Source organism: Bufo bufo, chromosome 10 (assembly GCF_905171765.1).
Source record: "Bufo bufo chromosome 10, aBufBuf1.1, whole genome shotgun sequence".
NCBI classification, from domain to species: Eukaryota; Metazoa; Chordata; class Amphibia; order Anura; family Bufonidae; genus Bufo; species Bufo bufo.
Genome location: NC_053398.1, coordinates 90,661,148 through 90,804,888, shown reverse-complemented (window position 1 = coordinate 90,804,888; position 143,741 = coordinate 90,661,148). Strand labels below are relative to the sequence as shown.

Genomic DNA, 143,741 nt, shown 5'->3' with positions numbered 1-143,741 from the left:
ATCACTGGTGCGTGGCTGGGGGGAAACTCAGGACGATGACGATACGCCTCCCACAGAGGACAGCTTGTCCTTACCTCTGGGCAGCCTGGCACACATGAGTGACTACATGCTGCAGTGCCTGCGCAACGACAGCAGAGTTGCCCACATTTTAACGTGTGCGGACTACTGGGTTGCCACCCTGCTGGATCCCCGGTACAAAGACAATGTGCCCACCTTACTTCCTACACTGGAGTGTGATAGGAAGATGCGTGAGTACAAGCGCACGTTGGTAGACACGCTACTGAGAGCATTCCTAAATGTCACAGGGGAACCAGTGGAAGCCCAAGGCGAAGGCAGAGGAGGAGCAAGAGGTCGCCAATGCAGCTGTGTCACGGCCAGCTCCTCTGAGGGCTGGGTTAGCATGGCAGAGATGTGGAAAAGTTTTGTCAACACGCCACAGCTAACTGCACCACCACCTGATACGGAACGTGTTAGCAGGAGGCAACATTTCACTAACATGGTGGAACAGTACCTGTGCACACCCCTCCACGTACTGACTGATGGTTCGGCCCCATTCAACTTCTCGGTCTCCAAATTGTCCACGTGGCCAGAGCTAGCCTTTTATGCCTTGGAGGTGCTGGCCTGCCCGGCAGCCAGCGTTTTGTCTGAACGTGTATTCAGCACGGCAGGGGGCGTCATTACAGACAAACGCAGCCGCCTGTCTACAGCCAATGTGGACAAGCTGACGTTCATAAAAATGGTCCAGGCATGGATCCCACAGGACCTGTCCATCCCTTGTGCAGATTAGATATTAACTACCTCCCCTTAACAATATATTATTCTACTCCAGGGCACTTCCTCATTCAATACTATTTTTAATTTCATTTTACCATTATATTGCGGGGCAACCCAAAGTTGAATGAACCTCTCCTCTGTCTGGGTGCCGGGGCCTAAATGTGTGACAGTGGCCTGTTCCAGTGGTGGGTGACGTGAAGCCTGATTCTCTGCTATGACATGAAGACAGATTCTGCGCTGACATAAGGCCAGATTCTCTGTTACGGGACCTCTCTCCTCTGCCTGGGTGCCTGGGCCTAAATATGTGACAGTGGCCTGTTCCAGTGGTGGGTGACGTGAAGCCTGATTCTCTGCTATGACATGAAGACAGATTCTGCGCTGACATAAGGCCAGATTCTCTGTTACGGGACCTCTCTCCTCTGCCTGGGTGCCTGGGCCTAAATGTGTGACAGTGGCCTGTTCCAGTGGTGGGTGACGTGAAGCCTGATTCTCTGCTATGACATGAAGACAGATTCTGCGCTGACATAAGGCCAGATTCTCTGTTACGGGACCTCTCTCCTCTGCCTGGGTGCCTGGGCCTAAATGTGTGACAGTGGCCTCTTCCAGTGGTGGGTGACATGAAGCCAGATTCTCTGCTATGGCATGAAGAGACTGATTTTCTGCTGACATGAAGCCAGATTCTTTGCTATGGCATGAAGAGACTGATTCTCTGCTGACGTGAAGCCAGATTCTCTGCTATGGGACCTCTGTCCAATTGATATTGGGTCATTTTTATTTTTTTAATTTTTATTTTAATTCATTTCCCTATCCACATTTGTTTGCAGGGGATTTATCTACATGTTGCTGCCTTTTGCAGCCCTCTAGCTCTTTCCTGGGCTGTTTTACAGCCTTTTTAGTGCCCAAAAGTTCGGGTCCCCATTGACTTCAATGGGGTTCGGGACGAAGTTCGGTTCGGGTTCGGATCCCGAACCCGAACATTTCCGGGAAGTTCGGCCGAACTTCTCGAACCCGAACATCCAGGTGTTCGCTCAACTCTAGTCTTGGACTCCTAATATCTACGACATACAATAGACAACCACACAAAGGCTATATGCCAAAAGTCTCTAGGTAATTGGATTCCAGCTCACCCGCCTTTTCTTGCAATATATCGCACATATCGCAAACCCATATCGGGCAACACATTGTTGCGAGCAAATAGTTATCACCCGATACACACGGTAAAATCTATACCAGTAGGGGAACTTACCCGAGCCAAAAGAAATTGCAGTGACATTTCAAGCTACAACAATGAAAAGGAAATTATTGGTACACGATTGCTGGCTAGGGTTTACCCGAGGTGGATGGTTGAAAGAGCGAAAAATATAGTGGATAAAAAAGAGCATGAAGAATTGTTGTTTGGACTTAAGACCAAACAACCACACGGCAATCAATTGACAACAACAGATAGGAAAAAAGATCAAAGCAAAATTCCGATGCTAATACTTACCTATAGCAGACAGTTTCAGCAGGTGAAACGAGCTGTGGCAGAGTGTATTTCCATCCTTTATGAGGATGAGGCCCTCTACAAATTGTTGGAAGGAGGCTACAGGGTTGTACCCAGAAGAGCACCAACCTTGGCGACCTCTCTGTCACCTTCCTTATTCACATCCACATCTAAGAAAGAGCAAAATACGTGGCTCAAATATACAGGCTTCAGTAGATGTGGAAGTAGTCCCTGCAGAACCTGCCACCATGTAACCCCCACAAAAACATTTAATGATAGTGATCATTCCACAATTTATGATATCAAGTCTTACATTAATTGCAACACAGTAGGCGTCATATATGTTGTAAAATGTAAAGAATGTGATCTACTCTATGTAGGGAATACTACAAGAAAGCTAAAAACTAGATTAATGGAACACATGAATTACATTACTAATCCCAGCTATACCAACATCTAAAGTGCAGCCAAACACTTTATTTCAAAACATGCGAGAAGCTTGAGTTTTTTCACTGCCTTCGGCATTGAAAAAATACAATTACGTGTTCGGGGTGGAGACCTAAAAAAATGCATTGTGTGCAGAGAGGCTTACTGGATCTTACGCCTGAAGACCAGAAGCCCAGCAGGACTTAATGTTAGGAAAGAGATAATGCATGTGTACTAAGCACGTTAACATGAAGCTTCTTATTGCATATAACATGCTTAGGATTGTACATGTTTATACAGTTAACATACTTATCTAAAATAAAAGGAATGCGTTTGTTGATGCGTTTTTTGTTGCGTTTTTGTTGCTTTTTTTATTTATATTTTTTTCTCTTGCAATGATCTCTGTTAATTTAAGATCTCAAGCTAATTGAAATAGAGTCTCTATATTGCCAAATTTCTGCCATTACTTGGTTTTAAAAAAAGAAACTTGTGTATATGGACGGCCAGGCAGACCAAGCGGTTATTTAACCATGTAAATCAATATATACATGAAGCTGTGTTGTGCATATGGTTCTTTTTGTTTCTCTTTTTGGAATTTCTTCATTATTTTATTGGGCATATAGAGGTTTTTCTTATGATGCCCAGATAAACAGAAGGATATATGTACAGAACGGCTAGGATTATGCTTGCTAGTCCATATATACATTTTTTCATTACACACATAAGCAATTTTTTTTTTTTATCAGGATTTTTACTATAACAGTCAAATAAATACATTTTTCTCTTTGTTTTTTATCCATATAAAAAAATAAATTTTGTTATGTATGGGGTTAAAATTAGGACCTGGGAGTTTTCAGTCTGCTACCACTAGTAATGATTTGAAATCACCCCCGCATCTGCTGACCCACTCCCAGATGAGGAGGTGGGAGGTTTCTCCTTTTCATTTTTTTCTTACATAAGTGGTAACTCTAGAACACTCCTCAGTCATGAATAAGAACGTTGTCGTTTGAAACGCGTAGACTGACAAGCGCATCACTGGTTATAAATCATTCTGTACCTCTGTACCCGATATATCGCATGACCAAATAAAGGAACCTACGACTTTATCAATTTTGAGTGCCGTATTTCCTTCCTTTCAACCTATATGCCAAAAGCCAGGTATGTGCAAGCCATCAATCTATCCATGAGACAGATGACAGGCTGAGTCAGCATACCTTACAATGGAAGCCTTGTGCACTTTGAGACATTCCAAACTAGCTCTCATCTGACTGAGTGCCAGTAAGCCTCAAAGTTACTTCAGATTTGTTGAATGGCTTGGGTGGACCTGCGCACCTAAATAACATTAGGGTGACGAAAAGTTTTTTGATTGTCCTAACATAATATTCAATAACCTTTCTATACAGTTTTGTCATGTAAAAACTCATTTGAATAAACATGGGCATATGGGAAAGACATGTAAATGAGCGCGATCTGTCTTGTTTTTCAGCTGAAAAACCATTTGCATGGAAAATTTGCGATCTACACTACTCATGAACAGCGCCGTCTATTGGTTTCATAGTCTTATGACAAGACTAATAGTCTTGTCATAGGACTATGAAACCAATAGATGACGCTGTTCATGAGCCAACAGATCTGAAGTAACTTTGAGGCTTACTGGCTCTCAGTCAGATGAGAGCTGGTTTGGAATGTCTCATAGTGCGCAAGGCTGCCATTGTAAGGTATGCTAACTAAGCCTGTTTTCTGTCTCATGGATAGATTGATGGCTTACACATACCTGGCTTTTGGCATATAGCCTTAGTGTGGTTGTCTATTGTATGTCGTAGATAATAGGAGTCCAAGACACATCCAGCTATCCTCTTAATGCTGTTTCCAAACCATTTTGATGGGGTTTCCATCAGTTTCTAACCTTTTTTTGTGAGCCAGACAGCCTCTTCTCTTCAGAGTAGGGGGTGCCTGGGGTTCTCCCATTGACTTCCATTGTGCTCGGATGTTAGGTAGAGCTCACGAGCATACCGATGTGTTCGACCAGAGCACCCGAGCACATGAGCACTTTGGTGCTCGATTAACACTACTCAGTATCAGTTGTTCATCCCAATACAGAAGTGGAACTGTAACTAATACAGCAGGCAAAGATTAGTATTGATCACGAATATTCGAATTGCGAATTTTAATCGCGAATATCGGCACTTCGAGAATTTGCGAATATTTTGAATATCCCAAAATATATTCGTAATCTCGAATTTTAAATATACCAGTTCATGCGAATTTTCACAATCAAGAAAATATTGCCTGGAGATCACGAATTCTCGAATATATGGCGAATAATCGCACAAATATTCGCGAATATCGCGAATTCGAATATTGCCCCTGCCGCTCATCACTTGCAAAGATCAAGAATGAACGTTTCATTGAACACTTATACCTCTGTTGGCACATATAAATAGGTCTAATTAAGGGGACAAAAATTTAAGGAAATGTGTTACAACATATTTTATCTGCCAGTTAAAAACAGATAAATGTAATGTAACTAATTATTACTGGACTGCTGCTTGTTAACCCCTTGAAGACCTCCACAGTATACAGAGGAAGTAGTCACTTTAGCCCCTTCCCGATCAGCGCCGTACCAGCACTTAAAAAATGGTGCCCGCTCGTGTGTGCAGTGGGCGCCACAGCCACCAGGTGTCTGCTGTTTCATACAATAGACATCCGCGGCTAAAGTCCACGGCTGGCGGTAATGCCAATCTCAGACTTTTAACCCTTCAGATGCTGTGGTCAAACGGAGAACATCAGGGGAGCCAGATGCATTATGCTGCAGCTTCAGTACTCTGGAATGAACTGAAGCTGCCACACAGCAGATCCTAAGGAGCTCCTGACTGTGGCAGGGCTTCATAGGAATAAATTGCAACTCTCATACACTCCAAAGCTCATGCATTGGAGTGTATGAAAGAAGCAATTTGATGATTGCTTGTTATAGTTCCTCATAGGGAACTATAAAATAGTGGCAACAAATGTAAACAATAAGAAATACACACAAGTATCGCTCAGTACAAAAATGCCTGTACTAATAAATATAAAAATATTTATCCCATGAAAACAGTAAAGGCCGTTTCACCATTTTTTGGTCACTTCACCTCCCACAAAAAATTTAATAAAAAGTCATCAAAAAGTCTTACATACCCCAATGGTATAATTGAAAAGTACAGATTGCCCTGCAAAACAAGCCATCCAGCTCTCTACACATAGCTAGAGATGGCCTCGCGGTTCGCCCGGCTGTCTTTTCTCAGTGAACTTTGCTCGCGATTCGCCGATAATGCGAACATATAGCGATGTTCGCATGCGCCATATTCTTTTGAATTGCGCAGAACTTTGACCTATGAAACATCCATCAGGTGGGACAGGACAGCCAATTGAGAAGTTTCAGCACATGGACACACCCCCACCCTATAACAGAACTCGATCTGGCAGCCATTTTACATTCTGTGTTTTGCCAGTGTAGGGAGAGGTTGCTTTGTGGAGTAGGAACAGACTTTTAGGTACACCAAACGCTAGCTAATAGGGCCACAAAAGTCATTTTAAGGATGGTATAGGTGTGCTCTTGATTGGTGTGATATACTGAGGGGTATGATATACTTATAATATACTTTCTAACATAGAAATTATATTATAGTGCATTTGTATTGTGCAGCAGTTGTGTGCGGTTCTGCTGTGATACCGCAGCTATATAGCGGGACAAACGCTATTGGAATAGCTAATTGCAACTGGTGTCATATACCTGTTTCCCCCCCAAAAAATGATGGGTGCAATATACCTGCTTCCACAAAATACTGATTGAGGGGTGCGATATTCCTGCTTCCACCAAATATTGATTCAGGGGTTCTATATACATGTCTCCACAAAATACTGATTGAAGGGTGCGATATACCTGCTTCCACAAAATACTGATTTAGGGGTTTGATATACCTGCTTCCACAAAATACAGATTGAGGGGTGCAATATACCTGCTTCCACTAAATATTGATTCAGGTGTTGTATATACCTGTTTCCACAAAATACTGATTGGGGGGTGAGATATACCTGCTTCTACAAAATCCTGATTAAGGGGTTCTATATACCTGCTTCCACAAAATACTGATTGAGGGGTGCAATATACCTGCTTCCACAAAATACTGATTGAGGGGTGCGATATACCTGCTTCCACAAAATACTGATTAAGGGGTTTGATATATCTGCTTCCACAAAATACAGATTGAGGGGTGCGATATACCTGCTTCCACCAAATATTGATTCAGGTGTTCTATATACCTGTTTCCACAAAATACTAATTGAGTCATCCGATATACCTGCTTCTACAAAATACTGATTAAGTGGTTCTATATACCTGCTTCCACAAAATACTGATTATGGGGTGCGATATACCGGCTTCCACAAATACTGCTCTTCTCTAGGGACTATGACACAGGTAGGCAGAGGAAGAGGCAGGCCGTTCCGCAGGGGTGGTAGGGGTCAGGCAGGTGCACCAGGCCAGAGTCTAAGTAATAAGTTGTAGAAGGTGCGTGCGATTACATCAAAAGACGCACCAGAGTTGGTTGAGTGGCTCACTCAGCCTTCCGCTTCTGCACCCTTCTCATCCTCTGTATCTGCACCCTCCTCACTCTCTGCTGTGTGCACCCCCAAAGACACCACCACCACTAGTGATGAGCGGCAGGTCCCATATTCAAATTTGCAATATTTCACAAATATTTAATCAAATATTCATGATATGTTCGCTAATTTCTAAGTTATATTTGTGCAATGTTTTTTTTATCGCGAGAACTCGTCATTGAAATATTCTTGTATGCATGCACATATACGGGCGTGGCTTAGTCTCGCAATCGTTTTCAAAAATTCGGATGTCAAGTTGTATTGAAAAAATGGTTGGGAATAATTTTACTGACGCCGAGCTAGATGTCATCTTCACTGTAAGTAATTCAACTTTATAGCACTATAATGTTGTATCACATGCTTGTTATTTAAATGTATTTATTTGCAGCTAAAGTGTTCATAAATATTTGTGATCTCGAAAATTTTTAGTAATATTTTTTGGAATACATACAAATTGACATTTTATCTTGTTTGCGTAGATATAATGATTTGGGGCAATAAGTATTGTTGTGACTCACAACAATATTATTGCCCCAAATCATTAATATCTACTCAAACATAATAAAATGTCAATTTATATGTATTCCAAAAAATATGACTTTTTTTTTTGAGATCACGAATATTTAGGAAAACTTTATCTGACATCACACCACTATGTCTGTAGCATCCATCAAAGGATGGATGTAAATCCACAAAGATTTACATAACCCTCCAGGGAGACCAATCATCTCTGGCATAGGTTCTCTTACATCTAATTTGTCGCAATATAATCGACAAACACCTGCAACCTAGTGTAAAGAAAAATTTCTCTTCCATTAGAGATACAATGCAGGTGATTAAGCTAGTGGAAAAACTTAAGTATGAATCTAATTGGATATTCCGGACATTAGATGTCAACTCCCTGTACACAGTAATCAACCATAATCAAGGGATTCAAGCATTAAAGACACAGTTGAATATACATAGTAACTTTCCACAAGAAGAAATAGAATTTTTGGCGGAGGGCGTCAATTTCATTCTCACGCATAATTATTTCTCTTACTGTATGGACTATTATCTTCAAGTTAGGGGAACAGCTATGGGTACCAGGTTTTGCCCCAGCTATGCAAATTTATTCATGGCACAGTGGGAATGTGAGCATATCCTGCCCAGGCTGGGGGCACGCCTGGTACTCTGGCACAGATTCATAGATGATGTTCTGTTCATCTGGAGAAGTACCCAGGAAGAGCTAAATCTATTCCTGGAGGGAATTAATAAGAATACATATAATCTGAAATTCTCTGCCAATATTAGTACTGTACAAGTAGAATTTTTAGATCTATTAATTAAGGCACAAACTGATCGACTGACCTGCAGCACATATCAAAAAGCAGTCTCTAAAAACAGTTATATCCTTTTCTCCAGCTGCCATCTGCCAAGATGGCTGATGGAGGTTCCAGCAGGGCAATTTAGTAGGATTAAAATGAACTGTACAGAGGAAAATGACTTTCATATAGAAGCATTATGTATGAAAGAACAGTTTCTGGAGAAGAAATACCCTCAGGATATATTAGATAAGGCAATAACAAAAGTGGAAAATATGGAAAGAGAGGCTTTTTTTGAAGATAAAACAGTACCAAATATAAGTGAGAGTAAGGAAGACAAATTAAGAAGGATACTGCCATTTAATAAGGACTATAAGAAAGTGGAGAGAATTATGGCTAAGCACTGGCACATCTATTGAAGGACAGATTAATAGGGCCTTTGTTGAGTGACAGTCCTACTATCACTTACACAAATGCACCAAATCTGTCCTTAAAAATAGCTCCAACAATTAAAAATAAAAAGAAGAACCCAAGCATGCAGAATTGGTTGAAGCTGAGCGTTTTTTTTAGATGTGGGAAATGTAACATTTGTAAAATTACCCAATTTCCCAAGAAAACCGACAGAATTCAATCATGTTGTAACAGCTATACATGGAAAATACAGGACTTTCTGACCTGCAGTTCAAAAAACATTCTATACATAATAGAATGTCAAAGTAAAAAACAGTATATTTGGAGGACAAAGCGTTCTCTCAAAAAATGGATTGCAGAGCATTTAACCAACATTAAAAATGGATACGATAAACATTCGTTGTCCTTACATTACAAACAAGTCCATAACAAAGATCCGAGTGGTATGATTTTCGCAGCTTTCGAAAAAATAGATGTACACTGGAGAGGTGGAGACCATACTGCCAGAATGTCGCGCCAAGAATCCAGACGTATTTTCGACTTCGAAACACTTTCACCACGAGGCCTTAATTCAGACTTTGAAGTATTTGGCTTTTTATAAATTGGGGATGGGTGCCCTTATCTGATGAGACATCCTGAGTCTGGCTGTTTTATCAGCACCAGGATCTCTCCTCGGTGGAATGCTCCCTCCCCTAATTCTACACATTTAACATCTATATACAATATAACTGAACACAACGCAATCAATAATACAAAAGGGGACAGTTAAAATAGAGGAGTTCAAAATGTATCATAAATGTATTATAACTGTAATAAAAATGTAGGCACTTTTTTCCTCCTTGCTCTTCCTCCCCCACTCTATTGCCAATTGCATATCAAAACCAATAATATTAAATTGCATATCAAAACCAATAATACAATGAGGGATTACCTCCTCAAACTGTCAGGATGAATAATATGGAATATCTTTTAAGGAACGAAAAAACGCATAAAAAACGCAGAGAAATCGCAGGTGCGTTTTTTGGATGCCTTTATTTGCCCTTTTTCTTTCTTCCATCCCCAAAGAGGAGATTTTATTTAGCATGCATATATGGATATGAATATAAATGTGGGATGTAATATAGATTTATGCATCTTATCATCTTATGGATTTAATTATATGCGTTTTTCCACTGAATAATGGGTTTTCTTTAAAAGTCTTGCCATAATTAATGATAAATATAACAACATGAGTGGAATATCGAAGGAAAATGAGAAAATGCATCACAAACGCAAAGAAACTACAGAAGTTTTTTTGCCTCTTTTGCGCCTTTCCCTTCTAAAGATGGTTTTCTTGATTGACATGCATATAATATAAGACGCAACAGACTTAGGCGTCTTGTTGCCTTGTAGAATTAACTACATGAGTTTTTAATCTATTTATATATATCTTTTTTTTAAAAGATTTAAAGCCCTTCTCTATAAGAGCAAAAATTTCACCACAACAGGTGAGAAATAAAATACTGTGATTGGATGAAAATCCCTAAAATCCAGACCATGTGGGTTTTCAAGGTCAATGACTATATAAGAAGGGGGTAGTTGTATTAGGAAACGAGGCCACTGAGGAAGAGGTTGTCACCTTGAAATGCGTCTGGCCGTTTTGGACTTATAACTACCCACCTAAGACCACTTTAAAGAGATTGTATTCCACATCTCTAATTGGAATTTTATTTAGGGCACTGGGCCCTTTAAAGATACCTCACATTCAAACAGAGTGAAAATATTACCTGATCTGGCTGACGTCACGTCACGTCACGTGATAAAACCAAGCTGCTACTCTACGGCAAAGACTGCAAACTCTTCCACGTGAGACGCTGAGGTCCGCGCTCCACACAGCTGGGAAGTTTGTACTACGGTGATTGTAATCGATATACTGAACAACCAGGAGGAACACAGGACTGCGTGATACTCGTGTGCTACATAGAGCTAAGGAGACACGGCCTGGTGATCAGTGAACGGAGGTGACAGGTAAGAGGCTGTGCGAGGGGGACGCCCCAGACGCCAGCCTTATTATTAAGACCTGGCTCCAAAGAGACCGATTTCATCTGTTTTTATATATTTTTTTTTATATATTTTTGCAAGTAACTCTCAACAGCGTCACTTACCAATATTGACAACCACCTTTGGGAGGATAATTTTTATACACATTTCTTTTATATCACAATATATGGTTTTATAATTGTATTACTATTATTGATACACCATGGACTTCTATTAGAGTTATAAAGATTAGATATATTGTAATAAAAATTTTGCACAAGCTGTCACTTAATCATTTTAGATACATTGTTTAAGCACAAATGCACATTTAGCTCACATGATTATAACATTTGAATTGTGAGGATTAGAAAATGGTGTCCAACAATTTCAGTATATTAGGACTGTAAGGGCAATACGGCATTTATTTCAATTTTTTTCAAATAAAATCTAATTTAATTTTAATACGTATCAGATGGTGAGTGCTTGTTTTTAAATTGTAAATTTGCTATATCTGTAGCATGAGTGTATGGATAGCAGACAAATATCTGTCATATGCCCATTACACATCCATTTTCCTGCCTCACACTATATACCCCACACTATATCCCACACACTATATACCCCAGACCCCCACACACACACACAAACACACAGATTCTAATTTGTGTCCTGTTGGTCAGGACAAGTAATGTTTGACCGCCAGTATTTGCTGGTTCATTTAGCGTTACCCAGGGTGCACCACGGGGAGGCGAACCAGCTGTAAACACCATACCGTACCGTCACTTCACTAGACACCTCTACTCAGATGACCAATATCTGATTGCTCATACCTCACACACATACAATTTCAATACAATCAGATGTTATAATGGTAAACTTAAATCTAATATTTCCCTTTCAAACACTAAAATGTTTTTTTTTTTTTTTTTTTGAGATGATAACATTAAAGAAGATTGTCGAGGCATTTTCTATTGATGACCTATCCTCAGGATAGGTCATCATTATCAGATCAGCGGGGTCCGACATCGGCACCCCCGCCGATCAGCTGTTTGGTCCGTCTCCCTTCTCTGGGCAGGAAGAGATTTGGGAGACGGACGTGCACACTGCGCGGATTGTATTCGCAAACAGCTGATGAGCGCGGTTGCCGGGTGTCGGACCCCCGCCAATCTAATATTGATGACTAGAGTTGAGCGAACACCTGGATGTTCGGGTTCGAGAAGTTCGGCCGAACTTCCCGGAAATGTTCGGGTTCGGGATCCGAACCCGACCCGAACCTCGTCCCGAACCCGAACCCCATTGAAGTCAATGGGGACCCGAACTTTTGGGCACTAAAAAGGCTGTAAAACAGCCCAGGAAAGAGCTAGAGGGCTGCAAAAGGCAGCAACATGTAGGTAAATCCCCTGCAACAAATGTGGATAGGGAAATGAATTAAAATAAAAATAAAAAAAATAAAAATGAACCAATATCAATTGGACAGAGGTCCCATAGCAGAGAATCTGGCTTCACGTCAGCAGAGAATCAGTCTCTTCATGCCATAGCAAAGAATCTGGCTTCATGTCAGCACAGAATCAGTCTCTTCATGCCATAGCAGAGAATCTGGCTTCATGTCAGCACAGAATCAGTCTTCATGTCATAGCAGAGAATCAGGCTTCACGTCACCCACCACTGGAACAGGCCACTGTCACACATTTAGGCCCCGGCACCCAGACAGAGGAGAGAGGTCCTGTAACAGAGAATCTGGCCTTATGTCAGCACAGAATCTGTCTTCATGTCATAGCAGAGAATCAGGCATCACGTCACCCACCACTGGAACAGGCCACTGTCACACATTTAGGCCCAGGCACCCAGGCAGAGAAGAGAGGTCCCGTAACAGAGAATCTGGCCTTATGTCAGCACAGAATCTGTCTTCATGTCTTAGCAGAGAATCAGGCTTCACGTCACCCACCACTGGAACAGGCCACTGTCACACATTTAGGCCCCGGCACCCAGACAGAGGAGAGAGGTTCTGTAACAGAGAATCTGGCCTTATGTCAGCACAGAATCTGTCTTCATGTCATAGCAGAGAATCAGGCATCACGTCACCCACCACTGGAACAGGCCACTGTCACACATTTAGGCCCAGGCGCCCAGGCACCCAGGCAGAGGAGAGAGGTCCCGTAACAGAGAATCTGGCCTTATGTCAGCGCAGAATCAGTCTTCATGTCATAGCAGAGAATCAGGCTTCACGTCACCCACCACTGGAACAGGCCACTGTCACATATTTAGGCCCAGGCACCAAGTCAGTGGTGTAGTACAGTCGATATGAACCACATGAAGTTTCACCAAATATCCAGTCTGCAGGTTTGCAATAGGGTCATACCAATATACAGGAGCTGCAGCAATGATCACTTGTTAAATATAGTTCCATATATTCATAAGCTGTTAGCAGAGAGTCAGGACATGCTAAATAAACCTCTTCAAATGTGCTATTAGATAACTGAGGAAAGTTTTAACAGACAGAGTCTTTACAGTGGACTCTTCCAGAAAGCCCCCTGTGTATTCTGCTACTTGGTTTGGTCTCCTCAGTGCAGACATTTACTGTGAAGGAGGTAGGATCTCTGTCTAAGTTCTCTAAAGCTAAAGTTCATTTATCTATTGTAAAAAGTTATAATATATACCCATAATAGTTCTGTAGAATGTAAAGAGGTGACTGTATGTTTTTTAGCAGCCTTTAAACCCTGCAGCACATGCTAGGCTGAGTAGATGATGTACAGTTAAAGAGACATGTGTTCTTCCTAAAATGGCTGCAAGACATGCTGTATTCCAGGTCACCCTGCTGCAATATCTTTGTAAATGATTTTCTCTTGTTCATTTTTCTGTATGCTTTGTTATATCCTGTAACATGTATGTGGGAATGTAATATAATGACTGCCTGTTATGATATAGGTGGGCTGGTGACCTGGCTGTATACCACATAGTGGCAGTGTTTCCCTGTTGTATTACAGGCTCCAGCCAAGTGCACTCCACCTCAATAAAGCTTTAAACCACAGAAGACCTGAGTGTCGTCCCTTAGAGTCCACTTAGAGTTTATGCCTAGAGGAGCTGGTGACCGAGTGAGTGTGAAAGCTGGAGGTGTCGCAGATGGTGCAAGGAAAAGAAGGTTACATTTGGTGCCGTGACTCGGATGTCATCATTCTGCTCAAAGTGACCAGTGAAGATACCTAAAGTCACCAGTGTGCGAGTTCTGAGGTGATTGTGCCACGGCGGAGCTGCTAGGCGGCAGATTGACCTTATTAGCGGTTTATATCCTCTCAGGAATAGAAGATGAGTGGACGAGCCAGAGCCCGCGGAAGAGCACATGCCAGGGGGCAGCCCAGCCAAGGACAGCCTGGACAGGAGCAAGAGGCTCAAGAACCTAGACGCATTGAAAGACCCCAGCAGCCACAAGCCGAGCCTTTGCTTGTGGGGAGAGGGCGCCAGAGATGCCCGCCAGTAGTGGAGAGACCTCCGACTGATGTTCTGCAGCTTTCAGCTGGATTTCAGGACATATCCCTCGGAGAACGGGGTGGCCGCAGGCGTGACTTCCATGACCTTGGAGTGAACACCCGGCAGACCATTGAATAGAAATGTGAGACCTGTTTTTTTTTTGCACTGTGTGACAGGTTAAGGTTTAATCACAGAATCAGACTTCTATCTGCACGGTAGCGTGTGTCTTAGGTTTTTCTGAATGACACTATCAGTACCTTCAATGTAAGATATCCTTTTTGGGATAGATTTCAAGTAGGCCTCAAATACCAGAAACTAGTTATTTTGAGAATGGCAAATTTGGGAATAGTTTTTCAACCCAGAAAAAAAATAGTGCTTTTACGGTCGCTACAAATAACTTGACCAGATAAAACAGTACAGATTTGCTTGAATAGAAATGTGAGACCTGTTTTTTTTTGCACTGTGTGACAGGTTAAGGTTTAATCTCAGAATCAGACTTCTATCTGCACGCTAGCGTGTGTCTTAGGTTTTTCTGAATGACACTATCAGTACCTTCAATGTAAGATATCCTTTTTGGGATAGATTTCAAGTAGGCCTCAAATACCAGAAACTAGTTATTTTGAGAATGGCAAATTTGGGAATAGTTTTTCAACCCAGAAAAAAAATAGGGCTTTTACGGTCGCTACAAATAACTTGACCAGATTAAACAGTACAGATTTGCTTGAATAGAAATGGGAGACCTGTTTTTTTTTTGCACTGTGTGACAGGTTAAGGTTTAATCTCAGAATCAGACTTCTATCTGCACGCTAGCGTGTGTCTTAGGTTTTTCTGAATGACACTATCAGTACCTTCAATATAAGATATCCTTTTTGGGATAGATTTCAAGTAGGCCTCAAATACCAGAAACTAGTTATTTTGAGAATGGCAAATTTGGGAATAGTTTTTCAACCCAGAAAAAAAATAGGGCTTTTACGGTCGCTACAAATAACTTGACCAGATTAAACAGTACAGATTTGCTTGAATAGAAATGGGAGACCTGTTTTTTTTTGCACTGTGTGACAGGTTAAGGTTTAATCTCAGAATCAGACTTCTATCTGCACGGTAGCGTGTGTCTTAGGTTTTTCTGAATGACACTATCAGTACCTTCAATGTAAGATATTCTTTTTGGGATAGATTTCAAGTAGGCCTCAAATACCAGAAACTAGTTATTTTGAGAATGGCAAATTTGGGAATGGTTTTTCAACCCAGAACAAAAAGTGTGCTTTTACGGTCACTACAAATAACTTGACCAGCTAAAACAGTACAGATTTGGTTAAATAGAGATGTGAGGCCTGTTTTTTTTTGCGCTGTGTGACAGGTATAGGTTTAATCACAGAATCAGACTTCTATCAGCATGCTAGCGTGTGTCTTAGGTTTTTCTGAATGACACTATCAGTACCTTCAATGTAAGATATTCTTTTTGGGATAGATTTCAAGTATGCCTCAAATACCAGAAACTAGTTATTTTGAGAATGGCAAATTTGGGAATGGTTTTTCAACCCAGAACAAAAAGTGTGCTTTTACGGTCACTACAAATAACTTGACCAGCTAAAACAGTGCAGATTTGGTTGAATAGAGATGTGAGACCTGTTTTTTTTTGCACTGTGTGACAGGTATAGGTTTAATCACAGAATCAGACTTCTATCTGCACGCTAGCGTGTGTCTTAGGTTTTTATGAATGACACTATCAGCACCTTCAATGTAAGATATCCTTTTTACGATAGATTTCAAGTAGGCCTCAAATACCAGAAACTAGTTATTTTGAGAATGGCAAATTTGGGAATAGTTTTGCAACCCAGAAAAAAAAGTGTGCTTTTACGGTCACTACAAATAACTTGACCAGCTAAAACAGTACAGATTTGGTTGAATAGAAATGTCAGGTCTATTTTTTTTAGGCGCTGGGTGACAGGCTCAACTTGCCCCTGATGTAATATATGGCCAAAAAATAACCACACTGTTGATGGTTAAATGCACTTGGGTGACACAGGCTCAGCCTGCACCAGATGTAGTATATGGCCAAAAAATAATCAGACTGTTGATGGTTAAATGCACTTGGGTGACACAGGCTCAGCCTGCACCAGATGTAGTATATGGCCAAAAAATAATCAGACTGTTGATGGTTAAATGCACTTGGGTGACACAGGCTCAGCCTGCAGCTGATGTAGTATATGGCCAAAAAATAACCAGACTGTTGATGGTTAAATGCACTTCGGTGACACAGGCTCAGCCTGCAGCTGATGTAGGATATAGCACAAAATAACCACACTATCGATGGTTAAATACACTTGGTGATAGCTTGTGCTGGCGCACCACAAGTCACAAAATGGCCGCCGATCACCCCAGAAAAAAAGTGATCTAAAAACGCTCTGGGCAGCTAAAAAAAAAGTGAGCAAGTCAATAATAGCACTTCAATGATCCACAGCTGCAGATCGATCACAGAATGAAGTCTTTTGGAGGAGTTAATCTGCCTAATCTCGCCCTAACGTCGCAGCTGCAACCTCTCCCTACACTGATCATAGCAGAGTGACGTGCGGCGCTACGTGACTCCAGCTTAAATAGAGGCTGGGTCACATGGTGCACTGGCCAATCACAGCCATGCCAATAGTAGGCATGGCTGTGATGGCCTCTTGGGCCAAGTAGTATGACGCTTGTTGATTGGCTGCTTTGCAGCCTTTCAAAAAGCGCCAAGAAAGCGCCGAATACCGAACCCGAACACTGACTTTTACGAAAATGTTCGGGTTCGGGTCCGTGTCACGGACACCCCAAAATTTGGTACGAACCCGAACTATACAGTTCGGGTTCGCTCATCCCTATTGATGACCTATCCTGAGGATAGGTCATCATCATCATTTGAAAAATCCCAGATAACTCCTCTAAATTCGAATACTTGTATTTTAAAAAGTTGGGAATATATGCTTGCATTTTCATCCTACAGCGCATGTTGGAGAAGGAATATCACAAGACTCGGTCCCACGCTGACAAGCGATGTACAGTGAGGAGCATCGGTTATGAGTTGTGGAGGAATCATGATGGCCAGCACAAGAGGTTGGCCATCCTGAAGAAATGGTCCGATCTGAAGAGGTGGAATTCTAATAGGATCAGAGAGATCCGCGACAAAATTTGCCCAGGTACAATGCTTACATAACTTTTTTGTCCACCGCAGGACTTCCAGAAACGCGGTGGTGGAGGTCTGTGCTTCGGAGGAGTATGAGGAAGAGGAGGAGCATGCCGGAATCTCTGGGCAGCAGAATACCCCTACCCCATCTGATGTGGGTCAAGTGATGGAGGCTGAGGAGGCCGGAGCCTCACACCACCCTGCTTCACCACCCCCAGCTTCTCACGACGAGGACGAGGAAGAGGTTGTGAAAAAACCCCGCCAGGAGGATAAATATGTGCTGTGGGTGTTTTAACTCAGTCACTGTTCACACACACACAGGTGTCAGTTTAGTCTTCAACACAGGCACAGTTTATTGCAGCAAACAATAATAAACATGTTAAAGCTTTACCTTTAATCTTTCTTCAGCCCACACATATTAGATAATATAAAGTCCCACACTTTGAGTTCAGTCCAAGCAGGGTACCAAAACAGTAGTATCTCAGCACTCTTTATAGTCTTTCAGAGATCATGTTCATCTCTCAGCTTTTTCAGCGTTTAGATCACCTGTCCACACTTTATCTCCCAGCCTTTTTAACCACACCTTTATGAAAACCCTGGATGGAGTATGGGAGTGACCTGTCCCACCCATTGTCTCTGGTTATGCCTAAAACCTAGACCCAAAATCCACTTTAATGATAACATCCCAGTAATCTAGTGTTACTAGCGTACTGATTCCCGGGAATTATCTCAATGAGGCATACATTCTCAGTGAGACATACCGACCATCCATGATTCTCTACTTTGGGCTACTAAAGTGCACACAGCAATATTAATCTTTATCTATGAAATGGTAGAAATGTTATTAAAAAAATAAAATAAAAAAAGGGGGCAACGATGAAGGTATAACAAACACTCCAGTAATATAAAACAGCAACACTATACACTAATTAATTAATCTACATAAAAACCATTAACTTTACTACTAGATACTAAAGAACTTTTCCTAACTAGAGTTGAGCGAACACCTGGATGTTCGGGTTCGAGAAGTTCGGCCGAACTTCCCGGAAATGTTCGGGTTCGGGATCCGAACTCGACCCGAACTTCGTCCCAAACCCGAACCCCATTGAAGTCAATGGGGACCCGAAATTTTCGGCACTAAAAAGGCTGTAAAACAGCCCAGCAAATGGCTGGAGGGCTGCAAAATGCAGCAAAATGTAGGTAAATCCCCTGCAAACAAATGTGGATAGGGAAATGAATAAAAAAAAAAAAAAAAAAAATTAACCAATATCAATTGGAGAGAGGTCCCATAGCAGAGAATCTGGCTTCATGTCACCCACCACTGGAACAGACCACTGTCAGATATTTAGGCCCCAGCACCCAGACAGAGGAGAGAGGTCCCATTGCAGAGAATCAGGCTTCATGTCACCCACCACTGGAACAGGCCACTGTCAGATATTTAGGCCCCGGCACCCAGACAGAGGAGAGAGGTTCCATTGCAGAGAATCAGGCTTCATGTCATAGCAGAGAATCAGGCTTCATGTCACCCACCTTTGGAACAGGCCACTGTCAGATATTTAGGCCCCGGCACCCAGACAGAGGAGAGAGGTCCCATAGCAGAGAATCAGGCTTCATGTCATAGCAGAGAATCAGGCTTCATGTCATAGCAGAGAATCAGGCTTCATGTCACCCACCACTGGAACAGGCCACTGTCAGATATTTAGGCCCCGGCACCCAGACAGAGGAGAAAGGTCCCATTGCAGAGAATCAGGCTTCATGTCACCCACCACTGGAACAGGCCACTGTCAGATATTTAGGCCCCGGCACCCAGACAGAGGAGAGAGGTCCCATAGCAGAGAATCAGGCTTCATGTCAAAGCAGAGAATCAGGCTTCACGTCACCCACCATTGGAACAGGCCACTGTCAGATATTTAGGCCTCGGTACCCAGACAGAGGAGAGAGGACCCATTGCAGAGAATCGGGCTTCATGTCACCCACCACTGGAACAGGCCACTGTCAGATATTTAAGCTCCGGCACCCAGACAGAGGAGAAAGGTCCCATTGCAGAGAATCAGGCTTCATGTCACCCACCACTGGAACAGGCCACTGTAAGATATTTAGGCCCCGTCACCCAGACAGAGGAGAGAGGTCCCATAGCAAAGAATCAGGCTTCATGTCACCCACCACTGGAACAGGCCACTGTCAGATATTTAGGCCCCGGCACCCAGACAGAGGAGAGAGGTCCCATTGCAGAGAATCAGGCTTCATGTCACTCACCACTGGAACAGGCCACTGTCAGATATTTAGGCCAGGGCACCCAGACAGAGGAGAGAGGTCCCATAGCAGAGAATCAGGCTTCATGTCATAGCAGAGAATCAGGCTTCACGTCACCCACCACTGGAACAGGCCACTGTCAGATATTTAGGCCCTGGCACCCAGACAGAGGAGAGAGGTCCCATAGCAGAGAATCAGGCTTCATGTCATAGCAGAGAATCAGGCTTCATGTCACCCACCACTGGAACAGGCCACTGTCAGATATTTAGGCCCCGGCACCCAGACAGAGGAGAGAGGTCCCATTGCAGAGAAACAGGCTTCATGTCACCCACCACTGGAACAGGCCACTGTCAGATATTTAGGCCCCGGGACCCAGACAGAGGAGAGGTTCATTAAACTTTGGGTTTCCCCGCAATATAATGAAAAAATTAAAAAAAGAGGATTGAATGAAGTGCCCTGGAGTACAAGAATATATTGTTAAGGGGAGGTAGTTATAAATGTCTAATCTGCACAAGGGATGGACAGGTCCTGTGGGATCCATGCCTGGTTCATTTTTATGAACGTCAGCTTGTCAACATTGGCTGTGGATAGGCGGCTGCGTTTGTCTGTAATGACGCCCCCTGCCGTGCTGAATACACGTTCAGACAAAACGCTGGCCGCCGGGCAGGCCAGCACCTCCAAGGCATAAAAGGCTAGCTCTGGCCACATGGACAATTTGGAGACCCAGAAGTTGAATGGGGCAGAACCATCAGTCAATACGTGGAGGGGTGTGTACACGTACTGTTCCATCATGTTAGTGAAATGCTGCCTCCTGCTAACACGTTCCATATCTGGTGGTGGTGCAGTTAGCTGTGGCATGGTGACAAAACTTTTCCACATCTCTGCCATGCTAACCCTGCCCTCAGAGATGCTGGCCGTGACACAGCTGCATTGGCGACCTCTTGCTCCTCCTCTGCCTTCGCCTTGGGCTTCCACTTGTTCCCCTGTGACATTTGGGAATGCTCTCAGTAGCGCGTCTACCAATGTGCGCTTGTACTCGCGCATCTTCCTATCACGCTCCAGTGCAGGAAGTAAGGTGGGCACATTGTCTTTGTACCGGGTATCCAGAAGGGTGGCAACCCAGTAGTCCGCACACGTTAAAATGTGGGCAACTCTGCTGTCGTTGCGCAGGCACTGCAGCATGTAGTCTCTCATGTGTACCAGGCTGCCCAGAGGTAAGGACAAGCTGTCCTCTGTGGGAGGCGTATCGTCATCATCCTGCGTTTCCCCCCAGCAACGCACCAGTGATGGGCCCGAGCTGTGTTGGGTGCCACCCCGCTGTGAACATGCTTCATCCTCATCCTCCTCGTCCTCCAGTAGTGGGCCCTGTCTGGCCACATTTGTACCTGGCCTCTGCTGTTGCAAAAAAACCTCTCTCTGAGTCACTTCTAAGAGACTGGCCTGAAAGTGCTAAAAATGACCCCTCTTCCTCCTCCTCCTCCTGGGCCACCTCCTCTTCCATCATCACCCTAAGTGTTTTCTCAAGGAGACATAGAAGTGGTATTGTAACGCTGATAACGGCGTCATCGCCACTGGCCATGTTGGTGGAGTACTCGAAACAGCGCAACAAGGAACACAGGTCTCGCATGGAGGCCCAGTCATTGGTGGTAAAGTGGTGCTGTTCCGCAGTGCGACTGACCCGTGCGTGCTGCAGCTGAAACTCCACTATGGCCTGCTGCTGCTCGCACAGTCTGTCCAGCATGTGCAAGGTGGAGTTCCACCTGGTGGGCACGTCGCATATGAGGCGGTGAGCGGGAAGGCCGAAGTTATGCTGTAGCGCAGACAGGCGAGCAGCGGCAGGATGTGAACGGCGGAAGCGCGCACAGACGGCCTGCACTTTATGCAGAAGCTCTGACATGTCGGGGTAGTTGTGAATGAACTTCTGCGCCACCAAATTCAGCACATGCGCCAGGCAAGGGATGTGCGTCAAACCGGCTAGTCCCAGAGCTGCGACGAGATTTCGCCCATTATCGCACACCACCAGGCCGGGCTTGAGGCTCACCGGCAGCAACCACTCGTCAGTCTGTTGTTCAATACCTCACCACAACTCCTGCGCGGTGTGGGGCCTGTCCCCCAAACATATGAGTTTCAGAATGGCCTGCTGACATTTACCCCGGGCTGTGCTGAAGTTGGTGGTGAAGGTGTGTGGCTGACTGAAAGAGCTGGTGGAAGAAGAGGAGGAGGAAGCCGAGTAGGAGCAGGAGGCTACAGGAGGCAAAGAATGTGAAAGCGCGCCTGGTTTGTCTGTGGGTGAACCTCCGGCCGGGCAACCACTGAAGACCAATACACGTTGATAGGTTTAAAATGGTTGTTACTTTATTCTGACATCGTAGACAATTTATAGATACAAACCACAAGATTACCATATACCTCCCCTAAGCTTATACAACCAAAGTAAAAAAAGTCATGACAATGTCCAAAAAACAAGGTACATATGTGACGCATTTATAATTCTTAGAACTCAGATATCTAACCACAATTTTTGTTGATTTCAGCTTTGTTCAAATATTTCTCGGAATTATCTTTGTTTATCTTGTACCATCTTGTATCAACATTTATCTGAGCAAACGTTTTTATCTAAACCACAGGTGAACGTCAATATACAAGACGTTTATATATATAACCCGTATTAATGTAAAATCTATGTTTAATGCATATGTTAGATATATGTGTAAAAAGGTATATATATATATGCATATATATGTTTCTGCAGCTATGATGCCATGCATTCGGCAATTCTCTTTTTATGTACCTCTATCATAAATGTGGTCTTTTTTGCTAAAGCATGCATATCTCTTTCTAGCCATGCGGTTTTAAGCTTCAGACAGCCATTTCCTTTTAGCTTGTGTTGCTAGACCTCATTTCCTGTTTAGCTTGTGTTACTAGACCTTGCTGTCATAAGAGTATAAAATATTTCCTTTAAAGAAGAACTCTGCATATTTAATACAAGCATATAAAGCTGAATTAATATATATATGTGAACGTGTGTGGATACAGACATAATTTCCTTACAATCCCCTCTTTGATCATATGGAATTCCCATTCCATATGATCACTCCTTATACCACACACCAGTTCTCGGTATCTTTCTCAGGGTACTTCCCTTTTTAAGGGTGACATATTCACAGTTTCATTCTCTGAGTGATCTGCTTACTAAACGGTTCAGGAAAGTTTTGATCTTTCAAGTCCTCAGTTTCTAGTTCATTGGTATACTCCCTGAACATAAATTCTTCCTCATACAAGTCCTGCATAGTCTTTGGATCCTCTGGACAAAGTGGTTTTGGATAGCCTCTTAGCCATCGCTCATATCTACTCTGCAGGCTTGGGGGTATGATCAAAGTAATTTCCTTTGAAGGCATCTTGTCCGAAGGACTCATATTTGTCCGGGGAACTTCCTGAGGGCTCCTTCTGGTGTCTTCTTGAGCCGGCTGGCGTGTATCCACTGTGGACTCTGGTCAGTAAGGACAGCCGTTCGAGCCACTCTTAGAACCTCAAATGGACCTTGGTATATTGGACCAGTCTTGTGGCGGGCAGCTAGTTGTTTCACCAGAACTTTGTCTCCGGGCAAGAATGGATGAGTTGGATCTGTGGAAAGAGGAGGAAAGGTGACAGCAACCTTATCATAATTTTCCGAGAGTATACCTACCAAGTGTTTCACGTACTGTTCCTGCAAGGCAAAAATGTTACTGTCAGTATCCGATTCCTCATGGGTATTAGGGGGTCGACCGAATAACACTTCATAAGGTGACAACCCTGTTTGTTTATTTGGTGTCGTTCTTATTTGGTAGAGAATGGCGGGTAGAAATTTCAGCCAATCTTTCAATGTTCCTGAAGTAGCCTTTTTTGACCTATCTTTAATGGTTCTGTTCATTCTTTCCACTACTCCTGCGCTTTGGGGGTGGTAGACTATATTGAGTTTCCACTGGAAACCCAAAATCTTTGTCAGTTCTTGTATTAGTTTGGACTGGAAAGCAGGTCCCTGATCTGAATGAATTACCCGAGGGAGTCCATACAGTGAAATCCATTGATTTATCAATGCCCTAGCTGTCACACCAGCTGTTTCTCCTGAAGTAGGTATGGCTACACACCATCCGGAGAACCTACAGACTATTACAAGCAGATATCTTATATTCCCCGGTTGCTTTGGCATGTGTGTGTAATCTATCTGCAAATCTTGCAGAGGGCCTGTAGGGGGTGGTAGATTCCCATGTCTTCCGTGTGCTTTTCCTTGAACATTATTCTGTGCACAAGTCATGCATGAGTCGACCAGATCGTCTATCAATCTCTGCAATTGGTGTGTACAGAACAGTGACTTGTAATGTTCTGATATGTACTGTTTTCCTAAATGTCCAGGACCATGAAGATAAGATATTAGGAGCGGTGCTGATGCAGTAGGAACCCCCAATATCCGATCTTTTGTCCACATACCTGTACCTGTCGTCTGCAGTCCCTGAGATTTCCAGTACTTGATGTCCTCACTGGTAGACTGTTTCTGAAGTTGATATACTACTGACTCCCAGTTTTCACTTTCAAAGTCTGTCATGAATAATAACTTATTTTCCCTTCTCGTGTCTCTCTTGGCTGCCATTTTTGCTGCTCTGTCTGCTAGGTTGTTTCCCATAGCTTGATAATCTCCTTTTGCAGAGTGTCCTTTCACTTTTATCACACTTATGGCTTCTGGTAATTGAATTGCATGTAGCAAGTGATCTATGTATTTCTGATTCGCTACCTTCTTCCCGTCTGCTGAGATATACCCCCTATTTTTCCATATTAATGCATAATCATGCACTGTTCCAAATGCATAGCTACTATCAGTATAAATATTCACTTTGTGTCCTGCGAATATTTCACAGGCTCTTGTGAGCGCTACCAACTCAGCTTGTTCTGCCGAAGTTGTGACAATTGGTTCAGCTTCTATCACTTGATTTGGGAGCATGACTACTGCGTAACCTGTTTGGTATGTCCTGTCATCTGGTCTTGTGCATGATCCATCCACAAAAACATCTATACTGCCAGTCTGTGGCGTGTCCTTTAAATCCTCCCTAGGTGTTGTGCATGACAAGATTGTTTCATCACATCTGTGTTCAGGTATTGGGTCTACTTGTTCGTCAGAACCTTCACGCTTAAGTCTCAAAAGTGTATGCAAAAATCTTATCACTGGTGAGGTGTCTGGACATGTCTTTATCAACAGGTTTGCCATACTGAGTAATATGGTCTCATATCCGGACAGTCTCTGAGCTGTCATGTGTTGTGAGGTCATGTTTTGAAGGAGGGACAAGACTGTATGAGTGGTGAAAAGTTCCATTATATTTCCATGGACTATCTTAGTAGCATCCTTTACGGACATAGCCGCGGCTGCTAGTGCTTGGAGACAGTGAGGCATTCCAAGAACTACAGGAGGTAATTTTCTCGATAGGTATGAAACTGGCCTGTTTCTCCCCCCATGTGTTTGTGTCAAAACCGCTGCATAGGTTTCTCCCGATACCACGCAGTATAATTGGAATGGCTTTCCATAATCTGCCAGGGCCAAGGCTGGGGCTTGGGTCAGGGACCGAATCAATCTCTCAAAGGCTTCTACTCTGTCCTCTGTCCACTCCACTACCTTTGGTGCTTCTGTGAGTGTAGTTTTTCTTAGGATTGAATCCCAATGGGAGCAATCGGGAATCCACTGCCTACAATACACTATTGACCCTAGAAAGGACAGCATTGTAGCTTTGTCCCTCGGCCTGCTTAGGGAGGTCACTGCCTTGACTCTAGCGGGTGAGATCTTTCTCTCTCCTGCCTCTATTATGCACCCCAGATACTCTACCTGGGTACTTGCATATTGGATTTTTTTCTTCGAGGCCAGGTGTCCTTTGCTTGCCAAGTGGTCTAATAAACTCCGAGAATCTATTTCGCAGGCTTCTAACTCCGAATTGGAGAGTAAAAGGTCGTCTGTGTACTGTATTAAGGTGGATCCCCTCTTTGGTTCCCAATCTTCCAATGTGGCCTTTAATACAATAGAAAAGGCTGCTGGGCTATCCCCAAGACCTTGTGGGAGACGGGTCCAAGTCACCTGACCATTATCAGCCCACTGAAAAGCAAAAAGATTTTGTGCATCCCAAGCCACTGGTATGGAAAAGAACGCATTACTGAGGTCAACTACAGTGTAGTATCTGGATCCCGCAGGAATGGCCCCAAACACAGCTGTAAGATCTGCCACCAAGGGGGGAAGTGGGATAATTGCCTTGTTTACCTTCCTTAGATCCTGTACCAGCCTCCATGTGCCATTAGCCTTTTTTACAGGATTTATCAGGGTATTCCATGGACTGACAATTTTCCTAAGAATTCCCATCTGCAAGTATTTCTCAATTTGTGGCTTTATACCCTTTAACTTTTCCTCACTCAATGGGTATTGTTTTTGAAAGGTTGGCATAACCCCCTCCTTCAAACAGGGCCGGTAGGGCTCACAGTTAATCCTTCCTACTGAGTCTTTACATTTTGCCCAGATTGGATGATTTTCCAGGGACATTGGTATGCTTAAAAAGAACCCATTCATGTCACGTCTCTTTGGGTTTGTCAGGTCACATTTCATTGAGGTTGCTGTCAGTCTTCCTTTTCTGTCAAAGACTAATGAAATCTGTAATGCTGCCATTAAATCCCTTCCTAATAGGCAAACGGGGCATTCTAGTAGGACTGCAAAAGACATGTGCGTCACTAGTTCCCCCGTAAGAGTACAAACCGGGAGCGGTGCTGTCACCTTATGTATCACTGTCGTCCCATTTATACCCATAGAACTTCCTTCGGTGCATTTATCATTAATGAAGTCTATTTTGTTTACACTTGAAGTTGTTGCTCCGGTGTCAAGTAACAAATTAACTTTAATACCATCAATTTGCAGTATTACTTGTGGTAAGACTTGCCAATCAGTTGGAACAAAATGCATGATGAAGGATGGGACTCGTTCTGGGCACCCCTAATAGTAATTGTTCCCCCGTGGGGACGGGTACTGTTCATGCTCAGACCACCTCTGTAAGTCTGATTGCAAATTGGGTTGTCTACTCCCCTCTTGCCAGGTAATCTGCCTGGCCCCTACTTCTCGGACCTCTTCATTATTCCTTCCCCGGGAGAAACCTGACATAATCATGTAATTGCTTTCCCCACCTGACAATATATACTCCTGTTGTATGTCCTGCTGCACTAACAATGGAAATACTCCTCCCTTTTGATTGAAAACACCAGAGGCCGAGCGTTTTGCTATGTCATCCATAAATTCTGTCACTGATTGAGTAAGCCATTCGTTATTCACTAATTTTATTAGCTGCGTTGTCTTAGGGTCCCAATTTGTCATACATGTAGTCTTGAACAATTCAGGTGAATTCATTCCTGTACTACTGTAGAGGTCCAACAGTCTCTTACAGAAACTATAAAAATCCTCTTTCGGCTCTTGTTTTGTATTTAGCATTGTGTGTAAGCCTGAATCCCCTTTGTATCTTTTCATCCATTCTACTCCTATCTTATCCCAAAACTTCTTCCAAATCTTGGGGCCATCTTTCTCTCCTACCTCCCTAACTTCTTTTTCTGATGCCCTCATTATCTTTTCTGGATCGATTTGAGAGCCAGTGTCTGGGTCTATGGCTGAGAGTATTATCTGAATATCCTTCAAAGTTAAATGGCTCCCTGCGGTATACTTCTGCAGAAACATAGCTGCTGCTCTAGGGTCCTTTTTTGAATTGGGGCACATATCTTTCAGTTCCTTCATTAATCCTAAAGGAAGAGGGATATGGACTTCAGTGCTACCCACAGTAATCATGGGAAGCCGCAGTTGTGTGCCTTCCCTATCCCCTTCCTCAGGTATTAAAGTGAGTTTGGAAAATTCATCTGTTAGGGGTTGGATTACTCCAGGTATTCTAGGACTGGAGGTTGCCAGGGGAATTCCATGTTCTAAACTGTCCGCTTCTATCTGTGTTTCAATTCCTGTTGTCCTCCTACCGTACTCTTCCTGAGCCCTGGTTTCCCAGTCCTTCTTCACCCTCCAGTACTCCTGTCTTAGTTTTTCTATCTCGGTCAGCAGCTGTTTTTTTTTGTTAGTTACAGCTCGGCAAGGTCTGTATCATCTGGGTCCTCGTGATCATATATGACGGGAAAGACATCCTGAAGGGGAAGTTGTTTAATGTAGACTATGTCTGTCCTTAGTTTATCCCTCAGTTGAATCAGCTCATGTACATAACTGCCCATGCTTTCTCTATATTCATTTCTTTTTTCCTTAGCCTGTTTGACTTGTGGAGTCACATCTGCTTGTTCCATAAGTGCTGCTGCCACTATAACTGCAGTACTTAAAAGGGAATCTCTATCCCCCAAATCCGGGTACAGTCCGGTTCTCTTTTGATTCTCACCAGAAAATAACAATAATTCTGGTGCGGCTGCTTGTTTTGGACAGGGGACCTTATCATAAGGGTCTTGTAGCATGTCCTCTGTAGAGACAGCTGGGAGTATTGCCTTTTGTGGTTCTGATACCGTCACGTCATATGCCGGTGGCTTTTCTGACAAGGAGGGCAGAATTTCTGACCATGGAACTTCTTCCCTTTTACTAATTGTCCCCCTGTTCTGTTTTAAGTATATGTGAAGGGTTGGTGGAAATCTCTTTCTGTACTCTTTTAATGCCTTCTCCCATTTTTTAAAACATGTTTTCATATAATCTTCATCCCAGGCACCAACGGGATAGTTATATTTTGGGTGCAGCCCCACCATTTTTTTGACCTCTTCCCAGTCACCTTCATTGCGAGGACCCACATCGCTGATCTGCGTAATACACAGTTGCTGACTGCGGTCACAGATATTTACCCAAAATGGATCAGTTACACTAATCCCACAGGTGCCTGATACAAAATGTAACGGTGTGGGTTTGGTCTCTGGCTCACCATCCAGATCCTTTCCCACGCCGTTACCCATAATATTTAATGAAATTGACAATGAACTCTATACATATATTTTCAAGCAGCAAACAATGAAGTGGAAATAGCAGCAATTAGCAGAAAGTAATTGTGTTAGTACTGTTATGTTGAGAATCAATTAAGCCAGCACAATCAGATTTTCCACTAGCACAATATTCTTATAACACGTGTAAAATATCTTATATGGGCAACACCATTTACGAACTTAATAGACTGCAGTAATCAATGTCACTTTCCAAGTTTTAACTGTACAGTTATGTTCAATAAACAATTCACTCCACAGACAATCCTAGTGAGTTAGAAACCAACATCTGCATTCAGATGTATGCGTTTCCCTCACCTTTTTTTTCCATATGTATTCCTTTTCCTTATACATATATTCCGGGTACCTTGTTTCACATAAATACAGAGTTATCCTTTAACTCAATCACATAAATACAGAGTTATCCTTTAACTCAATAAACCGTCAAATGAGAGACTAATCCCATTTGAAAAATCCCTGCCAACGTTCGAAGAGACTAGTTCTGCATTCGAAAAATTCCCTGCCATCAATATGATGTATGTTCCTGGAACAACATCCCCTGCCAACCACTGTGCCTATAGGAGACGCCGCTCCCATCAGGATACGCAGAACACTGAGTGCTGCCTCGTGTCTGTCCCACAGTCCTATGAACACTAAAATAACCTGCCATCACTAACCTGCCATCCAGTATACATCAGACATCCACCGTATCCAGGAGAGAAACATTCCAACCAACATAAATAGTGGCAGGAATAATTACTCACCTGGATAGTCAGTGAACCATCCTCTGCCACCAATTGAAAGCGCGCCTGGTTTGTCTGTGGGTGAACCTCCGGCCGGGCAACCACTGAAGACCAATACACGTTGATAGGTTTAAAATGGTTGTTACTTTATTCTGACATCATAGACAATTTATAGATACAAACCACAAGATTACCATATACCTCCCTTAAGCTTATACAACCAAAGTAAAAAAAAGTCATGACAATGTCCAAAAAACAAGGTACATATGTGACGCATTTATAATTCTTAGAACTCAGATATCTAACCACAATTTTTGTTGATTTCAGCTTTGTTCAAATATTTCTCGGAATTATCTTTGTTTATCTTGTACCATCTTGTATCAACATTTATCTGAGCAAACGTTTTTATCTAAACCACAGGTGAACGTCAATATACAAGACGTTTATATATATAACCCGTATTAATGTAAAATCTATGTTTAATGCATATGTTAGATATATGTGTAAAAAGGTATATATATATATGCATATATATGTTTCTGCAGCTATGATGCCATGCATTCGGCAATTCTCTTTTTATGTACCTCTATCATAAATGTGGTCTTTTTTGCTAAAGCATGCATATCTCTTTCTAGCCATGCGGTTTTAAGCTTCAGACAGCCATTTCCTTTTAGCTTGTGTTGCTAGACCTCATTTCCTGTTTAGCTTGTGTTACTAGACCTTGCTGTCATAAGAGTATAAAATATTTCCTTTAAAGAAGAACTCTGCATATTTAATACAAGCATATAAAGCTGAATTAATATATATATGTGAACGTGTGTGGATACAGACATAATTTCCTTACAGAATGTAGCCCTGCGATCCTTGGCTGCGGAAGGACGTGCGCCAAAGAGCTCTCCGCCTGGGGCCCAGCAGCCACTACATTTACCCAGTGTGCAGTTAGGGAGATATAGCGTCCCTGGCCGTGTTTACTGGTCCACGTATCTGTGGTTAGGTGGACCTTGCCACAGATGGCTTTGCGCACTGCACACTTGATTTTATCGGATACTTGGTTGTGCAGGGAAGGCACGGCTCTCTTGGAGAAGTAGTGGTGGCTGGGAACAACATACTGTGGGACACCAAGCGACATGAGCTGTTTGAAGCTGTCTGTTACCACCAGCCTGAATGACAGCATTTCATAGGCCAGTAGTTTAGAAATGCTGGCATTCAGGGCCAGGGATCGAGGGTGGCTAGGTGGGAATTTACGCTTTCTCTCAAATGTTTGTGAGATGGAGAGCTGAACGCTGCCGTGTGACATGGTGGAGATGCTTTGTGACGGAGGTGGTGGTGTTGGTGGTACATCCTCTGTTTGCTGGGCGGCAGGTGCCAACTTTCCTCCAGAGGCCGAGGAAGAGGCCGAGGCAGCAGCAGAAGAGGTACCAGGGGGAGCCTGAGTGAGTTCCTTGTTTTTAAGGTGTTTACTCCACTGCAGTTCATGCTTTGCATGCAGATGCCTGGTCATGCAGGTTGTGCTAAGGTTCAGAACGTTAATGCCTCGCTTCAGGCTCTGATGGCACATTGTTTGAAGAACTGCCACGCCAGGGAACTCCTTGAAGCTGCCTTTGGGGTGCTCGGTCCCAGGTGGCGGTGGCCAGTAGCAGGCAAACTCTCTTGGCGGCGGGTGTTCTGCTTTTGCCCACTGCTCCCTCTTTTGCTACGCTGTTGGCTCGGTCTCACCACTGCCTCTTCCTCCGAACTCTGAAAGTCAGTGGCGCGACCTTCATTCCATGTGGGGTCTAGGACCTCATCGACCCCTGCATCGTCTTCCACCCAGTCTTCCTCCCTGACCTCCTGTTCAGTCTGCACACTGCAGAAAGACACAGCAGTTGGCACCTGTGTTTCATCATCATCAGAGACGTGCTGAGGTGGTATTCCCATGTCCTCATCATCAGGAAACATAAGTGGTTGTGCTTCACTGCATTCTATGTCTTCCACCGCTTGGGAAGGGCTAGCTGGATGCCCTTGGGAAACCCTGCCAGCAGAGTCTTCAAACAGCATAAGAGACTGCTGCATAAGTTGAGGCTCAGACAGTTTCCCTGATATGCATGGGGGTGATGTGACAGACTGATGGGCTTGGTTTTCAGGTGCCATCTGTGCGCTTTCTGCAGAAGACTGGGTGGGAGATAATGTGAACTTGCTGGATCCACTGTCGGTCACCCAATTGACTAATGCCTGTACCTGCTCAGGCCTTACCATCCTTAGAACGGCATTGGGCACCACCAAATATCGCTGTAAATTCTGGCGTCTACTGGGACCTGACGTAGTTGGTACACTAGGACGTGCGGCTGTGGCAGAACAGCCACATCCTCTCCCAGCACCAGAGGGTCCACTAACACCACCACGACCATGTCCGCGTCCCTTACTATATGTTTTCCTCATTGTTACCGTTCACCACAATAAGAAAAAAATTATTTGGCCCAATGTATTGAATTCAAATTCAGGCCTTTTTTTACAGGCACCTAACACTATCTGGCTATCTATTTAGGTACCGTATTACACTAATACAGGCACAGCAGAAACCACTGATTTAGGGAATTGCTAATTTGGGAATTGTATTTCAACCCAGAACAAAAACTGTGCTTTGACGGACACAAAATAACTTGACCAGCCACAGCAGTAACCTCGGATTTAGCTGAATATAAATTGTAGGCCTAGTATTTAGGCCCTGGATGGATGACAGGTATCCCTTTACGGACAGAATTGGACTTGGAGATGCACGGTAGCGTGTGAAGTTATTGAGAATCACCCTATCAGCACCTTTAATGTAATATACCCTTTTATGGATAGATTTAAACTTGGCCTGCTACAGCAGAAACCACTGATTTAGGGAATTGCTAATTTGGGAATTGTATTTCAACCCAGAACAAAAAATGTGTTTTGACGGACACTAAATAACTTGACCAGCCACAGCAGTAACCACAGATTTAGCTGAATATAAATTGTAGGCCTAGTATTTAGGCCCTGGATGGATAACAGGTATACGTTTACGGACAGAATTAGACTTGGAGATGCACGGTAGCGTGTGACGTTATTGAGAATGACCCTATCAGCAACTTCAATGTAATATACCCTTTTATGGATAGATTTAAACTTGGCCTGCTACAGCAGAAACCACTGATTTAGGGAATTGCTAATTTGGGAATTGTATTTCAACCCAGAAAAAAATATATCCTTTGCCAGAAAGCAGACAGTATTTCAATTGGCTAGCCATAGCTGAAACACCAGATTTAGGGTATTGCTATTTTGGCAATTGTATTTCACCCCTCAATAAAATAGCAAGCACAGCCAAGCCCCTGATGTAGGATATAGCAAAAAAAAACAACACACTATTGATGGTTAAATGGACTTGGTGGCAGCTTGTGCTGGTGCACCACAAGAAACAAAATGGCCGCCGATCACCCCAGAAAAAAGTGACAGAAAAACGCTCTGGGCAGCCTAAAAACAGTGAGCTATTAAATAGCAGAGGTTGAATGATACACAGCTGTACATCGATCACTTCAGTAAGTGTTTTTGAAGAGTAAATCCCTGCCTAATCTGGCCCTTACAGCAGCAGCTGCATCCTATCCCTACACTGATCAAAGCAGAGTGACGTGCGGCGCTACGTGACTCCAGCTTAAATAGAGGCTGGGTCACATGCTGCACTGGCCAATCACAGCCATGCCAATAGTAGGCATGGCTGTGATGGCCTCTTGGGGCAAGTAGTATGACGCTTGTTGATTGGCTGCTTTGCAGCCTTTCAAAAAGCGCCAAGAAAGCGCCGAACACCGAACCCGAACCCGGACTTTTACGAAAATGTTCGGGTCCGTGTCACGAACACCCCAAAATTCGGTACGAACCCGAACTATACAGTTCGGGTTCGCTCATCCCTATTCCTAACTAAATAACTATATAATGAATTGAGATGCAAATTGTCAGCGCCTTTATACACTAATCACTAATTGGCTATAAATCTGATCAGAAATTAATAGCATTTTTATTTTTTTACACAGTACCAATACCACTTACAGCTGCAGCAGGAGCACCACCAAGATCTAAAGGAGCTGCGGGAGCACCAGCTGCGGAAATTGCGGGAGCTGAAACTACAGTTTTCACACAAAGTGATGGAGCTGGAGGAGAAGCACAATAACGTTGTGGAGGTGCTTTTAAACCTCCATTACCAACTTAAAGCTTTGCCATAGTTTTAATTGTAAATATAATGCTTTTTGATCATGTTAAATGTTAATATAAAGGTTTTCTAGTTAACCTATAACTTATTGTTTTTTTTATTTATAATTTTATAGTTTGTTTTATTTTAACCAATAGGATTACAGTAAGGACCCTTAAGTCCAGCCCAAACTCATCATTATCATGACATACAGCGGACACAGGTACATAGAGTATAAGGCCTACACATACCGTAACTCTGAAGGATCAGTATAATAGCAGCAGTCATTGGTAACGGTGGAGTATAAGGCCTACACATAACTCTGAAGGATCATTATAATAGCAGCAGTCATTGGTAACGGTGGAATATAAGGCCTACACATAACTCTGAAGGATCATTATAATAGCATCAGTTATTGGTAACGGTGGAGTATAAGGCCTACACATAACTCTGAAGGATCAGGATAATAGCAGCAGTCATTGGTAACGGTGGAGTATAAGGCCTACACATAACTCTGAAGGATCATTATAATAGCAGCAGTCATTGGTAACGGTGGAATATAAGGCCTACACAAAACTCTGAAGGATCAGGATAATAGCAGCAGTCATTGGTAACGATGGAGTATAAGGCCTACACATAACTCTGAAGGATCAGGATAATAGCAGCAGTCATTGGTAACGGTGGAGTATAAGGCCTACACATAACTCTGAAGGATCATTATAATAGCAGCAGTCATTGGTAACGGTGGAGTATAAGGCCTACACATAACTCTGAAGGATCATTATAATAGCAGCAGTCATCGGTAACTGTGGAATATAAGGCCTACACAAAACTCTGAAGGACCTGGATGTATTTCTGGAGCGTAATAATATTACAGGCTATAGCTACTAGAGGGGGGTCATTGATCCAGGGAGTTATTCTGATTGCCTGATTGGAGTCGGGAAGGAATTTTTTATTCCCCTAAAGTGGGGAAAATTGGCTTCTACCTCACTGTTTGTTTTTTTTTGCCTTCCTCTGGATCAACTTGCAGGTTAACAGGCCGAACTGGATGGACAAATGTCTTTTTTCGGCCTTATGTACTAGGTTACTATGTTACTAATAGCAGCAGTCATTGGTAACGGTAAAGTATAAGGTCTACACATAACTCTGAAGGATCTGGATAATAGCAGCAGTCATTGGTAATGGTGGAGTATACTGCCTACACATAACTAAGAAGCATCAGGACAATAGCAGCAGGCAGATGGGTATTTAACGTTGTAGGTTAAGGCCTACACATAGCTCGGCCTAACTCAGCAGGCAAAGACAGCAGCATGTTATTAGTTTGCAGCAGGAAAGTGTTCCCAGGAATGTGCCCCCAACAGACGGGGTAAATAATAGAGTTGAGCGGACACCTGGATGTTCTGGTTCGACGGGTTCGGCCGAACTTCACAAAAAAATTCGAGTTCGGGACCTGAACTTGACCCTGAACCCGAACTCTATTGAAGTCAATGGGGACCCGAACTTTTGAGCACTAAAATGGCAGTAAAAATGTCATGGAATGGGCTAGAGGGCTGCAAATGGCATCAAAATGCGGTTAAAAGCATGGCAAGTGCCCTGCAAATAAATGTGGATAGGGAAATGACTTAAAATAACATAAAATACATTAAAAAAAATCTTGATCTAGGAGTACGAGGTCCATATGGAGTAGGAGGTTGAGGATGCGGTGGAAGTGGCGGTGTAGGTGGAAGCGGCGGTGGAGGATGAGGAGGTAGCCTACACTGCTTTTTTTTTGTTTGGTTTTGTTTAAATTAGGGTACACCCCAAAACATTTGGAAATATAACCTGTGATAACCCCCTCCAGCCGTGATAAACAAACGTTCAGACAATACACTGGCTGCAGGGCAGGCCAGCACCTCCAAGGTGTAAAGGGCAAGATCAGGCCATGTGCCCAATTTGGAGACCCATAAGTTGCAGGGGGCAGAACCATCAGTCAGCTCGTGTAGGCGTGTGCAAACATATTGCCCCACCATGTCGCACGTCCCTGTGATGTTCACGATCCAATTGGATATCTGCTCTATCAACTTTCGATGTTCTTTTCTGCGCCTACTATGTTGATCATGGTTATCGGCAAATCAGGGTTCCAGACCGGAGAGGGAGCGTGAAAAGAGAGACCACATCCAAGGGAGATCAATGGATGAAATTTTATTGTGATCGAGCGGAAATGTGGGACAAATTATTAAAGCAGAAGAATTGAAGGAAAGGAGGGGGGGCGCGCGGCAATTATCCACTCCCGACTCGGGGAAGTAGTGTCGATAAATAACAATACAGTACTCTTAAGATGCCCTGTTATTTGAATGATTAATAAAAAATTACAGGGAATGTCACTGCGGTATTTTGGATTAGGAAATGTTAGACAGGAGAGGCCCTGCTGCCGCTTTGTTGACTCTAGATAACTTCTGCCTGATCACTCGTCTCTGTGATGTTCACGATCCATTTGGATATCTGCTCTATCAACTTTCAATGTTCTTTTCTGAGCCTACCATGTTGATCACGGTTATCAGCGAATCAGGGTTCCACGCCGGAGAGGGAGCGTGAGAAAGAGAGACCACATCCAAGGGAGATAAATGGAAGAAATTTTATTTTGATCGAGCGGAAATATTGGAAAAGTTATTAAAGCAGAAGGATCGAAGGAAAGGGCCAATTAAAGACTTAATTTAAGTCCCTGTCACCTATGCAGAGTAGGGGTCTTTCATTGCCAGAAATGGGTTAATGTCATCCACCAATGGAAAAGATTATTTTTTTAAATTTCGGTCCCTGTCACCTATGCAGAGCAGGGGTTTATTCATGTAAGATATTGTTGAATGTCAACCTAAGAATGTAACAGAAAAATTAGTGAAATTTATTAACCTGTCTACTAGGTAGAGCAGGGGTCTATCACAGCCAAAAATTGTTGAATGTCACCCGAAAATGTAAAAGAAAAATTAGTGAAATTTATTAAGCTGTCAACTAGGTAGAGCAGGGGTATATCACAGCCAAAAATTGGTTAATTTCACCCGAAAATGTAACAGACAAATTAGTGAAATGGCATAAAATACGTACAAATTAAAAAAAAATTTTTATTTATGAGGTGGATGTCCATATGGAGTAGGATTTTGACGTAGCGGTGGACGTAGCGGTGGACGTAGCGGTGTAGGTGGAAGCGGCGGTGGAGGGGGAAGAGGTAGCCAACACTTTTTTTTTTTTTTTTTATTGGGGTACACCCTAACAGAGTGAGAAATATCAAAAATACAACAATGAACAATTGCACTGTAGTATAACAATGGCTGAGTAAGGCTGTTATACATGTCTTTTCTGCACAAGGTACGGACAAGTCCTGTGGGATCAATGCCTGGTTCATTTTAATAAACGTGAGCTTGTCCACATTGGCTGTGGACAGATGGCTGCGCTTGTCTGTGATAACTCCCCCTGCCATGCTAAACACACATTTAGATAATACACTGGCTGCAGGGCAGGCCAGCACCTCCAAGGCGTAAAGGGCAAGCTCAGGCCATGTGCCCAATTTGGAGACCCAGAAGTTAAAGGGGGCAGACCTATCATTCAGTACGTGTAGGTGTATGCTCACATACTGCTCCGCCATGTTGGTGAAATGCTGCCTCCTGCTAAGATGTTCCATATCAGCTGGAGGTGCTGGTTGTTGTGGCTTGCTGACAAAGCTTTTCCACCTTTTGGCCATGCTAATCCTGCCTTCTGAGGTGCTGGCGGTGCCCCAGCTGCTTTGGCGACCTCTTCCTCCTCCACTGCCTTCGCCTTGTGCTTCCACTGTGCCCCTGCTGTCAGGTGGGAATGCCACCAGCAGCGCTTCTACCAGAGTGCGCTTGTACTCACGCATCTTACGATCACGCTCCAGTGAGGGAATTAAGGACGGTACGTTGTCCTTGTAACGGAGATCCAGCAGCGTGGCCACCCAGTAATCAGCAAAAGTTAGAATATGGGCAACTCGGCGGTCATTGCGGAGACACTGCAGCATGTAATCGCTCATGTGTGCCAGGCTGCCCAGAGGCAACAAAAAGCTGTCCTCTGTGGGAGGTGTATCGTCTGTGTCCTCTGTATCCCCCCCAGCCACGCACCAGTGATCGCCATGAGCTGGTCTGGGTGCCACCCTGCTGTGAACAAGGTGCCTCCTCCTCCATCTCATCCTCCACCTCGTGATCCTCCAGAACTGTGCCCTGGCTGGACAATTGAGTACCTGGCGTTTGTGAGTGCAGTAACCCACCCCCGGAGCGACTTGTGAATGACTGGCCGGAAACCCTACGAAATGGTCCCTCTTCCTCCTCCTCCTCCTCCTGTGCCACATTCTCTTCTATCATCGCCAGCAGCGTTTTTTCAAGGAGGCATAGAAGTGGGATAGTAACGCTGAGAACGGCGTTATCGGCACTGGCCATGTTGGTGGAGTACTCGAAACATGTGCAAGGTGGAGTTCCACCTTGTGGGCACGTCGCATATGAGGCGGTGAGCGGAAAGGCCGAAGTTACGCTGCAGTACTGACAGGCGAGCAGCAGCAGGGTGAGAATGCTGAAAGCGTGCACAGACGGCCCGCACTTTATGCAGCAGCTCTGACATATCGGGGTAATTTTTAAGGAATCTCTGCACCACCAAATTCAGCACATGCGCTAGGCAAGGGATGTGCATCAAACCGGCTAGTCCCAGAGCTGCTACGAGATTTCGCCCATTACCGCACACCACCAGGCCGGGCTTGAGGATCACTGGCACCAACCACTCATTGGTCTGTTGTTCAAAGCCAGTCCACAGTTCCTGCATGATGTGGGGTTTGTCCCCCAAACAGATAAGTTTTAAAACTGCCTGCTGTCGTTTACCCCTGGCTGTGCTGAAGTTGGTGGTGAAGGTGTTACGCTGACCAGATGAGGAGCCGGTAGAGGATGAGGAAGTGGAGTAGGAGGAAGAAACAACAGGAGGAAAACTGAAGCGCCTTGCAATCCTCGGTGGTGGAAGGACATGCGGCAAACTGCTATCCGCCTCAGGCCCAGCTGCCACTGCATTTACCCAGTGTGCTCTTATGGAGATATAACGTTCCTGACCGTGCTTACTGGTCCACGTATCCATAGTGAGGTGCACCTTGCCACAGATGGCGTTGCGCAGTGCACACCTGATTTTGTCCCCCACTTGGTTGTGCAGGGAAGGGATGGCATGCCTGGAAAAGTAGTGGCGGCTGGGCACAACGTACTGTGGGACCGCCACCGCAATAAGGCTTTTAAAACTCTCAGTCTCCACCTGACGGAATGACAGCATTTCAAAGGCCAGTAATTTTGAAATGCTGGTATTCAGGACAGGGGATCGAGGGTGGGTAGGGGGGTACTTCCTCTTCCGCTCCAGTAATTAGGAGATGGAGAGCTGAACGCTTCCGTGGGACATTGTGGAGATGCTTGGTGACTCAGATGGTGGTGTTGCTGGCAGATCCTCTGTTTGCGGGGTGGCAGGTGGCACTGTCACTCCAGAGGTGGATGAAGAGGCCGAGCCTGCAGCAGAAGAGGAAGCAGGAGGAGCCAGAGACCTTTCTTGGTTTTTGAGGTGTCTACTCCTCTGCAGCTCGTGCTTTGCACTTAAATGCCTGGTCATGCAGGTTGTGCTCAGGTTGAGAACGTTTATGCCTCGCTTCAGGCTCTGATTGCACAGCGTGCAAACCACTCGTGTCTTGTCGTCAGAACATTGTCTGAAGAACTGCCACGCGAGGGAACTCCTTGGAGCTGGCTTTGGTGTGCTCGGTCCCTTGCTGCGGTGGGCAGTAGCAGGCGTACTGTCTAGGGAACGGCAGCTCCGCTTTTGCACCCTGCTCCCTCTTCTGCTGTGCTGGTGGCTCTGTGCGACCACCGCCTCTTCCTCCGAACTACACAGGTCACTCACATGACCTTGATTCCATGTGGGGTCGAGGACCTCATCGTCCTCCACATCATCTTCCACCCCGTCTTCACCCCTGCCCTCCTTGTCGGTCTGCACACTTTCGAAAGCCCCAGCAGTTGGAACCTGTGTTTTGTCATCATCCGAGACATGCTGCGATGGTCCTCCCATGTACTCATCTTGAAACATAAGTGGTTGGGCATCAGTGAACTCAATCTCTTCCACTTCTGGGGCAGGGATAGGTGGATGGCCCTGGGAAACCCTGCTAACAGAGTCATCAAAAAGCAGAAGAGACTGCTGCATGACTTGGGGCTCAGAATGCTTGGATGATTTGCAAGGGGGTGAGGTGAAAGACTGATGGACATCGGCTGCAGGTGCCAACTTTGATCTTTCAGCAGGATACTGGGTGGGAGACAATGTGAAGGAACTGGAGGCACTGTCAGCAATCCAATCTACTATCGCCTGTACTTATTCTGGCCTCACCATTCGTAGAGCCGCATTAGGCCCGACTAAATACCGCTGCAGTTTCTGTCGCCTACTCGCACCTGGGGAAGGTGTTTCACTTGTGCGTGTAGCTGGAACAGATCGACCATGTCCTCTCCCTGCAACAGGAGCTCCACCAGCAGCACCACGACCGGGGCCACGTCCCATATTTGATGCTCTCCTCATATTTCTCAAATTTAGTATCTTGACCTAAATGGGTGTTTTTTTAATAGCAGAATAGAACCACAGTATCTATAGGATGTATCTCACATGTACAGATGCAGACTAAGCCGCAATTTAAAATTTTGGTCCCAAATGGGTGTTTTTCTAATAGCAGAATAGAACCACAGTATCTATAGGATGTATCTCACACGTACAGATGCAGACAAGGCTGCAAATTAAGTATTTTGCCCAAAATGGGTGTTTTTTTACTAACAGAATATGACAGCAGTATATAACACTTGAATCTCACACGTGCAGATGCAGCAAGGGCTGTAAAATTAAAAATTTTATGCCCAAAAAGGGTGTTTTTTAAAACCCAGAAAATTCTAGCTGTATTTCTAGCTTAAATTGCACACTGACTAATGCTGCAAAGGCACCAGATGTCGGATATTGCCAAAAAGAGTGTTTTTTTAAAACCAGATTATTATTGCAGTATTTCAAGATTGGATTTGTATGTCACAAAAGCACAGATGCAGTGCTGGTGCACTGAGCTTGCATAAAATGTCCGCTGCCGCTCACCTAACTGACAGACATATAAAAGTTATTTTTCTCTGTCACTGGGCTCAGGGCAGGGTAAAAATATTGTGCACTGCACCCACACAACTAAATCTATGTAGATCGCTGAGTTCAATTGGAGTTCTGATTAAAGATTCTGTCCTAGTCTCTCCCTCACAACAGCAGCATCCTCTCCCTACACTAAGCACAGTAGAGTGACGTGCAGCGCTACGTGACTCAAGCTTATAAAGAGGCTGGTTCACATGCTGCACTGGCCAATCACAGCCATGCCATTAGTAGGCATGGCTGTGATGGCCTCTAAGGTCACACAGTTAAACGCTTGTTGATTGGCTGCTCTGCAGCCTTTCAAAAAAGCGCTAAGAAATCGCCGAACCCGAACTTTTACAGAAATGTTCGGGTCCGTGGTCCAAAAATCCTAAAGTTCGGTACGAACCCAAACTTTACAGTTCGGGTTCGCTCAACCCTAGTAAATAACTTTAAAAAAATTATACTACCCCAACAGCCGCGTGTTTGTTCTTCAGTTACATCAGGAGTGTTCTCCCATGGATAAAAACTAAAATATTTTTCACATGAATTTTTTTTAGCTAAATTATTTGTTTAATCCCTTAGGCACTTAGGACGTACCGGTACGCCATGTTTGCCGAGTCCTTAAGGACTCAGGACGTACCGGTACGTCCTAAGTTTAAAACTAGATTGCGTCGCGGTGGGGGTTAATAGGAACAGGATACCTGCTGAAATCATTCAGCGGGCATCCTGTCACAACGCCGGGGGGGTCATGTGACAGGCGATCGCTTTTACCTGCGGTTGCGGCGGCGGGCGGTGCCATTGGGTCCCCATGCGTCTGTGGGTTGGACCCGATGGCATGGAAGGCAGCGCGATGTCCAAGGAAGGCATCGCGCTGCCTTCCGGTGACAAGCCTGTAAGATCCAGCCCCCTGGATCTCACAGGCCGGAAGCTGTATGAGTAATACACACAGTATTACTCATACAGCCAATGCATTCCAATACAGAAGTATTGGAATGCATTGTAGATGATTAGACCGCCAAAAGTTCAAATCCCAAAGTGGGACAAAAAAAAAGTGAAAATAAAAGCTGAAAAAATAAAGTTTCCCCCCCCAAAAAATTAAAAGTTTCAAGTAAAAATAACCAAAAACTTAATTTTCCCCAAATAAAGTAAAAAAAAAAATTGGTAAAAAAAAGGGGGGAAAAAAAGTATACATATTAGGCATCGCCGCGTCCGTATCGACCGGCTCTATGAACATATCACATGACCTAACCCCTCAGATGAAGACCGTAAAAAATAAAAAATAAAAACTGTGCTAAATAAACAATTTTCTTGTCACCTTACATCACAAAAAGTACAACAGCAAGCGATCAAAAAGGCGTTTGCCAACCAAAATAGTACCAATCTAACCGTCACCTCATCCCACAAAAAATGAGCCCCTACCTGAGACAATCGCCCAAAAAATAAAAAAAACTATGGCTCAGAATATGGAGACACTAAAACATAATTTTTTTTGTTTTAAAAAAGCTGTTATTGTGTAAAACTTACATAAATAAAAAATAAGTATACATATTTGGTATCGTCACGTTTGTATCGACCGGCTCTATAAAAATATCACATGACCTAACCTCTCAGATGAAAACCGTAAAAAATAAAAACTGTGCTAAATAAACCATTTTTTGTCACCTTACATCACAAAAAGTGTAATAGCAAGCGATCAAAAAGTCACACGCGCCCCAAAATAGTGCCAATTAAACCGTCATTTCATCCCGCAAAAATCATACCCTACCCAAGGTAATCGCCCAAAAACTGAAAAAATTATGGCTCTCAGACTATGGAAACACTAAAACATGATTTTTTTTGCTTCAAAAAAGAAATCATTGTGTAAAACTTACATATATAAAAAAATGTATACTTATTAGGTATCGCCGCATCCGTGACAACCTGGTCTATAAAAATATCACATGATCTAACCTGTCAGATGAATGTTGTAAATAACAAAAAATAAAAACGGTGCCAAAACAGCTATTTCTTGTTATCTTGCCTCACATAAAGTGCAATATAGAGCAACCAAAAATCATATGTGCCCTAAACTAGTACCAACAATACTGCCACCCTATCCCATAGTTTCTAAAATGGGGCCACTTTTTTGGAGTTTCTACTCTAGGGGTGCATCAGGGGGGCTTTAAATGGGACATGGTGTCAAAAAAAATAGTCCAGCAAAATCTGCCTTCCAAAAACTGTATGGCATTCCTTTCCTTCTGCGCCCTGCCGTGTGCCCGTACAGCAGTTTACGACCACATATGGGGTGTTTCTGTAAACTACAGAATCAGGGCCATATATATTGAGTTTGGCTTGGCTTTTAATCCTTGCTTTGTAATTGGAAAAAAAATTATTAAAATGGAAAATCTGCCAAAAAAGTGAAATTTTTAAATTGTATCTCTATTTTCCATTAATTCTTGTGGAACAACTAAAGGGTTAACAAAGTTTGTAAAATCAGTTTTGAATACTTTGCGGGGTGTAGTTTATAGAATGGGGTCATTTTTTCGGTGGTTTCTATTATGTAAGCCTCGCAAAGTGACTTCAGACCTGAACTGGTCCTTAAAAATTGGGTTTTGCTTCTAAACTTCTAAGCCTTATAACATCCCCAAAAAATGTAATATCATTCCCAAAATGATCCAAACATGAAGTAGACATATGGGGAATGTAAAGTAATAACTATTTTTGGAGGTATTACTATGTAATATAGAAGTAGAGAAATTGAAATTTTTTTGTAAATTTGGTATTTTTTTATAAATAAAAAAGAATTTTTTTTACTTCATTTTACCAGTGTCTTGAAGTACAATATGTGACGAAAAAACAATCTCAGAATGGCCTGGATAAGTCAAAGCGTTCTAAAGTTATCAGCACTTAAAGTGACACTGGTCAGATTTGCAAAAAATGGCCAAGTCCGTAAGGTGAAATAGGGCAGAGTCCATAAAGGGTTAAGATTGTAAAGGCCAATATAAAATAGTCCAATATATAAGAAATTGTGTGGTTATTAAACAGTAAGTAACCTTTTAATCAACACAATGGGACATTTCTAAAGTAGCATAACCAAAGTGAATAGTGCCAAGTTCAAGGTTTAATACCAAATGTTGTGATTTTTCACAGAAAATTTTTATTACGTGCATCACACAAAATTAACATGCTTAAATTTTCTATATATAAAATATCATTTTAAAATATTGGAACATTTGATACTAGTATCCATACAGTGAACAGATTAATAACTTCACTAACACTATGTGTATTAATAACATTAGCTTAATTCATCTGAGTGAGAATTTTTAACAATATTTTTTTAAAAAAGTGTCATAACTAGGGTTGAGCGAACCCGAACTTTAGGATTTTTGGACCCCGTAGCGCTGCACGTCACTCTGCTGTGCTTAGTGTAGGGAGAGGATGCTGCTGCTATGAGGGAGAGAATAGGACAGAATCTTTAATCAGAACTCCAATTGAACTCAGCGATCTACATAGATTTAGTTGTGTGGGTGCAGTGCACAATCTTTTTACCCTGCCCTGAGCCCAGTGACAGAGAAAAAAAACTTTTATCCGTCTGTTAGTTAGGTGGGCGGCGGCGGCGGACATTTTATGCAAGCTCAGTGCACCAGCACTGCATCTGTGCTTTTGTGACATTGAAATCCAAGCTTGAAATACTGCAATAATAATCTGGTTTTAAAAAAACACCCTTTTTTGGCAATATCCAACATCTGGTGCCTTTTTGCAGCATTAGTCAGTGTTCAATTTAAGCTAGAAATACAGCTATAAATTTTCTGGGTTTCAAAAAAACACACTTTTTGTGCAAAATACTCAATTTTACAGCCCATGCTGCATCTGCACCTGTGAAAATCAAGCGTTATATACTGCTGTCATATTCTGTTATTAAAAAAGCACCCATTTTGGGCAAAAAAATACTTAATTTTGCACCCCTTGCTGCATAGGTCATTGTGAGATACACCCTTTAGATACTATGGTTCTATTATGTTATTTGAAAACAGCCATTTTGGGCAAAAATCTTTAATTGCGGCCTAGTCTGCATCTGTACGTGTGAGATACACACTTTAGATACTGTGGTTCTATTCTGCTATTAGAAAACCCCCTTTTTGGGCAAAATACAAAATTTTACAGTCTTTGCTGCATATGTCATTGTGAGATACACCCTTTAGATACTGTAATTCTATTCTGCTATTAATAAAACACCCCCTTGCAAATAAGCCAAGCAGTCTGAGCCCCAAGTCATGCAACAGTCTCATCTGCTTTTTGATGACTCTGTTAGCAGGGTTTCCCAGGGCCATCCACCTATCCCTGCCCCAGAAGTGGAAGAGATTGAGTTCACTGATGCCCAACCACTTATGTTTCAAGATGAGTACATGGGAGGACCATCGCAGCATGTCTCGGATGATAATGAAACACAGGTGCCAACTGGGGCTTTCGAAAGTGTGCAGACCGACAAGGAGGGCAGGGGTGAAGACTGGGTGGAAGATGATGTGGAGGACGATGAGGTCCTCGACCCCACATGGAATCAAGGTCATGTGAACGACCTGTGTAGTTCGGAGGAAGAGGCGGTGGTCGCACAGAGCCACCAGCACAGCAAAAGAGGGAGCAGGGTGCAAAATCAGAGCGGCCATCCCCTAGACAGTACGCCTGCTACTGCCCACCGCAGCAAAAGACCAAACACACCAAAGCCAGCTCCAAGGAGTTCCCTGGCGTGGCAGGTCTTCAGACAATGTGCTGACGACAAGACACGAGTGGTTTGCACGCTGTGCAATCAGAGCCTGAAGCGAGGCATAAACGTTCTCAACCTGAGCACAACCTGCATGACCAGGCATTTAAGTGCAAAGCACGAGCTGCAGAGGAGTAGACACCTCAAAAACCAAGAAAGGTCTCTGGCTCCTCCTGCTTCCTCTTCTGCTGCAGTCTCGGCCTCTTCATCCACCTCTGGAGTGACAGTGCCACCTGCCACCCCGCAAACAGAGGATCTGTCAGCAACACCACCACCTGGGTCACCAAGCATCTCCACAATGTCCCACGGAAGCGTTCAGCTCTCCATCTCCCAAACACTGGAGCGGAAGAGGAAGTACCCCCCTACCCACCCTCGATCCCTGGTTCTGAATACCAGCATTTCAAAATTACTGGCCTTTGAAATGCTGTCATTCCGTCAGGTGGAGACAGAGTTTTAAAAGCCTTATGGCGGTGGCGGTCCCACAGTACGTTGTGCCCAGCCGCCACTACTTTTCCAGGCGTGCCATCCCTTCCCTGCACAACCAAGTGGGGGACAAAATCAGGTGTGCACTGCGCAACGCCATCTGTGGCAAGGTGCACATCACTACGGATACGTGGACCAGTAATCACGGTCAGGGATGTTATATCTCCATAACAGCACACTGGGTAAATGCAGTGGCGGCTGGGCCTGAGGCGGATAGCAGTTTGTCGCATGTCCTACCACCACCGAGGATTGCAAGGCGCTTCAGTTTTCCTCCTGTTGCTTCCTCCTCCTACTCCGCTTCCTCATCCTCTACCGGCTCCTCATCCGGTCAGCGTAACACCTTCACCACCAACTTCAGCACAGCCAGGGGTAAACGACAGCAGGCAGTTTTAAAACTTATCTGTTTGGGGGACAAACCCCACACCGTGCAGGAGCTGTGGACAGGCCTTGAACAACAGACCGATGAGTGGTTTGTGCCAGTCAGCCTCAAGCCCGGCCTGGTGGTGTGCGATAAAGGGCGAAATCTCGTAGCATCTCTGGGACTAGCGGGTTTGACGCACATCCCTTGCCTGGCACATGTGCTGAATTTGGTGGTGCAGAGGTTCCTTAAAAATTACCCTGATATGTCAGAGCTGCTGCATAAAGTGCGGGCCGTCTGTGCGCGCTTTTGGCGTCCTTATCCTGCTGCTGCTCGCCTGTCAGCGCTGCAGTGTAACTTCGGCCTTCCCGCTCACCGCCTCATATGCAACGTGCCCACAAGGTGGAACTCCACCTTGCACATGCTGGCCAGACTGTGCGAGCAGCAGCAGGCGATAGTTGAGTTTTAGCTGCAGCACGCACGGGTGAGTTGCTCTGCGGAACAGCACTACTTCACCACCAATAACTGGGCCTCTATGCGAGACCTGTGTTCCTTGTTGCGCTGTTTCGAGTACTCCACCAACATGGCCAGTGCCGATAACGCCGTTCTCTGCATTACTATACCACTTCTATGCCTCCTTGAAAAAACGCTGCTGGCAATGATAGAAGAGGATATGGCACAGGAGGAGGAGGAGGAAGAGGGATCATTTCGTAGGGTTTCCGGCCAGTCATTCACAAGTGGCTCCGAGGGTGGGTTCCTGCACCCACAAACACCAGGTACACAATTGTCCAGCCAGTGCACAGTTCTGGAGGATGACGAGGTGGAGGATGAGGAGGAGAAGATGGAGGAAGAGGAACCTTGTTCACAGCAGGGTGGCACCCAGACCAGCTCATGGCCATCAATGGGTCGTGGCTGCGGGGATACAGAGGACACAGACGATACACCTCCCACATAGGACAACTTTTCGTTGCCTCTGGGCAGCCTGGCACACATGAGCGATTACATGCTGCAGTGTCTCCGCAACGACCGCCGAGTTGCCCACATTCTAACTTTTGCTGATTACTGGGCGGCCACGCTGCTGGATCCCCGTTACAAGGACAACATACCGTCCTTAAATCCTTCACTGGAGCATGATCGTAAGATGGCATTCCCACCTGACAACGGGGGCACAGTGTTAGCACAAGGCGAAGGCAGAGGACGAGGAAGAGGTTGCCAACGTAGCTGGGGCACCGCCAGCACCTCAGAAGGCAGGGTTTGCATGGCCGAAATGTGGAAAAGCTTTGTCAGCACGCCACAACAACCAGCACCACCAGCTGATAGGGAACGTCTTAGCAGGAGGCAGCATTTCACCAACATGGTGGAGCAGTATGTGTGCACACGCCTACACGTACTGAATGACGGGTCTTCCCCCTTCAACTTCTGGGTCTCCAAATTGGGCACATGGCCTGAGCTTGCCCTTTACGCCTTGGAGGTGCTGGCCTGCCCTGCAGCCAGTGTATTATCTGAACATGTGTTTAGCACAGCAGGGGGCATTATCACAGTCAAGCGCAGTCTCCTGTCCACAGCCAATGTGGACAAGCTCACGTTCATTAAAATGAACCAGGCATGGATCCCACAGGACTTGTCCGTACCTTGTGCAGAATAGACATGTATACCGGCATTATCCAGCCATTGTTATACTACAGCACAATTGCTCATTCTTGTATTTTGGATATTTTACACTATTATGGAGTATACCCTAATTTAAATTTTTTTTTTTATGAAAACCAAAAACCAGTGTTGGCTACCTCGTCCTCCTCCACCGCTGCTTCCACCTACACCGCTACGTCCACCACCTCCTCAAACTCCTACTCCATATGGACCTCCACCTCATGAATCAAGTTGTTTTTTTGTTTTTTTTATGTACTTATTTTTATTTTATTTTATGTCATTTCACAAATTTGTCTGTTACATTTACTGGTGAAATTCACCAAATTTTGGGTGTGACATTCCACTGCTATACCTAGTAGACAGGTAAAAAAAAAATCACTATTTTGTCTGTTACATTTTTGGGTTAAATTCACCAAGTTTTTGCTGTAATATACCCCTTCTCTACCTAGTAGTCAGGTTAATAAATTTCACTCATTTTTCTGTTACATTCTTGGGTTGACATTTTACAATTTTGGACGTGAATAAACCCCTGCTCTGCATAGGTGACAGGGACAGAAATTTTAAAAATTTGTCTGTTACATTGTCAGGTGACATTTTACAAATTTTGCCGGATAGAAACCCCTGCTCTGCATAGGTGACAGGGAATCAAATTTCAGAAATTCTTCTTTAACCCCTATTTCACCTTAAGGACTTTTTGCAAATCTGACCAGTGCCACTTTAAGTGCTGATAACTTTAAAAAATGCTTTCACTTATCCAGGTGATTCTGAGATAGTTTTTTCGTCACATATTGTACTTCATGACACTGGTAAAATAAAGTAAAAAAAAGTCATTTTTATTTATAAAAAAATACCAAAAATATACAAAATATGTTTTAAAAAATTGCAAATTTCCAAGTTTCAATTTCTCTACTTCTATAATACATAGTAATACCTCCAAAAATAGTTATTACTTTACATTCCTCATATGTCTATTTCATATTTGGATCATTTTGGGAATGATATTACATTTTTTGGGGATGTTACAAGGCTTAGAAGTTTAGAAGCAAATCTTGAAATTTTTCAGAAATTTTCAAAAAACCAATTTTTAGGGACCAGTTCAGGTCTGAAGTCACTTTGCGAGGCTTACATAATAGAAACCACCCATTCTATAAACTACACCCCTCAAGGTATTCAAAACAGATTTTACAAACTTTGTTAACCCTTTATGTGTTCCACAAGAATTAATGGAAAATAGAGATACAATTTAAAAATTTCACTTTTTTGGCAGATTTTCCATTTTAATAATTTTTTTCCAGTTACAAAGCAAGGATTAAAAGCCAAACCAAACTCAATATTTATGGCCCTGATTCTGTAGTTTACAGAAACACCCCATATGTGGTTGTAAACTGCTGTACGGCACACGGCAGGGTGCAGAAGGAAAGGAATGCCATACAGTTTTTGGAAGGCAGATTTTGCTGGACTGTTTTTTTTGGACACCATGTCCCATTTGAAGCCCCCCTGATGCACCCCTAGAGTAGAAACTCCAAAAAAGTGACCCCATTTTAGAAACGACGGGATAGGGTGGCAGTATTGTTGGTACTAGTTTAGGGCACATATGATTTTTGGTTGCTCTATATTACACTTTTTGTGAGGCAAAGTAACAAGAAATAGCTGTTTTGGCACCGTTTTTATTTTTTGTTATTTACAACATTCATCTGACAGGTTAGATCATGTGATATTTTTATTTATTTTTTTAAACTTTCAAGTTTTATTGATTTTTCAGCATAAGAAAATCAGACAGTAAATATGATACTTGCATAAGCCAGAAACAATGTTAACATTTGCAAAGTACAACTTTGACATTCATATTGTGATGTTACATAGTTAATCCAACATAAGAATATCAGATAATAAATGTCACTTGTATAATCCAGCAAGAATCACTAATATATGCAAAGTATATTATTGACATATACATCAGATTGTAACATAGTCAATCCAAGAACAAACTAATAGATTGAAATCCAGAACTTGTGATCCTTCTCCGAGATATAATTTATTCTATACTTTAGCGTACCACTATATAGTTATTTCCTACACAGTTATCTATCCACCGTTCTCTCCTACTATGTATACCACATTATCAGCCACTACAAAGCCAAAGAGTGAATTTTAGCTGCAAACGGGCAAGAGTTCCACAATTCCCATCTTTTGTGAGCTTTTAATCGTTCAGAGTAAGAATCTGCATATATATATTCATGTTGCATATACTGATTAACCAGTGAGATCACATCAGTCACCTGAGGAGTAATGGGCAACTTCCAGGAGGTCGCAATAAACTTCCTTGCAGCTGAGAGAATGCCCATTATAACCGGTCTATGGGAATGAGGTAAATCTCCTATTCCAATGGATAGCACAGCTAATGGAGGGTCGAGGGGTATCTGGAAGCCCGCCACCGTCGAGATAAGATCAAAAATCTTCCTCCAAAAAGGGAGAATAATAGGGCACGACCACCACATATGGGATAAGCTTCCCTTTTCCCCACAATTCCTCCAGCAGTTTGAGCTGTATTCAGGATCCATGTGTGCTATACGGGCTGGAGTCAAGTACCATCTAAGCTGTATTTTCCTATTTTGTTCAATGTGATTAATGCATTTGGCAGTAGCTATTGTCCAATGGAAAGCATCCCTCCACTCCCCGACCGTCCAAGAGCTCCCCAACTCTTCTTCCCACTTCACCATAAAGTTAAGCTTTGTTTCTAAAGTAGGGTCAAGTGCATGATATGCAGTCGCCAAGCCTTTCCTCTGACCTGTCTTACTAGTAAAATATTTACTAAAAGAGGTTGTTTTATTCAACGAAACAATGGGAGGTCTCGTTCTGTGTAGCATATGCCTAACTTGGAGGTATTGATAAAAACAAGTATTAGGTATACCATAGGTTTGCAAGGTCATGCAAGGTCTCAAATGTTTTCATAGTATCACCTTCATACAGCTGATACAAACATATAATACCTGCTTTCTCCCATTTATCTAAGGAGAGATCGGGAACCCCATACGTAAGCGCAACATGTGATATTTTTATAGACCAGGTTGTCACGGATGCGGCGATACCTAATATGTATACTTTTTTTATTTATGTAAGTTTTACACAATGATTTCTTTTTTGAAGCAAAAAAAATCATGTTTTAGTGTTTCCATAGTCTGAGAGACATATTTTTTTTAGTTTTTGGGCGATTAACTTGGGTAGGGTATGATTTTTGCGGGATGAGATGACGGTTTTATTGGTACTATTTTGGTGGGCAATCGCCTTTTTGATCGCATGCTGTTGTACTTTTGTGATGTAAGGTAACAAAAAAATTGTTTAATTAGCACAGTTTTTATTTTTTACGGTATTTACCTGAGGGGTTAGGTCATGTGATATTTTTATAGAGCAAGTTATTACAGACGCTGCGATTCCTAATATGTAAACTTTTTTTTCATTTATGTAAGTTTTACACAATAATATCATTTTTGAAACATTTTCCTTATTCTGAGAGCCATAGTTTTTTCAGTTTTTGGGCGATTATCTTAGGTAGGGTCTCATTTTTTTGTGGGATGAAATGACGGTTTGATTGTCACTATTTTGGGGTGCATATGACTTTTTGATCGCTTGCTATTACACTTTTTGTGATGTAAGGTGACAAAAAATGGTTTATTTAGCACAGTTTTTATTTTTTATTTTTTACGGTGTTCATCTGAGGGGTTAGGTCATGTGATATATTTATAGAGCCGGTCGATACGGACGCGGCGATACCTAATATGTATACTTTTTTTTATTTATGTAAGTTTTACACAATAACAGCTTTTTTAAAACAAAAAAAAAAATGATGTTTTAGTGTCTCCATATTCTGAGCCATAGTTTTTTTTAATTTTTAGGCGATTGTCTCAGGTAGGGGTTCATTTTTTGCGGGATGAGGTGACGGTTAGATTGGTACTATTTTGGTGGGCAATCGCCTTTTTGATCGCTTGCTGTTGTACTTTTTGTGATGTAAGGTGACAAAAAATGGTTTATTTAGCACAGTTTTTATTTTTTACGGTGTTCATCTGAGGGGTTAGATCATATGATATGTTTATAGAGCCGGTCGATATGGACGCGGCGATACCTAATATGTCAACTTTTTTTTTTTTTCCTATTTCTTACCAATTTTTTTAACTTTATTTGGGGAAAATGACGTTTTTGTTTATTTTTACTATAAACTTTTGTAAAAAAATTTTTTTAATTTTTTTTGTCCCACTTTGTTACTTCAACTTTTGGGGGTCTAATCCCTTTTACAATGAATTCCAATACTTCTGTATTGGAATGCATTGGCTGTATGAGTAATACAATGTGTATTACTCATACAGCTTCCGGCCTGTGAGATCCAGGGGGCTGGATCTCACAGGCTCGTCACCTGAAGGCAGCGCAGATGCCTAAGGAAGGCATTGCGCTGCCTTCCATGCCATCGGGTCCCCCCTACAGCCGCATGGGGACCCGATGGCACCGCCGCCCGCCAGATAAGGTCAAACCGCAGGTCTGAATTGACATAAACCCCCCCCCCCCCGGCGTTGTGACAGGATGCCCGCTGAATGATTTCAGCGGACATCCTGTTCCGAATAACCCCCGCCGCGCCGCAATGTAATTTTAAACTTAGGACTTACCGGTACGCCCCGAATCCTTAAGGACTCGGCAAACATGGCGTACCGGTACGTCCTACATCCTTAAGGGGTTATTTGATGCGCGCCACCTCCTTTCATACAATGCTTAAACTATATCAAGTTGTCCCACATTTGCGCTTTGATAATTTGTCCCACATTTGCGCTTCAATAATTTGTCCCACATTTTCACTCTATCATATTTAATTTGAAAAAATTAACCTCCCTTGGATGTGGTCTCTCTTTCTCACGCTCCCTCTCTGGCGTGGAACCCTGATTCGTCGATAACCGTGATCAACATGGTAGGCTCAGAAAAGAACATCGAATGTTGATAGAGAAGATATCCAAATGGATGGTGGACGTCACCGGGACGTGCGATCAGGCAGAAGTTATCTAGAGTCAACAAAGCGGCAGCAGGGCCTCTCCTGTCTAACGTTTCCTAATCCAAAATGCTGCAGTGGCATTCCCTGTAATTTTTTATTAATCATTCAAATAACAGGGCATCTTAAGAGTCCTGTATTGTTATTTATCGTCACTACCTCCCCGAGTCGGGAGTGGGCAATTGCCGCGCGCCCCCTACTTTTCTCAAAATTCTTCTGTTTTAATAGCTTCCCCCACATTTCCGCTCGATCACAATTAAATTTCATCCATTGATCTCCCTTGGATGTGGTCTCTCTTACTCACTCTCCCTCTCCGGGGTGGAACCCTGATTCGCCGATAACCGTGATCAACATGGTAGGCGCAGAAAAGAACATTGAAAGTTGATAGAGCAGATATCAAATTGGATTGTGAATATCACGGGGACGTGCGACATGGTGGGACAGTATGTGAGCACACGCCTACATGAAATGACTGACAGGGGTCAGACCCTGCAACTTCTGGGTTTCCAAATTGGGCACATGGCCTGAGCTTGCCCTTTACACCTTGGAGGTGCTGGCCTGCCCTGCAGCCAGTGTATTGTCTGAACATGTGTTTAGCACGACTGGAGGGGGTTATCACAGGTTATATTTCCCAATGTTTTGGAGTGTAGCCTAATTTAATTATTTTTTTAAATAAATCTAAAACCAAAAAGCAGTGTAGGCTACCTCCTCCTCCTCCTCCTCCTCCATCTCAGCCTCCTACTCCATATGGACCTCATCCTCCTAGATCAAGATTATTACTTTTTATTTTTACGTACTCTATATTATTTAAAGTCATTTCCCTATCCACATGTGTTTGCAGAGCACTTGCTATGCTCTTAACCACATTTTGATGCCATTTGCAGCCCTCTAGCCCTTTCCATAAAATTTTTACAGGCATTTTAGTGCTCAAAAGTTCGGGTCCCCATTGACTTCAATAGGGTTCGGGGTCAAGTTCGGGTCCCGAACTCAAACTTTTTTGTGAAGTTCGGCCGAACCCGTCCATCCAGGTGTCCGCTCAACTCTAGTTGTAATCAGTAATCTACTTTATTGTAACATTATCAGACAATCTTATACCATAATTATTGGTAGACGCCCAACAGCCGTGCGTCACATAAAACCACAAAAAGATAGAAGAAATTAAACCTCTTTATCAGAAAGAGGATCTTTAACTTAGAACAGCAGAAACTAGCATTTATAAAAAAAAGAACAGGAAAGGGGGGGGGGGGGGTTGTCTGCTGAATTCCCCCCCAAGCGTGCCTGCAAAGAGCTGACACTTGTCTAAAATTTTTAATAACCTCTAATTGAACTCTGGTTCAGATAGATATAGGATATACAAGATGGAGTTCTATCTCACAATTTTTGTGAGGGCCCGTATGTAACTGGTCAGACTGTCATTATTCATCTGCTGGGGAAATTACAACCCTAACCTGGGGGAACTTCCAAACAGGATCTCAAATGGGGACAACTCTGTCCTCTTGTTTGGGGTAGTCCTTACTGAATATAGAGCCAGAGGCAAGCACTCTGTCCAGGGCCTCTGGATCTCCCGCATGGCCTTTTATCTATTCAATAGAGATGTGGCGAACATAAAATTTCCGCAAATGTTCGCGAACGGGCGAACCGCCATAGACTTCAATAGACAGGCGAATTTTAAAACCCACAGGGACTCTTTCTGGCCAAAATAGTGATGGAAAAGTTGTTTCAAGGGGACTAACACCTGGACTGTGGCATGCCGGAGGGGGATCCATGGCAAAACTCCCATGGAAAATTACGTAGTTGACGCAGAGTGTGGTAAGTTGAATTCGCAATGTGATTAATATAACCTGCATTAATCGCATTGCGATTACAACTTAGATCTGAAATCCTAATGGTGGTATTGCTAGAATTGACGAATATAACGAATGTAGCACTATATTCTCAATCTTCGTTATATCCTAGCAATACAACCATTAGGAACCCAGCTCTAAGTTGAATTCACAATGCAATTAATATAACCTGTATTAATCGCATTGCGATTACAACTTAGGTCTGAGTTCATAATGGTTGTATTGGTCGCGCCGTCACTTTGTAAAGGGGGACGGGGGTGTGACTCACTGCAGCCTGGTGAGTGGTGGGGCGCCGCGGCAGCTGCCCTGCAGGAGTCTCTGGTGCCAGGAGGAGGAGGTAGGTAGAGCGGCTCTGACTTTATATACCAAATAATTTTAATAATACCCCAATAATAATAAGTTAATAACCTAACCCCATTCATAAATTACTGTGGATTATTATAGAGACGGCCCCAGGCCAGGAGACATAAGGGGTTGGGTTGAACAGTGGGCTGGGGCCACCCGGCCACATTTACTAATCTTTGCTCAGGGGGGCCCTCATAAATATAGACCCACATGGTGTGGACTGGTCATTTTTACTAAGGAATATAGTTTAAACGTTTATGTGCAAAAGAGAAAATAAGAAGTCAGCTCCAATCAGATATCTGCACATAGACCAAGACTCTGGGTCTATGCAGATATCTGATTGGAGCTGACTTAGTGACTTCTTTTTTTCTCTCTTTATCTCTTTATTATGGCTTCGGGGGGGGGGGGGGGGGGCGGGGGCAGGGGTGACACTATTTTCTACCGCACCGGGTGACACCAGCCATAGCAACGCCACTGTAACCATTAGGAACCCAGCTCTAAGTTGAATTCACAATGCGATTAATATAACCTGTATTAATTGCATTGCGATTACAACTTAGATCTGAGTTCCTAATGGTTGTATTGCTAGAATTGACGAATATAACGGATATAGCACTATATTCTCAATCTTCGTTATATTCTAGCAATACAACAACCATTAGGAACCCAGCTCTAAGTTGAATTCGCAATGCGATTAATATAACCCGTATTAATCGCATTGCGATTACAACTTAGTCAAATTTGTGACACTGCAGCTTCAGAATGAATCTAAGATGGATGCTGTCCCTAAAATGGATGCTGTCCTTGCTATTTGATAGGAGGTGGGAGGGTCTGGGAGGGAGGGTATGCTGATTGGCTGGAATGTGTCTGCTGACTGTGAGGTACAGGGTTAAAGTTTGCTCAATGATGACGTATAGGGGGCGGACCGAACATCGCATATGTTCGCCCGCCGCGGCGAACGCGAACAAGCTATGTTCGCCGGGAACTATTCTCGGGCGAATAGTTCGGGACATCTCTACTATTCAAACGCTCAACTCAGAAAGCTTGGATCACCCATAATGCTTGCATAACTTCCTCATCACTTCAAATGCGAAATGAGAACCTCAATCTGACTCAATAACTTTTGGAACACCATACCTGCATATCAGTTCACTGATCAGTTTCTTTGCCGTATTCTTGGCATTTGCTTTGGCTATTGTAAAGGCTTCCGGCCAATCTGAAAAGAGATCAACACACACAAGAGCGAATTCATACACTCCTACCTTTGGTAGTTGTATATAGTCTATCTGCACTTTCTGAAACTGATAAAGTGGCCTGGGGGTGGGCTTGCTTGGAGTCTTCACCACTTGAATGGGGTTCTTCAGTGCACAGAGAAAATCCTGGAGCAATCCACCCTGTATTAACCACACTTACCATGGCACCTTTCGATAGGTGAGTGGGCCCGTTGGCCTCCTGAGCCATCATAGGATAGAGGGCTCTGGGTAGGCATATTTTTCCTGACAGTTACCAGAGTCCCTGCCCATTCGGCACTGCTCCTCTCTGAGTTCAGGAGGTTTTTTCTCCTTCATCTGCCTGTGCGGACAGTTTAATCAATACATCTTCACACATGTGGTGAGGCTCCAGGATGCTGACAGGGATTACCTCGGGTTTTCAAGGCTTTACTGCTGCCTCTTTTGCAGCCCCATCTGCCCTGTTGTTGCCCCTAGCCTCATGGGTGTGTTGTCTGGTATGTGCCTTAACCTTGACAATGGCTACTTCCTCTGGAGTTCATTAGTTCAAACACGGAGTCTTTGTTTTTAATGGGCTGACCTGCAGAGGTTAGAAAGTCTCTAGCCCGCCATATGGGTCCACAGTCAAGTGCAATATCAAAACCATACCATGAATCTGTATAGATGTTCACCTTCTTCCCCTCAGACAATTTATACGCCTCAGTGAGTGCCTTCAGCTCTGCCTCCTGCGCAGACATGTGTGGAGGGAGTGGTTCAGCAACGGCTACCTCATGCTGTGTGACCACTGCATATCCAGTGTGGAACCGGCCATCCTCTCCCATATTCCTGCTTCCATCTACAAAACACTCAAAATCAGGGTTATCAAGAGATTTTTCATGAGAAAATCCAGAAGTTTCTTGTTGCATCAACTGTATACAATTAGGAGGAGCATTTTCAGATAAATCAGACAAAAGGCTACCTGTGCTACCCTCCCCCATTTCTGAATCTGTAATTGGTAACTAAGTAGCAGGATTCAGAGTAGTACATTGGAGTCTGAGTTGTCTAGCCATAGAAATATGTTTTGGTTGCACTTGTGTGAGCATGTCCTGTGTGTTTGCACAACTGTATGTCCCCCCCCCCCCGCACTTCCTGAAACTCAAACTGATTGCTAAAAAGGAAATTGTGGGGAAGGGGGTGCGTGTAGGTGCTATCTATACACAGAAACTGCCATGTCTTTACAGCTGCTCATTAATTTCATTGCCTGAACTGCCGCGACTGCCCTGACACAGGAGGGGGCGCCACGGGTAACAGGGTCTAACCTGGCTGACTGTGACCCTGAATTTCAGAACAGAACAAGTTAAATTCCTCATTATATTTTGGCATACTCAGGGCTGGGGCTGAGGTTATGCACAGCTTAATTGTATGAAAATTATTCACTGCCTCTTCTGTCAGGTGAAATGAGTCAGATAACAGACAATCACACAGAGGCTGCATTAACATGGAGGCATGTCTAATCCAGGGGTGACAGTATGACACCAGCCCCAAAAACACCCTTAGGCTTTGTGCTCCTTTGGGCACTTTAATCCTTTCAACAGCCTCCCTTCTATCTGGGGTTTTCAAAATTGTCACCTTGTTAATTTTTCTAGGAACATGAACCATCCTGTAACTGACAGGCAGCCCCTTAACTGGGTTGTTTCTTTAGTAACAATTGGTTAACAACCGTACTGTCTTATCTTTTGTTTAACTGGCTCAGATTCAAGGACAAAAACTGTTTCTCCCATAAATCCTACAGCCGGAACATAACAAGGGGTTAACTGATAAGGCTGCAAGAAACTCTTTCCTAATCTCTCTCTCTCATTATTTGTCTGCAAGTTTTTCTCTTCTGCTCCCCGGACTTGTTTGGTATGGTCCCTATGGTCTGTCTCAGTCCAATCCCGGGATTTGGGTCTGGTTCACAAGGCACTTTAACACCCCCAAATCCTGAATTACATAATTTGCCGGCCGGGCTTCCCCTAGGTCCTCCTCCCTCGGATCATAATCTTTCTGGTACACCTAGTTAGGACGTACGCACAAACCACCTTGGGGACCCACCAGGTCTATAATAAACTTAACACGGGGTGTCCCATACAAGTACCCAGCTCTCTGTCTCCATATGTTCTCTATCTCAGCAAGCAGAGTTCCTACGGGTTCTGCAGCAGTAATTCTTGCTTCATTTAACCCAAACACCCCTCACTCCCTGAGAGGGATGGCAGTAACAACCGGACTTGATGAGTCACAACTTCGAAATAATCAGTACGGGAATTTCCTCTGCTACATTGCACAGTTTTTTTTTGTTTTGTTTTTTCCCCCTTCTTCTGAGGGGAGACACAATCAACAAGTATACACAATAAAGATAAACTTTTCAACTTCTTGTTTACCCACTTGAACATTAACAAGAATAAAACAAGCGGCATCTCCTCTTTAATAACAAGCAGGGCTCACCTCACTGGCAGACAGGATTTTTCCCCGGCTTCCACGGTTGGCCTGCCGGTCGGACCACCCCCTCTGCCCCCTTGTCTGGCACTTCCTCCAGACTCTCACAGGCAGAAATCTCTTGTGGTCTCCGTCATTCCCGTCCCTGTGCTCAAAGCGCAGCCTCCTGCCAGGGTAATTCTCTTGCTACCTGGGAGGCGCCTGACACACAACACAAATCACAGAAAACACAGAGAAGAATATCCACAATAGAGTAAAATTTTCCTTCTCAGCCTGAAGTTCTAAAGACCCAAAATGTCAACACCAGTTACTACTCACAGTATACATAGTAACATAGTAACATAGTACATAAGGCCGAAAAAAGACATTTGTCCATCCAGTTCGGCCTGTTATCCTGCAAGTTGATCCAGAGGAAGGCAAAAAACCCTGTGAGGTAGAAGCCAATTTTCTCCACTTTAGGGGAATAAAAAATTTCTTCCCGACTCCAATCAGAATAACTCCCTGGATCATTGTATGATCATTGTCCAGCAGACAGACAGACATGATGTAACGAAACAAAGAAATTAGAGGCAGGCAAGATTGCTTACCTTCTCATGGGGCCGCGGTCCCCTCCTCAAGTGCCTTTCGTAACGCCCCAGAGGTCATTTATGTCGAATACCGATGCTTCATTTTTATACATATGTCAGTAACTCCTTTGCATCCATGATCCCTAATCCAACCACCATAAGTTTGTTTGAACTTTTCCCACACTTTCACTATAGTCTTTGCTGTCTTGTAAACCATCTGGGACACTATTTTATATATATATTTGGGACCAACCTGGGTAAGGTTATTTTACTACTATATTTACAGATGCCTGACTAGGCAATAGAACCTATCTTGACCCAGGTATTACCTCATACCTGGGTCAAGATAGGTTCTATTGCCTAGTCAGGCCTCTGGGACACTAAGATTATTAGCCATATCTGTCAGTTGTCCACAAGTTTTGTCATTCAACACCAAAGAATACAATTTCCTGATGTCAGTTTCTCCTAGTCCTTACCTAGAGCTTCCTCACTTGTACCAGTGTACTCTAGAAGACTAAAATTATTTTTCCAGGGAACCCAACTCAGTTTTCCACAGAACTTCCCCACTATAGACCTAGTATATTCTGCACTGAGCCTCAGCTTATTAAACCCCTCAGGGGGTTCCAGGGCTCCTGATTTCCCTTTTTGGTGTTCTTAGTTATTTTCCACAAAACATACCGGACAACAGACATCTAGGTCAGCAATCCCAGTTTACTGTCTCAAACATCATAGTCAAAAGTCTTACCCAATAATCATAGGAAGATCATCTCTTTAGAGTTCTTTACCAAACACAGGCTGGACTGTAAATCAGCTTTTTAGACTCCAACTCCACACCGATTTGGACAGAGAGGAGACGAGGCACAGATTGTAGCAAGATAAAGTATAATCCACGTCCTCTGACCGTGGTTATCGGGGTGTCAAGGGAGAGCCGATTAGTCCAGCCTCACGTTGGGCGCCAAGTTTTGTGAGGGCAATTACCCCAGCATCTATGATTATGGGTTTTGAATTCAAATAGTCTAATGTGCACAGAGAAGGCTGATACACACAATGTTTGTAATCAGTAATCTACTTTATTGTAACATTAGCAGACAATCTTATACCATAATTATTGGTAGATGCCCAACAGCAGTGCGGCACATAAAACCACAAAAAGACAGAAGAAATTAAACCTCTTTATCAGAAAGAGGATCTTAAACTTAGAAGAGCAGAAACTAGCATTTATAAAAAAAAAAGAACAGGAAGGGAGGGGGGGGTTGTCTGATGAATTCCCCCCCCCCCTTCTCCCCAGCATGCCTGCAAAGAGCTGAAACTTGTCTAAAATTTTAATAACCTCTAATTGAACTCTGGTTTGCCCAATTCACCATACCTTTCCTTCATTCGCCCCCCACCCCATTCAGTATCATTCTTCTGAACTTGACCCATTGTCAAATATCCACACCCCATGCACTCAGAAGCACTACAGATATCAGCTGGTGACTGGCTCATGCAGCCTTATATTTTCTCCCCTATTGTGTTAAGATGGCCGGACCATTATACAAATCAAGCACTTATTACCTTTTGTGTCACCCCTATCTCCTGATAGATTGTAAGCACTTGCTAACAGGGCCTTCATTCCACCTGTTTTAAAAGTTAACTTAGATGCTATATTATTTATGATTGTTGGTACATGAACGCTGCAGAATATGTTGCCGTTGTATAAAGATCATCATCATTATTATTATTTTTACCACTAAGTACAGTGAATGGCTGCAGGGGTCATGTGCTATACACCTACACATCACTGTGCATATCACGGTGACATGCAGGTGTACAGCATGTGACCGCTGGAGTCAATCACTGTCCTCAGTGAACTAGCAGTCTCATGCCATAAGCTGACATGTCGCTGCCACAGTCTGTAAACAAGCAGTAACAGGAGGACTGCACTGGTGGCACAGAGAAGAGAACTGAAGGAAGAGACAAGTACAATATAATTTTTTATTTTAGACCATTCTGGGACTTGTCTAATACATGTATTTTATCTCAGACAACCCCTTTAAGGACAAACTTATACAGCACATACAAGTGATAAACAACCGATCCGCCTGTTCCTCCAGTAAAGCCTCATTCACATGTTTTGGTCACTGATTTACATCAGTGATTGTGAGCCAAAATTAGGATTGGAGTTTCCACCAAACATAAGGTATAAGGGCTCCTGCACATGACCGTATGTATTTTGCAGTCTGCAAAAAAACAAATCAGCCATATGTTTTGCGGAAGTCCGTGCACGTTCTGTATTTTGTGGAACGGAACAGCTGGCCCCTAATAGAACAGTACTATCCTTGTCCGTAATGCGGACAAAAATTAGGGCATGTTATATTTTTTTGCGGAACGGGCATACAGAAACAGAATGCACACAGAGTAACTTCTGTTTATCTTGAGGCCCCGTTGAAATGAATAGTTCCACATACGGTCCACAAAAAAAAAAAAAAAGGAACGGACACACAAAAAAAAATGTGCATGAGCCCTAAGGGAAAGATCCACACCTGTTCTGTGTTTAGAGCCGCACCTGGTTTTTGCCTCAAAATCACTGACCGAACACGGACTGTGTGAATAAGGCCTCTTGCACGCAAACATATATATATATATTTTTTTTCAATTTATGTTCCGTTTTTTGCTTTCCGCATACGGAACAATTCTTTTTAATGGGTCCGCAAAAAAAAAAACACTCAATGTACTCAGTATTCATTCCGTTTCCGTATTTCCGTTCAACGATAGAACATGTCCTATTATTGTCTGCATAATGGACAAGGATAGTACTGTTCTATCAGGAGCCAGCTGTTCCGTTCCACAAAAAGCGGAATGCACACGGACGTCATCTGTATTTTTTGCAGATCTTTTTTTTTTGCGGTCCACAAAATAATGAAAAAGCCATATGGTTGTGTGCAAGAGGCCTAAGGCATAATGCTTTTATTTTCCTATATAGTAACATCATGATATGCAAATTAAAAGTTAAACATTATAACTAAAGGGTGTCATTTCACCCAGTGAATTAGGGCCACACTTAAGATTATCAGGACTATTGAAAATGGTGAATGATGACTGATGAATCAACATTGAGTACAAATGTGTAGCAACTATCATTCACATTATAACCACATTGTGAAAGGTTGCAGTTACTAGAAATGGTGCAGAATTAAATGCTTCAAAAGGCTAAAACAGCGATATCTAAATGTTCTCTGATGTATTTGATCTTGTCACTGGTAAAAAGCACTTGTAGCGTCTTCTTCCCACTTTTGTATGGAATCAAGTCAAAACTGATTTTAAAACCATGCCCGGGCTTTAAATTTCCCAGCCTGTGAAAAAGAGCATTGTGTGAGATTTATTAAGCAAATTGCACCATTATTATATTGTAAAATACTTTGGGGCTCATTTACTATCCAGGAATATGCCTATATTAGGCGTATTTCTTGTGCAGATTGTGGCGCAGTGTTTTTTTGCACCGGGATCTGAGACTTTTCTCTGCTCACGCCTGGTCTAAAAAACTGACCATTTTCTAAAATGTCCTAAATGTAAGCCAGCAAGCGAGCTGGTTTATATTTAGGCTAGTGTAGGATACGCCACAGTTATGTAGAGACCACCGCCTCTTTATAACTTAGAAGGATCCACTGCCAGCTATGGGGGTTATTACGACCAGCGTCTAAAACGCCCCCATTAATTTTTACACCAAAAGTGTAGGAGTAAAAAAAGTATGTGAGAAATAGATTGAGTAGTTGTGAAATGCCCCTTTTTTGGTGCAAAGTAGTCAATGGCAGACATTAGATAAGGAATGGAAATGGGTCTATTATGCCGAGAGAGCTGCACTTAAATGCGGTATATCATGCAATATTCTGATCAATTTGATTCAATTTCAAGTATACACATCTGACTAAAGATATAAATTATTGTCAGTTTGACCCAGGGAGTGGAAGAAAATTAATACAGTAGTCAGGGATCTCCTTATACTGAATAATATAAAACTTAACTTTTACTTGATTATTTAAAACAGAACATTGATACAAAAAGTGCTCAAAATATTCAGTATTCCAGGTACAGTATGTTCAGCTAGCTCTGGCTGGGTATAGCCAATTGTATCTCAAATACATCAGTGGTGGTTTGCGTCTGCAAGAAATGCGGGTCCGCAATCCACAAGAGATGGTCCGTACTGCAAAAAAATAGGACATGATCTACTCATTGGTGCCTTTTCAGCGCTCCATATCTTCAAGATTGCTGACACATTCAAGTCAATGGCTGTTTGTGGTCGCAATGCAGTTACAAGGCACACATGCTTTTGTGCATAAGCCTTTAAATTGCTGTGGGTGCCCACACAGAACATATCAAGATGTGCATGGAAGCTGTTGGCCAGTGGTAAATATTATCCAAATTATTATTTCAGACCTTAATTAAATTAATAAAAAACATGGTACAATACGGTCCATTAACCTCTTACAGACACAGGGCGTACAGGTACAATCATTCAGCAGGCACTCTGTGACAATGCCGAGGGGGGTCCTGTGACACCCCCCCCCCCCCGTATCGGCAATCAACGCAAACCGCAGGTCAATTCACACCACCAATCACCATCCTTAGATCCTGAGAAGTGGCGGTGACATCACCTCTCAGGATCTCAGGATCGCATCCTATTGGCTGGACGGGCGGGCGGGGGTTAACTTCCTCAGCTCTGATCTCCTCCTCCACACTGCTTCCGTGGTGCCAGGAGAGAGGAGCCCGTCCGTCCACCTCTGAGCCCAGCACCCCCACGTGAGCCACCATAGTGCCATCTGGCACTCAAAAGTTATTAGGGACAGGTTTAGGGAAAGGTTAGATTAGGCAGGGTGACTGAGGGATAATTTAGGGGGGAAAAAAAGCCATTTTTTTGTGCTTCACCCTGATCTCTTGTCTGGGGTCCACAGCACACTCAGCTGTGCGACCAAAGACCCCCCAGGGGTGCTGCAGCTTTCCCCCCTGCCCCTTCCCCCCCGCCACAGTTTTGGGGGCCCAAGCGCTTTTTTTTTTCTGCGTGCGCTGACTGTGGCCGGCACTCTTAGCGTCCGGCCACTGTTAGCGCATCGCCCACGCCACCGCGTGGGACTTTTATTTAGTTTTATTTAGTTTTTCTGTTTCTGTTTAGGGTGGCTTAGGGTAGGGTATAAGTGAACGTGAACACCTGTCCCCCCACACACACGCACACTAAATAAAGTTTTACGTACACACACACTCCCCTATGGCCCGCCGGATGTTCTCAGCGGAGGAGGCATACGCCCAGCTTGTCTCCGACTCGGAGAGCCCCAGTGAGGATGAGGATGACCCCACTTTCCTCTTGTCATCCGCATACTCCTCATCATCTAGTGATGATGATTAGCCCCCAAGGCGCGGAGACGCTGCCAGTCGGAGCCAGGGAACCTCCATGCCAGGGACCCAGGGACCCACACTAATATGAGCAGCCCTGGGACTTATACTAGTTTTCCCGGCCCACCAGATAAGTCCACCTGAGCCCCCTACCGGTGAACTTGTCTGGTGTACCCCAGAGGAATTTGAGCCCGTGATTCCTGACTTTGTTGGCCAACCAGGAATCCAGATTCCCACAGTGGGCTTCACTGAATATGACTTTTTTAGTTTTTTTTTCAGTGATCACTTTGTGAATCTGATGGTGGAGCAAACGAAATTGTTCGCCCAACAGTTCTTTGCTCAACACCCAGGCTCCTTTTTGGCTAGGTCCGGTGGCTGGACTCCGGTCAGTGCAGCCAAGATGAGGATGTTTTGGGGCCTCGTGCTGCACATGGGCCTAGTCAAAAAACCCAGTGTCAGGCAGTAGTGGAGTGGGGATGTCCTCTACCAGACCCCACTCTACTGTATGGCCATGACACGTTCTCGTTTTAAGGACATTCGGAAATGCCTGCATTATGCAGATAATGCAGCATGTCCGTCGTCCCCCCCCCCCCCCCCGAGGGGATCCTGCCTATGACCGCCTGTACAAAATCAGGCCGGTCATCGATCACTTCAGGGCCAAATTTTTGGTGGAGGCCTATGTACCTGGAAGGGAGTTCGCTGTTGATGAGTCTCTCATTGCTTTCAAGGGGAGACTCATTTTCCGCCAGTATGTTCCCTCTAAGCAGGCGAGGTATGGCGTGAAGCTGTACAAACTTTGTGAGAGTACCTCAGGGTACACTTACAAGTTTCGTGTGTACAAGGGGCGAGATTCCCGTATTTAACCCCCAGAATGTCCCCCCACTCTGGGTGTTAGCGGGAAACTTGTGTGGGACCTTATGCACCCACTTCTAGATAAGGGTTACCACCTGTACGTGGATCAATTTTATACTAGTATCCCCTTGTTCCAGTCCCTCGCCGCAAGATCCATATCCGCTACTGGGACCGTGCAGAAAAATCAACGCGGCGTCCCTACCCACCCCCTCCAGGTACCTATCCCCAGAGGTGAGACCCGTGCTCTTACCAGTGGAAACCTGTTGCTGGTCAGATATAAGGACAAGAGGGATGTCCTTGTACTGTCCACAATTCACGGTAGCGGCATCACCCCTGTCCCTGTGCGAGGTACCGCGGCAACGGTCCTCAAGCCCGATTGTGTCATGGACTACAATCGGTCATATAACGCCACGCGCAAAACCCAGGCATGGTACAAAAAAGTTGCGGTCTACTTGGTACAGGTTGCCTTGTACAACTCTTTTGTGCTGTCCCGAAGCGCAGGCAGCACGGGGAAATCCCTGCAGTTCTATGAGGCAGTCCACAAGGACCTGGTCTTTTCTGACCAGGAAAGAGCAGGCCGGAGTACTTTGGGAACTGGAGGTGCCCGGATCGTCCCTGGCCAACACTTTCCAGGTGTGGTCCCCCATACTGGAAAGAAGGGACGGTCCCAAAAAAAGTGGAGAGTGTGTCACAGGAGGGGGATACGGAAGGACACCACCACTCAGTATGACACGTGCCCCGGCATCTGCATTGACGGTTGCTTCAGGGAGTACCACACTTCCATGGAGTACAAAATTTATAACCCCCTTCCCCAATTTTAATTCTGTTTGGCCACAGACAATCGCCCAGGAAAAAAAAAAAAAAAAAAACTATGGCTCTCAGACTTTGGAGACACTAAAAAAAAAAATGTTTTTTTCTCAAAACTGATATTATTTTGTAAAACTAAAATAAATTAAAAAAGTATACATATTAGGTATCACCGCATCCATAAGAACCTGAACTATAAAAATACCACATGACCTAACCCCTCAGATGAACACAGTGAAAAAAATTAAATAAAAACGGTGTAAAAAAAGCAATTTTTTTGTCACCTTACATAAAAAAAAGAGTAATAGCAAGTGATAAAAAGGTCATATGCACCCCAAAATAGTGCCAATAAAACCGTCCTCTCATCCCGCAAAAAATAAGCCCCTACCTAAGACAATTGGCAAAAAAAAAAAAAAAACTGACTCTCAGACTATGGAGATACTAAAATGTTTTTCTTTTTTGTTTAAAAAAGGATATTATAGTGTAAAACCTAAATAAATTTCAAAAAAGTAGCCATATTAGGTATTGCCGCGTTTTTAAGAATCTGCTCTATAACAATAACACACCTAACCCCTCAAATTAACACAGTCAAAAAATAAAATAAAAACGGCGCCAAAACAGCTATTTTTTGCCAAATTTTCCATTTTAATCAATTTTTTCTGTTAACAAAGCAAGGGTTAACAAACAAAACTATATACTTATTGCCCTGATTCTGTAGTTTACAGAAACACCCCATATGTGGTCGTAAAATGCTGTATGGCCAAACGGCAGGGCGCACAAGTAAAGGAGCGCCATATGGTTTTTAGAAGGCAGATTTTGCACCCCTAGAGTAGAAACTCCATAAAAGTGACCCCATCTAAGAAACTACACCCCTCAAGGTATTCAAACTGATTTTACAAACTTTGTTAACCCTTTAGGTGTTCCACAAGAGTTATTGGCAAATGGAGATGAAATTTCAGAATTTACATTTTTGGGCAAATTTTCCATTTTAATCCATTTTTTTTTCAGTAACAAAACAAGGGTTAACAGCCAAACCAAATTTACTATTTATTGCCCTGATTCTGTAGTTTATAGAAACACCGCATATGTGGTCGTGAACTACTGTACGGGCACACGGCAGGGCGCAGAAGGAAAGGAACACCATATGGTTTCTGGAAGGCAGATTTTGCTGGACTGATTTATTTACACCATGTCCCATTTGAAGCCCCCCGATGCACCCCTAGAGTAGAAACTTCATTTTGGAAACTACACCCCTCAAGGTATTCAAAACTGATTTTACAAACTTTGTTAACCCTTTAGGTGTTCCACAAGAGTTATTGGCAAATGGAGATGAAATTTCAGAATTTTAATTTTTTGTAACCTTGCCTCACAAAAAATGTAATATAGAGCAACAAAAAATCATATGTACCCTAAAAATATTCCCAACAAAACTGCCACCTTATCCCGTAGTTTCCAAAATGGGGTTACTTCCACCACCCGGCAGTGTGTTATGATAAACAAAAGAGCCCTTGCCCTGCGCAGCCCTTGATCTAGCGCAGGGCAAGGGAGCGCTTTAGAGCATGAGATGCTCCGATACTAGTCTCAGGGGGGCTGCCTGGGTGAAAATAAGGGTATGTCCGGGTTTAGCTCTGAACCCGGACAACCCCTTTAAGTCTATAGATTTTGAACACTGCTGGGTTCATCCTGTGAGCATGAACTTATAGGTGTAATAAGCCTTATTGTACCATGTTTTTAATAGACTGAATTTATCAAGTGCTGGAATATGGTGCTCTTTGTATATCCTACCATCATTTTAATTATTCCGCATTATATCATAGTTAAGATTACTATTATTATCGTCATCAATATTAAACTAAAATATTATTTATCGTTGTTTAACTTAAAGGGGTGTTCCAGGATTTTCATATTAATAAACCATCTTCCGGGTAGGTAATCAATATGAGATCCGCATGGGTCCAACTTCCAGAACACCCACTGATCAAGTTCAAGGAAACTGTGGCACTCAGTAGAGATACAGTGGGCACTACAACTTCGTCACGGTTTACCAATCAAGGCTTCATAAATTGGATACCAGTTGTGCTTGGTACAGCAGCACAGTTCCATTCACTTGAATGTGACTGAGCTGCACCTAGGTCATGTGACCAATGAATGTGACATCACATGGCCTAATGAAGTGACCCAGCGGATCACAGCAAAAGGCTTAATTTAATGCTAAAGATTTCATCTTATGCCAAGGAGTTACATTTTGTGATTTATTAGTAAAGTACTTTTTTTTGTATATACTATATATATCCCTAATGGTTATGTATGGGCAACAAATAGTTAGCACCGGCAGTCGTAGTTAGGTTGAGGCTCAAGGAGGATTACTACCATCATTGCTGCTGATTTTACAAAACTATTGGGAAAAGCCTACTCTGTAATATACCGTTGAACTATGCCTATTGCTGCTCTATGTACTGCAACTCCTATTATCTATTTAGTAAAGAGATATATTGTTTATTCTAACTCAAAAGGCTTAATCCTTGACTCTACCATCATCTGCCAGCCTCTACCTACCAGTACCCTTCTGCCTTGAACCCATCCACCTAACATCAAGAGCACCCCAGTCACCATCAGACAGGAGCACCAGAAAGTCCTTGGTGTGCCTCAAGGGAAGAAAGGTTGCACCCTATGGTCATTGCCCTAGGAAGGGGCCTAAGCACTCATGGGACACTACGGCCTCTTCATATATCTGATCGGCGGAAGTGCTGGGGAGGTACTATGAGTCAGATCCCCCCTGATCTCATATTAATTAACTATCCTGAGGATAGGCCATCAATATCAAAATCCTGCAGGACCTCTTTAAGTAGCAATTGAAAGTTCAGTAATAATATTCAGCATGCAGTTTTTAAATTGGATACATTTCCATTTTTCTGTTAAAGTACTACATGAAATGACATTCCAAAAAATAGAAAGGTATGGTTTACACATCCCCAATGTTTGCCTTGGTTCTAAGCATTATCCAATTTCGCAATTATTATTATTTTTTGCCTCTAGTTGTAACGACAACGCCCCCATTGCTCCTAGAGGCTCATTTGCATGCATTAAAACATAATTTTTCTCAGCAATGTGGACACATGTGAACATGGGACCAACACAGATGCCTTCAGCTGCCAAGCGCACATGCAACAGGTCAGCAAACTTCATAGGTAAAGATCTACTGCCCTTTAACTCTGAAATGAATCATGACATAATTTCTTACATATTTACATGAAAAACAACATCAAAACAATAGGAATACTCTGGTACTATCTGAAGACTTATTTGCAATACTAAAGAGATAGAGCTACATCATTTTTGTTAATGATGTTAATTAAAAAATTGTCTTACTCTTCTTCTAGGAATCCATACACCAGTCCACTCCCTTCCATTATCAGTCCACACTTATTCAGATCCTCAATCAGTGGGTTGTCAAATGAAATTATAACCTTGCATGGAGCTAACAACTTTGCTGTTCCTTGGCTCTGTTAAAGAAAAAATTGTAAAAAAAAAAAAAAAACAAGCAACACAAATCTAACAAGTAGATAATACATAGCATGTCACCTCAGTGGCTCAAAGGACTGTAATCCATTAGTAGCAAATTATTCAACTATTGAGGAACGATGCCTGAGCAATAGGTTTTATAGCTTACTAGGTTCCTGCAAAGGTGTGCTTTCTCTGCTGTTTGCCCATGGACGAATTTTCTGCCCATTTACTGGATTTTGCCTGGCCACTCGGTGCTCTGCATTGGTGTTTTTGACTGCCGTTGGTCAGCTGTCAATCATGCAAAGACTACTCCAGGAAGCAGCAGCCTGGTTGCTTCCTGCAGTGAAGTCCAGATCCCTGTACAAGGATTTAAGGCTGAAAACTAGTGTTGAGTGGCAGGAGGAATATTCGAATTCATGATACTTTGCAAATATTTGGGTGAATATTCGCCAAATATTCGCTAATTCGAGAATTCATCATCTCAGTCATTATTTTCTTGATTGCGTAAATCGGCAATTGAAAATTATGCGATAGAAATTTCCAGTACGAGAATTCGCAATCAACACTATTCCTAAAGTTAAAAGATATTGCAGCCTTCTCATTGGCCCACAAGCTAGAAGCAGGGAGGGATCATGTATACTGTTTAATCAGTTTAAATCTTGAATATTCGAAATTACGAATATATATCATTATATTTTAAATATTCGCAAATTCTTGAAGTGCCGATATTCACGATAAAAATTTGCAATTCAAATATTCGTGATTAACACTAGTGAAAACCAGGGGACTGCCAGGATAACACCCTTAGGAGTAACCCATAGTCAAATCTGTTGAGTCCACACACAGTCTGAGGTAATCAAATGGCTGGATTTCGATATACTACATGGTACTTCATAGATAACTTGAAGGGTACATTGGTTTGAATGGAGCATCTGCTGCTGCTCCATGTACTCCTTTCTTCTGCATGCCCATAAAAATGAATAAGACCCCATTCTTGTGATCGGCAGAGGTCACAACAATTAAGTAAGGTTTGTTTGTGGTAAAACTACTTTAAAAAGGTTGCTTAGTGGCTCTGTAGCTTCTAGAGGGTACATCATCTCACCATGATGTCTATACAGCCTAGTGTGAGATAAAGTGTGCATTGAAATGTATACACTAATATAACTATAACAACTGCTTTTCACCCTGCCTCTCATCTCCCCTGCATTTCAGTCTACCTCTCATCTCCCTACATGTGCTATATAAAAGACCAACTGTTTGTTGGCCAGAGCAAACAATCAAAGCACATGTTTAATTTTTGCCTAGGTCTTTTGTGATTCAGAGTGATAATCTCCCTATATGTGCTGTCTAAAAGACGAATTTTACTACAGTGCTTATTACAATACTGTAGTAACAGCTCTACAGCTGTTGCAAAACAGCAACTCCCATGATGGCCTGATGTCTCAAGCCTGTTGAAGCATGATAAGAGCTGTAGTTTTACAACAGCTGAAGAGCCATAGGTTGGTAAACCTGTGTCTACAGTATTGTATGAAGTGTTGTAGTAAAATAAAAGCTGTGATTTGTTTGGTTGATAAAATGAAAGCACATGCAGGCATGATGAACATAGAACATAGTTTGCACACATTTCAGGGCTACAATCTTCTATTTATACACTTTGGCCCACATTTAATAATGTAAATGCACCTTTATTTTTGGATACTATAGCACAATTTTAGTGCAATTCAGAACATCTAAAGTTAGAGAAATTATTTGTGCATAGTTAACAGGGGGCCTAATAAGGAAATATCATGCACCATTTTGCACAATTCTGACTTGGATAATAATTAAGCCAGCACCTTATCTTTAGGCAGCTGGTTTGGGGTAATTGTCCTTCATCAGTGCAGAGCAGAGAGTACGGTCTTAACTGGGGGAACATTGACTTATAGGATAGCTACTAGTGTTGAGCAAAGTGAGCTTTGGATGCTTCACTCGAAGTCGCTTCGTTCAAAACTTCGGAATAAGGGTCCATTTATACGTCTGCAAAATGGGTCCGCATCCGTTTTTGCAGAACAGGTGCGGACCCATTCATTTTCAATAGGGCCAGAATGTGCTTCTTCCGGATCCGCACTTCCGTTCCGCAAAAAAATAGAACATGTCCTATTCTTGTCCGCAATAGCGGACAAGAAAAGGCATTTTCTATGAGAGTGCCGGCGATGTGCGGACCGCAAAATGTGGAACGCACATTGCCGGTGTCCGTGTTTTGCGGCTCCGCAAAACACATACGGACGTGTGAATGGACCCTAATACTGTACAGAGATTTGTCTTATACCTCGGAATCGAAGCAGAGTTCGGTTTCAAGTTTTAAAGAGGTTTTCCACTTTAAAAATCAATTACTGAAGTTATTCAACCAATTCACGCGCAACTTCGCGAATAACATACTTCGGCTCATCAGAGTCCTTACATTCTAATACTGTACGGAGACGGATCTCCGTACAGTATTATTCCGAAGTTTTGAACGATGCGACTTCGGATGAAGCATCCAGAGCTCGCATCACTCGACACTAATAGCTACCTTACATCTGGTGGCATCAGAGGCAGAGCTTATTTGGATACTTTCTTCCCAGAATTCCAGAGGAGCGTGCATGGCGCTCTCCATAAGGAGATATAGTACCACTCAACTGTTGATATGTGCAATTTGCTCTGATGCATAGTAGAAGAACTTGTACAGTATTTAACATCCAAAATCTCTGCATAGACATGTCTAGTAAAGTTCTTACCTCAATCTGCAGTTTAGGAGAATCTAATGTGATTTTTCTTTCAGCCAACAGCTTTTCCTTTGTGTCAGTCAATTCTCCCACAGCAGAGACATTCAAAAGATTACTGTCAGTAAGGCATGCCTTATACTGTGAATACGGAATCACATACACAGCAGAGTGTTCTGTAGGTGACAAATGAGCACGTGTACATTTAAAGGACACCTATGCTCTATTGGCCAAATGTATAAATACAGTACAACTAGTTTTTGATGTAAACAACATATTAGAAGTATGGTGTTTGGGCCAACTCCCCCCCAAATTATAAAGCACCTGAAATTGTATTTTTACATGAATAAGTTGACAAAACATGGATGGGCTGAGAGAAGCAAGGTTCAGCATAACATATTTTTTAAACTTCATCAGAGCTTTTATCTGGGCATTGTCCTGGAACTATTATTAATGCAAAAGGGACACAAGTTATGGTATCATGCTTCTGTTTTATCTTTATAGCACAGTCTTATGTGTCTATTAACATCACATTATGTTGTCATGTGCATGGTTAATGCTTAATTAATTGCTAAAATAAGATATGACTAGACTGTGATAACCCTCTACCTGATGTAAACAGAGAATCAAAAAGATGGGTGTAATAAAAGGTAACTATTATTGTAGCACTAAAACTATCACAAAATGTAAAAACGGCCCCAATTGCCACAAAAACTATATGATTACCTAAAAGGGATCTTGTCTTGACTCTTGAGAGGACCTAATAGCTACGCAATATTGTTATACAGATTAGCTAAGGATATTCCTGTGCAGAGTGATAAGGGACAGATAAAGAATAAGGGAAGTCAAACTGCAGTACCCTTGAGCAGGATGTATCTGAAAATGGTTTGTTATGTAATGTTATGTTATGTATTGCAACCACTATAACTGTGTATGGATGGCACAACCAGGGTTAATACTCATGGTTCAGCCCTTTGCAGAAGGTTGGGTTGGTCATCCAGGATACACCCCAGCTCAGTTGGACAGTCTTGACTGGATAAAGTGAGAGAAGAAACAGTTGCTTCATGTTCCCTCTCCTTAGGCCCAGTGACTAACAGACTGCAAGATCTACAGAAAGAGAAGAAGAGAACGAGTGGAATATAAAAGAGAACTTCGAATCTGCATGGCTAAGGATAGAAGTCAGCAAGGTAATCCGCCAGTACAGAAATTCAGGCTTTGATAAAGTGAGGGACACTGTTAAGACACCAATCACACTTGGACAATTTCCGGCCAGATGTGCCTTCAAAACAATGTATCCCACAGTGGACATTGCAGCTATTATTGCCAAGGTACTATTGCCAACCATAGATTCTTCTGAGACTTTAGCAAGATAGTGTACAATGAAGGCCATAACTCCCATCCTTGCCTTCATTTATACACCGTTATCTGGGACAGAATTCCACTGGACATATTGCAAATCCCATTTTGCACTTGAGGAAAAAGATGTTTATTCTTCTACCACTGGCTTGGTTTTCTGACTCCTGCACTATACGTTGGTCATTGTACTTTACACACCCTGCCTTGCACTTATCCAAACACATAACATCAAGGGAACCCCAGCTACCATCAGACCGGAGCCCCAGATTCAGGGTGTGTCCTGAGGGAAAAAAGATCGCCTTCTCCTTTCACTGCACAGCTCTAGGGAGTAGTCGTGACAGACAGCCCCTGCTTTTGACTGACAGCCAGAACCACTACTACTTCCATCCTCCTCTTTGTCTCCTCTGGGGTTGCTGCATTACCCATAGTCTTACCCAAGCCCTTTTTGCACGAAGGCCTAATTAGCATATTAAGAAAAAGTATTATAGTTTGATAGGGAGGTCGCTGGTGAGAGATTCCCTTTAATGATTTCTTTCAGTGGACCGGTACAAACCAGGATTGTAGTCTGCCTTTCAGTATGCAGAGCTTCTGCTGTGTATATACTATATCTAGCTATTAGGTCCTCTGAAGAGTTCAGACATTTGGATAAAAAAAATTGCATGTTGGGCAATTCAAGAGCCTAGTAGGGTGAAGGACCATTTTTAGGGCCGAGTTCCAGATGTGGTCGCCCTGTTTAGGGCTCTATAGTTAGGCTTATAGGGATTACTAGTTCCTCTCCCTGCTTTTTCTAGGGATCAATTCTAGGGCCAGTCACACAGGAGACCCGACCCTGCACACGATGGTTAACACACAATACAGTGAAAAATGACTATGTCACACAGCTGTTTTTAGAACCAAAGTCTAGGGGCTATTTTTTACATCCAGTGAATAGCGGGCGTTAAAAAATAGGACATATCCTACTTTTGGCTGTTTTCATGAGCCCATTTTTAATGGCCATATAGACAGTAGTGCACCCATCTAACTGTGGTTAAAAATAAGTTAAAGTGCCTTTCAGGGGTTAAAATAAAAAAAATATAAATACTCAGCTCATCTGCTGAAATGAACTGGAAGGACCTGATGCTCCCAGTTCTGCTTTGGCTTCGCAGCAGCAACTGTGCCACACTTCCAGGTTACGGCACCAGGGCAGACACTGCTCTGAAGCTGACACAGAACTTCTGCCCTTGCTTGGCTAAATGGAGAGGCAGCGCAGGCAGGAAATTGTTGGGGCCAGGCTAAATGCTCTGTCTTGCTGCAGGTGGGCACTTTTCCACCTGTGGAGACACCCTCCCAAAGGTGAAGATGTTCTGCTGATGACAGAAATCTATTCGCTTATCTCTATTTTAGTGCTATAATAAAAGTTGTGTTATTATGCCCCTCTTTTTGCATCTCTATTGCACAGCGCTCTATAAATTTAATATTATGTAAAGACCTTGACATTAGAATCTTCTTTTGAATGGTCTATGTTTGTACAAACGATTTGCAGATAAGAAATTAATGAAACAATTATATCTATTATCTATCAATATGTAACCTAAGAAACAATACCTTTCCTGAGCTGCTTTACCGGGATCTGTCACCTCTTCAGATATGTCTGTTTTAGTAACTACTTACATTTCTCAAGTAATAACAACTTTGTTGCATCTATTCTTATGACTATGTTTTGCTATATCTTATTATTCCTGTTAATGGATAAATTGCCAGCAGTCTGCAATAAAGCTCCATGTGAGTGTTACCGGTTGGAGGTGTGTCCATGCACAGTTTGCCGCTTGTAGCACCAATTGGATAGTGTCAGACTGTGCAGGGACACCCCACCCCACCTGGTAATACCAAGAAGGACCTTTATTATAGACGGTAAGCAATTCATTCATAAACTTCAATTAAGAATAATAAAAAAAATAATACAACATAGAAAAATAAGAATACATGGGGAATTACATGGGGAATGCAAATGATTACTAGAACACAAAGTCATCAGCGTTGACAGGTCCTCTGTAAGGAGACAGGTAGTTTTCCAAGGAACCATGTAGTTTGTAGAAGCCTTTATAGATAATACTTAGAGAGGACCTTTCATCACTCCTGACATGCCTGTTTTAATAGCTACATTCATTCCCCATGTAATAACAATTCTGGAGCATCTGTTCTGATGGCTCTATGTTGTGCCATTCCTTTATTATTTCTACTAGAAGTTATGAATAATTGGCTAGCAGTCTGCAGTAAGGGTAGAGAAGGTTGTTACTCAGTTGGGGGTGTGTACCTGAAAACGGCAACACTGATTGGAAGTAGTGAGACTGTGCAGGTACACACCCCCAACTGGTTAACTCCCCTCTGTAACCTTACTGCAGACAATTGATTCATAACTTCTAGTAGAAATAATAAAGGAATGGCATAACACAGAGTCATAAGAATAAATGCTCCAGACTTGTTTATACATGGCGATGCATGTGACAGGTCCTTTTTAACTTGCTGGCCTTGGATTATAATTTTCGTGTAAGCCATATATAGTACTAATAATAACAAGTGTACTGAGAACAGTGTCTACACACCACATCTTAAATCGATCATCTTGATGTAAATTAAGTTGTGATTAGAGATGAGCGATTTTTCAAAAATTCGATTCGGCCGGTTCGCCAAATTTTCAGAAAAAATTCGGTTCAATCCGAATTTATTTGTGGTGAATCGCATAAAAAAAATAGCTATTTCCTGGCTGCAGTGAGCCTTTATAGTGGTGTAGAACAGTGTGCCTTGCAGTAACATGCAAAGGGTGGCAGCAGCATCAGGAGGAGGCCACAGGGTGGCACAATGACAGTGTGGAGGTGGCAGCAGCAGCAGCATCAGGAGGCCACAGAGTGGCACAATGACAGTGTGAAAGGTGGCGGCAGCAGCATCAGGAGGAGGCCACAGAGTGGCACAATGACCGAGTCTGGAGGTGGCAACAGCAGCAGCATCAGGAGGATACCACAGAGTGGCAAGGTGACATAGTGTGGAGATGGCAGCGGCAGCAACAGCAGCATCAGGATACCCCAGAGTGGCAATGTGACATAGTGTGGATATGGCAGCAGCAGCATCAGGATACCACACAGTGGCAAGGTGACATAGTGTGGATATGGCAGCAGCAGCAGGATACCACAGAGTGGCAAGGTGACAGTGTGGAGGTGGCAGCAGCAGCATCAGGAGGCCACAGAGTAACACAATGACAGTATGGATGTGGCAGCAGCATCAGGAGGCCACAAAGTGGAACAGTGACAGTGTGGAGGTGGCAGCAGCATCAGGAGCGTGGGGGTGGCGGCAGCAGCAGTATATGGAGGAGGCCACAGTGTGGCACAATGACAGTGTGGAGGTGGCAGCAGCAGCATCAGGAGACCTGAGTGGTGAGGTGACAGCAGCATCAGGAGACAACAGAGTGATCAGTTTGCAGAGTGGGGAGGTGGGTGGCAATACCAGTATCAGATGAAGATGGCGGGTGAAAGAAGGAGCACTTGGCATCAGATGTGTGGCATCAGGCAGGTGGCAGCATCAGAATAGTAGCTGAGGCAGGTAGCCAGAAGAAATTGGTCTCTTTTGTCAGTGTTGGTGTGGCACCATGGATGATCTAGTCTGATGCATAAGACATTGGTGGGTGGAAATCCTGGCTGATCCACGCCCGATTCATCTTGACAAAGGTCAGTCTCTCCACACTGGACAGCTTTTTCAGGGCAACCTCTGCCAGTTGCGGCCACAAATCCAGTTTGGCTGCCCAGTAGTCTAGCAGATCTTCAATGTGGGGTGGCAGGGTACTGTCCAAGTATGCCACCACATGCTGGTTCAGGTCCTGCTCCAGGTCTAGCTGCTGCTGCTGGTGAGTAGTTTCTTCACTAGGTGGGTGAAGAAAGCTGCTCATCAGTGACTCTAGACTCAAGTTGCTGCTAATGGAGCTGGAACTGCTCCAATCCACCCTCACCCTGCCACAGCAGCCATGGCAGAGGAATGTGAGCACAGAGGGGGCCCCCCGGACAGACCTGCGAGAGGACGGACGATCGCGTAGATAGGCAGCGGCCAACTGACTACATAGGATGTCTCTATAGTAGTTCAGTTTGCCCTCCCTCTCAGCGGGTGTAAAAAAAGGCCCCCATTTTGGACCGGTAGCGAGGGTCCAACAAGGTGGAGAGCCAGAAGTCATCCCTCTGACGAATGCTGACATTTCATCTGTCACTACGCAAGCAATTGAGCATGCATCGGGCCATTTGTGCAAGTGACTCGGAGGGACTTCCTGCCTCCATCTCCACTGCATACTGCCATGGTTTGTCTGGGTCCTCTGCCTCATCTTCCTCATCACTCTGTGGCTCCTCTGGCTGCTCCTGCTCCTCCTCTCCTGTCACCTGTGTATAAAAACCACCCATTTCGCTACACATCTCTTGTGCTCCAATGTCCTCCTCCTCCTCCAGTTCAGCCCCCACAGGGCTCATGTGGCCGTGAGATCTAGGAGTCACATCTCCAGTTCCCTAACCAGACAGATTTACCAGCATCTGTTACAGGACATGAAGCAGTAGAATGACGTTGTTCATCTCATAGTCCTGGCGACTTACAAATAACTTGGCCTCCTCAAAGGGCCTGAGCAAATGGCAGGTGTCAAGCATGAGCTGCCACTGGCTGACATCGAAGTTAAACAGGGGAGTACTCCTGTCCGCTTGGATCATCAGGAAATCGTTGATGGCCTTTCTCTGTTCGTATAGTCAGTCCAACATATGGAGGGTGGAATTCCAACTGGTGGAAACGTTGCATATCAGCCTATGTTGGGGGATGCCGTTCTGCCGATTTAGCTCAAGGAGGGTGTGCTTTGCAATGTACGAGTGGCTGAAGTGCATGCAAAGTTTCCTGTCCATTTTTAGGATGTCTTGCAGATGGGTGGAAGACTTCAGGAACCGCTTGACAACCAGATTGAACATGTGTGCCATGCAGGGCGCATGGCTCAGCCCTCCTTGACTCAGCGCCAACACAATGTTCTTCCCGTTGTTGGTCACCATGGTTCCGATTTTCAGTTGTCGCAGAGAAAGCCAGGATTTAATTTCTTGCTGAAGGACTCGGAGAATTCCTCCTCTGTATGACTCCGTTCGCCCGGGCCAGCGAGGTGCAGAACAGCGAGACACTGCTGTGCCCTGCACATGTGGTATGCTGGAGGCCACCTGTGAATTGTCACTGCAGTGAAGGCTGAAGAAACGTTGGAGGATGAGGAGACAGAGGCGGACATTGTCGCTGGACCAACAGCGTGACATCGTGGAGGCGGAAGCGGCGTCACCTGGCCAAGTTGCTGGTGTGGCTGTGCAAGAACCACATTCACGCAGTGGGCTGTAAAGGACATGTATTGTCCATGACCGTAGTTATAGCTCCACACGTTGACACTGCTCCACACGTCGGCACTTTGGCAGACATCGACAGGCTAAAGGATTGGCCCACCTTCTGTTCTATATACATGTGCAGGGCTGCTACTACCTTTTTGGCAAAGAAATGACAGTTTATGACTCTCCACCTCGGCTCGGCACAAGCCATCAGTTCTCTGAAAGGTGCAGAATCCACCACTTGAAAAGGGAGAGACTGCAGCACCAGCAACTTAGCAAGGAGCACATTCAGCTTCTGCGCCGTTGGATGAGTGCACTCATACTGTTGTCTCTTGGCAATCCCTTCAGTGATCGATTGTTGATGGAGTGACTGAGGAGGAGCAGGATCATCAGGGCCAACAGATGATGGGAAAGGCAGACAGCTTTCTTTGGCTGAGGTGGTGGAGCCTTGACTGCCTGAAATCAGGTGCGTGTCACTGGGTGATTTAGCAGTTGCTGCGGCAGGCTGGACCACCACATCGGAGCCACGGTTCTCCCAGGCCACTTTATGGTGACGCTGCATATTTTGACGCAGGGCCGTAGTGCCAACATTAGCACCCTGGCCACACTTCACCTTCTGCCCACAGATCTACAAATGTACACCTCCTCTGGCGGCTTAACAAAAAACTGCCACACCACCTAGTAGGTGATTTTACCCCCAACACTACGCACTGACTGACTGCTACAGCTTCTGTGAACCCCTGCACCACTACTTTCCAGGCAGGTAGGCTCCTGCGAAGAGGGTGGTATACCCCGGGAACGTTTGGCTCCTGACCTCCCACTGCTGCCACACTGCTGACTCCTGGCCATGCTAGCGACTAGCTGGCTCTGCCGCTGCCACACGGCGAAGCTGCCACCCTCTTCCCCCAATGATAATGAAGGCCCTAATTCACCCGGCTCCCAAGTGCGATCAGCTACATCATCATCATCAAGTACTGTCTGCACATCACTGATGTCCTCCTCAATAGTCTCTGGGTCAGGAACCTGATCGCTTGCAACACCATCTCCCACGCCACTCTCCTCATTACTACTAGCCCACCTACCGGAGGAAGCAGCGGATGTCTTCTCCACAACTTGGCTGGCCAGTAGCTGTTAAATTTCCTCTCATAGCTCGTCCTCGCTGGATAGTGGAGCTGAGCCCACAGCATATAATACTTGTCTGGCTGAGGTAACAGAAAAGGACAGAGGCAGGTAGAGGACAGGTGAGGGCACAGGGCCTGCTCCGGGCCATGCCAACTAAGGGTTGTGTCTGACGAACCCACGAACTCTTGGCTGGAAGTGCCTGGTGTCAGTTGGGACGAAGTGGATAACCGAGTCAACCATTTAAGAACCGCTGGGTTGCTGGTCAAGACATAACCGCTAGATGACACTGGGAGCTCAGGCCTCTACTGCGACTCCTGCTGCCACGCTCCCTTACTCTGCTGCGACCTGTGCCAGAAACATTTAGGCCACTGCCACTCCCCTGTGCAGGGCCTGTCACTTCTCTGTCTGACATACTGTTAGATCAAGTAAATAAAAAGGAAATTAACACACCCCAAAAAAGTCTGTAATTTTCTCACTTCACCACACAACGGCAAATACTTTTTTTTGTGCCACTAATACATGCCAAAAAGGGCTTTAGAACATATAACTGCATTGCTGAACGGCAAATAATATATATTTTTGTGCCACTAATGCACGCCAAAAAGGGCTTTAGAACATATAACTGCATTGCTGAACGGCAAATAATATATATTATTTTGCCACTAATACACGACAAAAAGGGCTGTAATTTTCTCACTTCACCACACAACAGCTAATAAGCCCTTTTTTCCCACTAATACAAGCCAAAAATGCTTTAGTACATATAACTGCACCGCACAAGGGCAAATAAGACATAGAACTATTTCCTTGTAATAAACCCTGTTAATGGCTGTATCAAACAGCACTTGCACCCCAATAACAAGAACGGTTTGCTGGAATTACAGAGCTATATAATGGCAATTTGGATCCCCAGTCAGTGCAGCAAGGTGTAATAGGATTGTTCCTATTATCCAGGCTGTAAACTCCCCTACTGAACTCTGTTCTGCTTCAATACTGTGGAATGATTCCCCCCTATCCTTTCCCTGAACTTCTATACAGCAAAATATCATAGCATGGCATTGTGGGTGATCCCTCGTTCCCAGAGTTCCTTGCTCCATGTCCTAACACATGAAGCAGCCATTTTAGGAAAAAATGTAATTCGTTACCACGAAGCGTGAGGAAATTCTAATTCGGTGTGAATCAAATTTTTCCTGAAATTCAGATAGAATTCCACTTCATCAACTTCGATTCGCTCATCTCTAATTGTGATGTCAAAGATATCTAGATACAGAATATTCATTACCTACCTGTATTAGGTTTCAGCTCCATAGAATCCGATTTTTGACATACCACATTCATATGTGCACCATTATTCTCTATGGCCTGAACATTGATATTAACATGAATTTGTTTGTGCAAAGAGGTCAAATTAGTCAGCAATGCAATCAGCTGAACATCTTGACCAAAAACAGGAGGCTCTTTCAACTTGAGCCTCATTTTTATCCCAATTTTACTCAGGGAAGGATCCAGAGTTGGTGGGTCATGTTGGCCACTGTTTCCAGTATGCGGCTTATTTCTCATTTCCAGGGCTTTTCTAAACACAAGTCGTTCGATTTCTGATCCTAAGCCGAAATAAAGCAAAAGTAGGAGTACATAGGTGCATACAAAGTACTTTTACAAAAATTATAAATAAAAATTTGAATGGAAAAAAAAAATATGTAAAAAGCAACAATCTTCATTCACTTTGTTTCTGGTTTATAATATTAGACATTAGATATTTTACCACCAATACCAGATTTACCAGGTAGGACTGAAACAATTACTCGATTGAATTGAGTAATTCGACACCAAAAAATACATCGAGGATTCATTTGTGTCATGTGACCACGAAGCGGGAGTGAAGCACTTTCTATTACGTACCGCTTCGTGGTCACCCGCCAGCCCGCACCACGCTGCGCTTTCTTCCTGACACATCGTCAGGTCATAATGCACTTAAGCGCGCACTATGACCCGACGCTGTGTGGCATCAGGACGACGGTGCAGCGCGCAGAGAAGAAGATGGAGGAGCTGTGGAGCGGCACCCCTAAAGGAAAGGTAAATTCTGTCACTGGGGACATGGCTAGGGGGGGAATATAGTGGCACTGGGGGGCAAGCTGGTGGCACTGGGGGGCAAGATGATGGCACTGGGGGGCAAGATGATGGCACTGGGGGGGCAGATGATGGCACTGGGGGGGCAGATGATGGCACTGGGGGGGCAGATGATGGCACTGGGGCAAGCTGATGGCACTGGGGCAAGCTGATGGCACTGGGGCAAGCTGATGGCGAGGGGGCAGATGATGGCACTGAGGGGGCAGATGATGGCACTGAGGGGGCAGATGATGGCACTGAGGGGGCAGATGATGGCACTGAGGGGGCAGATGATGGCACTGAGGGGGCAGATGATGGCATTGGGGGGCAGCTGACGGCACTGAGGGACAGCTGACGGCACTGAGAGACAGCTGACGGCACTGAGGGACAGCTGATGGCACTGAGGGACAGCTGATGGCACTGAGGGACAGCTGATGGCACTGAGGGACAGCTGATGGCACTGGGGAGCAAGCTGATGGCACTGGGGAGCAAGCTGATGGCACTGGGGAGCAAGCTGATGGCACTGGGGAGCAAGCTGATGGCACTGGGGAGCAAGCTGATGGCACTGAGGGGCAGCTGATGGCACTGAGGGGCAGCTGGTGTCACTGGGGTGGCAGCTGGTGTCACTGGGGTGGCAGCTGGTGGCACTGGGGGGCAGCTGATGGCACTAGGGGGGCAGCTGATTGCACTAGGGGGGCAGCTGATTGCACTAGGGGGGCAGCTGATTGCACTAGGGGGGCAGCTGATGGCACTGGGATGTGGGAGAGCTGAAGGCACTGGGGGAATGGAGCTGATGGCACTGGGGGATAGTGGAGCTGATGGCACTGGGGGGAACGGAGCTGATGGAACTGGGGGGAACTGATGCACTTGGGCTGATCGCACAGGGGGGAACAAAGGGTGTTGGGGACTGCTGGCAAGGGGTCTGATGAGTTTTTATAAAGGAAAACAGTCTATTAATTCATTTTGTATTATTAGATTACTCGATTAATCGTAAAAAATAAATCGATAGAATACTTGATTTATAAAATAGTTTATTGCAGCCCTATTACCATGCTCAGGTTTTTAAGCACTTTAAACTCCTATTTTTACAAAATAACTCAAAACCTTACAATGAACTTCGCACAGCATCTAGAATATCTAGCCCCTTTCTCTACTGGGTATGCTCCTCTTATTCCCACAGCTCTATGATTGCCTAGGAAATATAGAAATACACATGGGGGAGATTTATCTCTCTCTTGCGACTGAAAAGTGGCGTTAAAAAGTTCAACTGTGACTTTTTAAAAAAAAGATAACACATCTCTCAGTTTTTACACAGCCCTCACCACTTTCCTGGAAGGGGGGTTTGTCAAGAGTGGGAAGGGGGTATGGGCAGTCACCCAAAAAAATTTATGTTTATTTACAACAGTTTTCTGGTGCAAATGAAGACACAAATCTATGGCAGCTCTGAGCCTTCATAGATTTCTGCTTAGAAGCAAAGACTGCCAGAGGATACACCTAATTCATGATAAAGCATGCACCTCATCATACATTAGGCGCATCCTTGCACAGTGCAAGGGATATCAAGACTGGCACACCAGTCTAGATAAATCATACAAACATACAAATCAGACAAACTCATGCTTTTGGAAGAAGTTAATCTAAGGCATCACTATGCATCAAACATTTAAAATTTACCTTCTATATACTTGTAATTGCTGGTTATATCCATTCTCTCGCTAGTTCCAACTTTCTTGGTGCTTATTAGCTTTCCAATTTTTTTACTGTCTTGGTAAACCCTTTCTGGTTTCATCTTATCATTTATCACAACCCATCTTATTAAATCAGCATTGACCTCCGCAAATATAAAAGGGCAATCATAGTTTAGATGAATGTCTCCCTCTTTAATCGCTTTTACAGGAGCAGGTCCACAACAAAATATTCCTGAAATTGAAAGGAAAATATCAATAGAAATGTCCTATATCTATGTATTTTAATGCCAATGGAAAGCTTGAAGTCCACTGTGGAAATAAGAAGAAAAGTGGATTATTTGGATAAGTAATTTAATAAAATACCTGTTTTCTGAAATGAAATTATTACAGCTTGTTGTTCTCCTTTATGATAGGTTATTCGTTTATTACTTTTCATTTATTATTTAATTTATTCATTTATTTATTCACTTTTTAATTGTTATTTAAATTATCATTTTACTAAATGTTATATTGTTTTGTCATGCAGCATTCAAAAATGGGATGTGTCATCGGTTCTGTGCTGCCCTATCTAACAGGACAGAGGGGAGGTCACTAGGCTTGGTGATAAATTTTATTTATTTTTACCTCTCCCTGGTACATATGGACTGATGGATGGATGTGGATCTGACTTATGTATTTAAGATATGATTATTAATTTATGATATACATATGCCTGCAAAGATTTTAGTATAAACCACAGTTTAAATTCTTTACAAAGGCTGTCAATCATACTTGTGGGTAGAGGAAGCTCATAATCTACTAGCTCATACTCTAAAATGCCCACCCTGGAAAACCTATATATCACCTTGCTTAGAAGCATACCATTCTGATGTGTCCTTTCTCCCCTTTGCTCTTGTTAGTTTTAATATTGCAGTTGAAATTGTTCACAAAAACTTTAAAGAGGACCTGTCACCACTCCTGACATTCCTGTTTTAATAGCGTCATGCGTTCCCCATGTAATAACAATTCTGGAGCATCTATTCTTATGTCTCTATGTTCTGTCATTCCTTTATTATTTCTACTTGAAGTTATGAATGCATTGCTAGCAGTCTGCAGTAAGGGTACAGAGGGGTGTTAACAAGTTGGGGGGGTGTGCCTGCACAGACTGACTCTATCCAATCAGTGCTGCCATTTCCAGACTGTGCAGGTACACACCCATAACTGGTAACCTCCCCTCTGTACCCTTACTGCAGACTGCTGGCAATTCATTCATAACTTCTAGTAGAAATAATAAAGGAATGACACAACATAGAGCCATAAGAATAGATGCTCCAGAATTGTTATTACATGGGGAATGCATGTCAGGAGAGGTGAAAGGTCCTCTTTAAGTCCTTAACCAAAATCAAGCAAAGTAAAGGTGAACATATCCGCATATCTAGTGCTCCTGTAAGATATGGGCAGCATAACACTGCTGGCAATTCCACTTTAGTGACTACACCAGATTTAAGCCATTCTGTTAGCTCCATGATGGCTAAATAGTCAGCTGTGTTACCATTTCTTATGGGAAATAAAGTCAAAGGGTACAATGTGAACAGTGAGTAGTAATCAGATTCATTATGAATTTCACAAAAAATGTGCCTGCTAAACAAAATCTAAGTTTTGGCGATTTTTCTCGGACTATGTTTTCTGTTAAAATTGGAAGAGAAAATTACAAAAAGGAAGACGATGGAGGATCACATGACCCTGCGAATGGGCGGGGGACATGCCCTGATTATCTCACAAGCTGACAGTATTATCATCCAATCAGAGGGCAGTATTTAGCCAGGTCCTTCTGTGGAGAATGAGCCAGACACCATTCTGTTCTCATTTGAGGACATTGAAGGAATGAATTGTGGCTCTGTCTGCCAAAAAACTATTTCAGACACAAGACAATTATAGGGACACTACAAGGGCACTATAGGGAGAAAATTGGAGATATTATTAGGTCGATTTTAGCATTTTATCAAGGAAAGCTTATCATAGAGAGTGAGTGAGGGACTGGTCACTGTTTTATACATCATCCTAACAAGTTCTGTAATACAGATTTTTCTGTATGGACAACCAGACAGCTTTTTTTAATTAACCCCTTCCCGACTGCCCCCTGGCTATGTATGCCCTATCTGCACTCACCACGTGTAGATAGCACGTATATAAATGGTCATGCTGTACAGGTCTGAGATTAAGGCTCCTGCAATCTAGCAGGAGCAGGTCAGGTCCTGGCTGTGAGACACAGCGGGGACCCTGAGGAGAAGACGGGAGCGGTTTATTACCGCTCTTGCCTTCTCCAGTGTCGGCAGCAGATCGCTGCAGGAGCACAGGGAGGGAGAGCATGAAGCGGTCAAGCCACTTCCTCTATTGGATTTCTGGGGGCATGAGCAAAGCTGCTGGGTCTAGGAGCCTAGAAGCATGAAAAAGTACAATACATAACTGGTACGGAGATAAGTAAGACATACAGACCAATAGCTGGTGGGGCAGAACAAACCCCGACGTACGTTTCACTGTGCTTCCTTTGTGGGACTTTTGACTTTGCCCCCCAGCTCTTGATCTGTATGTCTTACTTATCTCCGTACCAGTTATGTATTGTACTTTTTTCATGCCTCTTGGCTCCTAGCTAGGAGGCAACTCAGATCCCTGTTGGATTGATTATGGTGATAATTTGGTTTAGTGATCCCTTATTGCATTGACATGTACAATGATAGGATAGAACATTGTGGAATGTACCGTAACACCATATATTGATGGACAGGGCACTGTGTTTGGTGGGAGAGTTTATTTATATTTATGTAGGAGGGACTTATTATCTCATTACAGCAATGATATGTCTATAAGTGGGACATGCAGGGAGACCTGGTGATTGAGGGGTATCACTCTCTCAGCACCTTTCTGCATGCCCCAGTTACAGTTGAAACAGCGGGGGGGGGGGGGGATGGGGGGGGAGTCAGTGTCCTCCAGAGGTCTTTTAATGACCTCCTGGGTAACATATATTGAGCCAAAAAAATAACAAATAAAAATAACGAACCAGGCATGAAATGAATTTCAAGTTCACTCACCCTTAGAATGGAACTTTAGGCAGTTGTGTTGCATTTCCTTTGTGATTTATGATGCTTTTTAAATTAAAAATACAGTAAAATAATTGTCTTGTGGCTTTCGGTTATATGTGAATTTTACCTTTGCATCAGCTGAGTATTAGTTTTTTTCTGTATGGATTTACTAAGGAAATTAGAGTGGGAACCCCACTGACAACTATATGTAGATTTAGACAATAAATACTACATGATATATATTTTCTTTACCATTGCTTGTCTCTTGTGGTGTTGCATCTAAAGCTTGCCATCCATTATATCCTGGCAGTAAGTCTCTACGTTCCATCCAGCCTTCATTCCAGACATGAAAATTCCTGCGCCAAGAGAAAATCATGGCAGGGATTTATGAACAAAGATATATTATAGATACATAGATGACACATTTTGTGGTCTACATAGCTGGATTTGTGAGGGACATGTAAATAAAAAAAATTGCACAAGATAGCGATCCAGTATAAAAAGAATTGTTTCCATCTGCATGCTATACTATACTCCAGAGGACATAGAGTGATTGGATTATAACATCTGTTTTTAGTTGAATGACTACATTATTAGAACAAGTTATTGACCGCTTCATATTTACCAATATTTGTGGTAATTCTTAGGCACGTAAGGAGTTAAATTAGCAGTTGCAAGAAACTTTCAATAGACTTTTTCAATGGCTTTCAGTGGCTTTTGTGATGTGATATCTAGTGTTGAGCGAATCGAGCTTCGGATCAGAGATTCAAAGTCGATTTGTTCAAACACTTCGGTTTTAATGCTGGCTCTGTGTAGGCAAAATTAGTTTCACCCAAAGTCGCGTGATACTTCAATGAATTAATTCGGTAATCACATCTGCGTCTTAAAAACATTTTTGGAATTTTGTCTACACGGAGGCAATACATTTTACTGCTGTACGGAGACCGCATTTAAACCTGTGAATAAATAGACTTTGGATCTCTGATCCAACACTCAATTCGCTCAACACTAGTAATATCACACTGCAGCAAGTTACAAACTCCTCCATATGTAGTTGTTACTTTTTTATACATTTTGTAGCATACGGTGCACTTTATATAAAGTAGGACACAGTCCCATATGGAGTCAGTGGAAACAACAGTTGTGGGTTGTGTGAGGAGCAGTTTACCAGGGGACCTATCACCACAAAATGTAATGCAACATGAAAGCACCATATCATAGAGCAGGAGGAGCTGAGCAGATTGTTATACAGCTTTGTGCGAAAAGATTAAGTAAATTGCAGGCTTTACTGAATCTTTTTTCACAAAACGATATATCAATCTGCTCAGCTCTCCTGCTGTATAACATGGTGCTTTCTGATTGCATTGTATTTTGTGGTGACAGCTTCTCTTTAAGTGTATATCCAACAATCAGGGGCGTAGCTAGAAATGACTGGGCCCCATAGCAAAAAAAAATGTATGGCCCCCCCCCCCCCCCCTCCCGGATCTTCCACCCCCACGTAGCTCTCGGACCTCGCCGCCACATCCGCCGCTCCTCATGCACTTGCGACGGTTACGCGTAGGACTGAGCACAGACAGTTGGTCACTGGCAACGCATTTGTGCCAGTGTAGGAAATGTATGAATCTAAATGTCTGTGTATTAAAGAAGATTGCTAAATTGTACAGGGGTCTGTAACACAAGAAGGTGAAAGTACATATCGTGGGGTGTGTATGTGTATTAGACAGAAGGTAGGGATATGTATCTTGTGTAGTTTGGGTATTAGGGAGAGTAAGGAGTATATACCTAGTGCTAATACACGTGTAGGTGAAGAGCGGCTCTGTATCAGCACTAGATATATACCCCTTAATCTCCCTAATACCCAAACTACACAAGATACATATCCCTACCTTCTGTCTAATGCACATACACACCCCACGATATGTACTTTCACCTTCTTGTGTTACAGACCCCTCAGATGGGATTAGGTGGCTGTATTCGCCATTAACCATTACCACACCACACTATTAAATAATGCATCTGCCAGGCTTGAGCAGGTATATGTGTGAATAGGGAAGATACTGAGATCCGGCTGTACCTCACTGTGGAGCTACCGCCAGATCTCAGCATCTTCCCTATTCACACATATACCTGCTCAAGCCTGGCAGTTGTCTTTGTGAGAAAAATCTTTAGACTAAAATTTTAAACGCAAAAAGAAAATGTGTATACAGTAGATGGGATTAATCTTAAACATTAGTGATATGTGACCTAATATTGTGTTTCTTTGGACATCTAGCACAGATCTTCAGCAATAGGGGCATCAAATAGAGATCTTCAAGGGGGAAGCCATCAAGCACATATCTCCTGGGGAAGGGGCATCAATCATAGATCTCAAAGGGAGGGGGCATTAAGCACAGACCTCCAGTGGAAGGGGCGCTTTAAACATGGGTGACAGGCATCAAGCACAGATCTCCAGGGGAACTGGCATCGAGTACAGATCTCAGAGGGAGCAGGTATAACGCACAGAGGTCCAAGGGAGTTGGTCATCAAGCACAGATGTTCAAGGAAAGGGGCATCAAGCACAGAACTCCAAGGAAAGGGGCATCAAGCACAGATCTCTAGGGGAAGGGGCATCAAGCACAGAACTCCAAGGAAAGGGGCATCAAGCACAGATCTCTAGGGGAAGGGGCATCAAGCACAGAACTCCAAGGAAAGGGGCATCAAGCACAGATCTCTAGGGGAAGGGGCATCAATCACAGATCTCCAAAGGAAGGGGGCATTAAGTACAGATCTCCAAGGGATGGGGGTATTAGGCACAGATTTCTAAGGGAGAGGGACATCAAGCACAGATCTCCAGAGGAATGGGTATCAAATACAGGATTAGGTGGCTGTGTTTTTGCCAATGCCTTTAACCATTACCACACCACACTATTAAATAATGCGCCTGCCAGGCTTGAGCAGGTATATGTGTGAATAGGGAAGATGCTGCTGAGATACGGCTGTACCTCACAGATGATATAACTCCAGTACTCCACTGATGCTGCCGCTTTTGTCGGACACACACCGCTACAGTGAAAGTCCTCCTCCCACTCCCCAGCCAGACCAGAGCCAGCCCTCACCTCAGCTCAGCCACTTGAACTGAACCGTACCGTACGTCTGCGCGCCAAGCCAGCCGCCCACACTCCAGCAGCTCGCAGCTTCGCTGTACGGCAGGCTCCGAGTCCGCCTCCTCCACTTCCGGCCAGGACTAGTCAGAAGAACTGCCGCCCAGGCTGCGGGACCACTCCCTCTCTGCCTCCAGCTCCGACACATAGTAATAGATTTGGAGTATTGTAAATCCTATGCCAGATTTACCCCAGAATTCTGTCTATGTGTCAAAAATTTGTTTCTGCACCAAAAATCTGTCTGTGTACCAAAAAAAGTGTCAGTGCACAAAAAAAACTATCTAGTTTAAGTTTACACCACATACAAGTTGGTGTAGTTTACTCCAAAAACCCACCAAAATTTTGGTACATTTTTGGCACACAGAGGGGGTGAGCATATTTATTCCATAACAGCAACAGCCCCTGTTTACTACTATATACAGTGCAGTCTTCATTATTAAATGAAAGTCAGCTGCGGGCTAATTGGATCCACAGTTCTTCACCGCAGCATGGCCGCAACCCGCCCGCAGCGCAGCCGCTCATGTCTAATTGTGACATTTCCCAAATGTGTGTGACATGATATCATTGTGGAAAATATAAAAAACAAAAACAAAGTATTATAGCATGATATTCTGGAAACAAGAGATAACCATTGCATGTTGTGTCCAAAGGAAAGACATGTTTTAGCGGGACCTTTATAGAAAATATTGCCTTTAATTTGAACAGAAGAGCAGCTACTAACCAAACACTGTCACGCTCGTTTCTTGAAATCTTTTTTCCTGTGATGTCATAGTATTCATCAATAGAAAGATTTCCATCAGTGTCATGGGCAGAATCAAAGTTAGTTACTACTCTTGCTGGGATTCCCAAACATCGTAGTGCTGAAGGGATATAAGAGTGTAATATTTTTAATAGAGAAGATAGCAATAAAAACCAAATTCAAACTCTTTTCTTATGTCGAACTACATCGTACATACTGTACTATTTAAGGAAATCTATAAAAATGTAAATCCTTGCATAATTCTATGGCTCCCAGCATGCACACTTGCTTGGCTGTTCAGGGATCTCCCATAGAAGTGAAAGGAGCATATTGGGAGTTTGGTAGTTTCACAACATATGGCGTTCTGGAGGTATAGAATTATACAGTAGTAATGACACCACATACAGTGGCACACAAAAGTTTGGGTACCTTTGGTCACAATTACTGTTGCAGTGAACAGTTAGGCCTCTTTCACACGGGCGTTGCGGAAAAATGTGCGGGTGCGTTGCGGGAACACCCGCGATTTTTCCGCGCGAGTGCAAAACATTGTAATGCGTTTTGCACTCGCGTGAGAAAAATCGTGCGTGTTTGGTACCCAAACCCGAACTTCTTCACAGAAGTTCGGGCTTGGGATCGGTGTTCTGTAAATAGAATTATTTTCCCTTATAACATGGTTATAAGGGAAAATAATAGCATTCTGAATACAGAATGCAAAGTAAAATAGCACTGGAGGGGTTAAAAAAAATAAAATAAAAATTAACTCACCTTAATCCACTTGCTCGCGTAGCCCGGCATCTCCTTGTGTCTCCTTTGATGAAAGACCTGTGGTGAGCATTAACTATTGTTCAAGGACCTGGGATGACGTCACTCCGGTCATCACATGGTACGTCACATGATCTTTTACCATGGTGAATCACCATGGTAAAAGATCATGCGACGTACCATGTGATGACCGGAGTGACGTCATCCCAGGTCCTTGAACAATAGTTAATGCTCACCACAGGTCTTTCATCAAAGGAGACACAAGGAGATGCCGGCTACGCGAGCAAGTGGATTAAGGTGAGTTAAATTATTTTTTATTTTTTTTTAACCCCTCCAGTGCTATTTTACTTTGCATTCTGTATTCAGAATGCTATTATTTTCCCTTATAACCATGTTATAAGGGAAAATAATAATGATCGGGGCTCCATCCCGATCGTCTCCTAGCAACCGTGCGTGAAAATCGCACCGCATCCGCACTTGCTTGCGGATGCTTGCGATTTTCACGCAACCCCATTCACTTCTATGGGGCCTGCGTTGCGCGAAAAACGCAGAATATAGAACATGCTGCGATTTTCACGCAACGCATAAGTGATGCGTGAAAATCACCGCTCATGTGAACAGCCCCATAGAAATGAATGGGTCGGTATTCAGTGCGGGTGCAATGCGTTCACCTCCTGCATCGCATCCGCGCGGAATACTCGCTCGTGTGAAAGGGGCCTTAATAGGGTTTTCCGAGACTTTAATACTGATGACCTATCCTCTAGTACAGGGATCAGCAACCTCCGGCACTCCAGCTGTTGTCAAACTACGACTCCCAGCATGCTCCATTCACTTCTCTGGGAGTCCTGAGAACAGCCAAGGAGGTGTGCATGCTGGGAGTTGTAGTTTCACCACAGCTGGAGTGCCGAAGGTTGCTGATCCCTGCTCTAGTATCTGATTAGTGGTGATCCAATACTCGGGACCCCTGCTGATCAGCTGTTTGAGAAGGTACTGGCACTCCTGTGAGCGTTGCGTCTTTCTCTGTGCTCATCAAGCACAGTGCCACACATTTTATAGCAGCTGCTCTTAGCCCCATTCACTTCCATAGGGCTGAACTGCTTCTAGGCCATGTGGCCGATGATCATGTCACTGGCCTAAGAAAAGCTGAAAAAGCCTGTGGCACTACTGTGAGCGCTGTTGCATTCTAAAACAGCTGATTGGCAGGGGTCCTGCGTTTCGGATCCCCAGCGTTCATGTACTATCCAGAGGATAGGTCATCAGTAATAAGGTTTGGAAAAACCATTTAAACGAGTTGAAGATGAGATGATCTCCAAAAGACAAAGTGAAAGATGACACATTCCTTTTGTATTTTAGGCAAAAACAATATATGTATATTTTTTTTTTCATTTTCATCTTGTACATTTTCATAATAAAAAGGAAAAGGGCCCCAAAAGCAAAAAAAAGTGTGGGCACCCTGCATGGTAAGTACCTGGTAGCACCCCATTTGGCAACTATCACAGCTTGTAAACACTTTTTGTAGCCAGCCAAGAGTCTCTCAATTCTTATTTGAGGGTTGTTCATCCATTCTTCTTTGCAAAAGTCTTCTAGTTCTGTGAGAATCCTGGGACGTCTTGTATGCTCTGCTCTTTTGAGATCAGGGGACTGTGAGGTCCATAGTATAACCTTCAGCATTTACAGCTTGTCATTTACAGCCAGTTAGGATAAGGTTGTTGCCCTATAATAACTGTCTCTTGGGAATGACAATATAGTGAAAGACTCATGTACATATATAAACCATCCTCCTGGTTTTACAGCTAGCATAGTCGTGGGCGACATAAGGTTCCTGTTAGAGCAGGTCATGTATTTATCTGTATGGACATGTATGACCAGCTTGAACAACTGTTACGACCAATATATACTATAATCTGTCTGCAAAATCATTGGTCACCAGGTGATTTACTTCTGTCTAATGTGGTGATCTTAAGTGAATGGGACGACCCACCTCCTTTCTTTCTCTGAACCATAGCTACTGCACATCACAGACCAAGCCCACAACCCTGTTCTCTAAAAGTCAATGATTGAGTTTTTTGATGTTCACATACTTGCCATAAAGCAACAGCAGAGGTAAGAAAGTAAAACTTAAATTAAAAGAGAGTATTTTTCAGTATAGTTGTATTAGGCCGATTGCACACTAGTGTATTACTGTAGTGCAGCGGCGGCATGAAGCGCACGGCGTCATAGCAACCAATGACGCCGTGCGCTCCTGCTCTGAACAGGAATCCAGCCCGGCATACCACGGACCGCTCTCGGCCACGGAACACGGCAGTGTGCATTCGGCCTTAGTAAGAAATATAGGTGATATATTCTGTTGCTTTCTCACCGAACCATTGTTAATTTTGTTTGATTTGGTTTTGAATCACTTGGCACAGTCTTTCCAAAGGCCTGCTCTGCCACTTAGCCCTTCTGATACAGTTTGCAGGGAGGCTCTTAGACTGTAATGTTATGTATTGGCCATTTATTCCAGCAGAGGACATAATGGTTGGGTGGAAAAGGGCTAACCACCCTGTTCCTCCCGTCTTGGTATGAGTGGGCTGGTCTTTCTTCCTGCGAGGAGGGGGATTTCCAGTTCAGCAGTAAAGGAAGAGGAAGAACCTGCTAGAGGTGCTACTTCTAGAGATGGTATCCAGTTCACCTGTGAGACCATCGCTCCAGAGAGATAATCAGAATCCAGAACTTTTCCAGAAAGCAACAGTGTGCGAAGACTGCAGATTGATCAGCAACATTACAGCTTTACAGACACTGCTGTAGGTGAGGGATTACGGCTCAGACACCCATCACCTAGAATAACCACTAGGCCATACTAATTTCAAGTCCGTATCACACAGTGAACACCTATATCCTCATTTGCCTGCAAGTGCCATTAAATTGCTACACAAGCAGACACCATACCTCCTCATCTGTTGCCAGAAACTGCACTTTATACTTGATACTGTTGGATGTGCCACAAGTTATAACTTGCAGTAAGTAAAGAGAAACTTTTATACTTTTACTTATGGCCTGATTCATCAAACCACCTTTCCACTGCACCGATCCCAAGGGAGCAATGGCCTGAGGGAGTACATCATGACACAACACCTCATCAGGGCCATTACCACAGGGATTATCCCTCTCCACCTTCTGAAACAATCATGCTCGGAGACTCTACTAACTTAGTCTTTATACACAACTGGCATTATACCCTCACTACAGGCCTATGCCCACTCTCCCAAGAGAGTAAAGACTAATTACTCAGCCCTTGTGAACATGTTGCTATGCCTTTGTGTTCTCATGTTCTGCAGGTCCCAACTACACATCGCCAGGGCTCTACTTTCCCATTACCATTTTAGCCTGGGCATGTGGAGGAATAACAACTGTGAACAATATACTGCTATATAATCCTATATAATAAAAGCGCTGTGTGAGTGCGCTGTGTCCGTGTGTGTGTGTGTACCCAGTTTTGAACTGGGCATGTGCGGCGGGGCGACCAATCAGGACACAGCGCTCCACATGCGGACGCACTGCCCACACCACTCACAAACCCGGTCCGGCTCCTCTGTCATGGCACTCACAGCCCAGCAACTTCCATTCCCAGCGGGCTCTGTGAGGAGAAGAGTGGCAGCTGGGGGCTGCTCCGTGGTCTGGCTCTCAGCGCTGGGGCGGTTGCATGGCGCTGACTGTCACACACTATGGTGCCCCGCTGCAGCAGCTCTGCTAGCCGGCGTCAAGGGAAGGAAAGCTGGTGTCTTCCAGCTCCATCATCCCTTCCAGCTGACACCCCACTCCTCCCACATCGCTCAAACAACGGGGTGCACAGAAATCACCCCTATTACCAGCCCAGCAGCAACACCTCCCTGGCACCCAGGCACCACCCTCTGAGATTTGATAGACAGCTGACGCAGCCAATTACCGCCTCCATAGAGACCAGACGCTGCCTCAAACACCTATAGAAGCGTGGCTACATGGTTTCAATAACATAGCCCTGGACCAATCGCTGGAGAGGTGTGTAGGGAGTACCGATGAGCCAATCAGAGGCTAGGACAGGCGAGATGAAATTTAAGGGATCATGTCATCCCGAGTGTGGTGAGGTTGCTTAAAGGGAAGGTGTATCAGTGGGTGGGGGGAGATGCCGGGCAGACGGGGATTATTCAGAGAAAAATGAATGATATCCTATATTCATGTCATCTTAGCCTCCAGAGGGAGCTGTTTAATTGATAAAGCTCTATACACAGACATCAATGAAACAGCTCCCTCTGGAGGCTAAGATGACATGAAAATAGTATATCATTTATTTTTCTCTGAATATATGATCTTGACCATGTTCCATTTCATTTTGGAGGAAAGGATGGCTGAGACCTCGCCGTGTGATAATTGGTCGGCGCGCTGGTGTGGGCGGCGGTGATTGGGGGCTGCGCGCTGGTGTGGGCGGCGGTGATTGGGGGCTGCGCGCTGGTGTGGACGGTGTGGGCTGCATGTGGAGCACCGCGTGCTGATGGTAGGCGCGCTGCATAGGCACAGTTTAATTATCGGGACACGGAGCATGCACACAGGGATTTTATTATTATAGATTGTGTTTAAGGGACTCAATGGTACAAGCTATCTCTTATAATAAAAGCCCTGTGTGAGTGCTCAGGGCTGCCTGTCTGTGTGCGTGTGCTGATAATTTAACTGCGCATGTGCGGCAAGCCGACCAATCATCACATAGCGCTCCACACGCCGTCTGCACCGCCCACACCTGCGCACCTAATCACCGCTCGCAGGTTATGGTGTGCTCTCCACGTCGGAGTGCCAACGTTACTGCCCGTGCATCACAGAGCCACACAGTCCCAGCACTCTCAGCCACAGACAGCAGCCGCTGCCAGCAGTCTCAGCCACAAGTCAGTGCCAGCAGTCTCAGCCATCAGTTAGTGCCACCAGCCACAGTCATCAGTTACAGTACCAGCAGTCTCAGCCACCAGTCAGTGCCACCAGCCACAGCCACCTGTCACAGTGCCAGCAGTCTCAGCCACCAGTCAGTGCCACCAACCACCAGTCACAATGCCAGCAGTCTCAGCCACCAGTCAGTGCCACCAGCCACCAGTCACAGTGCCACCAGTCTCAACCACCAGTCAGTGCCACCAGCCACATCGCCAGCAGTCTCAGCCACCAGTCAGTGCCAGCCGTCTCAGCCATCAGTCAGTGCCACCAGCCACAGCCACCAGTCACAGTGCCAGCAGTCTCAGCCACCAGTCAGTGCCACCAGCCACAGCCATCAGTCAGTGCCACCAGCCACCAGTCACAGTGCCAGCAGTCTCAGCCACCAGTCACAGTGCCAGCAGTCTCAACCACCAGTCACAGTGCCAGCAGTCTCAGCCACCAGTCAGTGCCACCAGCCACAGCCACCAGTCACAGTGCCAGCAGTCTCAGCCATCAGTCAGTGCCACAGCCACCAGTCACTGTGCCAGCAGTCTCAGTCACCAGTCAGTGCCAGCTATCTCAGCCATCAGTCAGTGCCACAGTCACCAGTCACAGTACCAGCAGTCTCAACCACCAGTCAGTGCCAGCCGTCTCAGCCACCAGTCGCTGGCAGCAGTCTCAGCACCACCAGTCAGTGCCTCCCGTCCTCTTGCCATTTTATATAGACTGTTCCAACTAATGTTTATGCACTACTGTTCTATCGCCGTTATTGTAATGGGCTTAATGTATAGTACAATTATAAAAGCCACTGGGCTCTGCCACAAGACCTGCGAGAAGCTGTGGGGAAAAAACACTTTACATACAGTTCAAAGTGGGCATTACAACATGATAAGAAATAAATGAATGAGTAGCAACAATCTAAAATATGTCCAGGACTAGAGATTAGTGAAGTTGAAAAATTAGATTCAGCAACTTTGCCGAAGATATCCAAGAAATTTGATTCATTACAAATCACTATAAATCAGGTATACCCAGTCCTTTCTTACTTAGAGTACGGCCACAGGGTGCGGTCATGTTGCGGTGAAGAACCGCACAGGCAATTAGCCTGCACCTGCTTTATATTTAATAACTAAAAAAGCTAAAATTTCTGGGGAAATTGTGTGGTGTTCTTGCCTCCACCAGTAGTCTACAACTGGAGTGGGCGGAGTAACTAGGTGGAGTGGCTTGAGTAACTGTTGTGTGGTTGGAGTGGCTGGAGTAACTGTGGAAAGGTTGGACTGGGCAGAGTAACTTTATGGAGTGGGCAGAGTAACTGTGTGGAGTGTTTGGAGTGAGTAAAGATAGTAAACATAACACTAACCAATTGATCAAATTTAAAAAGTGCACATGGCAAGCTTGATAGAGTGAGAAATGCATTTCAACTTTTATTTATTTATATAGCACATTTAATTGCAATGTTGTTGCCCAAAGTGCTTCACAGTTACATTAAAACATACATTTATAAAAATATTAGCAGCCGATTTGTGTAGGTGGGCTTGAAAATGAGGGAGTGGTGGCATTTTAGAAATCATGTCCTGATTTTTCAGCTCACACTCTAGCTTTTGTCACTCTGCTGGCTGCTCACACACATGGGTTCCTATGGCAACTCACTCTACAGCAAGGGCAGAGAAGAGCGGTTAAAAACAAACTGCTCCAACTTGCTCACTTCACTGTTGGTTGCCATCTTCAAACAGTTGTAGTTTAAAAATTATAAATCCTACAGTGCGCTTTATATCGTGAGAATCACAATACCCAGACCTACATTTTGATGCATAGTATGTCTCTTAAATATTAAAAATAAAGGCACAGTCGCAGTTTAGAAATTGCCTTCAAATTTGAGGTGGCTAGAGTGGAGTTTCAATGAATGTCAATTGGCAGCGTGAGTTGCAAACAAATGGTCATATTGTGAAAACTATCAACTATCATTTTTAGTGGCATCAGGGATAGCTGAATGATTTGATATAAGATTTGTGTAGGTGGGCTTGAAAATGAGGGAGTGGTGGCAGTTTAGAAATCATGTCTGATTTTTCAGCTCACACTCTAGTTTTGAACATTCCGTCATTCATTACTATGGGACCAATTTCGCCACAAAAACGCTGATATTTTGTGAACCATTTGGCGAACCATTCCACAAAGTAATAGCACACCGCATGTTTCGGTATATTACTGTCTATGCAGTGTAAAAACTGTGGGAGGAGTTAGGGTGGTAAATTTGGCTATAATAATAACAATATATATGTGAGATAACAGTAAGTGGTCTTGCCATGCAAGAACACTAAATGAAGACTACACTGTATAGTCCTTCTTCAATGTTAATGGCCATGCAGCACATTTAAACAGGGACTGTTGCTGGTAAGGGGTTTGGCTGGTTAGGTGGGGGACAATATGCACATTATTGTTGTTCTTGCCTGAAATCTCCTGCAGGTTATTTGACAGTAAACACAGAATATTAATCAGCTCTGGCATACCCACTTTTCCAACCCCAGTGCCCTCCTGCCCTACAGGTGGGAGCCCTTCTTCTGTCATCTGCTTTTCCTCCTTTTTCACATCATCTAATATCGATGAGAATATGTCATTAGTGTTGAGCGGACACCTGGATGTTCGGGTTCGCCGGGTTCGGCCGAACTTCACAAAAAAGTTCGAGTTCGGGACCCGAACTTGACCCCGAACCCGAACCCCATTAAATTCAATGGGGACCTGAACTTTGGAGCACTAAAATGTCTCTAAAAAAGTCATGGAAAGGGCTAGAGGGCTGCAAAATGCAGCAAAATGTGGTTAAGAGCATGGCAAGTGCTCTGCAAACAAATGTGGATAGGGAAATGACATAAAATACGTAAAAATAAAAATAATAATCTTGATCTAGGAGGAGGAGGTCCATTTGGAGTAGGAGGTTGAGGAGGCGGTGGATGTGGTGGTGTAGGTGGAAGCGGGGGTGGAGGAGGTAGCCAACAGTGGTTTTTGTTTTTGTTTTTATTTTTTTATTTTTTTGTTGTTTAAATTTGCGTAGACCCCAAAACATTGGGAAATATAAAAAATAAAACAAAGACAAAGTGCGCTGGAGTACAACAATGGCTGGGTGAGGCCAGTAGACGTCTATTCTGCACAAGGTACGGACAAGTCCTGTGGGATCCATGCCTGGTTCATTTTAATGTACGTGAGCTTGTCCACATTGGCTGTGGACATGCGGCTGCGCTTGTCTGTGATAACCCCCTCCTGCCATGCTAAACAAACTTTCAGACAATACACTGGCTGCATGGCAGACCAGCACCTCCAAAACATAAAGGGCAAGCTCAGGCCATGTGCCCAATTTGGAGACCCATAAGTTGAAGGGGGCAGACCAATCAGTCAGTACGTGAAGGTGTGTGCACACATACTGCTCCACCATTTCTTACATCCCCGTGACATCCACGATCCAATTGGATATCTTCCCTATCAACTTTCAATGTTCTTTTAAGCGCCTACCATGGTGATCATGGGTAACGGGGAAACAGGGTTCCATGCCGGAGAGGGAGTGTGAGAAAGGGATACCACATCCAAGGGAGGTCAATGGCTGAAATGTGATCGGGCGGAAATGTGGGACAAGTTATTGAAGCAGAAGCATCCAAGTAAAGGAGGGGGCGCGCGGCAATTACCCATCGGGGAGGTAGTGATGATAAATAACAATACAGGACTCTTAAGATGCCCTGTTATTGGAATGAGTAATAAAAAATTACAGGATATATCACTGCGGTATTTTGGATTAGGAAACGTTATACAGGAGAGGCCCTGCTGCCGCTTTGTTGACTCTAGATAACTTCTGCCTGATCGCACATCCCCGTGACATTCACGATCCAATTGGATATCTTCCGCTCAACTTTCAATGTTCTTTTATGCACCTACCATGGTGATCACGGGTAACGGGGAATCAGGGTTCCATGCCGGAGACGGAGCCTGAGAAAGGGATACCACAACCAAGGGAGGTCAATGGCTGAAATGTGATCGGGCGGAAATGTGGGACAAGTTATTAAATTAAATTCAGCACATGCGCCAGGCAAGGGATGTGTATCAAACCGGATAGGCCAGAACTGCTACGAGATTTCACCCATTATTGCACACCATCAGGCAGGGCTTGAAGCTCACTGGCACCAACCACTCATCGGTCTGTTGTTCCATGCCCGTCCACAGCTCCTGCACGGTGTGTGGTTTGTCCCCCAAACAGATAAGTTTCAAAACTGCCTGCTGTCGTTTACCCCTGGCTGTGCTGAAGTTGGTGGTGAAGGTGTTACGCTGAACAGATGAGGAGGCGGTAGAGGATGAGGAAGCGCTGTCCGGAATGCAAAGTGCTGCAGGCGGGAGATCAAAGGCTTCTTCCGCCTGTCAGCAAGTGGCGCGGCCCTGCTGTGCGCGTACAGGGACGCGCGGGCTGGCACAGTCACGTCATATCACCGCGCCGGCCCACGTGTCTTAGCCCGTGGCGCACGCACACAGCGCATGCGCCGCGGCCCGGGAGTGCGGGCTGCGGGATCTAAATATCCAGCAGCCCTGCACTGGGGGTAGAAGAGACGAGCCGCCCCCACAAGAAGACCACCCCTGGAAAACGAGCATCCTTGGCATACCCCTGGAGAGCTGAGTATCACCCCACTATCCCATCAACAATTAACCCTTACCTACCCTATCCCACCAACGATTCCCATACTCCCTTTAACCCCTTGCCCATATCCTCTATCCCACCAACGATTTGCCCATATCCTCTATCCCACCAACGATTCCCATACTCCCTATACCCCCTATATTATTCCCATACTCCCTATACCCCCTATATTAAATCCCCTAGCCCACCAACGATTCCCATATCCCCTACACAACCCCTACATTCCCATATTCTCTATCCCACCAACGTACCCCTACTACCCCTACTGCCATATTCCCTATACCATCCCTGCAGGAGCATCCCTGCTCCCTATTACCCCCTGCTGTACCCCTGACTGTATTTCTGTGTCTGTGGCCTGCATTCACCCCTGCAGCGCCACCGTTAACCCTTCGTTATTCCCTTAGGGATAGGATTAGAACCAGGTGGGGTGGGCTGCTAATATACTGTATGTGTGTGTGTACTGTATTAGATAGTTTTGTGGGTGGAATTTGGGAACCGTGTAGTGTAGTTTAGTGCTGTATTTATAGTACTGTATTGTTAGTGGATTGCGTGCGTAGTGTTCTGTAGGTATTAATAAATATCTTGTTTTATTTGTAACTATCTGCGTAACATGTGGTTATTAGCGATAGTTAGTCCAGTAAGGCGTATGCAGCTAGGTTAGTGATTAGCGTAAGGCAAAGTGAAAGTGTGTTATTAATATAAAGTTATAAATAGGCGGAGTCATCGGTAGACGGCTCCTCCTATTTATGAATATTAATTATTGATATTTGCATAAATATTGGTAAATAATGTTCCCCCTTTACACTTTTCATCCATTATCCCTTTTATTTTAACTGTCGTGAATTACTATTACCTTGAATTATTATTATGTCGATTTTTCTGTAAATATATATATGCACTGTTTTTCCTTTCACCTTTTATTAAAAGACTGAAAAATCTTATTTGCTAAGTCTTCAGTGTTCTAAACAAAGGAATTAACGAATCCTGTCTCTGAAGAGAGTAACGTTACCATTTTGTGTGAGAAAGGTCATTTTGATTATTGCTTGGCTGAACAATTATGATCGGTCAGCAAGCGGTAGCTGGTTCATTCCCTGCTCTGTGTGAGGGTGAGTGACCGGTAGTCGGTTCGTGTGCCGTTAAAACACGTGATGGCAGTATACCGAATTGTAACTATAAAGGGTTAACCGCAAGTTAACCACCCCTTGTCACGTGCAGTATCCGTCTGCGTACAGGTATGTTCGTGACATACTCCACTGCAGCTCGTGCTTTGCACTTAGATGCCTGGTCATGCAGGTTGTGCTCAAGTTGAGAACGTTTGTGCCTCTCTTCAGGCTCTGATTGCACAGCGTGCAAACCATTCGTGTCTTGTCGTCAGCACATTGTATGAAGAACTGCTGCGCCAGGGAACTCCTTGGAGCTGGCTTTGGTGTGCTCGGTCCCTTGCTGCGGTGGGCAGTAGGAGGCATACTGTCTAGGGGACGGCCGCTCCGCTTTTGCATCCTGCTCCCTCTTTTGCTGTGCTGGTGGCTCTGTGCGACCACCGCCTCTTCCTCCGAACTGCACAGGTCACTCGCATGACCTTGAATTCATGTGGGGTCGAGGACCTCATCTTCCTCCACATCATCTTCCACCCAATCTTCACCCCTGCCCTCCTTGTCGGTCTGCACACTGCAGAAAGCCGCAGCAGTTGGCACCTGTGTTTCGTCATCATCCGAGACGTGCTGCGATGGTCCTCCCATGTACTCATCCTGAAAGATAAGTGGTTGGGCATTGGTGCACTCAATCTCTTCCACTTCTGGGGCAGGGCTAGGTGGATGGCCCTGGGAAACCCTGCTAGCAGAGTCATCAAAAAGCAGAAGAGACTTCTGCATGACTTGGTGCTCAGACTGCTTGGCTGATTTGCAAGTGGGTGAGGTGAAAGACTGATGGACATGGGCTGCAGGTGCCAACTCTGATCTTTCAGCAAGAGACTGGGTGGGAGACAATGTGCAGGAAATGGATCCACTGTCAGCAACCCAATCTACTATCACCTATAATTGTTCTGGCCTCATCATTCATAGAGCGGCATTCAGGCCTACAAAATAACGCTGAATGCTCTGTCGCCTACTCGCACCTGAGGAAGGTGTTTCATTTGGGCGTGTAGCTGGCACAGATTGACCACGTCCTCTCCCTGCAACAGAAGCTCCAGCAGCACCACGACCAGGGCCACGTCCCTTATTTGACACTCTCCTCATTTTTTTGCGGTCACCCACCGAAGTAACAGACGTTTTTACTAAATTTAGTTCCCTGTCAGCAATGCAGAGCAGGGGTATTTCAACGGCAAAAATGGGTTAATGTCACCCACCAATTGAATAGATGATTTTTAGAAATTTCGGTCCCTGTCACCTATGCAGAGCAGGGGTTTTTCAATGGCAAAAATGGGTTAATGTCACCCACCAATGGAACAGACAAATTTTTTAAATTTAAATCCCTGTCACCTATGCAGAGCAGGGGTTTTTCAACGGCAAAAATGGGTTAATGTCACCCACCAATGGAACAGACGGTTTTTAGAAATTCCGGTCCCTGTCACCTATGCAGAGCAGGGGTTTTTCAATGGCAAAAATGGATTAATGTCACCCACCAATGGAACAGACAATTTTTAGAAATTTAAATCCCTGTCACCTATGCAGAGCAGGGGTTTTTACTCGGCAAAAATGGGTTAATGTCACCCAGGGCCGTCTTTACCAAAGGGCAAAAGGCGCAGCTGCCCCGGGCCCAGTTGCTCCTGGGTTGCCCAAGGCAGTTGCCTCTTGAGCCCTGCTAGCCACTGCCCCGGGTGTCAGGCTGTCAGCTACACAGGGGGTGCTGCCATGCATGCCTGCCGGCACTTCAGGCAGCGTACTTTTGTGAGAGCTGTGATTCTCTAGGACCTTAGATGACATCATCACCATGTGACCAGTAACCTAGCAATATTACTGGTCACATGGCTATGAGGTCATCAAGGTCCTACCAGGAGTGTTGTGACAGAAATTTGCCTTAACTGTGGAGCTTTTTTGGTGAAGATTACATCAGAAAAAGGTAACAGGGGCTGTTATACTAATATACTGTAAACTACTGTATAGTGGGGTGCTGTATAGTGTGGGGGGCTGTATAGTGAGGGGGGATGTATACTGTGGAGGGCTGTATACTGTGGGGGCCTATATAGTGTGGGGGGCTGTATAGTGTGGGGGGCTGTATAGTGTGGGGGTCTGTATACTGTGGGGGGCTGTATAGTGTGGGGGGCTGTATAGTGTGGGGGCCTGTATAGTGTGGGGGCCTGTATACTGTGGGGGGGCTGTATAGTGTGGGGGGCTGTATACTGTATATTGTGGAATACTATACTGCTGTACTGTATACTGTGGGGGGCTGTATACTGTGGGCGGGCTGTATATTGTGGAGTGCTATACTGCTGTACTGTATACTGTGGGGGGCTGTATACTGTGGATGGCTGTATACTGTATACTGTGGGTGCTGTATATTGTGGAGTGCTATACTGCTGTACTGTATAGTGTGGGGGGCTGTATAGTGTGGGGTGCTGTATCGTGTATAGTTTGGGGTGCTGTATACGGTGAGGTGCTATACTGCTCTACTGTATACTGTGAGGTGTTGTATACTGTGGGGTGCTGTATACTGTGGGCTGCTATACTGCTCTACTGTATACTGTGGGGTACTGTATACTGTGGGGTACTCTATAGTGTGGGCTGCTATACTGCTCTACTATATACTGTGGGGTACTGTATACTGTGAGGTGCTGTATACTGTGGGTTACTGTATAGTGTGGGGTGCTATACTGCATTCTGTGTGGTGCTGTATACTATAGGGTGCTATACTGCATGCTGTGTGGTGCTGTATAATATAGGGTGCTATACTGCATACTGTGGGTTGCTGTATACTATAGGGTGCTATACTGCATACTGTGGGGTGCTGGGGTGCACAGTAACACTAGGGTGAGCCGAGCCCCGGTCTCCTTCCTGCAGAGTGGTGCCCACTTCCAGCCTGAGCCCAGCTGCCCAGAGCACTGATCCTGAGCCGCTGGAGTCTTCAGAACTGGAAGTATTTACAGTCATTCACTGGACTCTACCAGATGTGTGGATTTTTTTTGTGTGTGTTGTGATGGAGGGCGTGATTGCCTGCTAAGGTGTGGGAAGGCGGGATCCAGGGGGCCCAAGTAAATTTTTGCCCAGTGTCCAATCAATATTAAAGACGGCCCTGATGTCACCCACCAATGGAACAGACGATTTTTTGAAATTTCGGTCCCTGTCACCTTTGCAGAGCAGGGGTATAAAACAGCCAACAATGTAAATATGTCAACCCCTGAACTCACAGAAGGATTAACTATATTATTGTCCATGGCACATATACAGGTGTACTTCACACAAAAATTGGTTTGTCGCCCACCTAACACACGGATTAAGTATTAAATTATTAATATTTATTTTAGATGTTGCATTGCGCCCACCAAAAAATTGCTGTAGAAAGGTCAGCCACAGAATGAACAGACAGATAAATTATCTTTCTGTGTCCGGGTTGTAAAAATGATGTATTGCACATGGCCTGTGTTGGTGCAGGAACCCACCCTCTGAGCCACTTTTAAATGACTGGCCTGATAACAGTGGAAATGTCACCCCACATCCTACAGATGGATTTACTGTATTTATTTGCCTGGCTGTCAGATTTGCAGTGCAGGCTGCAAAGGTACTTTATGGGGAAAAAAGGATGATTTTTTTTCACCCACAGTGAAACAGATGGATTTACTGAGTTCATTTCATTATCAGATTTGCAGTGCAGGCCGCAAAGGTACTTTATGGCCAAAAAGTGAGTTTTTTTCAACCAACAATGTAACAGCAGTATTTTATGGTTTTATTGGACTGTCAGAAATGCAGCGCAGGCCGCTAATGTAATATCTAGCACAAAATGGGTGTTTTTTTCAAACAAAAATATAACAGCAGTATTTAATGGTTGCATTGGACTGTCAGAAATGCAGCGTCGCAAAGGTACTTTCTGGCAAAAAAATAAGGATTTTTTCACCCACAGTGAAACAGATGGATTTACTGATTCTATTTCACTATCAGATTTGCAGTGCAGGCCGCAAAGGTACTTGATGGAAAAAAATATATTATTTTTTCACCCACAATTAAACAGAGGGATTTAACAGATTTTCTTTCACTATAACAAATGCAGTGCAGTGCGCAAATGTACTTTTTAGCAAAAAATTATTAATGTGTCCCCCCAGAATCTAACAGATGGATTTACTGAATTGATTACACTCACATATGCAGCACAGGGGTACTTTACAGAAAAAAAATGTGAATATGTCACCTCCTGGGTCCCTGAACTCACAGACGGATTACCTAGATTATTTTCCCTTCCCCTGGCACATATGCAGTGCAGGTGCACTTAAAAAATGGGTATATGTTGCCCACTGAACTAAAAGAACAGGATTCAATTATTGTCCCTGGCACATATGCTGTGCTGGTGCACTGAACTTGAACAAAATGGTCGCCGACGCCCACCTAACTGACAGACGGATAAAACTTATTTTTGTGTGTCACTGGGCTCAGGGCAGGGTACAAAAATGTTGCTTTGCACCCACAGAAAAAATTAAATAAAATCGCTGTAGATCGCAGAGTTAACAACAAGTTCTGATATCAGATAGATTCTTTCCTATTCTCTCCCTCACAGCAGCAGCATCCTCTCCCTACACTAGTAAGAGCAGAGTGACGTGCGGCGCTACGTGAATCCAGCTTATATAGAGGTTGGGTCACATCCTGCACTGACCAGTCACAGCCATGCCATTAGTAGGCCTGGTTGTGATGGCTTCTAAGGGCACACGAGTTAAAAGCTTGTTGATTGGCTGCCCTGCAGCCTTTCAAAAAACGCTATTAAATCGCCGAACACCGAACTCGAACCCGAACTTTTACAGAAAAGTTCGGGGTCAGAAAAGTTCGGGTTCGCTCAACCCTATATGTCATCAGGAACATTCAGCTTCTTCTCTCTCTGTATCTTGCTGACTTTTCTAGGACATGGAGACTTTAAAGTATGATTTGGAAGAAGTAAAGCTAGCAAAAGATGAGGAAGGTCATCATTAAGACCTGGCACCCCTAAGGAGTGCAGACTAGATGGTATTGGTTGGCATGCTGGCACCGAAATAATAAAGGCTTCCATCTTATTGGTATTAAAGTACATTTACGGCTGATGTAGGAATAAGTAAATGTAGGAATAAATAAATAAAACGGACGCAGCAAAAATCTCTCTGCAGTCTCCTTCTCCAATATTCTTCTATTAATTATTTTCAGCAACACTGTCCCTAGCGCATCAGCACTTGTCATGTCTCTCTCTATTCCCAGCTCACAGGACAATGGCAGAGAGCACATAGCATGAGGGTTTTATAGGGCTGTGACATCACAGGGAATTGGCTGCCTGCATGGCATTATGGGTGATCACGTTCCCGGGTTTCTTACGTTCACTTTGTAAGATGTGCAGTCGCCATTTTAGAAAAAACTGATTCGTTACCACGAAGCGCAAGGAAATTCGGATTTGTTGCGAATCAGTTTTCCTAAACTTTGGACTGAATTCCAATTCGAATGCTTCGCTTCACTCAACACTATCCAGGACCTCGGACAATTACCTGTACCTACTATGGTCTTGTTAGGGGATCATTTACAGAATAATCAATTTCTAGTATGTACAGTATTTAATGCACTTGTGTGATATGAGTTGCCCTGTGAGATTTTACTGACATTTATGGCTTGCTTCATCTTTTGTTGCCCTGTTCCCTCTTTCCTAGTCATGACTTTAGTTTAACCTTCCCCATTATAACCGAAAGTTGCTAAGTACTTGTCATCACATTGACACTCATGTGCAGATTTACAGAAGAAATTGTAAAAGAAGCTCTTATGTCCCCCCCCCACACACACACAAAAAAAAAAAAAAATATATAGATATATATACTTTTGTTTATGGGCTCTGAGAGGAATTGCAGTTCAGTCCAATTCAAATGAATGGAGCTAAGCTGAATACCAATCCCAGTCCAAGGACAAGCGTAGCGCTGCTTCTGAAAACGCTGACATTCTGTCCTTATCTCAGACAACTGTTTACAATATTGATCATGCAAGTCTGATGCGGAAGGGTTGATATAGGTCCTTGATACATTTTAAAAGCATAGGTTTTATTTTTATTATGCATTACCTGTACATAAGACTGCTGCAAAAACCCAGCACTGTCCATATTTCACCGGCTGGAAACCAGAGGAGTACCACTGACGCAAGATGGAGCAGCTCCCATTCCACTTTGTAGGACTTGTACCGTCATCATATGGTTCATGCCATCTGCCTAGCATTACACCCTTGTCATCATTAGAATTAATCTATTGGAAAACATAATATATTATTTAGGAGAATATAAGATCTTAGTCTGTGTTCACATCACGTCCCACATTTAAAGTATAGACATGACATGTACGTTAAAAGGATGCCTACAATGGATGCCATACAGTGGCACCCGTCACTATAGGGTTCCATTGTAAAAAAAAAAAAAAAAAGATAAAAAGTATCTATTATGAAATACGGTACATATTTTTGCTGGAACCTGCAGATAGAAAGATAGAAAGTGTATCTTTTTTTCCCCAACAAATATGTTAAACATAGGGCAAAAATGTGATGTGCTCAACTTCTTATATTGGCAGGAATACTATTTGGCAACCATGATTTATAGAACTTCATGTGGCATTTAAATATTAAACATTTACCCCAATGGCTTTTCTATCTATTTCTATACAATGCAATAACATACAAAACAAGAATGTATTTTTATTTTTTAAACTGCTGCGTTTACAAGCTTGATAAATTACAACAAGTATTTATCCCTTCATTGTGTAATGGCTTACAACACTAAGTAGAAGCACTGGTCCCATTACTTATGGAAGATTTTTTTTGTTGCACTTTACGTTTATATGCATCCTATGACAGACTCCTGGATGGTAAAAGAAATGCACCCATACAAAGCTCGTCGTGTAAGTGATTTAGTGTTTCCACTTACCATTGCACTGAGCACTCTGCTGACATACACTGGATCATTTCTCATATTATAGTCCTTTAATGCATTTTTATGACTTTCTAGACTTTCATCCAGTAGCTTTAAGCAAATGTCTACTATATCTTCATCAAACTTCCCATGGTTTGCAGAGAGAGAGAGTAAATAGAAAGAATAATTTCATTAATAATTCCACCCTTTTACACAGTAATCTGAATACTAACAGGCTGGCATATACATCTGACCACGTAGCAAATTCCTGCTATGTGCCTACAACTTAAAATAACAATAAAATTAACTAACTTACAAAATAAGAGATACAGTAGGACCTTGGCCCATATTTCCAAATGTGACAGTTTCAAAGCGCCTTCTCACATGCCAGACCCCCTCATATCTATGATGTAATGAGAATGGATGGGCCGGTTTGTGTCCCTGTATATTTACCTGTCCAAAGTTCCAGGAACGTTTAGAGATATAGTTTGCATTGCCAACAAAGACAAATCCATTCTCATTCATAACATACTCTTTCCTCTCTTCTTGATCCGAAAGGAAAACTGCATCATCTACAATAAAACAAATCATTTCATTCCAATACGATACAAACACACCCAGAAACCTCAGAAGTTAAGTGTGTGGTGATTGCCAAGAGGTCTGAATATTTCCTAACATGAAGGTTTTCCTTCTCCCTACCTTTCTGACCACAAATAGGAATGTTAAAAAAAGCACAAAATGTGCATGCCTACAATCTGTCTGATCACAAACCACATTAGGGTGGGCTCACATCACGTTTCATGCATGTTCTTGTATCCTGTAAGGTCCGCTTAAAAAAGGTATACTATTTTTTTTTACAATGGAAGTCTATGGTGAACAGGTGCCACTGTATGGCATCTCTCTGAGGCATCTGTGTAACGTATAATTTTTTTGTATATGTTAAAAGAATGGGAAGAACGTGATGTGAACATCCCCTATACCACGAGACAATAGCACAAAAGCCACAATTCTCTCATAATGGTAAAATCCACAATACCGCCCCAACCTAGCCAAGAGTGCTCCATAGCAGTGGCAGCAACAGTGCATCCAACAGCCTCATCATAACATAGAGGCAGTGAGATTACCAACCGTTAATATGTCTGTAGGACATCTGCCGAGCACCAACAGGTATGTGGCAAGTTTCATCTGAGGGTTAAACTAAAATAAGAAGTTTGTGACCAATTATATGTTCTACAAATACAGGGTGGTCCACGAAAAAGTAGCCCGTCTCCAAAATCTACATATAAAACTGCCTAATAGTAAATCTGTCTTAGCTGCCGATAGCAACTAATCAGAGCTCAGCTTTCAGTTCCTACAGGGCTCTGAAAAAATGAAAGCTGATATCTGATTGGTTCCAAAGGACAACTAAGACAGATTTACTATTAGGCAATTTGATTTGGAGATTGCTCCTATTGGGGATCACAATCTAAATTTCCAATTGACCTATCAGTATGTTTTAACTGTGTGTGAGGAAACAGGCATGCCCTAGGAAGAATATACATAATCCACACAGATGTCCTTGGTCAGATTCAAACCCAAGACTCCATTACTGTAAGGCAATAGTGCAAACCAATGCGTAACCATTGCAGGCCAACATTTATTTCAATGGAGGGAAGGGGACTAATCTATTGTCAGAGTCTTGTAACAAAACAGTAACAAAAAATTTGACTTTCATTAGTAGGATTTTATTTTTTTTACTTTAGCTGGTCGAAAAAAACCTTAACCCACCATGACGTACCCGTGTGTTATTAGCGTTACTGGGAAGTATGGAGCAGATTTATGTGCTGATCTTGCTCCATACATGGCAGGTGCCAGTTGTGTAAGGTTTCTTTCACACAAACATTATAAGTTCCGGCTGGCTATTCCGGCAGAGACATATTTGTCAGGGAGCGGCCAGATCTCAGTAACACCCGACAATACTGGATCCAGAGATCTCTGGCAGGCTGTTCTCTGCAAGAACTATAACGCTAGTGTATGACTACCCTAAGGCCTCATGCACACGACCGTTGTGTGCACCCGTGGCCGTTGTGCCGTTTTCCGTTTTTTTTCGCGGACCCATTGACTTTCAATGGGTCCGTGGAAAAATCGGAAAATGCACCGTTTTGCAGCCGCATCCGTGATCCGTGTTTCCTGGCCGTGAAAAAAATATGACCTGTCCTATTTTTTTCACGGCCAACGGTTCACGGACCCATTCAAGTCAATGGGTCCGTGAAAGAACACGGATGCACACAAGATTGGCATCCGTGTCCGTGATCCGTGGCCGTAGGTTAGTTTTTATACAGACGGATCCGAAGATCCGTCTGCATAAAAGCTTTTTCAAAGCTGAGTTTTCACTTCGTGAAAACTCAGAACCGACAGTATATTCTAACACAGAAGCGTTCCCATGGTGCGGCACCTGAAAGGGTTAATTGTACTATCATATCCCCCTGTAAGAGATCAGGGCTGCCAGGCAGCAGGGGGCAGACCCCCCCCTCCCCAGTTTGAATATCATTGATGGCCAGTGCGGCCCCCCCCCCCTCTATTGTAATAATAGGTTGGTGGCCAGTGCGGCCCCCCCTCCCTCTATTGTAATAATTCGTTGGTGGCACAGTGTGCGTCCCCCCCTCCCTCCCTCTATTGTAATAATTCGTTGGTGGCACAGTGTGCGCCCCCCATCGGCCCCCCCTCCCTCTATAGCATTAACAACATTGGTGGCCAGTGTGCGGCCTCCCATCCCCCCCCCCCCCATCATTGGTGGCAGCGGAGTTCCGATCGGAGTCCCAGTTTAATCGCTGGGGCTCTGATCGGTAACCATGGCAACCAGGACGCTACTACAGTCCTGGTTGCCATGGTTACTTAGCATTGTTAGCAATAGTACAATAGTAGAAGATTCATACTTACCTGCTGCTGCGATGTTCGTGTCCGGCCGGGAGCTCCACCTACTGGTAAGTGACAGGTCTGTGCGGCGCATTGCTAAATGAACTGTCACTTCCCAGTAGGAGGAGCTCCCGGCCGGACACGAACATCGCAGCTCCCAGGTAAGTATGAATCTTTTACTATTGTACTATTGCTAGTAACCCGCTGCCAACAATGATCGGGGGGGGGGGGGGAGAGATGGGAGGCCGCACACTGGCCACCAATGTTGTTAATGCTATAGAGGGAGGGGGGGCCGATGGGGGGCGCACACTGTGCCACCAACGATTTATTACAATAGAGGGAGGAAGGGGGGGGGGGCGTACACTGTGCCACCAACAAATTATTACAATAGAGGGAGGAAGGGGGGGGGCCGCACTGGCCACCAATGATATTCAAACTGGGGAGGGGGGGGGTCTGCCCCCTGCTGCCTGGCAGCCCTGATCTCTAACAGGGGGATATGATAGTACAATTAACTCCTTCAGGTGCGGCACCTGAGGGGTTAATTGTGCTGATCACGGCCGCCTGTAAGAGATCGGATGCTGCTAGGCAGCAGGGGGCAGTCATGTACACAGTTTGTAGTATATTCTAACTAGAAGCGTCCCCATCACCATGGGAACGCCTCTGTGTTAGAATATACTGTCGGAAATGAGGTTTCACGATCTAACTCATATCCGACAGTATATTCTAACATAGAGGCGTTCCCATGGTGATGGGGACGCTTCAAGTTAAAATATACCATCGGATTGGAGAAAACTCCGATCAGATGGTATAAAAGGGACTCCAGACTTTACATTGAAAGTCAATGGGGACGGATCCGTTTGAAATGGCACCATATTGTGTCAACGTCAAACGGATCCGTCCCCATTGACTTGCATTGTAATTCAGGACGGATCCGTTTGGCTCCGCACGGCCAGGCGGACACCAAAATGACTTTTTTTTTCATGTCCGTGGATCCTCCAAAAAGCAAGGAAGACCCACGGACGAAAAAACGGTCACGGATCACGGGAAAACGGAACCCCGTTTTGCGGACCGCAAAAAAATACGGTCGTGTGCATGAGGCCTAATACTGCTGCCAGTGACCCAGATTGGAGATATCTCCAATGCCTGTCATTTAAGCTCTCAGATGCTGCTGCCAATAGTGACAGCGGCAACTGTGGGCTTGGGCAGAAGGAGCGAGCTCCCTCTGTCTTCTGATCGGAGCCCCCACGGCCAAATTGTTGGTCTCCAATAGGTTGGTATGACAGCCTGGGGAATTATGAAGGTTATGAAGGTCTGGTAAAGTCGCATAAACTGCAGAAGACATCATGTTCAAGTACAGTAAAAAAGTTTAAAAACAATACAAATATATTAAAACTTTTAATTAGTCCCTTTCCCAATTTTAAGATATAAAAATAAATTATAAAAAATAAACACAATATTTATTGATGTGTAAAGAAATGACCGAACTATTAACCCCTTGACAACTTCCGCTTTATATGTACAGCAGAAGTCATCATTTTAAACATGGCACCTGCTGCATGGTCCTAACCCATTTAACACAAATGTAACTCAAATGTGCTCACAGCATCCGAGCAGTGAAAATGTGGCAGCCACGCTCAACTGAGATCGGGGAAGCTGTTACATTAGTGATTGGTATATTCCAATGTATTCCTACAGCTGGCAGACGAAGTGTAGGGTAATGACGAGGAAGTGGTGCTTGCATGTGGCGCTACCTCCCATTCAAACAGCTGATCGGCGGGAGTCCTGGGAGTGGACCCCCGCCGATCAGATATTGATGACCTATCCTGATAATAGGTTATCAATATTAATGGCTGGAAAACTCCTTTAATTATATCAAATCTTTAGTCAAACATGAAGAGCTTTATAATTAATACCTGGACACCAAGCATTAAAAAGTATTATGAATTCCCCAAGACAGTAGTTTCTGTTTAGTTGAGTATCTGATATTTGCAAATTTAAGGTGTGAAGACCAATGATGGCATCAGCTGGAGGGAAGATCTTTATATCCATGGAAGCTCTGTCTTCACAGATAACTGAAGCATTCCAGTCATTCTTAATGCTACTGCTTGATAAGCCAAAACATTTTCTCTTTCCGTATTTAATGAGGTTTGGTGTTCCTGAAAGAAAAAAATAATCAAATTATATATATATATATATATATATATATATATATATAATATATTTTATACAATATACATGATGAATGTAAAAAAAAAAATTCAAGTACTGTCACAAAACTTGGCATATTTACTTTTATAAATAAAGTAGTCTTTCCTGTTATGAACATTTCTGTGGATTGGTATTTGCATTTCCCGGATAGATTCATAGGGACAAATTTACTCATAAAAATTAGCTAGAATTCTGCCTCAGATTGAGCCAGAACTTTTTGCACTTGGCTCAGCATCTGGGTGTGGCTTGACATGAAAGGGATGTGCAATAATAGGAAAGAGGAGTCACTTCTGGTCCAGAATTCTATATAAAGTAAAGTAAGCAAACCAATAGTTATAACTTAAATGTATCATTCAGCTGGCACATCTTTAGACTGTCTTTTCTAACGGGGTGATTTATTATTAGGGTAATTTGTTAAGTCTTTTATCTGTGTCTGCTGTTGGCTGTCATTTTTCTGTGCCAAATTAAACCAAGTTTTTAACTTTGGAGCTTTGTTTTTGGTGTCATTATTATAATGGTGCTGTCTATTTCTACTGTACCAGGGGACTGGAGCATACTTCTGATTTTTATTTTGCAACATTTTAAAATGTTGCAAGTGATAAATCTGGCTAACAATGTAACTCCATCTTCAAAACATATGCACACCCAGTAGAACATCAGGCCAACAACACTTGGAATGGTCACAGTGTAGTTGGCAGCTAACCCAGAGGGGTCAGAGACACCAGTGCAATGCACCAGAGATACAAGCAAACCACACAGACCCAGACAGAGAACAACTTGGCAGAGTACATGAACCCAAGGCAAACACACACTGAACCAGACATGGTCAGGCAAACCAAGTATATACGGTACTAATCCATAGAACAGAAACAAGGTAGCGGCAGACTGAACTAGGTAAGAACCTTAACAAATCCAAACACAATCTAGAGAGACCAGGAACAGGGGTATAATCTTCAACACAGAACAAGCAGACAGAATCAGAACAGACCCAAACAGAATTTGTTGCACAACCAGTGGCATGACACACAAATACACTGCGTGCAGAATTATTAGGCAAATGAGTATTTTGACCACATCATCCTCTTTATGCATGTTGTCTTACTCCAAGCTGTATAGGCTCGAAAGCCTATTACCAATTAAGCATATTAGGTGATGTGCATCTCTGTAATGAGAAGGGGTGTGGTCTAATGACATCAACACCCTATATTAGGTGTGCATAATTATTAGGCAACTTCCTTTCCTTTGGCAAAATGGGTCAAAAGAAGGACTTGACAGGCTCAGAAAAGTCAAAAATAGTGAGATATCTTGCAGAGGGATGCAGCACTCTTAAAATTGCAAAGCTTCTGAAGCGTGATCATCGAACAATCAAGCGTTTCATTCAAAATAGTCAACAGGGTCGCAAGAAGCGTGTGGAAAAACCAAGGCGCAAAATAACTGCCCATGAACTGAGAAAAGTCAAGCGTGCAGCTGCCAAGATGCCACTTGCCACCAGTTTGGCCATATTTCAGAGCTGCAACATCACTGGAGTGCCCAAAAGCACAAGGTGTGCAATACTCAGAGACATGGCCAAGGTAAGAAAGGCTGAAAGACGACCACCACTGAACAAGACACACAAGCTGAAACGTCAAGACTGGGCCAAGAAATATCTCAAGACTGATTTTTCTAAGGTTTTATGGACTGATGAAATGAGAGTGAGTCTTGATGGGCCAGATGGATGGGCCCGTGGCTGGATTGGTAAAGGGCAGAGAGCTCCAGTCCGACTCAGACGCCAGCAAGGTGGAGGTGGAGTACTGGTTTGGGCTGGTATCATCAAAGATGAGCTTGTGGGTGTCACGGCTGTATGTGAGCAACAAGAGTATACACAGTAAAAAGAGCTACTGACCGGACCCAAACTAGGGAGGATAAAGGGTGACCCCTGTCAGACCCTCAAAGCTCTCCCTATGCTGCTAAAGCACATGCCCAGATCCAAATGGCGGAACGAGGCATGCCCACGTACCTAAGACTGATGACCACTGTAACCCCTACAATAGTGGAAGGGGCACGGCCACCGTTGCCCTGCTCAGTATATGGAGGGAACCGTGGCCACCTCAGATCCAGTCAGGGCCGTCTTTGCCGCAGGGCAAAAGGGGCAGCTGCCCCGGGCCCAGTTGCTCCTGGGGGCCCAAGGGAGCTCCGTTTCCCGACTCCCATTCACTAGTGACTGCATCACTAGATTAAAACATTCGGGGCCTGGGCCCCTGATGTTTTGTCCCAGGCCCCGAATGTCCTGCCTGCCTGCTAGATACAACTGTATTGCCGTACACAGAACGGCAATACAATTGAATCGAATACACTGGGTGTAGAGGTGAAGGACCTTTGGTGACATCACAGGTCATGTGATCAGCAAAACAGGCTGTGATAGGATGACCTGGATGATGTCACCATCATGTGACCAGTGCAGGATTGTACCGGAGTGAAGAGGAGAGGGAGCCTAATGCTGATGTCTGTATATGAGTACTGGAGAGGTAAGTGAAGGGACAGGGAGAGGCAGAGCAATGCTGGGAGTTGTAGTTATTTAACTGGGATGTATGTTAGGGCTGAAGGGAGGGATGTTATTGACATGGAACTGTGTGCTTGAGGTGGCTGGGGGAGGGAGTGATGTTATTTACATGGGACTGTATGTTGAAAGTGGATGGTGGGGGGGAATGATGTTTATGTACATGGGACTTAATGTTTAGGCTACGTTCACACTTGCGTTTGGGGATCCGCTTGTGAGATCCGTTTCAAGGCTCTCACATGCGGCCCCAAATGGATCAGTTTAACCCCAATGCATTCTGAATGGATGCAGATCCATTCTGAATGCATTCGTTCGGCTCTGTACAGCCCCCCGTTCCGTTTCGGAGGTGGACCCCAAAATGCTGCAAGCAGCGTTTTTGTGTCCGCATGGCCTTGCGCAGCCAAACGGATCCGTCCTGACTTACAATGTAAGTAAATGGGGACAAATCCCTTTGCATTGACACAAAATGGTGCAATTGTAAACGGATCCGTCCCCATTGACTTTCAATGTAAGTCAGGATGGATCCGTATTGGGACTTAGAAATTCAAATCTAATACAAACGAATCGGTCCTGAACGGATGCATTCGTTTGTATTATCGGTGCGGATCCGTCCTGTACAAGTACAGGACAGATCCGCACGAACGCAAGTGTGAAGGTAGCCTTAGGGGGTGATGTTTACATGGGACTGTGCGTTGGAGGCGGCTGGGGAGGAGGTGATGTTATTTACATGGGACTGTAGGGTGGAGGGAGGATTATAACTGCAGGGGGCACTGCAGATCCAGGGGACATTATAGGCGGTCTTATTAATACATGGGGCTCTATAGGAGGGTCTTATAGATCCGCCTTATTTCTACTAAGCGCACTATGGGGGCCTTATTACTACTGAGGGGTCTGTAGGGAGCTTTATTACCACTGGGGGAACAATAGGGGGCCTTATTTCTACTGGGGGCTCTGTGAGGGTATTATTAATATGGGAGGGCTCTTCTAATAATGGGGGCATTGTTGAGGAGCATTATCACGGTTGGGGCAGTGTTACTAATGAGGACACTCTAGAAGGGAATTACTATTGGTGGGACTATGAGGAGCACTATTACTATGGGGGCAGTAATGTTTCTTCAGGATAGTATTTGGGGGTATTGGGAGGGGGGGGCAGGGGCGTAACTAAAGGATCATGGGCTCCGGTGCAAGAGTTCAGCTTGGGCGCCCCTTCCCTCAGTGCTTTGTGTGTCTTCTTATGCGGCACAAGTGTCTTTGGGCCCCTTCATGCTCCTGGGCCCGGTAGCGGCTGCTACCTCTGCACCCCCTATAGCTACACCCCTGGGGGGGCACAGCAAGCAGCAGGATAACACTGTGGGGACTCCAGTTGGGGGATAATGATAGAATGTGAGGAAGCTCAGATGTCTGTGTGTCACACTCTGCAGAGACGAGGCGGCTGAGAGAAGTTGTCCAGACCGAGTGGAGAAGATGATGAGAGAGAAGATCTACAGAGAAGATGATGACAGAGAGGAGACGTCACCTGGAGGCCCTGGACGTGACAGGTAAGTGCTGCTCTATAGCAAGTACAGCAAAGTGGGGGGGGGGGCGGGATCCAGGGGGCCCAAGTAAATTCTTGCCCAGGGTCCAATCAACATTAAAGATGGCCCTGGATCCAGTCAGAAAATAACCAGGTACACAACAATGTCTGCACACTTAGCTGAAGGTGCTGCAGCCGCAGAGAAGACGGATCCAAGGACAGCTGGCAATATCCGGAGTGCTTGCTGCAGCAGAACACAGGTCCAGTGAACTGATAGCTACAAGTGAAGATACTCAAGCAAGAGCTACAACTGAAATGAGAAATATAATCCACACCCTACAATAGGAGGAGGGGTGCTTTAAAGGCAGGGAAATCAACCGCAGGAGGAACAGCTGGGAGGAAGGAAACAGAAAGTAAAGACTTCATCACAGGGGCGGAGAAACAGAGCAGTGAGAACTCCTGCAAACTCTAGTAGTGACATCATCACAGGGGTGGAGAAACAGAGCTGTGAGAAAGTCCCAAAGCTCTGGTAGTGACAGTACCCCCCCCTCTACGGGTGGACTCCGGACACCCAGGACCCACCTTCTCAGGATGAGCCCTATGAAATGCCCTGATGAGGCGAGTGGCTTTAATGTCCGACACCGGAACCCACATCCTCTCCTCAGGACCATAACCCTTCCAATGAACGAGGTACTGAAGAGAACCGCGGACAATGCGAGAGTCCACAATTCTGGAAACCTCAAACTCCAGATTGCCATCAACCAAAAATGGAGGAGGAGGCAAAGAGGAGGATACCGAGGGCTGGACATATGGTTTTAAGAGAGATCTGTGAAATACATTATGTATCTTCCAAACCCGTGGAAGATCAAGACGGAAGGCAACAGGATTGATGACTGACAGGATTTTATAAGGCCCAATAAACTTGGGACCCAATTTTCCAGGAGGGAACCTTCAGTTTAATATTTCTTGTAGACAACCACACCAGATCACCCACATTCAGGTCCGGACCAGGCACACGTCTCTTATCAGCCACACGCTTATACTTCTCACTCATCTTTCTAAGATTACTCTGAATCTTTTGCCAAATGGTAGACAAAGACGAGGAAAATCTCTCCTCCTCATGTAAACCAGAAAGAGCCCCTCCCGAGAATGTCCCAAACTGCGGATGGAACCCATATGCACCAAAGAATGGTGACTTATCAGAAGATTCCTGACGACGGTTGTTCAGAGCAAACTCAGCAAGAGGGAGAAATGAACACCAATCCTCCTGGTTCTCTGCCACAAAACAGCACAAATATGTCTCCAGATTCTGATTGAGGCGCTCAGTCTGACCATTCGACTGCGGGTGAAAAGCAGAAGAGAAGGACAGCCGAACCCCCAGGCGAGAACAGAAAGCCTTCCAGAACCTGGACACAAACTGCGTGCCTCTATCGGAAACAATATCAGAGGGAATGCCGTGCAATTTAACAATATGGTCGACAAAAGCTTGCGCCAACGTTTTAGCATTGGGTAAACCAGGGAAAGGTACGAAATGAGCCATCTTGCTAAAACGGTCCACCACCACCAGGATCACCGACTTCCCCGAGGAACGAGGAAGATCCGTGATAAAGTCCATGGACAGGTGTGTCCAAGGACGGGAAGGTATGGGTAACGGAAGAAGGGAACCTGAAGGCCGTGAACGAGGGACCTTAGCGCGAGCGCACGTCTCACAAGCAGCCACAAAACCCTCCACCGACTTACGAAGAGCCGGCCACCAAAATCTCAGAGCAATGAGATCTACCGTGGCTCTACTCCCGGGGTGACCAGCAAGAACCGTATCATGATGCTCCTTGAAGAGTTTGTGACGTAGCTCAGGAGGCACGAACAACTTCCCAGAAGGACAACGGGCAGGTGCCTCAGTCTGGGCAGCCTGAACCTCGGCCTCCAAATCGGAATATAGAGCAGAAACAACTACCCCCTCCGCCAAAATGGGACCCGGGTCCTCGGAGTTTCCTCCTCCCGGAAAACGGCGAGAGAGAGCATCAGCCTTCACATTTTTGATCCCAGGTCGGAATGTAACGACAAAATTGAATCTGGAGAAGAACAGAGACCATCTGGCCTGTCTCGGATTCATACGCCTGGCCGACTCCAAGTATGCCAGATTCTTATGGTCGGTAAAAACGGTGATAGGGTGCCTGGCCCCCTCCAACCAATGGCGCCATTCCTCGAAAGCCAACTTGATGGCCAACAACTCCCTATCTCCCACATCATAGTTTCTCTCTGCCGGGGAGAGTTTTTTAGAGAAAAAGGCACAGGGTCGCCATTTGGCAGGAGAAGGGCCCTGGGACAAAACTGCACCCACACCCACCTCGGAAGCATCCACCTCAACAATAAAAGGTAAGGAAACATCGGGATGCACCAAGACGGGAGCAGACGCAAAACTCTCTTTAATCTTAGAAAAGGCTGCAAGCGCCTCCTCCGACCGAGGAAAAATCCGCCCCCTTTTTTGTCATGTCAGTAAGGGGTTTGACAACAGAGGAATAATTCAAAATGAACTTTCTGTAATAGTTCGCAAAACCCAGAAAGCGCATCAATGCCTTCTGATTCTCAGGAAGCTCCCACTCAAGTACAGCACGGACCTTCTCCGGATCCATGCGAAAACCAGAAGCAGAGAGGAGAAAACCCAGAAATTGAATCTCCGATACCATAAAAATACATTTCTCCAGCTTGGCGTACAATTTATTTTCCCGCAGAATCTGCAGAACCTGAAAAAGATGATCCTGATGGGTCTGAACATCAGGGGAAAAAATCAAAATATCATCAAGATACACCAATACAAATTTCCCCATTAAATGGTAGAAAATACTATTAACAAAATGCTGAAAGACGGCCGGAGCATTCATCAGGCCGAAAGGCATAACGAGATTCTCGAAATGCCCGTTAGGGGTATTAAAGGCCGTTTTCCATTCATCCCCCTCTCTGACCCTGACCAGGTTGTACACGCCTCTCAAATCCAATTTGGAAAACACCTTGGCCCCAACAATTTGGTTGAAGAGGTCCGGGATCAGAGGAAGGGGATAGGGATCGCGAATCGTGATACGGTTCAGCTCCCTAAAATCTAGGCAAGGTCTCAGAGAGCCATCTTTTTTTTTAACAAAAAAAAAAACCCGCGGCCACAGGTGACTTTGAGGGACGAATATGCCCCTTATCGAGACTCTCGGAGATATAAGTTCGCATTGCGATTCTTTCCGGTTGTGAGAGATTGTAGAGGCGTGCTTTTGGCAGCTTGGCGCCGGGAATGAGGTTAATGGGACAGTCAAACTCCCGGTGAGGAGGTAGCTCCTGAACACCGCTCTCGGAAAACACGTCTGAGAAATCAGAGAGAAATGATGGCACAGTTTTAGTAGACACCTCTGCAAAAGTCGCTGTGAGACAATTCTCTCTACAAAAGTCACTCCACTCATTTATTTGCCTTCCTTGCCAATCAATAGTGGGGTTATGTCTAGTGAGCCAGGGTAACCCCAAAACTAGAGGAGAAGGCAATCCGTTAAGGACAAAACAAGAGATATCCTCCACATGAGTGTCACCTACAGCTAGCCGGATATTGTGAACAATGCCCTTCAGAGATCTCTGTGAGAGTGGAGCAGAGTCAATAGCAAAAACAGGTGTATCCTTTTCTAATGTGCAAACCTGAAAACCATGCATGGCTACAAATTGAGTGTCAATAAGATTGACGGCCGCTCCACTATCGACAAAAATCTCACAAGAAATGACCTTGCTCTCTAGCGCCACCCTGGCAGACAAGAGAAAACGGGAACTGCAGGTCAGAGGAAAAGCATCAATTCCTACATCAACTTTGCCCAAAGTAGCAGATGAAGCAGAACTTGAAGATTTACCTTTTGAGGTTTTTCTCTTATTATCGCTCTTAGTACAGTTCAAGAATCTCCTAGACGGACAAACATTTGCCAAATGACCTATGCCCCCACAACAAAAACACACCATACTCTGAGGACTAAATCCTCTTTTATCAGGGGCAAGTCGACCTAGCTGCATGGGCTCCTCCTCAGAGGGGAGCGAGACAGGATGAGGTCCCTGCACACTGAATGAGTCCGCACCATTGCCCCTAGACTGACAATGGCTGGACAGAGAGGTCTTGTTTCTTTCTCTTAGACGCCTGTAAAGGCGTACCGCCAATGACATGGCAGACTCTAAGGACGTTGGTCTCTCATGCAAAGCAAACGCATCTTTCAATCTCTCTGAGAGACCATGACAGAACTGACTCCGGAGTGCAGCATCATTCCAACCTGAATCAGCTGCCCATATCCGAAATTCAGAACAATAAAGCTCCGCAGACAGTTTGTTCTGGCATAAAACAAGTAAGTTAGATTCGGCCAGAGCAACACGATCCGGGTCATCATATATCTGCCCCAGGGCCACGAAAAATCTTTCCACGGATCGAAGGGAGGGATCCCCTGATGGCAGCGAAAAAGCCCAAGTCTGAGCATTACCCCTGAGCAGGGAGATGACAATCCTCACCCTCTGCTCCTCCTTACCAGAGGAGTGGGGACACAAGCAAAAATGGAGTTTGCATGCCTCTCTGAAGCGAACAAAATTCTCACTGCCCCCGGAGAACGTTTCCGGAAGTGAGACCTTTGGCTCGCAACAGACTCCATGAGCCGGAGCAGAGCCCAATGCTTGGAGCTGAGTCATAGATTGACGGAGATCCGCTACTTCCAAAGAAAGACCCTGCATGCGGTCAACCAGGCCAGAAAGCGGATCCATGTCAAAAAAGGACGGTTTTGGTGGATTATAATGTCACGGCTGTATGTGAGCAACAAGAGTATACACAGTAAAAAGAGCTACTGACCAGACCCAAACTAGGGAGGATAAAGGGTGACCCCTGTCAGACCCTCAAAGCTCTCCCTATGCTGCTAAAGCACATGCCCGGATCCAAATGGCGGAACGAGGCATGCCCACGTACCTAAGACTGATGACCACTGTAACCCCTACAATAGTGGAAGGGGCACGGCCACCGGTGCCCTGCTCAGTATATGGAGGGAACCGTGGCCACCTCAGATCCAGTCAGAAAATAGCCAGGTACACAACAATGTCTGCACACTTAGCTGAAGGTGCTGCAGCCGCAGAGAAGACGGATGCAAGGACAGCTGGCAATATCCGGAGTGCTTGCTGCAGCAGAACACAGGTCCAGTGAACTGATAGCTACAAGTGAAGATACTCAAGCAAGAGCTACAACTGAAATGAGAAATATAATCCACGCCCTACAATAGGAGGAGGGGTGCTTTAAAGGCAGGGAAATCAACCGCAGGAGGAACAGCTGGGAGGAAGGAAACAGAAAGTAAAGACTTCATCACAGGGGCGGAGAAACAGAGCAATGAGAACTCCTCCAAACTCTAGTAGTGACATCATCACAGGGGTGAAGAAACAGAGTTGTGAGAACGTCCCAAAGCTCTGGTAGTGACAGTGGGGCCTTTTCGGGTTGAGGATGGAGTCAATCTCAACTCCCAGTCCTACTGCCAGTTTCTGGAAGACACCTTCTTCAAGCAGTGGTACAGGAAGAAGTCTGCATCCTTCAAGAAAAACATGATTTTCATGCAGGACAATGCTCCATCACACGCGTCCAAGTACTCCACAGCGTGGCTGGCAAGAAAGGGTATAAAAGAAGAAAATCTAATGACATGGCCTCCTTGTTCACCTGATCTGAACCCCATTGAGAACCTGTGGTCCATCATCAAATGTGAGATTTACAAGGAGGGAAAACAGTACACCTCTCTGAACAGTGTCTGGGAGGCTGTGGTTGCTGCTGCACGCAATGTTGATGGTGAACAGATCAAAACACTGACAGAATCCATGGATGGCAGGCTTTTGAGTGTCCTTGCAAAGAAAGGTGGCTATATTGGTCACTGATTTGTTTTTGTTTTGTTTTTGAATGTCAGAAATGTATATTTGTGAATGTTGAGATGTTATATTGGTTTCACTGGTAAAAATAAATAATTGAAATGGGTATATATTTGTTTTTTGTTAAGTTGCCTAATAATTATGCACAGTAATAGTCACCTGCACACACAGATATCCCCCTAAAATAGCTAAAACTAAAAACAAACTAAAAACTACTTCCAAAAATATTCAGCTTTGATATTAATGAGTTTTTTTGGGTTCATTGAGAACATGGTTGTTGTTCAATAATAAAATTAATCCTCAAAAATACAACTTGCCTAATAATTCTGCACTCCCTGTATATAGCAAGAAAAAAGAACAAAAAAGATCAAACAGGTGTATAGAGAACCAGGGAAGGTTAAGACTACCAGTACCAAACTGAGGAGAGATACAAAGCACAATGGGCATAATTCACACCCACATGAGGCCCACCCCAGGACGCACGGTACAGTGGCAACATCAACCGCCATTCCGCCATTGAATTAAAATGGCAAAAATTCAAACCCAGAAGAAGCCTATGCCTGAGCACTCTGAGCAATGTTGCCATTGGCTGATCCTCCTCAGTCACCTGCTTGACTTGTCTCTTGAAGCCAACGGTTGGCTGAGGGATTATGTGGCCAAGCTCATACAAGAAGAACAAAATATATTGGGTTGTGATGGCTCACCTAATTGTTGTATATGGAGTGGGTGCTCCAACCAGTATTGACACACCCTGTCTATAAAGTAGAAAATGAATAAAAAATGCAAGTTGGTTGTGCACACCTCATATTGAATATACACTGCTCAAAAAAATAAAGGGAACACTTAAACAACACAATGTAACTCCAAGTCAATCACACTTCTGTGAAATCAAACTGTCCACTTATGAAGCAACACTGAGTGACAATCAATTTCACATGCTGTTGTGCAAATGGGATAGACAACAGGTGGAAATTATAGGCAATTAGCAAGACACCCCCAATAAAGGAGTGGTTCTGCAGGTGGTGATCACAGACCACTTCTCAGTTCCTATGCTTCCTGGCTGATGTTTTGGTCACTTTTGAATGCTGGCGGTGCTTTCACTCTAGTGGTAGCATGAGACGGAGTCTACAACCCACACAAGTGGCTCAGGTAGTGCAGCTTATCCAGAATGGCACATCAATGCGAGCTGTGGCAAGAAGGTTTGCTGTGTCTGTCAGTGTAGTGTCCAGAGCATGGAGGCGCTACCAGGAGACAGGCCAGTACATCGGGAGACGTGGAGGAGGCCGTAGGAGGGCAACAACCCAGCAGCAGGACCGCTACCTCCGCCTTTGTGCAAGGAGGAACAGGAGGAGCACTGCCAGAGCCCTGCAAAATTACCTCCAGCAGGCCACAAATGTGCATGTGTCTGCTCAAACGGTCAGAAACAGACTCCATGAGGGTGATATGAGGGCCCGACATCCACAGGTGGGGGTTGTGCTTACAGCCCAACACCGTGCAGGACGTTTGGCATTTGCCAGAGAACACCAAGATTGGCAAATTCGCCACTGGCGCCCTGTGCTCTTCACAGATGAAAGCAGGTTCACACTGAGCACATGTGACAGACGTGACAGAGTCTTGAGACGCCGTGGAGAACGTTCTGCTGCCTGCAACATCCTCCAGCATGACCGGTTTGGCATTGGGTCAGTAATGGTGTGGGGTGGCATTTCTTTGGAGGGCCGCACAGCCCTCCATGTGCTCGCCAGAGGTAGCCTGACTGCCATTAGGTACCGAGATGAGATCCTCAGACCCCTTGTGAGACCATATGCTGGTGCTGTTGGCCCTGGGTTCCTCCTAATGCAAGACATTGCTAGACCTCATGTGGCTGGAGTGTGTCAGCAGTTCCTGAAAGACAAAGGCATTGATGCTATGGACTGGCCCGCCCGTTCCCCAGACCTGAATCCAATTGAGCACATCTGGGACATCATGTCTCGCTCTATCCACCAACGTCACGTTGCACCACAGACTGTCCAGGAGTTGGCAGATGCTTTAGTCCAGGTCTGGGAGGAGATCCCTCAGGAGACCGTCCGCCACCTCATCAGGAGCATGCACAGGCGTTGTAGGGAGGTCATACAGGCACGTGGAGGCCACACACACTACTGAGCCTCATTTTGACTTGTTTTAAGGACATTACATCAAAGTTGGTTCAGCCTGTAGTGTGTTTTTCCACTTTAATTTTGAGGGTGACTCCAAATCCAGACCTCCATGGGTTGAAAAATTTGATTTCCATTTTTTTATTTTTGTGTGATTTTGTTGTCAGCACATTCAACTATGTAAAGAACAAAGTATTTCAGAAGAATATTTAATTAATTCAGATCTAGGATGTGTTATTTTTGTGTTCCCTTTATTTTTTTGAGCAGTGTATATACAGAGGCTTCCTTAAGTATAGTAATAGATGTTTTATTTGTACATAAAAATATAAAATTGTATAAGAACAATATACTGTAGTAAAATAATTGTGTAAAATCACCGATATCCAAGATATTAACCAATGGGGGTCTTGGTATATGGTGACCGTAGTGCAATAGAGGCTTTGATGTGGTTCGGTCCCTGTAGTGAATATCTCAAATAAAATAACAATAATGCAATTGAAATTAATAATATCATTTGTGCCAAAAACTAATAAATAAATAAATAAGATAGATTCACCTATGGTGCAATTGATCTATTAGAATTAATCCACAATAACGCCACAATATATCAGGTGCAGGGGTGTGTGAGCTTTCAAAGAAAAAAAGTAGAAAGACCATCCACAATGGGACCTCCTGGATTTAGTGTGTAGGGTAAAAAGAAATATAAGAATTGTTAAAAATACAAAACTTTCATTTGATGAACAAAAAGCCGCAATATAAGGTAATATAAAACCACAATGGAGTAAAAGCCACAATAGTAAAACCGCAATGCGTTAAGGTGCAAGAGTTATAGTTCATCCAGCGGATCAGCGGTAGTAGAACTGCACTATAGTATGTGAAAATTGTATTTTATCCAGCAATAGTGAAGATTGTGTTTTATCCAACAATAGTAAAACCGCAATGTGTTACAGTACAAGAGTTGTAGTTCATCCAACAGAACAGCGATAATAAAACTGCACTATAGTATGCAGGAGTTGTGTTTTGTCCAGCAAATTGTTCGTCAGAGAAGCAGTGCAGCCATCTTAGATGGCAAAAGAGAAGCCCAGAAATTGGCAGATCTGCAGCTAAAAAGATGTAGTTGAGGGTACCATGCAAGTGTTCTGTTACCGGCCTAGTTAATATAATATTTTTTTTTCATGAGAGGGTCATTTTAAGAGATTTATAAGTTGTGTGTAGTTATTAGATATAAAATGTAATAAAAATAATATGACTTTAAAATTAATGTTATTCTTTCACATTTCTGTTTACAGCTCACCAACATTTTGACTTGTGTATCAAAATCAATAATAGAAATCATCAGACCGATGAAATCACCATCGGAGAAACAATAGATTGTAATATATTTGGGAGTATTCACACTCATTCCCAAACTTCAATAGACATTGAGACTTTATTAAAGACGAACAATTTGCTGGACAAAACACAACTCCTGCATACTATAGTGCAGTTTTATTATCGCCGTTCTGTTGGATGAACTACAACTCTTGTACTGTAACACATTGCGGTTTTACTATTGTTGGATAAAACACAATCTTCACTATTGCTGGATAAAATACAATTTTCACATACTATAGTGCAGTTCTACTACCGCTGATCCACTGGATGAACTATAACTCTTGCACCTTAACGCATTGCGGTTTTACTATTGTGGCTTTTACTCCATTGGGGTTTTATATTATCTTATATTGTGGCTTTTTGTTCATCAAATGAAAGTTTTGTATTTTTAACAATTCTTATATTTCTTTTTACCCTACACACTAAATCCAGGAGGTCCCATTGCGGATGGTCTTTCTACTTTTTTTCTTTGCAGGCTCACACACCCCTGCACCTGATATATTGTGGCGTTATTGTGGATTAATTGTAATAGATCAATTGCACTATAGGTGAACCTATCTATTTATTTATTTATTTATTAGTTTTTGGCACAAATGATATTATTAATATCAATTGCATTATTGTTATTTTATTTAGAGCAGGCATGGCCAACCTGAGGCTCTCCAGCTGTTGCAAAACTACAACTCCCACTACAATTATGCATTTCCAAACAACAGCTACACGCAGGGCTCCTAAAAACCACTCTGGTTCAAGAAGAAAAAAAATCATACTAACTGAGCAAAATACTTATTTAGTGACCTCCTTTTCTTCTTTTCAGCTGTAGATCTGCCAATTCCAGGGGTCCTCTTCTGCTATCCAAGATGGCTGCACCACTTCTCAGACTACCAGATGCTTAGTCTGCATTTGGTAGCTTCCTGCTGCCATCAGTTTGGCCAGCACTGCTGACGTGATCAGTGGAAGCCAATCCAGGAGCTGTGTGGGACAAGCAGGAAATATCTTGAAGTACCAGTGCACAGTGAGCATCAGTCTGAGAAATGGTGTTGTCATCTTGGATGACAAAAGAGGAGCCCTGGAATCAGTTGATCTGCCGCAAAAAAGATGAAAAGGAGGTCACCAGATAAGTGTGCTGTTGGGTCCCCAGTTAATGTGAATTTTCGTCTTCATCCAGAGGGTCTAGTTTATGATACCTGAAGGAAGCATAATTAAATGTGAATATTTCACAGATTTAACAAACCGAATTAAATGGGTTGTCCCCCGATAAATTCTCTAGAGTTTGCAAACCAGCCCCTTGATCTGAAAAATGTGTATACTGTAGCTACTGAGTTATTCAATGAAATCTATCTGTATAGCACCACCTGCTGTTTGCCATTTTTCTAATTTCTCAGTCCCACTCACTGAGATTGAAGCACGTGCTCAGTTCAATCCTTCAACTGCCACCTGTTGCAGCAGAAAGGACAAACCACCGAGAAAGGACATGTCCCAAAGCTGACAACTTGAAATAAATCTAGCAGAGCAATTGGAGCAATGAATGGGCAGATCTCTGGATTCATGTGAGGTACAGAGCTGGTTCTAGCATTTTTTGGAAAGAGGTTGCCATGTACTAGATGACGTCTGATTTTCATTTTTTACATTATTCATGGGATAACCTTTTGAAGATCTTTCTGATTTGCTGGTGTTCAATGGCTTACCTGTTTCAATTATAAAAGTTAAACTTTCTTTCTTCAGGTCAAAAGAACCATTGATTGACTTTTGCAGAGAGATTTTAAAGTCCTGTCCACGTCTGACTATTAGACGTTTTGTGGTGATTTCATCGGTCTGATGATTTCTATTATTGATTTTGATACACAAGTCAACATGTTGGTGAGCTGGAAACAGAAATGTGAAAGAATAACATTAATTTTACATTCATATTATTTTTATTACATTTTATATCTAATAACTACACACAACTTAGAAATCTCCTAAAAAGACCCTCTCATGAAAAAAAAAAATTATATTAACTAGGCCGGTAAGGGCCCTTTCACACTTGCGTTCTTTTCTTCCGGCATAGAGTTCCGTCATCGGGGCTCTATGCCGGAAGAATCCTGATCAGGATTATCCCCATGCATTCTGAATGGAGAGAAATCCGTTCAGGATGCATCAGGATGCCTTCAGTTCCGGAACGGAACGTTTTTTGGCCGGAGAAAATACCGCAGCATGCTGCGCTTTTTGCTCCGGCCAAAAATCCGGAACACTTGCCGCAAGGCCGGATCCGGAATTAATGCCCATTGAAAGGCATTAATCCGGATCCGGCCTTAAGCTAAACGTCGTTTCGGCGCATTGCCGGATCCGACGTTTAGCTTTTTCTGAATGGTTACCATGGCTGCCAAGATGCTAAAGTCCTGGTTGCCATGGTAAAGTGTAGTGGGGAGCGGGGGAGCAGTATACTTACCGTCCGTGCGGCTCCCCAGGCGCTCCAGAGTGACGTCAGGGCGCCCTACGCTCATGGATGACGTGATCGCATGGACACGTCATCCATGCGCATGGGGTGCTCTGACGTCATTCTGGAGCGCCCCGGGAGCCGCATGGACTGTAAGTATACTGCTCCCCCGCTCCCCACTACTACTATGGCAACCAGGACTTTAATAGCATCCTGGGTGCCATAGTAACACTGAACGCATTTTGAAGACAGATCCGTCTTCAAATGCTTTCAGTTCACTTGCGTTTTTCCGGATCCGGCGTGTAATTCCGGCAAATGGAGTACACGCCGGATCCGGACAACGCAAGTGTGAAAGAGCCCTAACAGAACACTTGCATGGTACCCTCAATTACATCTTTTTAGCTGCAGATCTGCCAATTTCTGGGCTTCTCTTCTGCCATCTAAGATGGCTGCACTGCATCTCTGACTACCTGATACACACTGTGCCCTGTTAGTCCAATACACTTCCTGCTGCCCTCAATTTGGCCAGCATTGCACATGTGAGCAGAGCTGGCCAATACAAGTGCCTTGGACTACCAAATGCATAGTGTGCAGCAGGTAGTCTGGTAAGTGGTTCAGCCATCTTGGATGACGGAAGAGAAACCCAGAAATCAGCAGATCTGCAACTGAAAAGATGAAAAGGAAGGCACCGGGTAAGTGTTCTGTTCATTCTCCAAAAAATTGGATTTTTTTTCTTGAATAGGAAGGTCCCTTTAACAATACACACCTGTTTTTCTACTATACAGTATCTAAAAAATAAATCAGTTGATGAATAAATCTTGCACATAAAAATTTGTGTTTTCTTCAAATATAGATATGTTTTTGAAGACTCACATAGCATTACTGAGTGTGAGGATCATTAGACTCATGAGATGAGAAATTACTTAATCACTAAAATCCACTGCTTGAACTTTATGGATATACAGTACTGTGCAAAAGTTTGAGGCAGGGGGAAAAAAAATCTGCAATTAAGGAATAATTTCAAAAACAGAAGCCTTAATAGTTAACATTTTTATTTATTCTACCACAAGACAATAACCCCAAACATACAGCCAATGTCATTAAGAACTGTATTCACTGTAAAGAAGAAGAAAGAGACCCCCACGGAGCCCTGATCTCAATAACATTGAGTCTGGTTGGGATGACATAAGGAAAAATAAGGATTTGATCCACAAAAGATCACTGGTTATTTTGGAACAACCTCCCTGCTGAGTTCCTTTAAAATATTTGTGCAAGTGTACCTAGAAGAACTGATGCTGTTTTGAAGACAAAGGGTTGTCACACCTCTTCCTCTAGGTCCTTGTACAGCAGCTTCAAAGGCGGTATGTCTGCCTCTATTCTGGTATGCTAAAGGAACACTAAACACTGAATCCAAACAAAAAAGGAAAAGAACAACCAACACAACCTAAGATGTTCCTTTTTTTCTAGTTCGTGTGTTCTCTCAGGTTGCAGCCATGTCTTCTCCCCCTTTCTCTCCCACTCTGATGCTAGTGAAGATGAGCCAGGACGTTTAGGAGGAGGGGACTATGTTTAGACTACATACCTTTTGTTCACACACTGAGCATGACTATTTTGTTGAAAGGAATATTCTAGTTACTCATAGTATAAAATACATGTAACAGTGCCAGCATATTGTCAACAGTACCAGTTATAGTGCATCATAGCACAGACAGAACAAGCTGAATAGCTAATCTAACGTGTAATGCAGTGCTAATTCCGATCCTTACTACATAATTGAGCACATTTGTCTTTCATAAGCTTTAGAAAGCTGGCTAGCATGTGGACGTATGCTGTAGACCAAACTCCATACCTAGTACTGTATATACTCACTGTTGTCCTGATACTATATTTATGGACATAGGGGGAGATTTATCAAACTGGTGTAAAGTAAAACTGCCTTAGTTGCCCATAGCAACCAATCAGATTCCACCTTTCATTTTTAACAGATCCTTTGGAAAATGAAAGGTGGAATCTGATTGGTTGCTATGGGCAACTAAACCAGTTCTACTTTACCCCAGTTTGATAAATTTCCCCGACAGTGTATACAGGATGTACGTACCAAATCTGGCCTCCATAATATCTCTGCAGAGGTTGTTACCCAGCTTTCTGAACTGCTGAATTCCTTTCTTACCTAGCTAAGTGGTGGTAAATCTCATTATATAGCTAGGCCGCCTTGCCATTCAGTGTCCTGGAAAAGCTGGGTGACAACACTGTGCAGCTACATTGGTGAAAAGTTGTCCTGGTACTACATGACAGATTGACGCAATGTATCAGAGCATTATTGTGTGCATTTTATATAACCAATATGTTCCTATCACTACCGAACAGAGGTTGTTACCCTGCTTTTTCAGACTGCAGAATGCCGGATCAGCTTATTTATAATTTGGTAAATTCCCAGTATTGTAGATTACCTAGCTGGATTTGTAAGCCAGGAGCCTGGAAAAGCTGAGTAAAAATCCCAGTGACAAATTTTCCATACTGTAGCATAGTATGGAGATTAGACAAGCCTCGTGTACACTTTGCTTTTTCCTTCATGCAGAAACTGACCAACCGTGCAGATTTTGAAATCAGCAGCATGTAAATTTTTGTGTGATTCTGTAAAGGGGTTTTTGCCATGTACTTCAATGGAGTTAACATAAATCCACATAACAAATGCACCAATATCATGATAATTTGTGCAAATGTATGTTTTTTTTTTGTGTGAGGATTTGCTGTATACAAGTCTGCACCATGTGCAGGTACCCTAAGAGAGATGTCAAAATACTACCAAGATACCTTTTCAGGGTTCTGAGAAACCTGTAAAAGAGATTTAAAGGGGTTGTCCGGGTTCAGAGCTGAACCCGGACAGACCCTTATTTTCACCAAGGCAGTCCCCCTGAGGCTAGCATCGGAGCATCTCATGCTCCAAACGCTCCCTTGCCCTGTGCTAGATCGCGCAGGGAAAGGGCTCTTTTGTTTATCATAACACACTGCCGGGTGAAAACTTCCGCCCGGCAGTGTGTTCGGTGAGGTCACCGCCTCTGATGGGCGGGCTTTAGCGCTGCCCTAGCCGTTTTACTGGTTAGGGCAGCGCTAAATCCCGTCCATCAGTGCCGGTGACGTCACCGGGCTTCCTGGCAGCCCCATGGAGAGCCCCGGTACGTCACCGGATCTCCGAAAAATGCCTTTGCCCTACACAATTTAGCGCAAGGCAAAGGAGAGCATCGGAGCATGAACTGCTCCAATGCTCAAGTCAGGGGGCTGCCGAGGTGAAAATGGGGATATGTCCGGGTTCAGCTCTGAACCCGGACAACCCCTTTAAGAAGGCTAAATCTACCAAGAAGTAACCCCTCCCCACTTTTCAAATAGTACCATATCTAGACATATTTACCTATCAGGGTTCTGGGAAATCTGGGTTACCACCATACAATAAATACCCTCCTCATTCCCAAATAACAAACATCACAGCCAGGCAAATTTATCTTTCAGGTTCCTGGGAAAGCTGGATTACAACCATGTGGAGCTGTAAAATAGACTGCAAAGTAATAAATTAATCAAGATAAACCCTCTTCACTCCTAAATAGTGTCATAGCCAGATTTGCCATTCAGGTCCTAGGAAAGCTGGGTTACCACCACGTGTAGCTGAAATAGAGTTTACAGAATACAAAATCTCCCGAGATGTAATCCTCCCTTTCCGCTCCTAAACAGTGCCACAACTAGGCAGATTTGCCTTCCTGTGAAAGCAGGATTTCAACCTTGTGGAGCTGTGAAAGAGAATGCAAAATAATACATCTACCAAAACAATAGGGCTACTTTCACATTAGCATTTTTGCTGGATTGATCATTGATATAACGCTTCCGTTACTGATAATACAACCGTCTGCATCCGTCATGAACGGATCCGGTTGTATTATCTTTAACATAGCCAAGACGGATCCGTCATGAAAGTCAATGGGGGACAAATCCGTTATCTAGTGTGTCAGAGAAAACTGATCCGTTTCCATTGACTTACATTTTGTGGCAGGACGGATCCGTCTTGCTCAGTCATAGGATCTCAATAGCGGGGGGAAAACTCTTCCGTTTTGTCCCCATTCATTTTCAATGGGGACAAAACTGAACTGAAGGGAACGGAATGCAACAAAATGCATTTTGTTCCTTTTGGCTGCATCCCCATCGCGGACAGAATAACACTGCAAGCAGCCTTTTTCTGTCCGCGATGTGTGTAGCAAGATGGATCACAATGTAAGTCAATGGGGACGGATCCGTTTTTTCTGACACAATAGAAAGCGGAGCTGTCGCCCATTGACTTTCAATGGAGTTCATGACGGAACCGTCTTGGTTATGTTAAAGATAATACAACCGGATCTGTTCATAACGGATGCAGATGGTTGTTTTATCAGAGCGGAAGTGTTTTTGCTGATCCATGACGGATCCAGCAAAAACACTGGAGTGAAAGTAGCCTAAATCTATTGCACAATACTGTACATTGAGTCAAAAAATTAAGTAAAAATAAATAAATCACAAGAACATCTCAGCCCAATGAATTTTGATGACACAAACTATATTCCACATAAAGCTAACAGTAATAGATAGGAATTTTCTTCTATAGCCATTTGTTGTTTTAACAGGCATATATCTTTTATTAGTGGCGCCTGTAAGTGTCCCGTATGTTAGTCATATGGAAAAGGGGAATTTTAACACTTAGTTTTTTCTACAGCTTTAGTTATAACTAACATTTATCTGTTAAACCAACATTTACTAAAAATGTCATCACTGTGTCTGGTCATTAAAGGGGAAAATCACTCAATGCAGAAGTGGCTAAAATATATATATTTAGTATAACTAAGCCCCAATCCACATGTTCTTGACAAATATCAACATTTTTGATCAAGAGGATATGCAAATCTATGAATAACTATGTGGACACTAAAAAGTAACATTTACTTAAAAAACATAGCAATACATTACTGACCTTGACTCTGGTTTGCCATTCTCTTCTCCCTATGTAATCTGCAGCCTAAGCTTTTAGTTACTGTGGTAGGGCTGTAACGGCCGCTGTGACTGAGGGATTGACAGTGGAGTTTAGCACTTTTATACCCATGCTATGGTTTCACTGACCTCTTGGGTGTAACCGTTTTCAACTTTATCTAACCCCTGACTGAACTCCTAGTAGTTTGCTAAATCGGGTTGAAGTGTCTTCCTCAGAATTTCTCTTTAAACTACAGTGTGAAACTCAAAGAATTCAAAAAGGTTTCGCAACATATATAAAAGAATGCAGAAAATGTAGTGCTGTTTGCTATCACAGCATGGCTACACCTCTCTGATGTACAGTATAGTAGTGGCTTGGTACTTTACTTCTTTACTATGTATTCACAGTACCTACCGTAATTACTATTTATTATTAAATATTATCATAACCATTATTAAGATTAGGTTTCATCATGCACACAGCCATATTTTTCATCCATGTGCTAAAAGTATTTTATGCGGATAACACACTGACCCATTCACTGCTATTGGGTCATGCACGCATTAGGGGTTTATGCGGATTCGTTTTTCTGTTCAGCAAATTACAGAATGCTTGTCTGTATCGTGGATGAGAATAGCTCTTTTTATTGATGGAGTGAGAAAACTACAGGTATCAACATTTTCCAGATGTGTGTTTTGATGACCGAAATGTGAATACGGGCATGTGCATGAAAGCTTATATTGTGAAGAGAGGAAAAGTACATGTTAACATATTTAGTTCTGCAATCACACAGTGGCATGTCGGGGATGGGGGGTGGCGGTCCACTCCAGGTGCCCGCTTTCTGGGGGGGGGGGTGCCAGAAGCAATGAGCGTTTCCTTAAAACAGATGGAAGTGCTCAATGTTGGAACGCCGAGAGCTGCAGTCCTATAACTTACTGACTACTCAGTTCCCTGCACTCCGTCTCTCCCGCACTGAATGATGAAGCAGGAAGATTTCTCCCTGCTCCACCATTCAGCCTGCAGACACAGATCATGCTGCTGGCCTGTGTGGGAGGAGCCTGCAGCCCAGGAATCTACCTAAGGTCCTCCCACACAATGCTGCAGAGTGATTTGTGTCTGCAGGGGTGAGCTGGATCTGATCACCAGGAACAGAACGAGGTTAGTAGTTACTGTTTTTTTTTTGTTTTATTAACAGCGGGAATTATTACTACAAAGGGGGCACAGAGGGCATTACTACTACAAAGGGGACACAGAGGGAATTCCTACTACAAAGGGGGCACAGAGGGCAATACTACTACAAAGGGGACACAGAGGGTAATACTACAACAAAGGGGGCACAGAGGGCATTACTACTACAAAGGGGCACAGAGGGCATTACTACTACAAAGGGGGCACAAAGGGCAATATTACTACAAAGGGGGCACAGAGGGCAATACTACTATGAAGGGGACACAAAGGGCAATACTACTAGAAAGGCGGCACAGAGGGCATTACTACTGCAAAGGGGGTACAGAGGGCATTTCTACTACAAAGGGGCACAGAGGGCATTACTGCTATTAAGGGGACACGATCTGCATTATTACTGTGAAGGGGGCACCAAGAGGGTATTACTACTGTAAAGGGGGCACAGAGAGGGGATTAATACTGTGAAGGGGCACAAAGAGGGTATTACTACTGTGAAGGGGCACAGATAGGGCATTACTACTGTGAAGGGGGCACAGAGAACGCATTACTACTGTGAAGGGGGCACAGAGGACATTACTAGTATGAAGGGTGCACAATGGCCATTACTACCGTGAAGGGGCACAGAGGGCATTACTACTACAAAGGGGGCACAGAGGGCATTACTTCACTGAAAAAGGCACAATGCGCATTACTACTATGAAGGGGGCACTTACATCCAGTGAAGTGTCCTCTAATGTAGATGTTCTCTTTCCTCATTTTCTCTACTGGAAGCAGATCGCTATGTTATTTTAGTGACATTTCGTCTCTGCAAAATTTACCACAAAGACATTTTATTTTGTATTTTTTTTATTCAGAAAAAAACCACACAAAAAACAAAATACATAATTATATAGAGGAACCAAATATTTTTCAATTTTTCCCTGTTTTTACTCTACCTCCCCTCACCCAACTTAACCCTAAGAGAAAGAGAATAAAAAAAAACATCCTAATCATTTTCCCTCAAAATCTATTATATCATACATTATTATTCAAACTTTGGTCGAGAATTTCCAAACACAACTAAAGGAGAGAAAGCATAGGCAGTTTGTCACTGATCTTAATACCTTTAGAGAAAAACAAGCCTTTGACTTCCTCAGAGAAAAATCAGAAACCAAGAGTATAGAGGATTCAAGTACTGATATAGACTCCTCAGATACAGAGAGTTACAACAGGGCTAAATTACCCTACAGAGGACTTGGTAGAAGAAATTCTCGACCGAGAGGAGGAAAAGGATGGCAGAGAAGTGGCCAGGGGTATGCCTCCTCTACCTTGGAATCATGTGTTGTTGCTGGGGGTGGGGGGGCATCCATGAGTTTTTTAGGAAAGGGAGGGGTGGATCAAACTGGTCCCCCCTACCACCTGAGGGACAGGGATCCAATACAGAAAGAGCAAAGGCGCAAGTAAATGAGAAATGTATCATTAACCTGACGAACAAGGTACTGACAGCCTGTGAATTGGAGATCCTGTCAAAAGGTCTTTCTTTTGTGCCAACGGTAAATTTTAATACTTTTTTGTGGGTAAAGGATTTAAATCTCTTTACACGAAAATTACGTTGGCACAAGTTTTATAAAAACAACGATAGGGAGGAATGTACAAAACTGGGCATCCCATTGGACTGCCTAATGGATACTAGACTCCTCCTCTCCATTAATGAAGGTCCTCACCAACAAAATGGCCTGGGCCCCCCTTTACCAAATTGTGCCCTAAAAGCAACAAAATGCCGCCGCCCCAAGAAAACTCAGCAATTGATATCTTTTCCAGACTGGTGATTCAGGATCTGGAAAAGATTAGATCACAGCAAGGATCTCGGTCGAATCTTACTAGACAGGAAAGAGAGACCCTTATTGGACTACAAAAAGACAACAGCATCATTGTGAAACCCGCCGATAAGGGGGGCAACATTGTTATTATGGACCACACTATGTATAATGGGATGTGTGAAGGCCTTCTCAATGATGCTGGATGTTATAGTCGATTACGGGATGATCCCTCGAACCTGTTTATAGAAGAATTGGATCAGATCCTGCTACAAGAATTTGAGGATAAACTAATTTCATCAGACGAGCGTAAGTTTATGACTTCAAAAAATCCCCAGAAACCAACTTTCTACGCACTACCGAAAATCCATAAGGGGGTGGATCCGTTGAAAGGGAAACCAATAGTGTCTGGGGTTGACTCCCTCTCTCAAAATACAAGCATCTACTTTGACCAGGTCTTGAGACCATTTGTCTCAGCATTACCCTCGTACATATACGACCGATCTTCTTCTGCGAATACAGGATACTGCTGTAGAGGAAAAGACCTTTTTGGCCTCTATTGATGTCGAGACCCTCTACAGCAGTATACCTCATGATTGGGGAGTCAAAGCAGTCGAGTCCTTTTTGATAACTAGGGGCATCCAGTTTAGAGCTCACAATTCCTTCATGATCTCCATCCTGAGATTTATCTTATCACACAATTTCTTCCTATTTAAGAATGTGTTTTTCCACCAGCTCAGGGGCACCGCGATGGGTAGCCCTTGTGCACTGACTTACGCAAATTTGCTCCTGGGCTGGTGGGAGGACCAACTTGTATTCAGCGATGTGGAGGAACCCTGGACCACCCACATTACCTTCTGGGGAAGGTACATTGATGATATTTTTCTCTTGTGGGATGGTCCAGAGGTTGCCTTCAAGTCCTTTGTCACATCGCTGAATAACAATCCTATAGGCTTGAGATTTACCTACGAAATCAATGATAGGGAGATCTCATTCCTAGATATCACAATTTCGAAAAGGAATGGAATGTTGTGTACCGAAACATTCAGAAAACCAACGGCTACCAATAGCCTTTTACACTGGGTTAGCTTCCATCCGAACCCAGTGAAAAGAGGCATCCCGAAGGGCCAGTACATCCGGATCAGAAGGAACTGCACGGATACCCCTACATTTATGGCACAGTCTAGGGACCTTAGGGATAGGTTCTTAAATAGAGGCTATCCTGATGTGACCCTAAAAAAGGCCTTTAGACATTCCCTCACACATAACAGAGAAGATTTTTTGAACCCCCGAAAAAAGGATAAAACACAAGACCAGGTCATAAGGGTTATTGGAACGTATGATGGCTCTCATAAGAGGATCTTTGAAATCCTGAGAAGACACTAGGATATTCTTCGAACAGATAGAGACCTTGGAGATGTGCTCCCACCCAAATCAGGGATTACTTTCAGGAGGGGAAAATCGATAAGGGACCTCCTGGTTCATAGTCTCTACACTACACCAAAATCTTCTGGTACCTGGTTGGATAGGAGACCGTTGGGAACATTTAAATGTAGTGGTTGCATAGCATGCCCATTTATTATTACATCTAAAAATTTTAAAAGCGTCACAACGGGTAAAACCTTTGAGATAAGTGATTTTGGTAATTGTAGGAGTTGTGGAGTAGTTTATCTTATAACATGTACCTGTCCCTTAAATTATGTGGGCAAGACTAAAAGGGAGCTGAGGAGGAGAGTGGGAGAGCACCTAGGAGATATCAGACATAAACGAGACAAACCCATGGCGAATCATGTACTTGAGTTCCATGGGGGTGATCCCAGATCCCTGGGATTCCAAATCATTGACATCATTCCTCCCTCTCCACGTAAGGGAGATTGGAATAAAAAGATCTTACAGAAGGAATGCCAGTGGATATACAGATTAAAAACCATACAGTCCATATGGTCTTAACGAACAATTATCGTTTGGCTGTTTCCTGTAAAATGGGTGCTCCCCCACTCGTACCCTCTCCTCCCTCCTGTTCTGTATTGCCCACTTGGACACGGCTATTAAGTGGGATATACATTCCACAGCGCCCACTTGACCACGACTATTAATTTCCCTATAATTATCGTCTGTTCAGGGCCTTTATATTATAATTTTTTTTGGCCTTCTTGATCTGCCCACTTTGGCACGACTATTAAATTTATAATGTCCGCTTGTATGGGGTCCTCCCTCCTGGGGTGGCCCCTCCCTCTTTCTCCAAATAAACCAATTACCAATGGTGACTTAACTGGTATTATGTATCCTGTCATCAATTAAAATATCGGATCAGAATTGATCCTATAGTAATTATTATGTTGCCGGAAGGGGGTGTATTTTGTAATTAAGTTTTCCCCTTAATGGTTTGTAAATATTTGGTCCGGTGGTACCTAGTCAATATATAAAGAATTATAATCCCCATTGTCGTCTTGTTTGACCTATTCCCCCCAGACCTCCCCTTTGTGTCCCCTTCCCCCTCTGCTAATATATTTCAAATGGTATATTATATTATCCATCTAATGATCGATCCCGGTTGAAACACGATATAGAAAGGGAATAATACATTATAAACATGCTACTTCCTGTTATCTAAATATTATGATGACCGTAAGCTAATTGTACAGCCTCACTAAATCTCCTAATCGCATGGTGGAACGCAATTTGCGTTCCAGAGCGACTTCCGGTTATCGGGACAGCATTATGTGTGTCACTTCCAGTTTAATACATCACTTCCGGTCTGTGGAACGCATTCCAAATCGGCGTTCACATGCTGTTTCAACGGGATTGTCAATTGTGAGGTATTTTATGATCTTTCCTTAAATATAGTATCACCATGCGTATGGGGGATGCTAAATATACTGGGAGAGATTACTTAGAATATAATTTTTTCATTTATTTTGGGAACTAAACTGTCTAAGAGGGGAGGGACTAAATGGGGGCGGACACTTTATAAGGCGCTGATTTTGATCAGGACCTGGGGACACCGGTCATCTATTGCCTACATCTGGGCTCCTATTCCTGGAGGGTCTCGATTGAGGGACGCCAAATTGAAAATCTCTATTATGAGACACTGCTGTTGGAGTATTGATCTCCACTTCCCCTGATGAACCAGTCAGAAGTCATACTGACTGGGGAAACGTAACGTTGGGATTTGTGTATTTGTTTTTTCAGTGTGTTTGTCATGTCATATACTTTTGGTCAATTAGGGTAGGGTGATACAGGGAGAGCCAGTTTAGGCACGAGGACAGGGAACCTCTACCTTCAAGGGGTGTCCCTGGGCTGAGTCCGCTTAGGGTCACGGAGGGATATTTGTAGGATAGGATTGTTTCTCTTACTATTGGATATCACATCTTTGAGCTGTACTACTACTACCACGACCTCCAGACCACCGCGGATATCATTAGTGCTAAATAACTACCTGACTGCTTCTTCCACCAGCATTACATCTCCATCTAGCTATGGAGCACTACACCCACTGATATCTGAGCCAAGCATGTAATTCCACATTTACTGGTATCTCAGCAAACCGTGAGTAACCAAATAACTTGACTTCAGTGATTCAACAATGTGTGAATAATCACGGTATACATGTATAGTATTTCAGCTAACCGTGAACAATCACGGAACACGTGTTATGTGAACCTACATAAATAAGGTCATCAGTGAACTATAATATATTGTTTTCTATGTTTATTGGTCCTCAGCTGCTTCTCACATACAGAGTATCTCATGTGGGGGTAATTACAATCTCACTGATTGCTTACCAGTCCTTTACATACATATTGTGTAATCTCGTATGGGTGTAACTGTAGGCACTTCCAGTATACCTCTTGACCAATGTATGACAGTGTATGTATTGTATGTCGACTCTCCTTATATATGTAGTCCGGCTGTAGGCCAGATTTTAATAGACAAATAATAAAAGGTATATTTTAATTGGGAAGGTGTTCCAGTGCATATTACATTATTATTCAACCAACATTTCCAAAAATTTTGGGAGAAAAATCATCTTTGTCAGATTAACCCGTCCCATCATTGACATTGGTAACCTTCTCCAAATATGGATTTTTTTTTCAACTCCTCTATAAGAGGAGTCACATTCAACTTAATATGTTCAGCTAAACTCTTTGTAATATTTATTCCCAGATACTTGAAACTACTTTCCCTACCCACAACATGTACATCCTATCCCCCAATAACATCAAGTGTGATTTTCCCCAATTAATTTTCAAACCAGAATAATCCCCAAATTTTTCAATTATGTCCATTACTCTAGCCAACTCAAAATCCATATCAGCAAAAAACAATAAAATATAATCTGCATACAACATTATTTTCTCCCTTACATTACCATACCCTTAATAATTTCATTCTCTCTTATACTAATCACTAAAGGTTCTATTGTAATTGCAAAGATCAACAGGGATAGGGGACATCCCTGCCTAGTGCCCCTAAAAAGGGTAAAAGGCAGGTATTTAACACCATCCACCGCTACCCTCGCTGTGGGATATGAATAAATAAGCTTAATCCAATTTATAAAAGAATCCCCAAACCCAAAACGCTTGAGGACCTCCCACAGATATTCCCATTCTATGGAATCAAATGCTTTGGTTGCATCCAGAGACAATGCCTGCTCCGCCTCTAAGTCTACACACATGCCTGCTCCTGTGTACGTACCGTGACATGGAAGCTGATAAGAGGCTGGGGACTGATAAGACGTATGAGGGCTGATAGGAGGCATGGGGTCTGATAGGAGGCATGGGGTCTTATAGGAGGCATTGGGGTCTTATAGGAAGCATCAGGGCTGATGATAGGAGGCATAGGGGCTGATGATAGGGGGCATGGGGGCTGATATGAGGTCTGAATGGGGGTATTATTTAGATTGG

General features: G+C 43.9%; 1 protein-coding gene and 1 long non-coding RNA gene across 2 annotated transcripts; both read right to left on the bottom strand.

Moving 5' to 3' along the window:
- Positions 1–26,879: 26,879 nt before the first annotated feature.
- Positions 26,880–47,004, bottom strand: LOC120981158. The gene is made up of 3 exons (XR_005774632.1): positions 46,994–47,004; positions 29,706–29,711; positions 26,880–27,016 (listed from the first exon to the last, which is right to left on the bottom strand). It is a non-coding gene; the product is annotated as an uncharacterized LOC120981158 (long non-coding RNA).
- A 15,579-nt stretch (positions 47,005–62,583) lies between these two features.
- LOC120981157 (protein-glutamine gamma-glutamyltransferase 5-like) lies at positions 62,584–135,978 on the bottom strand. The gene is made up of 13 exons (XM_040410672.1): positions 135,857–135,978; positions 130,136–130,312; positions 114,706–114,948; positions 110,351–110,469; positions 109,913–110,041; positions 109,064–109,241; positions 91,498–91,636; positions 87,889–87,992; positions 84,564–84,809; positions 82,070–82,384; positions 72,970–73,130; positions 70,079–70,212; positions 62,584–63,018 (listed from the first exon to the last, which is right to left on the bottom strand). The coding sequence occupies exons 1-13, from the start codon at positions 135,873–135,875 to the stop codon at positions 62,868–62,870; spliced, it is 2,115 nt and encodes a 704-aa protein (XP_040266606.1). The 5' UTR covers positions 135,876–135,978; the 3' UTR covers positions 62,584–62,867.
- Positions 135,979–143,741: the final 7,763 nt, after the last annotated feature.

What these genes read in the sequence shown, in the direction of transcription:
- LOC120981157 (XM_040410672.1), bottom strand. An exon ending in TGCAGCAGTCTTATGTACAG is followed by an intron (nt 91,637 to 109,063) that starts GTAATGCATAAT and finishes ATATCCCTTCAG; the next exon opens with CACTACGATGTTTGGGAATC. An exon ending in AACGAGCGTGACAGTGTTTG is followed by an intron (nt 87,993 to 91,497) that starts GTTAGTAGCTGC and finishes CTCTTGGCGCAG; the next exon opens with GAATTTTCATGTCTGGAATG.